The 109927-nt window shown below is 38.7% G+C and overlaps 1 protein-coding gene across 2 annotated transcripts; it reads right to left on the bottom strand.

Annotated features, from left to right (window-relative positions):
* Positions 1–18997: 18997 nt before the first annotated feature.
* On the bottom strand, positions 18998–92837 carry PTCHD4 (patched domain containing 4). Of its 2 annotated transcripts, none has more exons than XM_087716728.1 (3): positions 92157–92837; positions 56117–56597; positions 18998–21100 (listed from the first exon to the last, which is right to left on the bottom strand). In XM_087716728.1, the coding sequence occupies exons 1-3, from the start codon at positions 92703–92705 to the stop codon at positions 19470–19472; spliced, it is 2661 nt and encodes an 886-aa protein (XP_087572854.1). In that variant the 5' UTR covers positions 92706–92837; the 3' UTR covers positions 18998–19469. The 2 variants fall into 2 exon arrangements, with proteins under 2 accessions (XP_087572854.1, XP_087572855.1); XM_087716729.1 differs by having other exon boundaries at positions 92331–92836.
* Between the last annotated feature and the right edge of the window lie 17090 nt (positions 92838–109927).

Here is a 109927-nt window from a genome sequence, read left to right as displayed (position 1 = left end):
ATAGGATCTTGTTCAAGGAGTGCTCTTCCAGAATTGTTCCTCTAGTGGCAATTCTGTCACACCATGCTGATGATGATAGAATGACACACAGAGATTCAATAGATTCCAGCTTGTTGCTTTTCAGGAATCCAAACTCAAAAATTATGGTGGATTGCATTGTCTTTGCAACTAAAATTAGGCCCCGAGAATATAACCAGTGTTTAAAAATGTGTTGGAGAAAATAGTTTGAAAACAATAGTATTCCAGGTTGTCTCATGAATATGTAAGTGTGGGTTCAACCAAAAATATATGAGGGTCTTTATATTGCTTGGATCCAGACAAAGTTAATCACATTTTAAACTCACTAAAATCAATAGGACTGAGATTAGTATTGACTACTTATCCCACTTTGAACTAGTCTGAATCTAGCCTTCTGAGTTTCATGATGGTGGATTGTAGTACAATTGGTTCTTAAGCCACACTCTGCTCTCTCATCCGTGCTTTCATTAGACTGAAGTCTACCTTTGAGCTGTCCCCACATTCACTGAAATAACTATGATAAACTCAATTTCCACAGTTCAAATGGCTACTGTAAACTGCATATCATCAGGAGAGATACCTGTAGACCTCATATTGGGTTTGATCATAATTGTCAAGAAACCAAGAAAATTCAGAAACTTGAACCAATTTTTCAGATTGTATAAAGAAAAAATTCTCATTCTACAGTATTTCAATTATCAAGACTGATGCTAAGCAGTTGGAGAAAGGGAAAGGGGGAGGGGGAGGGAGGGAGGGAGAGAGAGAGAGAGAACTTGGGAATCACGGCAGAGGCTGGTAGTAGCTGCTTATTTAAAGAATCCTTCTTCCGCTAGAATTGCTTCTTTTGAATAATGTTTCATATTCTTCTGCTCCTGTATCAGCTGGTCTATAGAAGGGCATTTTTCTGCCCTACATGCCCAGAGTGAGGAACCCTTTCTAGCTCTGGAGTTGGACATGATCTTTTCAGCCACATGGCCCTCATTTTTCTGTTTTGAAATCAAAGATATAGCTAAACAGTCTAGACTAAGGAAGGCTCCTGATCCAAATTATATGACTGTATATTATGAAACTGTAACAGTAAATTGAGCTGGTGGGCACTTGTTTTTATTATTATTATTATTCGCAACAACAGAATTGTATCACAGCGGCCAGTTGTTTCGCCGGATTTGGCATTGATTACTAGTCGGGCCCCACCCAGGGGCCTAGGACGTCATAATGTATTTTCGTAATATGCGTGCAGATCCAAGCAGTACAGCTTTTTGCCTTTGACTGATGGTGATTTTGTCAATTTTTAACTGTTTTAAATGTAATTCCAGTGCTATTGGAATAGCACTCAGTGTGCCAATTACCACTGGAATTACCACTGCTGGTTTGTGCTATAATCGTTGAATTCTGATTTTTAAGTCCTGGTATTTCGCAATTTTTTCACGTTTCTTCTCGTCGACCCTGCTATCACCTGGTATTGCGATGTCTATGATTGTAACATTACTTTTCTCAACCAGTGTGATATCTGGTGTATTATGCGCTAGTATTTTGTCCATTTGTATGCGAAAATCCCATAGGATCTTGACCATCTGATTTTCGGTGACTTTTTCAGGCTTATGTTTCCACCAGTTTGTTCCTGTTTTAATATTATAATTTTTGCACAATTATTATTATTATTAAAACTTTGGTGAGATTCACAGCCTTTGGGGCTGGTTGGTAGCTCAACAGCTCGAGTCTTAACCAAGGACCTAGGAACTGTTAAGGTAACGTCGGAGGATATAAGCTGTTCCAAATAGGGTGGTTTTTTTATAGAATCAGAATGTTCAAGTCTGATAAATTTAAAATTTCCAAATAGCACGGTAGCCCTTTGGGTATTGCTCCAAGGGCTCCAATTACGATCGGGACACCACACGATTTCTTTTTCCACAGTCGCTCAACTTCAATTTGCAAGTCCCGGTACTTTGTGATTTTTTCTTGTTGTTTATCTTCAAGTCGTGCATCTCCAGGTGTTGCAATGTCAATGAACCATACTTTTTTCTTTTCAGCTATTGTTATGTCAGGTGTATTGTGGGCCAAGTGCCTGTCAGTCTGAATTCTGAAGTCCCACAAGATCTTGACTTCCTCATTCTCTAAAACCTTCTGAATCTGAAGTTCCCAGTGGTTTTTGCTGTACTCAAATCCAAACTTTTGGCACAATTTCCAGTGAATGATCTTAGCAACATGGTCATGGTGTTGTAGGTAGTCAGTTTGTGAAATTTTGCTGCACCCACTGATCAAGTGGTCGACTGTCTTGTCTTTCTCATTACAGAGGCGGCATTTGCTGTTGGTGGTTACATGTTGAATTTTTGCCTTCATGTAGTTTGTGGCTAAGGCTTGTTCTTGAGCTCCCAGAATAAAGCCTTCTGTTTCTTTTTTCAGTACTCCTGATCTTAACCAGTTCCAAGTTAGCTTTTGGTCAGCTTTGCCTTCAATACTTTTCAAGTATTGGCTATGCATAACTTTACTTTTCCAATTTTCAGCTTGCTTCTCAATTACTTCTTTCTTATATTCAGCTTTTGATTTAGTTGTCTTTAAAAGGCCTCCTTTATTTACTTCCTTAATCATTGGTTCTTCACTTTTCTGGATGTAATCATTCAAGCTGTGTTTTTCTTCTTCCACAGTCTGTTTTACTTGTAGGAGTCCTCGACCACCCTCTGCTCTTGGTAGATATAATTGATCAACATCATTTTTAGAGTGCAAAGCATGATTCATTGTCATAAGCTTCCTTGTTTTTCTGTCCAAATTGTCCAACTCCAACTGAGTCCAGTCAATTATTCCTGCAGAGTATCGAATGACAGGTATAGCCCAGGTATTTATGGCTTTTATGATGTTTCCTCCATTCAATTTGGACTTTAATATCTTGCAAATTCGTTGAATGTACTTGGCTGAAGTTAATTCCTTGACTTTATTATGCATTAAGTCAGTGGCTTCTAAAATCCCCAAGTACTTGTAGCCTTCTTCTGGTTTTACTGCCTTTATCATTTCTTCATTCTCAAGTTCTATTCCATCATCTTCTATAACCTTGCCTGCTTTGGTTGCCATTGTTGCACATTTGTCAATTCCAAAGTGCATACCAATGTCTTGGCTAAATTCTTTTGTGCTTTCAATTAATAAATTCAGTTCAGCTTTTGTTGTTATTGTTGTTATTATGGGTATTGTTGTTATTGTTGTTATTGCTGTTATTGTTGTTGTTGTTATTGTTGTTATTGATGTTGTTATTATTGTTGTTATTGATGTTGTTGTTATTATCGTTATTGTCGTTATTGTCGTTATTGTCGTTATTGTCGTTATTGTCGTTATTGTCGTTATTGTCGTTATTGTCGTTATTGTCGTTATTGTCGTTATTGTCGTTATTGTTGTTATTGTTGTTATTGTTGTTATTGTTGTTATTGTTGTTATTGTTGTTATTGTTGTATTTTATTTTATTTTTATTTATTTACAAACATTCAAAATACATACACAAAAAACTTAGACGTACACTACATTTACACAATACAGTACAAACAGGAACTTCCTGTTCTTTCTAATAGCAATTTCAAGTCGATACAATTCTCCTTATGTTATTCCCCCTTCCAATATATTTTCCCTTCTAATATATTTCATTTGCATTTCAACCCTCTTATTTTGTTCATCTAGCTGCTATATTGGGTGATTACCTCTAATAAATTTAAACTCTCTTGAGTGCATGTATGTATGTATGTATGTATGTATATGTTAATTCTCCTTAACTACTATTTTTGGGCTTTGTTATCTTCCTTCATTGATCCTTGTTTCTTTCCTCCATCCACCTATACCATTTTCCCCATATCTGGTAGTATTCTGTTTCTTCTTTTCCCTGGATTTCTTTTGTTAATTTGTCAATTTCGGCACAGTCTTATTATTTCTTATTATTTCATCTTCGCTTGGTACCAATTTATTTTTCCATTTCTGAGCGAAGGCAATCCTTGCCGCTATAATTATGTGTAAATTTAAATACTGAATTTATATATATATATATATATATATATATATATATATATATATATATATATATATATATATATATATATATATATATATATATTGCAATCATTATTCCTAGTAAAAAAAATCTTCTGGTTTCCAATCCATTTTGACTCCTGTTATTGACTCTAGCCAATTTTTAATCCTTTTCCAATACTTTTTAGCCTCCTCACATGTCCACCATATGTGACAATATGTTCCCTGTGTTAATTCACATTTCCAACATTTTGGTGAGATATTTGCTGAGATTTTTGCTAACCTTACTGGTGCTAGGTGCTATCTGTAAAACATTTTGTACTGGTTTTTCTTGTATACAACCAATAGTGTCATTTTTAAATTTGTCCCTCAAATTTTTCCCATTAATCTAATTCAATATTGTAGCCAAAGTTCTGTGCCTATTTTACCATTTGTTCTTTCATAATTTCTTCCATTTTATACTTCAGAAGAAATTTATATGAGCCAAGGTGGCGCAGTGGTTAAATGCAGCACTGCAGGCTACTGCTAGATCAGCAGGTCAGCGGTTCAAATCTCACCGGCTCAGGGTTGACTCAGCCTTCCATCCTTCCGAGGTGGGTAAAATGAGGACCCGGATTGTTGGGGGCAATATGCTGACTCTCTGTAAACCGCTTAGAGAGGCCTGAAAGGCCTATGAAGCGGTATATAAGTCTACTGCTATTGCTATATATTCTCCCTATCATCTTGCTTTCTGAGCTTTGGATTATTTTATCTAATTTGTGTGGTTCCATTTGGCTGCCGTATAATTTAGTATCATTATTGTGTTTAATTTTGATTTGCAAGTAGGTTAGCCAGTCAACTTTCATGTTTTGTTCTGCCAATTTTTCGATTGTTTTTAAATTTCCATCTCTGTTAATTAAATCTCTGTATGTTAACACTTTATTCATATCTGTAAAATTTGGGTGTGTTGTCCTTTCTGTTGGGAATAGCCAATTTGGGATTTTCACATAGTGGTTGTTTTTAATTTTGAGCCAGTTTTGCAATAACACATTTCTAATTAGATGTTTTTGAAAGTATTTGTGCATTTTATTTTTATCATCCCATAGGAACGTATACCAACCTGCTTGGAGATCATGGCCTTCTAAAATCAAGATTCTTTTATTCTTTAACTCTATCCAATCCTTCACCCATGTTGTTGTTACTACTAATGCGTATAGCTCCAGTTTAGTAATGCTAAGCCACTTCTCTCCTTGCTATCTTGCATTGACTTTAGTTTAATCCTCACTTTTCATCCTTGCCAGATGAACCTAGCAGTTAGTTTGTTTAATTCCTGAAAGAAAGTTTTATCCGGATTAATAGTCGCAGCTTGCAACAAAAATAAAATTCTTGGTAAAGAATTCATTTTAACTGTGGCTATACGTCCCATTAGTGATAGCTGAATATTTTTCAAACTTTCTAAATCTTTCTTTATTTGTGTCACTAGTTTATTATAATTATTGTCTTTAATTGTAGAACATTTTGCCGACACCCAGATCCCCAAGTATTTCACTTTCTTACTTATTTGTATTTTAGTTATTAATTCTAATTCCTCTTCTTGCTTTTTTGTCATATTTTTAGTTATCATTTTTGCTTTGCTTTTATTAATTTTTAATCCTGCCACTTCGCCATATTCCTCTAATTTTTGAATTAATTTTGGACTGGATTCTAGTGGATCTTCTAAAACAAATACTAAGTCATCGGCAAAGGCTTGGGTCTTATATTCTTCATTTTTAACTCTTCAACCTTTTATTCCCTGGTCCTTCCCAATTTCATTTAACAATATTTCCAGAGTTAGTATAAACAGCAAAAGAGAGAGGGGACATCTCTTTCTAACTTCCTTTTTTATTTCAATCTTCTCTGTTAGTTCTCCGTTCATCAGAACTTTGGCTGTCTGGGTGTTATAAAGTTTTTCTATCATTTTTGTAAATTTTTCTCAGAATTTCATCCTATTTAATTGTGTTGTTATAAATTTCCAAATTACGTTGTTGAATGCTTTTTATGCATCAAGGAAAACAAGTACCAATTGCTTTTCTGGATGCGCCTCATAATATTCTATTATATCTAGGATGACTCTCGTATTATTTTTAATTTGTCTGTGAGGTAAAAATCCATTTTGGTCTGGTTGTATTCATTCATTTAAAACTTGTTTAATTCTTCCTGCCATAATCGCTGCAAATATTTTATAATCGGAATTCAATAGTGAAATTGGTCTGTAGAGCTGGTGGGCACTTGTACTAGCATCCTCATTTATGGCCATCAATAATTCCATCAAATTACCAAAGAATTGGGACTTGGCTCTCATAACTCCAATCTATAAGAGAAGCAAAAAGGATGACACTGCCAATTTCTGCCCTCTCAGTCCATTGAGCCAAGTCAATAAAATGTATATTAAAAATCTGGAAGTTGAATTGCTAGATTGCAATGAATCTGAGTACATCTTAAGAGACAAACAGGAAGAAGTTGAAGCATGAACATTACATTGTTCTACAATTCTACAATGCACATTACATTGTTGTATAATGCTGCAACATCTGTTAAAAATATTTCTTTAGACATGTTTATTCCTATTTGCAGTTTTCACTGACTTTAAATTTGCATTCAATTAAATTTCTAGGACACACTTCTAGGGTGCAACCTAATGATTGCACAATTGATAAGCTTCTGTTTCTTCTACAAATATTTAAATACATGAAAATATGAGTAAAAGTAGATATAATGCTCAAGGACATCTAACCAAAGAAATACCAATGTTACGGTCTACATGTTTGCTTCAGAACTATTTAATTTATATATAAATTTACATTTACTAGGCAAGCATAAACAGCTTAAATTTCCATCCCTAATTCAAAAGCATATCAATTCATTCTTATAGCTGACAATGTAGTTCCTTTGTCCTTGACTTCTATTGGTCTTAAAAAAAGCTTTGCATGCTGTTTTATTTCACTGCTGTAACAAGGACATAGTCATAGATATTCCAAGATTCTCATATTTTCCAAACTTCCCAAGCTATAGAACTGGCAAATATTTAGGAAAGGGTCTGGAATCCCAAATGCCGACTGGGAATATGTGCTCCAAAGGGCACAGAGATCAGCCTCAACTATGCAAAAGTTCTTCTGCTGTGAAATTATATTGTTTGAAGCTAAGACTCATGCCCAGTTATTATACAGGAACAGGACAGAATTAGGATATTCATATCCTGAGATGACAATATTAGAGAAAATTCAATCTAAATTCCTGAAAAATATTTTCCTGCTCTCTCATTGAGTCCTAGCTACGGTGCTTCAGTGACAAGCAGGGATCATAAAGGTCAAACAAGGCGTCTGGGATTATTTCTGGTTGACATTATTACACCACACAGATGGATTGGCCCCATAGAAGATAATTTTAATTCCTCTTGGAAAAAAGCCATTTCTAGGAAATTACATTTTTATGGCTTTTATTTTTATTTTATTTTTTATTTATTTTATTGGAATTTATAGGCCGCCCTTTTCCCTGAGGGGACTCAGGGCGGCTTACAATCAAAAAGGGGGGGGTGCAAATACAAAAACAAAAACAGTAGGTGAATAAAATAAGACAATAAAAACACAACTTGCATTCAACATTCAACACTCGGGTGGGGCGAATTAGGAACTTATCCCCAGGCCTGACGGGATAGCCAGATCTTGAGGGCTGTGCGGAAGGTCTGTACGGTGGTGAGGGTGCGAATCTCGATGGGGAGGTCGTTCCACAGGGTCGGAGCTGTTACAGAAAAGGCTCTCCTCCGCGTAGTCGCCAGTCGGCATTGACTGGCGGATGGAATTCGGAGGAGGCCCAATCTGTGCGATCTAATTGGTCTGAGGGAGGTAATCGGCAGGAGGCGGTCTCTCAAGTACTCAGATCCACTACCATGGAGAGCTTTATAGGTGGTCATTAGTACCCTGAAGCACATCCGGAGATCAACAGGTAGCCAGTGCAGTTCGCGGAGGATGGGTGTTATGTGGGCGAACCGCGGTGCGCCCACTATCACTCACGCAGCTGCATTCTGAACTAACTGCAGTCGCCGGATGCACTTCAAGGGCAGCCCCATGTAGAGCACATTGCAGTATTCCAGCCTAGAGATCACAAGGGCTCGAGTGACTGTTGCAAGGGCCTCCCGGTTCAGGTAGGGTCGTAACTGGCAGACCAGGCGAACCTGGGCAAATGTCCCCCTGGTCACAGCTGACAAATGATGGTCGAAAGTCAGCTGTGGGTCCAGGAGGACTCCTAAGTTACGAACCCTATCTGAGGGGTGTAAAATTTGACCCCCCAGCCTGAGCGGTGGAACACTGGCCAAATTGTTGGGAGGAAAACACAACAGCCGCTCGGTCTTGTCTGGGTTGAGTACCAGTTTGTTAACACTCATCCAGTTCATAACGGCCTCAAGGCCCCGGTTCATCACGTCCACCGCTTCATTGAGTTGGCACGGGGCGGACAGATACAATTGAGTATCGTCCGCATATTGGTGGTATCTTATCCCGTGCCTCCGAATGATCTCGCCCAGCGGTTTCATGTATATGTTGAATAGTAGGGGGGATAAGACCGAACCCTGTGGCACCCCATATGTTAGGGGCCTCAGGGACGATCTCTGCCCCCCGACCAACACCGACTGCGACCTGTCCGAGAGGTAGGAGGAGAACCACTGCAAAACAGTGCCTCCCACCCCCACCTCCCGCAGTCGTCGCAGAAGGATACCATGGGATACTCTTCTGTCATTGGAGTTAGAACAGGCCAGCGTAAATTTTCTTTTTTTAATTTAATTTAATTTTTATTTACTTGAATCCCACCTTTATTATTTTCACAAACAACCCAAGGCGGTAAATATAGCCAATGTATCTTCTTTCTCTTATTTTCCCTGCAACAACAACCCTGTGAGGTGGGTTGGGCTGAGAGGGTGACTGGCCCAAAATCACCTAGTTGGCTTTCATGACTAAAATGGGACTAGAACTCACAATCTCCTGCTTTCTAGCCTGGTGCTTTAACCACTAGATCAAACTGGCTCTCTTTTTTATTTATTATATTTTATTTTATTTTACATTACTTATTAGACAAAAGGACAATTTGGGGCACTTAAGTATTTCTAAACTTGAGCCGAGGTGGCGCAGTGGTTAAATGCAGCACTGCAGGCTACTTTAGCTGACTGCAGTTCTGCAGTTCGGCTGTTCAAATCTCACCGGTTCAGGGTTGACTCAGCCTTCCATCCTTCCGAGGTGGATAAAATGAGGACCCGGATTGTTGTTGGGGGCAATATGCTGACTCTGTAAACTGCTTAGAGAGGGCTGAAAGCCCTATGAAGCGGTATATAAGTCTAACTGCTATTGCTATTGCTATTGCTAAGTAGGAAAAAATTGCCCTGCACTGAGTAAATGCTATTTCCACTTTGCTATTTGTTTCTTTGTTAATAAAATATATTCACCACTCACATACAGTCCTGTGCTTTGCATAGTCCAGCATGAACAGAACCACATGAGTTTTCCAGTGTCTCAGGACTCAGATATGTGTAAGATCTTAATGTCCAGAAAGCTTTAACCAGAAATTATCCAATAACACTATCTCCTTATATACACTTTCATAATCCTTGACGGTTTATTTTTTTCCAGGATAAAGAATTACTAAAAATAAAAATATTTTGGCTTGAATTTAGGCTGAGGATAGCTGCCATAAAATAGGGAAGTATATCTTGTTATGGATTTGAAGTGAGGACTCCAATTCCTGAATATGCATCTGGGTATGGTCGTCATCATATCTTGTGTCAATTCTTTGCTGCAATTTGTTATATGCAGGCTGAGAATGATGGGAGACCACTCAATATTTAGAAATATTTGGAGACCACTATTAAAGCAGCAGCTGTGGATAGTGCCTCTGTGCCAGACATCTTTATTATACAGTTCATGCCTGAAATGAATACAGGTAGTTCTAGAATTACAATCACTTTTGGGGCTGGAAAATCTGTTGTTAAGTAGTGCAGTCATTAAGCAAGGCATCATATGACCGCATCCAATTTTGCAATCTTTTTTTGCTGTGATCATTAAGCAAGAGAATACATGATTGCGATTTGCAACCTTTCCTGATGGCTTCCCCATTGACTTTGCTTGCCAGATGCCAGCTGGGAAAGACACAAATCCACAATCATGTGAACCCAGGACACCACATCTGTTTTAAAGTCAAGCTGGTTGCCATGTACATGGATTGTAGTCATGTAACCATGAGGATGCTGCAACAGTTTTAAGTGTGAGGGCTTGTCAGAACTATTGCTAAACAAATGGCTATAAGTTGAGGACTTATAACCTATATTGTAATCACCAACATTAAAAAAAAAATCTGCTTGCACAATTGCACAAAATACTGCAACCTTTATTAAGAAGTAATTGATGGCATTTTAAAAAATATAATTGAGTTCTATTATAGATTTGGTGATATGTTAATTTTGAGATTCTGTTGCAAAATTTAGTTTCTTTTAATACAACTGTATTGAGTTCACATACATAATATTCTTAAGCATTCATGCCAACAATATTGATTGTAAGAGCTCTTCTAGCGGGTCATTTCCAATGATTTGATCATCTCATCACATGGTGTAGTAATAGACAAATAGATGAAATTCACTCTATTTAACTGTTTTCCCCCCTAAAATGTTTATTAAAAACACATATTCTGAAGGAATAAACCTGATGCCCAATCCCTGCCTCATAAGCATAATGCAATCACTTGGTAGAAAACAGTGTTTGGTGCTCGCATCCACTTTATTTGCCATGCACGTGGAATATATTTGCAAATGTAATTGTCTCTGCATAATCTGTTGTATGGCTACAACAAATTTATAGTATTTTGAAAATAAGTTTAGAAGACGCCTGTTACTTCTTAATTTACTGACATTCAATAACAGTGCTATTTTCATGTGCATACCAGTTTTATGATAGAAGCTATTAATGCCTATGATTTTCCAAACATGAACTATTGCAGGTTCTGTGGCAACAGTGCATATTCGCTTTGCACAAAACAATTTATAGATAAATGCAACGAGAGCTACTGAAGACTGCCAGTCAGTTAGTGTATACAAAACTAAGGATAGGTAGACCACCAGCCAGATTCTGTAAACTTCTTAGGGTCCATATAAATGTAGAAGATGTCAACTATTGTTTAGATTCTTTTTCACACAGAAGGTGAAAAGAAATACCGTACATGTTTCGTTAATACACTCAGTTTCTTTTATGTATTTGCTAAAGTAGAATACTAAATCACATTCAAGTAGAACTTTCATATTGTCACATCAAAAATGCATGTCCAGGTTTTTGGTATAGTTAGTCATCATTTTTAAATCTTGGTTAAAGTTGGCTTAATTTACAATTTTAATTGGTTTCACAACAGAGCTAATTTTAAATAGACTAAATGATAAGATTGAGAAATGAGAAACCACCTTTATATTTTAAGGAAGTGGCTAGTTTGAGTTCTTGGGTTTTATACAAAGATGGAACATTTCTTCTCTCTCTTTTCCATGTCCCCCTTACAGGAAAAACTGGCCATATTTTTTGGTATATAAGATGCACTTTCTCCCTCCCAAAAAGTGGGTGGAAATCAGGGGAGGGTTCCAGCAGCCACTACTGCCGGTTTGCTCAGGGACACGCCATGCGTGCACACATGCTTGATTTGTGCTGTGCACACATGCAAAATAAAAAATGCTCTGCACATGCGCAGAAGCAAAAAACAACATAGTGGCACCTATGACGCTGCCTGGAGAACCAGTTCAGGGGTGTGGCAGGCCTGGGTCGCTGCTGGTTCCAGCGACCCAGGCCGCCAAGCTACTACCAGTTCGTCTGAACCGATCCAGACCTGTAGGAACCCACCTCTGGTGCATTTTATAGAGCGAATGTTCCTGAAGCCTCACCCACCCTCTGGTCCCCCACCCTTTGGCCTCTGCCTCCCAGCAATTTGCCTACTTGAGCAAACAGCCTGGTCAGCTTCAGCACAGCCTGATTGAGCAGCTGATTTGTGGTTGTATTGGCCTCCCGGAATACTACCTATCAGCTGTTCCAGGCTGCAGGGATTGCTACTGCCCATCACTGCCACTGCTGCTCATCGCCGCCGCCAACCATCACCACCTCCGTGTGCCCCATCTTTTGCCTCTGTGTGTCCCATTTTCAGCCTCTGCACATCCTGTTTTTGGCCCTCTTCAGGCGGAGGGGCTAGACAGCCATGATCCCTGCTGCCTGATTGGCCCTAAAATGGGATGTATGGAGGCAGCAATAAGTGGCGGTGGTGATAGCCCATTATTGAGACTCTGTTCCCCTTAAGTTTCTTAAATTTCTAGTTGCCTGATTTATATTTGTAAATAACGTTCATGTACACATCTTAGCTGAACATGAATAGATTAAGACACATCTATTATTGCATGCACTCAAATAACTGGAGGTCTGTTTCATTTACTCAGACATGTTTGATGGCCCAATCGATAACTGTGGTTCATTCCAAGTATCTCTGAACTCAAGGCCAGACTAGGTGTAGCAGCAAATACATCACTTTAAATTACACAAACATTGGCAAATGATATGAACGTATAAGAAAAAAGTCAAAATCAGGACAGTAAGATACAAAGAAAGGAAATTAACCCTTTCCTTCCCTGTTACTGATTCAATAGAAATTTTCTTCAAGTTCCAAGATGTTAATTTTATTGAAAAAGCAAAGCCAGGGAATTTTTTAATGAATATATGATGTTTTAAGTTTGAATATATGATGTTTTAAGTTTTTTTTAACCCTGACTTTAGCATGATAAAACATTAACAACAATAGCTCTACTTAAGACCTGAAGGTTTAATGTTTATCCTAACATGATGGAACACTGATTTGCAAGATATAGCAATTTGTAAGATTTGAAATACCACAAAGAATTTTCAGATACAAATCAACCAAACCCTCCACTAAATTAAATTTTCAATTTGAATATGAATATCATTGCAGATGAGTGTCAACATAGTAATACAATTTTATGAGAACCTTATGACGCACAGTAGTTATACTTGGACTTAAAGGACACATTATGGAATGTAAAATTTGAATAGACATGAGCAGTTTGATAAGTCTATGAATATCATTTTTGGAAATCATAGCGGAGCATAGTATGTATCCCATAAACCATGGCATTTATATCCCTACAGCATATATTAAACTATAGCTTGGAGGTAAAACAAAACTATTGACAATATTTAAAAGTCTCTTGGTTTTTTGGCAATATAAAACAAGGCATTTCTTTAAAAAAATACTATGATAATTGTTTATTAGCAAATGCAAAAACAAAACACAGAAAACATGCGAAAACATTGTTACAGTTACTATGTGACTGTAAATGGTTCAAAATGCATAACTTACAGTCATCTGCAACCTATGCACATGCAACATTGAACAACTTGACATCTATTCTACCACATGTACATTTGTCTAGCTTTTACACAGGCACAAATTTTAAGCCACTGAATGGGAAAACACAATAGGGTTTTTGTGGGTACATGGATTCATATTTAGGAATGCATGACTGAGCCAACTGAAAAGTTCCATCCAGCAGGGTTGTATAGTATCATAACACAAGTAAGCAGTATATAATATATAATATTGCGGGGCCTACATTGTTGGTAATTGAAGCTCTTGAAATATGTTGCTTGGTTTACACACACACACACACACACACACTCAAATGTCTTTCATATTTCTCCTGTCCACAGTATTTATGTGGCCAGTCATTCATTCATAATGTTTTTCCTCCTTTTGGCCCTTTTCTAAGTGGAAGATAGATGAGACCACCTGAGTTTCCAGTTTCTGAAGTTACTTCCCTAATTTTACAGTGATATAATACCTCAACGTATCTTTTGCCTTCATTTGTATTAGCACAGTAGGATAATTGCCAAGCGACTTGATGCATTTTGGGAATTGTTCTATTATATCCCTGATCCATGTTCCTGGCAGATGGAGTCCTTCTAGACACACATGGCACAGCTTTGCTTTAATTTCTCATCCTAGTGAATCAAAATTTTCTTCAATTCTTTCCTTTGTATTCTTTTATATTCATCTGAATGCACCTGCTCTGCCCCAATGCTAAATAAATGTAGATTAGTTTTTATTGTTATTCATTTCAGCTGACATCCTTTTCATTTAGAGGTAGAGTATTATCAATATTTCCTCTTGTCAAAATTAGTATTAATCTCCAAACCACATTTCTCTTCTCTACACAAGAATGGTGGTGTCATATTCAAAGGTCATTAAATGTAAGGAATCAGCTAAAGTTGTCTCTGTCTTTCATGTTCGTGATGAATTTTTCAGTGCATCTCTAAAAATGAAGTCTGTTGCTCAAATGTGAGTATAATTCTGCCATACACTTTGAAAGTCTTTAATGTGGAAGGCGTATTTGCCTTTTAGCTTCCTAGTTATGGGCAATCAGCAATGTATATTGGAGGTAGAGGCATACGTGCAAGGAAATAGTTCTTACAGAAAGGATTTTAAGTCATCACAAATAAATCAGCAATACATTGCTAGTTGAATGGCAATATATCATATTAAGAATGTCTGCAACAGAATCCCCTCTTATTGCAATGTCAATTATTCTTATTTGAAATCTTCAAGTTCATTGTGTGATGGAAGAAATATATGACCTGAAAGAGCAATTTCAATTTCTTGAATGGCTGAGGGTTTCATGCTTTGTTTTGTTGATGTGCATGCCATTTCTGAATTTAACATAATTGCCACTTTTTATGAAATCTAAGAATCTTAATGATGCTGTTGGATCTCCTTCCTTTTCTCATGCTCCTTCAGCAACTATGACTTGTCAAAACATTTTATGGACAGCTGCACTCCCTTTAATCCAATTTCATATCAGGAGGAACTGCAGCAAAAAGTCCTTGTAACAACATCAAAATGTCTTCCTTTAGTCTTTCAGTAATAGTTTGGGTTGTTTTTAATTGCTGCATTTTCCCCATGCACCACCAACATATCAATATCGTATGTTGATGAAAAATTGAAGAATGTTCTGCATTGTTTGAAAGAAATATTCCAACTGTTTTCTAGCAGCAAGGATTTCTGCATCAGTTGAAGATCAGGAAATGTATTTTAATGGGCATGCTTTTGTGATTTCTTTTCACAGTTATTTAAGCATTCTTGGAAGTCTTGTTTTAGTTCACAGATTAAAATGATTACACCAAACTGTTGTTAATACTGTGTAGAATCTCTTTCCTTCATTGAATACCTAACTGTATGGAGAACATGTTTGTCCTTGACAAAAATGTAGCCATTTGTTTGGTTTCTCCAGCTCGGATTAGCATTCTAACAGGTACTGTAATCTATAGATCCACTGTTAAATATGACAAAAGCTTCTTAACCACCCCCACCCCCCATGTCTTTTTATACAGTGCAACAGAACCTTGATTGCTTTAAAAGTTATTTGTCACAAGAGTTAAGCCATCTCATTTTTCTGGATGATTTAAAACAACATTTTTTAAAAGGCAAAAGTCACACAGCAGAAAGAAAATACAGACTAGGGTATGACAAAAGAGATTAGGCATAAAATTATTTACGGAACATAAGATGCAGTACAACATATATTATTGGAAGAATGGTATGTAGATTGACAGTGCAAAGTCTAATTCATGATGATACAGTCATCAACTTAGCCTGTTGTCCCTCCATGTAATGCAGATTCTCTATAGTTAACTTAGAGACAAAGCAAATCTTCCTCTATTTAATGTATGCTGGTCAATTAGAACAGGTTTTAGGCTAACAAAATATCTTGAGTATATGTCATGTTGATTTTCATACTCAACTATTGACCTGATTTGAAGAATAGTATACCTTACAAGAATTCCATCTTGGAAAGCCAAAGGCTTAATAATGTAATTGTGTATGAGTTGCACATATTTGTAATCCTATAGAATGCATCATAAACTCATTTGTGAATTTGCTAGGGAAAAATACTAGTAATTCTTTATTTTATATTTATTTTTAAGTATTGTTTAGTTTCAGGATGTAAACAGATAAAGCTTTGGAAATGTTATCATTTGTTTCATTATACGGTTAGTCCTCAATTTACGACCACAATGAGCCCAAAATATTTGTTGTTAAGTGAGAAATTTGTTAAGTGAGTTTTGCCCCATTTTACTACTTTTCTTGCCACATTTTTAAGTGAATCCCTACAGTTGTTAAATTAGTAACATGGTTGTTAAGTGAATCTGGCTTCCCCATTGACTTGGCTTGTCAGAAGGTCACAAAAGGGATCACATGATTCTTGTGACACTGCAATGGTCATAAATAAGAGTCAGTTATCAAACATCCAAACGTAAATCATGTGACCATGGGAATGATACAAGTCTTAGGTGTGAAAAATGGTCATGTCTCTTTTTACAGTGCCATTGTAACTTTGAACAGTCGCTAAATGAACTGTTGTAAGTTAAGGACTACCTGTATACAAAAACCTATATTGTAGCATGACCCACATTTTATGGATTGGCATGTGTTCATGAGGGTGGTGTTATAAAAGGCAAAATGTAGACATTTTGAAAAAAATGTCAAAATGTAGACATTTTGAAAAAAATGTCTTCTAGAAGTTTGCCGATCTGCTCATATTCCCTTTTTTTACATTCCAACTATATCTTCTTTATGAACAAATACAAATTGTCATCAATAATGATTGTCTTACAATGGAATAGTATAAGGAAAAAATTCTTATGGCAGGTAATGCATTTATGGGGATTTAAATCCAGCTACATGTTTAGTTCCCCCAAACACATTAGAGAGAAAAACAATTACTTTGTAACACAGCATATACTTTCTATATAGCGTATACCAGATTAAAATCTTTAATATTTCTAGGTTTGTCTTAAAGATGTCTGCTTGGATTGGCACAGCTACAAAAATATGAAATAATTCAATGGTTTGGCCTTGATTCACTATGGCATTACATGTTATTGGAGAATATGGCTTTAGGTTAAATAATTAGCAAATCAGAATCTCTTTACAGCATTAATACCTTGAAACAGTTCACTAAGTACAAGAAAGAACACAGAGCATTGAAGAAGGGTCAGCATTGAGTTCTGTGGAAGACTCTTCCCTCCCTGACTTAGGAATGAGCAAATGGACATTACAGAGGAGTTGTCATTTTCAGTGGGAGGATTATGAGCACTCCCATATTCACTTTATCCACCCTCTCCTTTGAATGATATTGCTTACAGTTTACTCATCTCTAGTCATTTACATGCCACTTGGGAAAGGTGTGGAGAACTAAAGTGAGGAGAAAGGTGAGGCGGCAAAGAGAGTTTCTTTCTGTTTCCATCTAATGATTGTCCAGATATTTGCAGCCCAGATATACTAGCTGCAACTCTGAATAAGTCCATACATCTTCAATGCACAGCCAGGTGGTACAGTAGAGATGACTAGAGTCTATTAAATGAATCGACTTCTATTGAATAAGAATTAATTTCAATCCCTCCCCACATTCCCCTTGACACTAGTTGTCAAGAGTGTTAATAATATACAAAATATATTTTTCAGGAAGACATTGCTCATTTATGCAAGGCATGAAGCAAGCCCTTTCCAAAATGCTTTTGGGAGAGAAATACGTGGCTTAAATTCAGGGTAAAATTTCACCCAATCTATGTTTATTTTGTTCATTCTTTTCCCATTCCTTCCGTTGCACTTGTAGTTCTAAGCAGAGACTTTACTCGTAGAACAGGTAGTATCATTTTGCTATGGTTTAATTCTAAAGTCATGCAGTAAGAGACACATTTACTGCTTTCATCTATAATTCTCAACAGCCACAAAGCTTTGTTTTATCATAGCTATTCTATCAGATATTTAATAGTAATGCTTTATAAAGAACAATTTCTCAAGCAGCCTCATCTCTTGCATTTGCTATCTCTCACTAAAACATGTATGTTTTCTCAATTTCTTACGGCAAAAGACATAGTCAACCTATACATTTGCCAAAGGAGATTTGATTTGAAATACTTGTCATCTGGAACACATTTCAAAGGAAAATCTTGCATGACATCACATTGAGCCGCCTCAATGGTGCTTACATTGCTATGTATCCAACGTGATCCAGGGACAAAATGATTCCCATGCTGTATCTATGGAATGCGATCTATCATTAGAGCTGACAGGTTGGCCTGATTAGTATGCTGTGCCTAATGTTGGTACAGAGTATGTGTAGGAAGCAAAAGGACAGCACTGCAGTAATTATAGGTAGCACTGCAGTGTTTCAGCCCTGGGATGCTTGACGGAATTCAAGGAGAGTCTGCTGTGACTCTCATTACTTGTGGTTCTGAGGGGCACTCTATTCATAAAGGAGAGCATAGTCTAATGCCACCTTTGTAGGAGCTAACTTTCTTTAAATCATTTCTTTCACATACTGTACATACAGAACTTCTATTTTAGGAGGGGATATATTGGCTATCAAAGATATCTAAAAAATAAGGAAGTACTTGGCTTCAGATGGAATGAATATCTATTTCTCAATTGCATAGGTTTTATTTGGGCCAACTTTTAAAACATATGATCGCTATTATGGCCATACCTATGTTTTCCTGTAACTGTTTCATTTCTTCCTTTTTTGAAACTATGTGGCCTGCTAAAATCAGTAACTTAGGACAATCTTAATAATTTCATTTGTAAGAGAATGAATATATATATATATATATATATATATATATATATATATATATATATATATATATATATATATATATATATATATATATATATATATATATATATATATATATATATATATATTTAAAGTCACAACCCCTGGTATGCCCAAATATGGGAGGAAGGTCACACTTCCATTCTCTGTCCTTCGGCTCGACCAATATTGGGTTTCTGTCTGGATGGTCTCTTGTGACGAGCCGAAGGACAGAGAATGGAAGTGTGACCTTCCTCCCATATTTGGGCATACCAGGGGTTGTGACTTTAAATATATACCTTTCACCCTGGCCTGGCTGATAAGGAGTCCAGCTCTGTAGCTCAATGGTTAACACATCTGCCTAAGAGGCAATAGAGCACAGGTTCGATTCCCAGCAAGGGTATGGCTAGCTGATGAGAGCTAAATAGCTTGAAATAGATCTATACTAGTCTTCCTTTATTTATTTATCAGCACAAACATAACATATATATATCTCAACTGCTAATTCCCCTCAGTGGAGTCATAGGATTAAAAGGAGAAACTTTTGGGAGGAATTTTTACCCCCTCTCTCACGTCGTTTCTTTTTCAAATGGTTATTACTTTAACGTTCACCTCCATGGATCATATATGCTCCTTCCTTGGGCTTCCTTTGTCTTGCTTCGCAGGGGCCAGCACAAGCAGTGGAGATCTTTACTTTCCTTGCAGCTCCGTGTAACATTTTTTTTCAGTACTAAAAAACCCACATATTTTTATTTGACTTTCAGACTGCTGTCACATGGTCAGGATTTTCTTGAATTTCAATACATTCAATTTCTTCTCGCTCCTTTCGTTTGGCTCGTTTCTTTTTCTTGTGGTGTTTTTTGGATGGTGGGAAGAACGTTAGGAAGACAGGTAAAATAACAAAACAGTGCAGAAGTGTGCAACTGCCAGTGAGCAGCAAGCATTTGAACAGTGTGAAGGTCAAGTTTGAAGGCACAAAAAGGAGGGGGACCAACCCAATAAGAAAAGATGTAACATTTTGCAAAATTGCTGTTCCGTGTTCTTGGAGTGAACTTTTTATACACTGAGTTCTGGTATGCTCAGTTGCTAGTACAAATGTGTAAAGCAGGGGTGCACAGTGATCTATGGAAAAATTCAAAGTGTAAATAAGGCACAATATAGAAATGCAATCCATGTCTACATTCCATAAAGTCATCAAGCCCAGGACACCCAACTCTATTGAGGTGACAGTGAGAATTAACCAGAAATTCCCCAGAGGGTGAATAACAAGGAAGAATGTAAGTAGCAAGACCAGCAAGATGCCAAAACTTGAGATCAAGACGGGCATAATTACTGAGAGGCTGTACTGGTCCATGAAGACAAAAGTAGGGTTAAAGACAATGAACTTGATGCTCTGTTTCAGGGACAATGGTCTGAGTTTCTCCAATAATTCTATAACATCGCTTTGTGTTTTTTCACTAGTCCTAGCTACAAGATACATACGGGAAGCAATAATGTTATTTCCATTCCCAGTCTTGGAGAAAATGATATCATTTTTAAAGTGTTGAAACTCAGACTTTCTTAAAAAGGAGTTTTGGAGGATGCTAAGGAAGTCACTTTTATTGGTTGTGGAGATATTCCCAGCTCTCAAATACTGGTAATATTGTTGAAGCCAGGACAGTGTGTTGAAGCCTTCAGTCAGTTTCTTTAGGTCATCTTGGACAGTGCCATTCCAGTACTCAAGTGGTTCATAGATATAAAATCCTATCACTGGACTATAATTGCTGAAGTACTTCTGTTGAATAACAGCATAGGACACACTCGGAGAATCACTAGAAAGCAAATTGATAACATTGACCCCATCACTGATTTGCAGGCAGCCCATAAAAGAGAAAGAAGCATAAATGAGATACAGTATCACTACAAATGGCTTAACATAGATATTAGTGATCCATTCATTGTAATGCTCCCTTACAAAATGCTGGATAAAGTGGTTCTGGTATGGGTCAGTCAGATGAGAAGACTGCTGATGCCCATCACTCATCATGGTTTGGAACCAAACAGGTTTCCTTTCCAGATACTCTGCGGAGGGGATTTTACAGCAGAAGATACTATGGTAACGATTCTGCTCCAGCTGCCCAGCAAACACCAGACAGGAGCCAAAGAATGAGAAGATGTAGAAGTAGTTCAACAGGATGGAGATGCACATGTTCTGGCAGAAAACTTTCACAGCCTCGATGTTGGTGAAAGGACTGGCACCCATGCCAAAGGCTATGAAGTACAAGGAGCTTGTCATGGTGTAGGAAACCATTACATCCGAATAGGCATCAGCAACCCTGTCTTTAAATGGCAAATTTTCTCTGGTTCGACGCCATCCCGACAGAAGCTCAAATACTCCTTTGGTTCCATGACCTAAACAAGGACAATGAGGAAATACATTAATTTGTTTTTACTGAGCATCACATTTTCTTTTTTAATTCTATTTAACGGAATAACTGAGTTGTAAGTGACCTTGGAGGTCTTCTAATCCAGCCCCCTGTACCATTTCAAATATATAAATGTTCAATTTATAGCATAACTTTTAACTTTTTATTAATCTTTAAAGTAAATTGTTAACTTTTAACAATTTATAACTGATTACTGTATAGAATAAATTAAATAGGTGGCATAGATAGCAATTATTTAATCTACTGTTAATCCCCTCCCCCATACACACATCTCATTTTATTGTCAAAAGTTTGGTCAACAGAAACTAAAAATCAATAATTTAGCTGCCAACATAAAACAATATTGATGTCCTTATCCTCTTATTAGTGCTTTGTGGTCCAGTCCTTTAAGCAGGATTCTACTAAAGTCCATGGTCCCTGTTGCTTCCTGTCATCAGATGAAAATCTCTATCTTCTCTTTGAGGCAAATGAATGAGCTGATAAACTAGGGGTGTGGAACTGCAGCCTTTCTGATAGTGCCAAATTTCAGCTCTCAAAAGCCTTCACTTCCAGTCAGCCAAACTGGCTGGGGCTGGGAAGAGCTACTAGTCAGCAACTTCCCAAGAGCTCCCAATCCTTTGGAATATGGAAGTGTGTGGCTTGTAAAGTTGTTTGTGAAATTGATGGAATTTAAAGGATTTGGGCATGTAGGAATCTACATGTCAGAGTTCTGGCACCTCTAATGGTCACACCAGAAAGGATTTTATGTCATTGTTCTTCATGAGAACTATAGAATAAAATTTTCAACTGGGTCTGTTGAAAATAGATCATCATTATATCTTCCCACCCGAGTAAACAGTGGGAGGAGCAAGGGAAAAAGGACAAGAAGCTTTGTATGACTTGTCCTCCTTTTTCTGTCTATGTCAGGAAAACACAACCTGTAGCAACAGGAGGAGATGCTAATCAGTGAATGCAAAACATATAAGAAACTTTAATTAGCCTTCAGTATCTAATATATGAAGCTTGACCAATCCTGCAAGCACTCTCACTAATATTTTTAGCATAATAGTTGTGTACGATTATTTTCAATGAACCATAAGCATATGCACTAGTGAAAGGAAGGGCACTGCTTGTTTTAAATCAACAGCAGTTTTCCCATTGATTTCAATGGAAGCTAAACAAAATAGGCAGCACAACATAGTTATATCTTCCTAGTTGTTAGTTGTTTGTTTGTTAAATGGTGTGCTAGTTGTTCTTTGGGAAGTAGATTAATTTATAACTTTTTTTAAACAAGGTTATTAGGCACAGCTGGATGGGGCAAAAAACAGTTGGAAAGTAAAATGAGCTTATTTTGATTGTCCAAGAAAAGAATAAAAATAAATTATCTAAAGAAGTGCAAAGTTAATTAATCAGAAAAGTAATGGATTTCTTGGTTTAGAAAACGTAATATCAATTAAGTAGCATTCATCACAAACTTGTTAAAAGGTTTGGGCAAGGTTATAAAAAAACTCAGTATGCTGAAACTTAGCTGCTGCATTGCAACACTTAAAAAATTAAACTGAAGATACTGAAGATTAAGCACTAATAATAGCCAATTTTCATTCAAGGATTCTCAAGTATAAGTATAAAAAGTATATAAGTATAAAAACAGATGACTAAAGATATTTGAAGATATTATTGTGGACGTGATGAAAGTGTCTCAGGATTGTTTCTCTCATACACTAGTTCAGTGGTGCACTGGGATTCAGCCAGTTTGCACCACTTAGGGTGAATCGCTTGTTATCTCACCACTGCACTAGTTGTAATATAAACATCACTGTACATACATAATTCATTTAAATATACACATATCAAACATGAAATAGTAAATGTTATCATGGAATACATTTCTATAAATGCTAAACCAGAACTATACACCAATAGCTTGCTTAATAGAAACAGACATAATATTTCATCTTTGAAACCAATCCTGACAAAGAAATTTGGATTGATGTTTTAGCCTATCCATAAAAAAATAACTAACAGTGGGCAAGGCAGGATTAATATGCAGAAATGTTAAGAAGAATGTACATTTTGTCAGAATGACTTTACTTAGTAAAGTGTTAACATTAATACCCAACAACTAACTCAGCTGCAATTTATATCACAGTGGGTTTCTTGTATGTCATTATTCCCATGAGTGTCCCTGAATCATGCTGACAGGTTACCCTATCAGTAGCCCAACAGTTTAGAATATTCTTTAATCAAGTTGAAAAAAAGCAAAGATGTTGCCCCCCCCCCCAATTCCCTATGTATTGTTGATAGGCTACTTAAAGGTAAAAAGAAGAAATGCCCACTCTTTCTCTAAAAGGGGGTCGGGGGACCCATTCATCCCTGGCTCTGACATCCAGGCCACAATGTTTCATAAGGGTAGATGAAATAGACTGTCTGGCTTCTTTGGAGATGTTCTGAAGAGGAAGGTCTCTAAATCAGGCAGTGGCTTTAATAGAGCGCCTTTTAATGTAAGTTGGTACTGAGAAGGTAGCAAGCCTTAACTGGTAACACCAAAAACATTCACAGACCACTGGGAGAAACAAAGCCCATTGTTTCTCACAGTGACAAACGTATAACTGATCAGACCTGGGAAGAAACATATTCCTTTTAACATTATAAGTCAGCAGGGCAGAATGGATTTCAGAAACACTGCCAGAACAACGTCTTGAGGTGTACTAGAAATAGAAACAAACTAGGGAACAAGGGAGGCATTCTTTTTAAACCAGAACTGATATAGTGGATCCATCAATGAGTACAATGATTATGGGCTGCTTAGTGGACAGATGTAGTTGACACAAAGTACAAAGTCTTTCAAGTGAGAAGATCAAGAGTACAAGTAGCCATACTGCAGATTCAGACAGTTTAGCACATAGCTGGGAAAGCACTCCCAAAAAGGCTCCAAGAAGGAACCAAACTGCAGAGGTCAATATTTGATTTTTTAAGAGTGAGGCTATACCACTCTGTAAAACTACCCCTCCCACCCAATACAAACACATCATCCGAATTTAACTCCTACATCACTTTAGCTTTTCTATGCATCTAATGAAATGAAATGTAGTTCACTAAAGCTGATGCCTTTTAATATATTTTTGTTAGTGAGAAAAGATGCTACCCTATATTAACACAGCTCTCCTCTTACACTGTCTATATCATTCTGGTGAGCCAAGAGTATCTGGAACACCATGTAGAGTCTAGTCTATAGCCTTAGACTATTAGATTCTTTAGTATCAGCTGGCTGAAGGAAGCTAAAGATCTGGAATAGTTCTGCATGATCAACAATCTGTTTTTTCATGGAGAATCTGAATAAGGCAATCAAATGTATGGTGATTATATAACAGGATATTTTGATTTTCTAGTAATGATTCTTCCAGATGAAGCAGGACACATACTTGCCATCTAAATCTTTCCACGGACCTCCCCACCATAAACTTCAACCAGATTAATAGCCCAATTTAAGAGCTAGATCTCATTCCTAATATAAGCTTGTCACTGCTTTTTGAAGTACTTTTGACTCTAATTTTGACTCCAAGAGAGGTTTTCCCTCTCTTCAGTAACCAGCTTTGCTGACCCTATCATAGATCAAATTACCATGGGTGAATCTCCACATGGAAACTTCTTATCTAGGATTACCAGATTTTTAAACTAGTCCTCAACTTACAACCACAATTGGGACCAAATTTCCTTTGCTATGCCAGGTGGTTGTTAAGTGAGTTGCATCAAATTTTATGAACTTTTTGCCAACTTTCAAGCAATCCCTGCTGCTGTTAATGAAATGTGATCATTAGGTGAATCCATCTTCCCTCATTGAGTTTGCTTGGAAGCCAGCTGGGAAGGTTGCAAATGGTGATCACATGACCCTGAAACACTGCACCATCTTAAATACATGCTGGTTACCAAGCACTAAATTTTAATCATGTGAACGGGGATACTGCAACAGTCATAAGTGAGAGGACCAGTTGTAAGGCACTTTTTTCAGTGCCATTGCAACTTTGAACAGTAACTAAATGAAAGGTAACTAAAATCAAGGACTACCTGTCCTGGAATAGGTAGTTTATTTGTTATGAAATCAATGACCTATTCAATGACTTTTGGAAGAGAGGATTCCTCAGCATGAGATTTTAGATTTTATTTGTGATTTATAGGCCGCCCTTTTCCCCTCAGAGATGTTGTAGGTGTGCTGCAGTCAGCTTTCCTACTACTAAAACAGAGAGTTCTATAGAGAATCCATTCTTATGACATTTACAGTCCTATCTCCAGCCAACTTTGTCTTCACTTTCTACAATACAGGTGCAAGTAGAGAGCAGGAGTAGATGATATATAAAGCCAAGGACTTTTGTTCCACTGCAGGAACTGGTTATATTTGGAAATCAGGCCAAAATTTCTGGTGTAAGGACAGGCATCATCTCACACTGGACTTACTGTGCTTCCTGAGAGCCAACCAAACATTTGGATTTGAGTCAAGTTTGAAATTGATTAGCATCAGAGCTTTACATAAACTTGAAGTGAGAAATCTCAGATCTCTGGTAGTCATGTAAGGACCTGTGTTTAAGAGAGTATAAAGATGAAAGGAGAACCAATTCCACTAAATCTATGGCATGAAATGCTGGCAATGAGTTAGCATCTTGACCTTCTCTGAAGCAAGATCTTTCTCCCAGAATTATGCCATGATATTTTATTACAACAAAGGGCTCCAAGAGAAACAAGAAGAGAAAAATATGCCGTTACTAACTTAATTGTAGATATAAAGAAGAAATGCAGACATAATAACAATGAGGAAACAAAAAATGGATAATCACAAATAACACTTTTTGTGAAATTATTATGATGGCAGAGTCAAAGCAACTGAAAGATTCTTTATAAACTGCTACAAAATTCTAAAATACTGGTCTCCATACTGCTCTGGTATGGAGGTTGTATAAAACAATTTTAAATTTGGTTTAATAAAATATAAATGCATTTCTCTTGTGTGCTTCATTGTTGCCATTCACAATGTTTTCCATTGTTTTATAGCTTAATTTAAAATGGGTATTAGCTATAACTTTTTAAACTAATAAACATCAAGTAATATGAGAATTATATACTGTTCCATCCTATGTATTGCAAAATGCTGTATTAACATATTAACAGCAATAGCTTTAGTTATCAGACATGCATCCTTGTTTTACATGAAAAGGTATCAATATTTCAGTTTTATCTTTTGATTAACATCACTCCATCTTACTCAAGGTTATCAGCGTTTGCCTAAGAGAAAGATCTTCATTTTTAGTTCAAAGTGGGTTTGTAGACTCTCTATTCATGAAGTTCTCTTTAATTAGGTTGTGTATTTGAAATAAATATGTTGCAAAATGAAGGAAATAAAAAGGTACTTTAAGTTCACTACCAACAAAATTATCCAGGCTTGTTTAGTAATATGAACTGCTGAGCACTTCCATTGGAAAAACTAATTTTATGGAAAGACTTCACAAAATGTAGATTTAACAAAAACCAAATGAAGCTATATTAATCTTTCTGAAAACAATCTCTTCTTAATACAGTGTAACCTCTTCTCAACCTGTTTGGCAACCAAGTATGTCCTGCTTCCTAGTCCTGCAAAGGAGAATAAATTAGTCAGTGTCATTTAAAAAAAACCTGTTTCTCATTTATTCTAATATGATTCTAAATATCATCAGAAAAATGAACTGATTTTCTCTACCTCCTGCACTAGCAAAGTCAACAGCTATCTCAGCAGAAAGACTAGTGTGGCTGCCTGCCATGAGGTTCTACAGAGGGTGAAACTGTCATAAAAAAAGAAATGGAAAATACAATTCATCATCGGCAACATGGTTGAATACACAGAAACCCCATCAGATTTTTTAAAATCTAAGAGCTCAAGCCTGGATGAATAGGTCTGTCAGAGTCTCGTATTCCCACTTTAAAAAGACCACTTTTATTTCTATTTTGAAGATATTTATGAATTTCAGTAAAGTTTTATCAAAAACAAAGGAAATAAAAATTTCACCTATCCCCTATACTCTTCCTGGAAATTGCAGCAAAATTGTCATAGGAAAAGCACCATGAATCCATTCCCACACAATTCCAAACTGCATCTTTATGTCATATTTATTTATTTACAGGACTTCTAAGGTTGCCTGTTCCAGTGGCTCTAGGCAGCTCACAACAATCCATAAAAATGTAATTAAAAACAAAAGTAACCTTCCCCCCAGATTCCAGATCAATTGTCCTCACATTTCAACCCCCATCCCTGCCTAATGCTTGTGGGGGGGGGGACCAGGTGTTTAAAGCCCTCTAGATTTGGCTGCAGGGGATACGAACAAGTGAATTCTGAAATATTTTTAAAAGCCCCTTTCTGTGGAATACAGTTTGCAATACAGTAACAGGCTAGAATAGCAGCGGTATTCTTCCAATTCGGAATTATATACACTTTTTTTATTTTGGCATCTTACAATTAGGATTTCAAGCTATTTTTTTCTCATTTAATTAACTCACATAGTCTACTAGTATACAAAATGATTAAATAGAAATAGGAAGTTAATGGCCTAGTACAGAGCGCCAGAGTTGACTGAGTCTTCATTGTTAAAATGCTGTTTACTTTATTCTTAGTTGATTACAGGGAAGTATAGTGTAGGATAAAGCTCTTAGTTACTTTGGTCTGGGACAATTTTCTGAGTGAAATGGAAGACTCTGCATAAATTCCTATTTTGAAGCTATGGTGAGCCCCACTCTCTGTGTGTGTGAGAGAGAGAAGGGGGTGGTGGTAAGAAAGATACTTCCAAAATTATTATCTCAGCACAAACACATATTGTAAATTATAGACAGATCAAATGATAGGATTCTTGCTTGATGAGTCTGTTGATCTCTTGGCTATTCAATATTTCAGTTTAAAGAGAAAAAGAACAGATGTCCATTCTCTTATGCAGAGAAAGCCAAAGTGGCCATGAAGAATAGTATCCAGAGGAGGATGGGTGACTGGTATCTATGAGAGGGCTCAAAAAAGGCAAGACAGCAGCAAGATCGAAATAGAGTTTTGACTGTGCTGCTGCAATCACCATCTTGTCTTTTCTGACAGCCCCACCAGCACCTCTCATGGATACTGGTAGAGGGGGTGTTTTTGCACAGGCTGATTGGCCTAATGGAGTTGGGAAGATCACCATTTCCAATTGGGTCATCTCCAGGCTTGTCCTGGGTACTCTAGATCAGTGTTTTTCAACCTTTTTTGTGCAAAGGCACACTTTTTTCATGAAAAAAATCACGAGGCACACCACCATTAGAAAATGTTAAAATTTTTTAACTCTGTGCCTATATTGACTATATATAAGGTGTTTTTCCCACGGCACACCTTACACTATGTCACGGCACACTAGTGTGCCGCGGCACAGTGGTTGAAAAACACTGCTCTAGATTGTCTACATGGGACGTTTTCTGTTAGGAGAATAAAAACACTGCTTTCAAACTGGAACAACTGAGGACTATCTAAGGCAGAGGTCTTCAAACTTGGCAACTTTAAGACTTGTGGACTTCAACTTCCAGAATTCTCCAGTCAGTGTAGCTGAAATTGGAGTTGAGGTCCACAAGTCTTAAAGTTGCCAAGTTTGAAGTCCTCTGAACTAAGGGATGAGGTGAAGGCAATGTCTTGAGGACATGTCCCTCAAAAATGCTTAGTGTATTGCTTTTATGTTTGCAATAAGCAGGACACAAAGCCAAGCCCTTAGTATCACCTTGAAGTGGCTCGGATTCAGATGAGGCTCTGCCAACTTTCTAAGCCTTCTGTTGCTTGCAGCTTCCCCCCTCCCCCCCAAAAAATCATCATTTTTCCAGCACAGCTAACCATATTGCTTCTTGTACCATCCAAACTTAATTCATGACCTAATTTATTTTGACCTATTAATTTTGGACAGACTAATCTTAACCTGATTTACTTGATTAGACATGACTCAGAGCAACCCAAATGGCTCAACCTGATTTATTTGCTTGACCTGATTTATTTACTGGGATCTGTCCAATATAAGCTTCATCTTTCTCTGAAGGATCTTAAGTTCCAATTATTGGGTAACTGAACATTTAAAGAGAATTATCATCATCACTAGCCTTTTAAACATTACTACTTTAACTATACAAAAATATGTACCATCCATTAAATACCTCTCAGATTGGTATATAAGGTATAAAAAACGCACAATGCATTAGAAATTACAGGTAGTCCTGGACTTATGGTCATTCATTTAATAACCATTCAAAGTTATGACAGCATTGGAAAATGACTTATGGTTGATTCTTGACCACTATAGCATCTCTGTGTCACACTGTTAAAATTTGAATGCTTGGAAGCTGGCATGTATTTATGATGCAGCATCCCAGTATTATGTGATGATGATTTGCAATCTTCGCAAGGGTCTTCTGACAAGCAAAGTCAATGGAGGAAGCTGGATTCACTTAATGACTGCAGCAAAAAGGACAGAAAATCAGATCCAATTGATTTAATTACTGCATTGGTTAGCAGTGGAAACTCTTGAGTCATAGCCATAGAGTCAAGGACTAACTGTAGGTTAAAACTTTAAAGCACTGAGAATATAATTCTGTAGCATATGATTCAGCTGAATGTAAGTGGTAAGAATGTTTTTAATTTTAAATAAGTAAGCCCAAATACCAGGAGGGGAATCTATTCATCTTCAAAGGCTAAGACTTGAAGATGAATCATAGCAAAACACTTTGGGAGACTAATTCTTACATACACCATGATGGATTGAGGTTGTATCTACATACAACTGGCATGCAGAAGACTCTATGTCATTAGAAAGCAAATTATTAATCAGGTGGGTCAGAGTAAAGTGGCTTATTATAAGTTTGCGGAAACCCTGAGCATACCAGGCCACTCCCTACCAGGATCAAATATATTCCGCATACCTTCCTCCAGCTTCAAAGGACTCGGTGCAGTAAGAGTGGAAAAGACTTATTTGCAGGTGATCAGAAATTAAGCCTTTCCACCTTACAGTGTTGGGACTAGGAAAAAAGCTTAACATTTTCTTTTAGACAGTTTGGAGAGCAGCATTTTTTCCTTTTCCAGAACTGTGAAGAATAAAGTTCTCTCTTTCTCAGAATAAAGACAGACCTTATTTCAAACATGTAGCAAATCAGACATAAACTCATTTTGCTATTCCAATATTATGGGTTCAAAATGTAACACTGAAAGTGGGAAATTATCTGTATAGGTAAGCAGAGATGTTGAATCTAAGCAGTGTGTTTGTGCATGTAGGTATCTATCAAAATGTGCCAGCAGTGTTTGTGCCTCCTTTGGATTGCAGCTGATCACTCATAATTTCTTATATCCCAGCTTTTGGTCTAAAATTGCTTCCTTCTTTTACCTAAAGCATGTGGATTTAAATAAAAAGCAAATATCAGATGTGCTAAATAACCCAGGTAGGCAAGCACTTTGGATCTAAGAGAACAACTACTGTGTAGGAGAATGGAAATCAGGGGTGATACAGAGAGAGATAGAGTTGGATTCTTTCACTGATCTTGTAAGTGGTGTTTCTCATTAAAAGTACAGCAATAGCCTGCAATTGTTTCAACAGATAAGACATTAAAACCTTGAAAAGAAAGAACCAGAAGATAGATCTGGACCTTCTGACAGACCTCAAGCCAAAACACAGGAGACTGGAAAATTCATAGTTAGTAGTTGCTTAACAAAACGAAAAAGGAAATTCCCATCTCATCTTAATCTTGACTGCTGAAATGAAGCAACCTTAAAACAAGTAGAACTTTAAAGGATCTTGAACTCTTCCACTTCTTTCTCCAAATAAATTCTTGGATTCAAGGTTCTTTAATTGCTGCTCTGTCTTATGCACCATTGTTGAATCTCAGTATTCTAGTAAACACAAAGACTACTGTACATCTCTGATCTTGCAGTTTTGGTTCTGGAATTCTGATATAACAGGCTGTGAAGATAAAAAGGAGGGGGCTAGGAATATGTTCTCTTGTCCATCCTCTAAACTGGGAACTTTACTTTGGAAGCTACATGTCTACTTACAGAGCCCAAATGAAGCCAACATAAATATTTGTAGGTTATAAGCCCCGTTTCAGGAAAAAAATTGTAAGGCCTTGCTGTTCAAAGTTGGCTGGATCTTGCTCAAATAATGAGATGCTTTGAAATGCATCCCTTAATGATACTCTGTGCTAGAATACATCACATTCTCATTTATTGAAATTGGATCTTTAAAAGTGTTTTTGTTCCTGCTGTATTTATCTTTAAGATGCAGTGAAGCAGAATTGATGTTTTCAGTTACAAATTGATGTCATAGCAAAATGACTAATTTAAAAGGTTAGCTTTTAGCACAGGAACATTAAATGAGATGCAGTAAAATCACATCCAGCAAAAGTATGCATCTTTAGTGAAAGGAATCTCTGGGGAAATCTGGAAATCTGCCATAGAACATTGGAATGGTTTTAGTTTAGCCAACCAAGCAGACACTAAGAATCAGAGCAAACTCAAGAAAATAGTATACTTAGAAGAAATGCAAATGATAAACCCATTGGACTTTAAAAGTTCCACATTGTTTAGTGGTATCTTAAAGTTGGAAGCTATAGCATTACATACTCAAAGAGAAAGTGAATTTTTGTGGTTCCGGTGACCTGGATTCTGCTCCTTACTCCTTAAATCCCATAGTAGCCATCTCTGAATCCAGTTTTGGTACCCGTCCCCTCAGGCTTGGTATGAACTGTGTGCCTTTAAGCAAAATGTTTCAGATAATTTGCAGCATTATTAGAAGAATGGCTCAGAAGTGTTGTAATTAAAAACTTTCTCTGTGAGGGAAACAATTTACTAAGATCATCACTATTTGCTAGTTGATGGTGTGCAATTTCAATTCCTAAACTAGGGCATTGTAAAATGAAATAACTTCATGAAGGAGAGAAGAAAGGAGGGAAGGAAGGAGGGAATGTAGGAGAGAAGGAAGGGGGAAGGAAGGAGGAAAGGAAGGGGGAAGGAAGGAGAGAAGGAGAGAAGGAAGGAGGGAAGGAAGGAAGGAGGGAAGGAAGGAGGGAAGGAGACAAGGAGGGAAGGGGGAAGGAGGGAGGGAAGGAAGGAGGGAAGGAAGGAGAGCAGGAGAGAAGAAACGAGGGAAGGAAAGAGGGAGGGAGGGAAGAAGAAGTAGGACCGTTGTAAGATAAGATGGATCTATGGGATGGTAAGAAAGCAATCTTCAAGTATATTGTCAACTGTAGGGAAAAATTGTTATAAATACATATTATTAATAACAGTTATGAATCATATAATTGTGAATGTATATATGAAATTGATAAAATAAAAATTAAAAAAAAAGAAATAACTTCATGAACCATTATCCACTGTTTAGTTTTTTAAAAAAATAAAAGTACTGTTTTTCCATTTTGAAAAAAAATATCATAATTTTCTGCAGCTTTTGGATATATTGCATATTTCTATTTTGAATGCTCATGTATATACTGAGAAAATACTGCAGTTAATGCATGTTCATAAAAGCTGAATTGCCCATGATTTTTCCATGATAGGAAAATCTGTTCTGGGTCAATCATAGGAAACTCCCACAAATACTCATAGAGGCATTGTGAAAGGTCTGCATACTGTGTCATTTATGCACAGATATAAATACAACCTAAAGCAACCATCAACTTCTTCCATGCTCACAAGGGTGTTTTTACATCTGCTGCAATCATGGGAACAGCTGGCCTTTGCAGGTGCCAGGACTATTGCCAGTTGAGAAATGTTTTTCAAAACTGAATAATTAAAATGTCTGTATGGGAATCATCCTGGCAATGAATCACACTAATCTGGATGTTTCTCAACATGAAATCATACACAGGGATGGGATGGTAATGATGCTCAAAAAAGATGTTGTTAAGGATGTGCTTGGTTATATAATTTTAAAAAGAAAAGAATAATATATCTTAGAAATAATGAATATGCTACAACAGTACATGCACTTACTAAAGATGCATGTGATATCTGGCATCAGATGCATTACATAATGAATTAAAACATTATATATATTTTAAAACTTACATGAATAAATATTAAATAAAATAAATTAGGAGTACATATAAAGTCAAATCAAGGGACAGAATCAGTATATTCCATTCAGACAAACAGAGCCTGCAGAATTATGGAAAGATTTATGTAATAATGAAAAAAAAAGTGAAAAAAATATTCCCAAAATTCAAAGAGGGAAAGCTCCAAGTTGCTTTCAGAAAAAGGTATCTCAATAGCTAGAAACAGATGGAGGATGAAAGCCTTGGCCAAGAAAAAGATGTATGGCAACTTGTTCAGGATGGAACAAGAAAGGACAAGGAAAGATATCTCAATCAAATATGTCAACAAGAATGGAAATGATAGGAAAACATGTTTTAAGAAGTTCAGAGAAAACATAGGGAACTGCTCAAAACTGATCATAAAAAGGATCCAAAAGAGGCAAATGATGAGTAAGAAAAATAGATGGTGCAAATGTTTGTAGGGAGACAGATATATATATCTAGGAAGGGAATGTGCTCAGGAACTGACTCCTGACTCTATGGTCAGGAACTGACTTGATTGATGAGGTACAAGAGGCAATACACCAGCTGTTCAATAGGAAGACTGGAGGCAGGTACAGATGAAATAACCACTGAATTGTTCTAAGGGTCAAAGACAACGCTCTTAAAAGTGTTTTTTATTAACAAATGTGGAACAAGACTGTGTGGTCTCGAGACAGAAAAGATCAGGGAATGAAGCTGTATTAAAAAAAAGAGAGATGAAAAGGAAAGTACAAACTACTAAACCAATTGTTCTAATTCCTAGCATAAGCTGCAAGTTTAAGATCAAGTCTTTCAAAGAAGAATAAATCCAAACGTGATAAGAAACACATCACTAAAGCCCAATACATTTCAGAAAAAAGAACAGGGCATAAGATAGGATAGCTAACATATGTGTGTGTGTGTGTGTGTGTGTGTGTGTGTGTGTGTGAGAGAGAGAGAGAGAGAGAGAGAGAGAGAGAGAGAGAGAGAGAGAGAGAGAGAGAGAGAGAGAGAGAGAGAGAGAGAGAGAGAATGAGAATTTATATTAAATTTATACAGCCACCCATCTCACTGTTGTGACTCTGGGAAACTTACAAAGTTAGAAATCCTCAAAAACAATGCATAACCCACAAGCAAAATCCCTTGAATAATTAAAAACAATAAAACAGTTAAAAACATAATGGTGCAGAAGTACCATTCATTTAACAAAACAATTTAGCAGAGTCTACCAACAATACCTGATCCCCTGACAACACGTCTTCAGGCTCTAGAAGGCCAACAAGGTCATTTTAGCATTCTTAAAATGAATATAATTCCCAATGTACCTAATACTTTGTGTGGAATCCCTATATGCACTGCGCGTATGTATATGTGCATGCATGTGTGTGTTGACTTGAGGGTCAAACCGGATAAGAAAAAACAGAATCATATGGGCAGAAGGCATTTTGGAGGTTTTCTAGTCCTATCCTCTGACCAAAGCCAGATGAGCTAATTTTATTTTATTGTAAAGATACATTGACAAAATTTTGCAAGTCTGACATTTCTACAACTGTCTCCTTTACAACCCAAGAAACTAGGGAGGATCTCTTCTTGCATAGTCTCTTGTCTCACCCCCTATGCAGCTGTGGGTAATGCTATTTCTTATTTGATTATTCCCTTGGTAGCATCTCTTAGTCCAGTCTCCTAAGGTCCAAATATAATAGATGTGATGGGTTGTCAGAGAATAATTTTGGGAGACAAGATGAAAAGCCACAGCCTAGAGTCTGGAAGCCAAAATGTGCACACACACACACCCATGCCCCATTTTGGGCTAGAAGGCCTCCTGCACCAACCTGGAAGCCAAAATGGGGTGCGGGGGGTGTACGGGCTCTTCCCGTCCATGCGTGTGTGCCAGTGGTGGGTTCCTACCGGTCCACACCAGTACGCCCATACCGTTAATGGAAACTGGGCATATGTTTGCGTACCCATAGAGTCAGAGGCTCCGAGCTTTTGCTAGGGATGGCCTTCACCCCCTCTAAAGCATGGATTTCTCCCCACCCCACTGCAAACGAGGCGGCTGTCAAAGAGAACAAAGCTGCTGTTTCGGGCTGAGAAGCGACGCCTCTGAGGGGTTCTCCCCAGATGGCACCTGAGGCTGCCTCACCTCCTTCTGCCCCGCAGAAAAAAAGAGCAGCTCCACTCTCATGCTCTTCCCACTGACGCTGCTTGGCCTGAAACATAAGGATCGTGGAGGAAAGCATTTTCAGGCCGAGAAGCAGCAGCAGAGACAGTGGAGACCTCCTGAGCTGTGGGAAACAGTTGCCAGCGATGCTCTCAGGGTGAAGACATTGCAAGTGGAGAAGCCTTGGCCCCCCTCAGGAGCTGCCAAGTGCTCGCTGCCCCCCTGACACCCACCAAGCCTCTTCCCACTGCAGATGCAAGGATCGTGGAGGAAAGAGGTTTTAGGTTGCACGGCATTCTGCATGCACTGTTTTTGGAATCGGGGAGGGTATCCTCCACCTGAAAATACTTTCCTCCATAATCGTCACCTTTCAGGTGGCAGATCTCACCAGGAAAAAACAGAAGGTGTGTCTGGGGTGGGAGGAGGCTCGGAGATGCCTTCCTCACCTTGTTTTGAGCTGAGGAGCGACACCTCTGAGGGTCCCCAGATGGCACCTGAGGCTGCCTCACCTCTTTCTGGCCCTCAGAAAAAAATAGCAACTCCCCTCTCACTTTCCCCAGCCTATGCACTATGGGGGGAAATGCCCCTCAGTTGCCCCTCCAGGAGGACCACTGTGTATCCTCCACGGGTGGGAGGTTGAAGGGGCGACTGCAGGTGAAGAATGCTGAGGGGTTTTGGCAGCGCGAAAGTCAATGGAGGTGGTGTGTGACTGGTGTGCCTTGTTCCGACTTCCGGGTGCAAAATGCTTTTAAAAAAATAAAGTTTTCATTTTGGGGGAGTTTTTTGTGAAGGGTTAGGTGTGTGTGAGAGAGGGGGGAGAGAGAAAGAAAGACAAAGATCCATATCCATCCATACAAAAAAAAACAACCAAATGAAAACAAAGCAACAAAACCCAGCTGCCATAACTGCAACTGTAAATAGCAAAAAGTAGAAACACTTTTTTACAACTTTGAAAATATATCCAGAGAGATCAAAGCGGCTTTAAGGCACAACTTAAGTGTATAGTCAATTAAAGGTGTAAGAGAATGAAAATACCTTTGCTTGGCAACCAGAGATCAACAAAATAGGTGTTAGATGGACCTGTTTAGAGAGTGCATTCATGAGTAGAAACTAATGCCTGGCTCTAGCTAGCCTCAACCTCAACACACCTGAGCATCTTGTCAGTGACCTATAGGGCCATTACGATTGTTCTAGAGCAGGGGTAGTCAACCTTTTTATACCTACCGCCCACTTTTGTATCTCTGTTAGTAGTAAAATTTTCTAACCGCCCACCCAGTTCCACCGTAATGGTGATTTATAAAGTAGGGAAGTCAATTAAATTTTAAAAAAGAAAGTGTTTCAGTATCGGACAAAACCCTTACCGCCCACCATGAAAGCTGGAACGTCCACAAGTGAGCGGTAGGGACCAGGTTGACTACCACTGTCCTAGAGTGCTTTTTAAAAGCTCCCTCTCCTAAAGATGAGTTCATAATTTCTAGATCCATCTAGTCATTCCCTTTCATAATCATCCAATTGCAGAATTCCGCTGGTCATCCAATAGTATTCAACCAGACTGTCAAGCCACGCCCACAAAATAGGCCACACCCACATAATAGGCAGTAAACATTTTTGAAACCCACCACTGGTGTGTGCATCCCCACATGCGTCCCCATGCCTGCGCGGCAGAGACCTGAAGACTGGCTGGCCGGCGGGAGGCACGCGCACATGCACGGTGGAGCTGTGCTGTGCTGTGGTGACGGCTGGCGTGTCCACAGAGAGAACCTATGTCTGCCATAGGTTCACCATCACAGGCCTAGACAATGGTCTGAAGAACAAAATCTGAGCCCAAGCCATAAAAATAAATTGAGATAGTATCTCAGAACTGACCCTCCCTGGTTCTCCAGAACATAAAGGTAAGGGAGGGAAAAAGCTCTTTCAGATTTCCAAGATGCTGTCACTGAACCCTACAACACAGGTTGTATTAGTATTAGTTTCCCATCTGGGCTGATTCTAAAAGATCTGGCATCTCATGGGCTGCTTCATATCTGACACGTTTGAGTAGAAGCACGGAAATAGAGAAAGAGTTTTCATTTGATGTTGTTTGATGTTGTGGGATGATTCAGAACTCAAAATTTATTTTAAAATACTTTTGTAGAAAATCTGGACGGATATTAAGATGTTTGCATTTGATTAGTATTGGATAAAAACTATGAATTTTTATCATTTTCTGTGTTTAAAGATAAATGTTCTTTGTCATCTGCCACCCGCTGACAATATTTATAATTACAACATTTATTGACATCTCAATTTGGTCTTTAACGCTTTCGGCCTCAGAGACTTCTATTAACTCCTTTCAGACCAAAAGATCGCAATTGGTCTTTATGAAGTGCTGGTGTCAATAAATCATTAAAGCTGACATGCAACTTGAGATAAAGATTGAATCAAATAAAAACTAGAAACCCCCATGATAAATTATGGCTTATAACAAAACGAAATGAAACAAAGCAAAACGAAACAAAGCAAAACCAAAATCAAATTTATTGGACTTCACTGAGTTTGTACAGGAAAAAAAAAGTAATTTATTCTATTGTTAGAGATGCAACCTGCTAAATTCCTGATTAAAATATGTGTTTTTGCAATGTCCTAAAGTTGTTACATTTTGGGATGAAGTAAGTTACAAAGTTTAATATTTAATATTTTCTAGTGGAACACGTTATTTTGAACCAATTGTACATTATGTGGAAATTGACAGCTGGACCATGGAAACTGATTCTTCAACATTACAAGGAGAATTTAAGGCTCCAACTAACCAGAGCTGGTATATTTTGTATCTTATAAATGAATTGAATAAAGTTTAGAATAAAGTTCTAAATTTGGCATGGATAATAAAGGTTACTTTTTATTGAAACTTATGTAAAAAAATCAAATTACATACACCTATATTTGCATGAGATGTAAATAATTATGTAAATTATTTATTTTGCATTGTTTTTTTTTCCTGTTTTCTCTTTCAAAATCTTTTTGAAAACCCAATACAAATTATGCTAGAATGTGGAATCTATTAAAACTAATGGGTCTGCCACCACATCAGAATATTATTCGGAAGAATCTTTACAATAAAGAAAAAGTTAACGTTACAATTGAGGTTGGAGAAGCAAATTGATTCTACATGGGAAGGAGACTGAAGCTAGGATGAATATTTCTCCTTTTTTTTTTTTTTACCTTATGCACATTATAAGAATGGCAGGTTTGAAAGATATAATAATTGGAATCAAAACAGGAAGTAACAAGATTAATAACTGGCAATGTTTAGATAGCATCATTTTATTGAAAGTAAATAATATGTCCTCAGTGTAAAAAGTAAAATGAAAAGTGTTAAATATTAAACAGGATAAAAAATAATGTCAGCCAACTAATATGCATGCTCAAGAACTAATGTTGGAAGGTAGATTTTTTTCCCCTTGAGCTCTAGAATAAAAAGAGTTGGGCAGTTTGTTGAACAAGAAGAAATTACTTTTGAGGAAAAGCAATAAAATCATGAAAAATAAAAATACTTCAATAACAAAGAACTAAATAATTAAAGCAATGGTTTCCCCTAAGGTGATGTGTGCACTTATGAAAGCTGAACACCAAAAATTAAAGAAATAAAATATTTTTGTAGTGTACATCTGAAGTATTACTAAGAGTACCGTGAACTGCGAGAGCCAATTATTTGGCTCTGGATAAAATAAGGACTACTGTATTTCATAAGGTAAGGATCAGCAAACACAAAGGCACATAGTTGGGCATATCATGTGAGCAGATAATGGATCAGGAAAAAACATTATGCCAAGAAGTTTGGGACAGATAGAAAAATTGAGAAACAAAAATTTGGTAGATGAAAGCATCAATAAAAATAATGGACAATCTGTCAAGGCTGCTTCACTTAATAACCAAGAAAGAAACCACTCAATTCCATTTTGCAGAATTAAGAGTACTTTTACTGATTATAAGTAAATAGAAGCTAAGCAAAGCTGGATCTGAGCAAAAGCGCGCGAAAGCATTAGATATCAATACATGACCCATTCCCCTCCCCTTGGTAACCCCAGTCCATAGTCCAATCCAATATCTCCACAGCTGTCAGGTGGGAGACATCTTCAAAAATCATCATCAGGTTGGTATGCTGGACAGTTGGCCTTGGCTGGAAACTCCCCCCTTGCCACATGCGCAGTAGATGGTGAGAACAACTCCCAATTAATAGTCCTCCTGTACAGATTAATTCCCACACCCAAATACCATGCCCTCCCTCCCCGTTTCAATGGCAGCGGAAAAGCAAGCAGCAAAACAGAGGCTGACACTATCCTTACTAGAAGGAGCTGAGGATGGGAGGTATCTATCCATATAGTCAGTAATTGTTCAGCCCAACCTGATGGCATCTAACTCATTATATAAGTACTGATCATATCTAAAATACTGCAGAATGCAAGGAACCACAATAGATTTGTTACTAAAAAGTTTGGAATTAACAGGTGTATTTCTATCTTCAAGATATACACTTAAAATCTTGAAAGGTTATGAATTATACCTTCCAAAAAGTCCATCAAACTTCATACATAAATCTGTATGCGCCTCAGAGGCACCACTTTGGATTCATAGGTCTCTTCCAGACAGTGACGTGCGGTGAGGTTTATGGCTAATGAGGCAAGCGGGCAAAAGCCACCCTATGTTGGACACAGCAGCAGGGCGTTTGAAAGAAGCGGGACGCCTCTATGTTGGACACAGCGGGGGGGGGCATCCGAAAGCCCCGGCGCTGTGTCCGCCATAGATGCGGGACACCTCTATGTTGGACACAGCAGCAGGGCTTTCGGAAGGGCTCTACCACACCAAGGGAGAACCCATCTTTCTCCCCTCTTCTACAAAACAGCATCAGAAGGAGAAAGGGGCAGATTATATTAATGAAGACACCCCACACTTAAAGTGGTTCCCCTTAGACAGGAAACGGAAAATGATTATAAACATGCCTGTTGAAAGGTCAGCCTCCTCGTTTTAATAGTTTTGGGTTGCCAAATTCAACTCAGACACTTCCCAGCTGAGGGATTTCCTACTGCCCAATAAATGCGTTTATTTATGGGAATGGTTCCAAAACATTAAAAAAAAAGTGCCAGCCCGCGCGCCAGCAGAAGCAGGTAAAACACACACACAAACACACACAAATTACTTACAATAATACAATTACTTACAAATTACATTAATTTTGAATTCCTCCCCCTCCCTCCGACCCACATACCTTTTCCAGCTGTTTCACAGAGGATTTCAACTCTGCTCTTGTCTGCCATGATGAAAATGTAAAAATGTAAAAGGAAAAAGGCAAGAGCTGCTGAGGTCAGGCTGGGTTAGCTGCTGCCGGAGTCTCCAATGGATGACTCTGCTTAACTGTTTAAAAAAGCCTCTAAAAAAGTGCCCTCTACAGGAAGAGGCGAGAGAACGAAGTGCCTCATCTATATAAGGAATTTTTCAGCTTTAACCCTTGCTTAACTCTGCTTGAGTGATCATAAAGATAGACTAAATGAGGCATGTGGTTCTCCCGCCTCCTCCTGTAGAGGGCACTTTTTAGAAGCTTTTTTAAGCAGAGTCATCCACTGTGACTCTGGCAGCAACTACCTCAGCCTTTTTCCTTTTAATTTTTTTTCTTTTCATGTTGACAGTGGTGAGGCCCTGTCTCCCCTGCCTCCCCTGACTGCACATCCCTGCTTCCAGAATATAGCCGAGGTTAAATTGCAAGGAAGAAATATGTTTCAATAGAATTTATTTTTAATTGTGTTTAGAAAACTTGAAATTTCAGAAATACTTACACACTTTCCTAATATGGTATCTCTAACTAAGTGATGGCTAACCTTTTTGTCCTTGTGTGCCGAATTGCATGCATGACACCCCCCCTCAGCCCCCCCCCCTACTCACATGCGCACGACCCCCCGGTACCATTTTGGGCATAGCAGGTCTCCCTGAAGCCCCCTGGAACAAAAACTGGGATGTGGGGGGGGGGGGTACACCGCACTCCCTCTTCCCCTCTGCATGCATGTGCAACCCCATCTCCATGCAAGTGCAGTAGAGAACCAAAAATCAGCTGGGGGGGGGCACGCACGGAAGCATGGTGGAGCTGAACTGGGCAATGGCTCACGTGCCTGCAGAGAGGGGGCCGTGTGCCAACTGTGGCACGCGTGCCATAGGTTCATCATCACGGCTCTAACTGATTACCAATGACCTTCATTATCATTTTTAGTGACAAAACTGATTTAACCATTATTGACAACATATTCTTAAAGTTGTATCAACTTCTAAATGGGATTTTGCAACAACATTGATTGAAAATTTTTATTCATATTTATGGTGAAGGCTGCTTACAAAATGAAGACAAATGCCGAGAAGGAAGAGTCCTAATCTTGAGAATGTTCACTATTGTAAGTATCCCTGCTTGAATGCTGAACAATGTCCTAGGTAGGTTGCCTTGACAGACATACCATAACATTTGCAGATGGTCTGTAAAAGAGAGCATTCTGGAGGAGCACATAGAGGAACCCTTTATGGAATAGCCTGCATTATTTAGAAAATTCGGAAGGTAAGCAGGAACAGACTTTTGATATACTACTGACACTGAGTCACAAATTACAAGCCGCTATCATTGTAAAATGACAACTGAACCAAAATGGTCTATTTGCCTGCAAAAGGTAAGGGAAATTCCAATGACTAAAATTAAGTAATTTTATTGTAAATATATAAACAAAATATATATTTGAACTGAAACATTATGTTGTGCAATGCATGCAATTGCATATTCAGGACATGGATAATTTTTCACAAACCAAAAAAAAAAAAAAGAAATACTCTGGAGGCAATGATCAAAAACAGAGTAATTTATGGAAACAAAAAAACAACAGCAATTTGTGATTTAGGAGGATTCTGATACTTTCTTTGTTTTTTGAGGAACAGTCTAAAATTCACAGCACCATTAAACAAAATAATGACTTTGCTAGGATTGTAATGGTTAAGTGGAAATTGTACTTTCAGACTTGCAAGATTCTGTTGATGTAGCTTTAAAATAAAGTAGAATTAGCTTCTCTGGCCATGTAGCCTGTATCTTCTATCTGGTAAGGTCAGGCTGACATCAATCTTGCAAGACTCAAAGTACAGTTCTCCCACCATCTCCTTTACAGCTGGATAACTTAGAGAGGTCCCTCCCCTTTCCCCTCTTCTTACCCCTCTCCTTCCCCCTCCTCCTCCCAAGCCTCTAGGTCTGACCACTAGGCAGCTGTGGGCTATACTGTCCCTGAGCTGACTGTTCCCTAGGCAGCATCTCTTTCTTCAGTCTGCCAAGGTCATTCCCAAATACCATTACAGGAATTAAGCATTTTAGCTGATGGGCAATTCATCTGACGTAATGTATTGTTTCCAGGTAACAGTAAGTGAAATATGACCTTGTCTCCAAAGGAGGATTCAGAACATGAAAATCCAAAGAAATGCAAATGAAGAAAATGTTGGAAGTATGATAGTAATTTCCTATCAAATTACAGACTTCTGCACTATTTGACTGTTTCCTACATTTTCCCCCAAGGTTTTCTTTAGCATTTTTCCTCCATTTTACATTTTTTTCTAAATCCTTGACTTTTGCTGACTTTCTCAATGGTTTTTATTTAATAATACTCTTTAAAAAACACTTTTCAGAAACTAAGGAACAAGAAATAATCTCTTCCATTTAATGTAGCAAAAGTCATTCATTCAATAATTGCAATTTGTTATACTTAGCTCTTAATCTTTAAACGAGTATTCTTTATTCTCTGTATTAATAATCAGCAGCTATAATATAATCTAAGGACCTAACACATAAGCATATGATTGAAAGAAGCAACTAGTCTTGAAAATTAATACTTTTCTTCATAAACTGTATTTGATATATTTTATTATGAAGTGAAAATGTTCCCTATTATCTGTGCATACTTCTATGCCTTGATCTTTTTCTTATTAAACTGTTACATGATAATATAAAAGGGTCCAAGATCATTTTCTGCCAAACTCAAAATGCCGCAAAAATGATTAGCCCATCAGTTCTCACCCTCTAGTTGTCTAATATGAGAATACAAAAATATTATTCAATTAGAGTCCTGTTCTTTGAACCGTGTGTAGGAAAGACACTGAAGGATGACATGTTTTGGTATTTTCGTGTTAATCAATTGGAGGGTGAGCAATGAGTGTCTCATAGTTGCATGTATTTGATCATTGGCAAAAAAAAGAAAAGAAAAAAAAGCTAAGCAGTTGTTATGAAGGAAGCATTCCTATCTGCCAAAATGCTATTTTTCTCTGTTGCTTCTAAGAACCCTGGTGTGATATAGCCCGCTAGCAAGTTTGCAATCAAGTACTTTCCCCATTATTTCTATGCTATGATGGCTGGAGGAGAAAAGAGGGCTACCTAAGTTTAACCCATCCCCATAAAAATCCCTATATAGCCAGACTCTAAAAACAAGAAGCTAAATCTCTAAGGGAGAAGAAGGGCAACAATCGCAGATGCTGGGAAAGGAGAGGAGGCACTAGTAAAAAACTAATATTTCTACAAAGTTTGTAGAGCCACCTTTACTACAGTTTCAGCTGCAGCAGAGCTGTCAAAAATAAATTGACCCAGAGCTCCAAAACAACTGACATTGTGACATCAGACAGCTCCTGACCTTATCCAAAGTGCCATTGAGCAGATGTGGCCTGAGGTATTTAAATGTCCCTGTAGAAGCAAGAGTTTAATACTGAAATGCAGATGTTCAATGTGTGCTATACAGCACAACATGAAGAGGGCAGTCATCACTGTGTTCATAAAGTATATCGTCTGTACTGATTTAGACCAGCTAGGACTGAATGTAATGTCTACCTCTGAAACTGGGCAGCTCTCCCAATGTTTTGGGGGTGGGGGTGGGGGGGTCACAATTCACACCCCAATCAACTGAATTTAATAAAAGTATTTTGTTATCAAAAGGACGGATGTCCTAGGAAGGGCAGAGTTGGGTTTCAAAGTCTTTTTCTCAGAGATCTGGAGGAGGGTCAGAAGTATGAACTGAAGGCAAACTACTTTCTTTTCAAGCCTTAAAAAGCCTCCTCCCATGGCCCTAAATTACATTAATTTAATATCCATAAAACTTAGTTGTCAATAAAACAATCTGGTTTTACTGATGTAATTTCAGAGGTGAGATAGATCCCACCCCATTCTATTTTCATCCTTTAAGGGTGGGGAGTGAGGGATAAAAAAATTGTGCCAGTAAAACCATGTCATTTTGGCAGAGAACTTCACTGGCATATTCTGTCAGCATTGGTAACTAACTGTTAATTGGATGCTTGGACACCAGTTGTGGCCCATGGATCAGTGAATTACTCAATAAAGATAGGGTGGGAGAGAATATTAACCCTATGTTAAGAGTGAATGCTATTTTTTGCCCAGTGTCAAATATCAAATTTATGTGAAAGCAATGATATACGATGGCAAAGCATAACCTAAATTTTGGTTTGTGCATCATCTGTTCTCTGGTAGATAACCAAAATATATACAGTGTATTCAGAAAGTATTCAGACCCTCTTCACTTTTGTGAATTTTGTTATGCTGCAGTCTGATTCTACAGTTGTTGGAATTCATTTTTTTCTCATCAATCTACACCCAGTACCCTACAATGACAAAGTGAAAACAGAAGTTTAGAAATGTCTGTAAATTTATTATAAAGAAAAAAAACTAAAATATCACATTGGCGTAAGTATTCAGACCCTTTGCAACAACACTTGAAATTTAGCTCAGGTGCCTCCCATTTCTCTTGATTGTTGCTGACATATTCTATACCGTGATTGGAGTCAATCTGTTGTAAATTAAATTGCTTGGACATGTTTTGGAAAGGCACACACCTCTCTATAGAAGGCCTCTCAGCTGACAATGCATACTGTAGTAGAGCAAAAACCATGAGGTCAAAGGAATTGCTTGCAGAGTTCAGAGACAGGATTATTGAAAGGCACAGATCTGGAGAAGGCTACAATAAAATTTCTGCTGAACTCCTAAGAGCCCAGTGACCTCCATAATTCTCAAATAGAAGAAGTTTGGCACAGCCAAGACTCTTCCAAGAGCTGGTCACCCGGTCTAACTGAGCAATTGGGGGAGAAATGCCTTAGTGAGAGAGGTCACCCCAATTAAGCTCCAAATATCCTGTGTGGAGGTGGGACAGAGGACCACCATCACTGCATTCCTCCGCTGATCCTGGCTTTATAGCAGAGTGGTTAAACAAAAACCTCTCTTCGGTGCAAAACACATGAAAGCCTGCTTGGAGTTTGCCAAAAAGCACCTGAAGGACTCTCAAAAGTGTGAGGAACAAGATTTTCTAGTCTGATGATGCCAAGATTGAACTGTTTGGCCTTAATTCTAAATGTTATGTCTGGAGGAACCCAGGCACCAGCTCAATATCATCAACAGTGAAGCATGGTGGTGGCAGCATCATGCTGCAAGGGGGGGGGGTGTTTTTCGGCAGCAGGAACTTGGAGACTGGTCAAGGTTGAGAGAAAGATGAATGGAGCTATGTACAGGGATCTCCTTAATGAAAATCTGCTCTACAGTGCTCAGACTGGACTGAAGGGTCACTTTTCAACATGACAAAGATCCTAAACACACAGCCAAGACGATACCGGAGTGGCTTAGGGACAACTCTATGAATGCTCTAGCTAGAGTGGCCCAGCCAGAGACCTGACTTGAACCTCATGGAACATTTCTGGAGGGACCCGAAAATGCCTGTCCACTGACAGTTGCTATCCAATGTGACCGAGCTTGAGAGGATTTGCAAGAAAGAATGGCAGAAAATTCCCCAATTCAGGTGTGCAAAGCTTGTCGCATCATACCCTAAAACAGTGTTTCTCAACCTTGGCAACTTGAAGACGTCTGGACTTCAACTCCCAGAATTCCCCAGCCAGCATTCGCTGGCTGGGGAATTCTGGGAGTTGAAGTCCAGACGTCTTCAAGTTGTCAAGGTTGAGAAACACTGCTCTAAAAGACCTGTGGCTGTAATTGCTTGCCAAAGGTGCTCCAACAAAGTAATGAGTGAAGAGTCTGAATACCTATGCCAATGTGATATTTTAGGTTTTTTTCTTTTTAATAAATTTACAGACATTTCTAAAATTCTGTTTTCACTTTGTCATTATGGGGTACTGAGTGTAGATTAATGAGAAAAAAATGAATTCCAACAACTGTAGAATCAGGCTGCAGCATAACAAAATTCACAAAAGTGAAGAGGGTCTGAATACTTTCTGAATGCACAGTAATATACTGAATATATAAACGTTACATTTTAGAAGTGTTCGTTGTAGTAAAAAATATAAACAAAGGAAATCTCCAGAAATAGCTACATTCATTTTCAATATGTTAAGAATTACAATAATAGCATTTATCTGTAATGGTTTTTTTAAAAAAAAATATGTTGAATTTACCATCTCCAATGATAAAAAAATAATCCTGCAATTTTATTCTTCCTAATATATAGGGAGATCTGGACCAGTTCATCTTGGTTCTACCATCCAGCCTTTCTAGATCTGTTGCTAGAATCCGCATCTTCCTGCTATATTCCACCTTATCAATTTTTAAATAGCGATGCCCAGAAGTGAACACAGTGTGCCATGTGACAAAGCATATTAGAGCAGCATCTTTACTGCTTGGGGTTTAGCCACTGCCTTTCTGTTGACACAACTTGGAACTAATGTACAGTATTAGCTGCTTTAGCCATGGTATTTCACCGCTAATCTGTACAGAGCTGATGGTCTAATGAAAAGCTGCAGAATTTTTTTTCTGTATAGCAAGGTCAAGGGAGACACACACACTCGCTCTATATACTCTTTCTGCTTAAATGCAGAACTGCATTTTTCTATGTTGGAATTCACTTCATTACTTATATTTCTCCATTTTGTCAGTCAGTACTATATTGAATACTGTTTCATTCTTAGTTATCCCATCCAATTTGATACCATCTGCAAACCTGACTATTTCTCTGCCCAACCATAAAATGTTAAACCAGATTGGGCTCAGGAAAATTTTGATAAGATTTTATTACCTATTTATTAATCAGGCTTGATGAATTGCTGATCCATTATACGGATATCTGGACCATATTTTAACAGTTTACAAGAAAAAAAATAATTGCCTGTTGAAAATTATAATGAAATTACTGTATACTGTACTCTATCCCCTTCATTCCCTTGATGCATTTCTTGTCTAGGATGACCTGCTTCTCCCAAAAACCACATTGCTTTTAAAAGCCAAAGCATCCCTACCAAAATGAATGTATTTTCAGTGCTTAATGATTCATTAATACTTTTTCAGATACCAGCATCATGGTGGTGTGTAAACCTACTAAAAAAAAACGCTTGGTCATATGTGAGAAAGTAGCCTGCTATTATTTTTCAATGTGTTTAGCCAAAATGTCATTGCAATAACTGACAACTTGTGCTACCTATAAAAAGAATAAGGGGTCCTTGGTTCTCTCTGAGCTTGCTTGTTTTCTTGACTAGTCATCAGTCCTGACTAGCACTGATGATATCACCTAGTTTGAGTAATGAAACATCTGCAAGAAAAAAGGAAGTTCCGAGAGCAGCAAGGACCCCTCATATCAAACCTGAGCTACAAATATTCTCCTTTATTAGTATAAAAGGAATCAATGGTTATTTGTTGGTGGAAGAGACTTCCTGGTTTATTTTGAACCCAAGGTTTGATCTAGGACCACAAAACAGTGATTTTGCCCTTCAACGCAGAGAAATCTAGAAGTTTAGCTGTGAAGAACTGTCCCTACAGTTGTTTAATTAGTAACATGGTTGTTAAATGCTTTGCTTGTCAGACTCCCGGGACACTGCAACCGTCATAAATATGAACCAATTGCCAAGCTTCCAAATTTTGATTATGTGACCATATGGTCATAAGTGTGAAAACAGCCATAAATCACTTTTTTTTTTAGTAATGTTGTAACTTTAAACAGTCACCAAAGAAATTTTGTAAAGCATTTTAATGGTTGTAGAGCATTTTAAAAAGCAAAATAAAAATATTTTGTTTACTGATTTGGTAAGCATTTAAAATTAACCTGTCAATTGAAGTAAAGTCATGTCCACCATTATACCCTCATTATGTCTTCAAGGAAAAAAAACAAGGTCCAGTTGCCTTTTGGGGGTGGGGTGGGGGAAAGCACATTTGGGAGTTCTGTGTTGTTATACAGTCTAAATAATAGTAGTTATTTGGAATGCACTTGGAAGGGTGGGAGGAAATGTAGCATTCAGATTAGTATATGAAGATATGCTGCAAGTTCGGTTTTTGAGATACAAGGAAACAGATGAAAAATACAGGGGCTCAAAGCACTTGCCTGCCTTTCCCACAGAACATATTTTCTCCAGAAGCAATCAACTAGATTGTAGATCCCAGCATCTCTTAAGGAGCATGAAGCTATTGTTATTTTATTTCCGTCAGACAGACTTATTTGGACTAAGGATCCTATTACGCTCAGTGGAAATTAATGTTCTGCTGAGGAGCTGAAAACTCTTCTATGTGTAGCCTCCTAAGTTGCATAAGCCCTTTGGAATTAGCATAAAAGAGAGAGAAGGAGGAAGAGATAAAAGTGTAATGGCTCCTCTCCTAACTTGAGAAAGTAAAGACTCTTGAACCAGATTATTTCAAAAGGAACCTTTAATCAGTCAGGATGGAAACTATTAGAAGCAAAGCAGCAGATTCTGACCAATACACAAGTATGAAGATACGTCCTTAACTTTTCTGCCCTGGGAGTCAATAAAGCACATGTTCCCATGGCTATCTCTAGTTAGACATCAAAGTTATATATCCCACATGGCTCCAGAGATATTGGGACCTTCAGTCTCCCAGTGACAGGAAACCAGTTGTAAAGTTGTAAAACTCAGTTGTTTCAGATGTAGCTAATGATTTAACTCCGAGGCTCCCCTCCTCCCAATTGAATGGCAGTATCACTTTTAGGGATCTGACATGAAAAAGGTTTTTATAAGCCTTAATTACTCGGGGCATTCTTTTTTCTAGATCTGCTGTGGCTCATGCATAACCTCAGCTTAGACATGCACAAGTTGATTGTTTTGTGCACTAACCTAAAAGCAAGGTAAGTGACATTTTGGCTCTTCTAGAAAAAATAAAAATAAAAAAGACGGCATTTTTTTTTGAATGCTATAGATAATTATATGATCACTCTGAATAGTATTACCTAACATAGTGTTTCATGGAGGATATTTTTAATTTCATTAACATCAGAAAAGAAACATACAATTCTTTACTTTTGCTGCCACTTCTATATGGAGACAGGCTGAATTCCAAGGCGTGAAATGTCACTTTTAGAAAGACATCCTCTCTACATAGTAAGGATCAGGGATGAAAAATGAAGGTATCACACAGAAAGCTCCTTAATGTCATTTCAATCTGTATTACTGATTTACAGGTAGAAAGTGATTCAACTATTTCAAAAGAGATTTTTTTCCCCAGATGCTCCTAAATCTCAAAAGAAGAACTTCTCTCTTTCGTAGTCCAGAGAATCACATGGGTGTTATCTACTTTCTTCTGTGTGATTCTTATTATTTCACTGATCTAGAAACCATCAGATTCTTCAAATAACACTGTGTGCTATGAATACATGGGGAATAGCCACATCAGAAGCTCACCTTTTATATCCTTGTTTGAAAGTTTCTCTCCAAGTAGCACAAGATATCATGTGGACCTTTGCCAAAATAGCTTCATCCAAGGGGAAACTTTTCTTCTGACATGTTCAGAACTGCATATCTATAATTCACTAGATGCTCTTTTAAAATATGATATAATCTTTAGGCCAAGAGCCAAAATAAAGCAGCAGGGTTTGTGTGAAACAGGGAAACAGAGAGAGATCTCCCACCCATCCTAGCAATTTTGATGGGACACCCATCTGTTTAAAGGTAGGATTTACACCCAAGACTCACCCATTTTAATTGATAATTGGCTGTACGGTGTATAACATTCACCATAGATGAATGGAAGAGGCTGAGAAAATGCCAGAGGGTTTTTCTGCCTTCCTCTTAATAAATTACAAGTCATAAACAACATCTCATATGACCTGAATTTCTGTCCTAACTTCCACGAGAAGTAAAAGGAAGGCAAAGAAGGAATTGAAAAAGGCTAGATCCAGATGACTACTGAAGACTTCAAATACATTAAGACCTATATTGGTTTAAGACAACATAAATTAGCATTTAAGATTTGACAGAGAGCTTGAGCAATTGTTTTAGATGTTTGGGTTGTTTTTTTTAAATTATGCATCACTGTTTTATAAGTTGCAAAAAAATACAAATGTTTAAAAGGAGTAAACAATAAATTAATATACTTTGTTTTTCCGGAATGAGGAATTCCCATGATGAAAGAACTGATCACAATTCACCTCGTATTGCTAGCATTTGAAAGTATTCCGAATTTGGTTTGGCACTGTCCTATTAAGGATGATATATAGATCAACACCAGCTCATCTCTGCCATGAAGCATGGTCCTTTCAACCTTAATGAGCTGATACTTGATGTGCTTTGCATTGCCTATATTTCAGATACAGGCAGTAACGGTTTTCTTAAATTAAACCATCCTACAGTTCCTTCAATATAGAAAGCTGGATGTAGTCATATCTCTGAATATCCTAAATAATGAAAAAGTTTATATATGCCCAGTGAAAAGCTTTTAACTACTGTAGCAAGAATATAGCAATTTTGTCTTACAATAATTTATCTTACAATAATTCAGAAATATTTGCCCTGTAGTTTTATTTCATTTGTTTGTGTGTGAGTGGGTGTCTTTGTATCAGTGGTGAATTGTGGCAATTGACTGGTTCTTGCAGTTTTGTTAGCAAGATTTTTGCAGGTCTTTGCCCTTGCCTAATTCTTAGGGGAAAGAGAAAATGACAGGCTGGAGGTCGCCCAGCTGGCTTTCATGCCGAAGACAGAATTAGTACTCATAGTCTCCTGGTCTCTAGGCCAGCACCTTCACCAAGTCATCAAGACTGGATTACTGCAATGCGCTCTACATGGGGCAGCCCTTGAAGAGCATTCGGAGACTCCAGCTCATCCAGAATGCAGCCGCGCGAGCGATTGTGGGTGCACCTCGATACACCCACGTTACACCTATCCTCCGCGAGCTGCACTGGTTACTGATTGGTCTCCGGATACGCTTCAAGGTGCTAGTCGTTACTTATAAAGCCCTTCATGGTATTGGATCTGGGTACTTGAGAGACCGCCTGCTGCCAATTACCTCCCAAAGACCCATTAGATCACACAGAGTAGGCCTCCTCCGGGTTCCATCTACCAGCCAATGTCATCTGGCCACTACCCGGGGGAGGGCCTTCTCTGTGGCGGCTCCGGCCCTTTGGAATGAACTCCCCGCAGAGATTCGGACCCTCACCTCTCTCCAGGCCTTCCGAAAAGCCATTAAAACCTGGCTGTGTCGGCAAGCCTGGGGTCGATGAGTTTCCTTCCCCTCTCGAATCGTGTGGCTGTTGGTTGTTTTTAAATGCCCTGTACTTTTGTAGTTTTTGTGTTTTTCCCTTCCCCTCCTTGGGTTTGTACGCCGTCCTGAGTCGGGAATAGGGCGGCATATAAATAAAATGAAACTCGAAACTTGAACACCAGTTCACCAAACTGGCTCTCTTTCTTTCTCTAGTTACCTGGAAATTCTGTTAACAATTTTGAAGAGAAAGATACCTGTCTCAAAATTAAAATAAGAGTATTTGGTCCCCATTGGCAGTAGATTCCACCACATTTTTAAAAAGGGGGAATAGTCTACTTTGCCCATGGTGATCTATAAAGGTGCCATGTATAATTAAATGAGAAGGACCTGAAAATCAAATAGAAAGTGTATTCCTATCAAAAAAGGCCAAATATCCATCCCATCTCTGCAGACTAAGATCAGTTATTTCAATCTAAAGGCAGACTGACAGAAAACTAATCCTTTGCCTATAGTTGCAGTTTTGATTTGCTGATCATGTCAGTCCATTCATTTAAACTTGCCCAAATACATGTTATTTGTTTCAAAGGTAGGGTGGCTTCATGATATTTGTTATTTAATTGAAATAAATGGCATGATAATAAATTATTGAAAACATCTTGGCAATTACTTTAACTTCAGAAAGCTAGAGATTACCCTTTCGCCAGCATCTTTCACTTGCCAGCTACCAGAAATTGGGCTGTAGCTTGTGAATGAAGCACCACCAAATTGGGCTTTCTTCCCAGAGTATGGATGGAAAAGATGCCAGTGGGCACCTACTTGGCCATCAGCATGGGAAAATCCTCCAAGCCAGCGGAGGGGGCCTTGAACCATAACTCCTCCAAGCCAGCAGAGGGGGCCTTGGCACATAACCCCCCCTGCCAGCCATCTTTGTTTGAACTGCAACCTGTGAATCAGAAACCCCCGGGATGGGTCTTACCCCAGGTCATGGATGGAAGGGATGCCAGTGGGCACCTGCCCTCCCTCAGCAGATGGCACCATGGCAGATAACTGGGCAGTGGCCAACTGAGGGATTGACCTCTCCACCGGTTCCAGTCTCCCCTGCAATGTCCCAACAGTTCTTACCCCACCTTCCTACAGAGAAGAGTTCTCGACAATGGAACCATAACTTCTCCAAGCTAGCAGAGGGGGCCTTGGCACATAACCGCCCCCTGCCAGCCATCGTTGGTTGAACTGCAACCTGTGATTCAGAAACCCCCGGGATGGGTCTTACCCCAGGTCATGGATGGAAGGGATGCCAGTGGGCACCTGCCCTCCCTCAGCAGATGGCACCATGGCAGATAACTGGGCAGTGGCCAACTGAGGGATTGACCTCCCCACTAGTTCCAGTCTCCCCTGCAATGTCCCAACAGTTCTTACCCCACCTTCCTACAGAGAAGAGTTCTTGACAATGGAAGAAGGGATTACCAAGGGGGAACCTACAGGATGGATAGCGGAACAATGTGATGAGGCACTTCCTAAGTCTAGAGATGTAACTAGGTTCCTTTCTTGTGGGGGGCCAATAAAATGCCACTATTGCTGTCAACTTGGCCACAGAGTGTCAGAGTGCTTGGCTCCAGCTCCAATGCCACAAATGTGTGCACCAACCACCACGGCAATAAAGAGAAGGCCCCAGATGCCACCAGAAAAGAGTCATCTGGGCCAACAATCTCTGGAAGAGGATCCCCAACCTAAGGTGATGAAGAGTCCTACCAATGGGGAGACCTTGGAGGAGGAAAATGCTGAAGATGACCCAATGGTGAATGCGCCCATCCACCCTTTGCCTTCCAAGTCAACCTCCAGTTGTACCAGAGTACCAGAGATGGGGGTGGGAGGGGAAGTTGAAGCAGTTGTGAACACCGGTTGCACTCGATGCTTAATTAGCATGTTGATTGTCAACTAGGTATACACACAAGACCTCTAGCCTGTCCCTTTCCGGTTGAGCGGGTAGATGGAACGGTAATTGGAGGGGCCCAGCCATGCTAATAACTGAACTGGTGAAGTTACAAGTGGGCCGCCACTATGAGCTTCTCAGATTCATTGTGGCTCCAGAGATGCTGGGAAAAATAATCTTGGGGCTTGCATGGCTTGACACATGGAAGCCTATGATAGAGTGGAGGATGGTGGTAGGAAATTGATGATTGTGTTTGGGCTGCTACCACCAGTGGAGGAAAAGGGCCAGCCAGGGATGAATGAACTCAAGAGCCCAGAACCTGCAGCACCTACAGCAGAGACAAAAACCCCAGGGGTCCAACAAGTACCAAAAAAACCTGTTAGGGGATGTTTTGTCGAGAAAACCGCAGTACGACAGTAATGGAAGCCAGGACAAGTTGATGATAGCTATGAAATTGGTGCTCCCAACAGACCAGTGGCTCAACAATAACCATAAAATCCTAATGATGGAAAATGGATTAGCCTGGAAGGGGTCCAAACTGTACGTCCCCGCAGGGTTGAGGCTGGAAGTTCTACAGCGAAGCCATGAGGCGGAACTAGGATTCTTTGGATTTTGGATTCTTAAAAACGCTCCACCTCGCCAGCCGTCAATGTTGGTGGCCAAGGATGAAATCAGAGGTGGAAGATTACATAAAAAAGCTGTGCTACTTGCACAACAATGAAACCACTGCCGGAGAAGTCCCCTGGACTGCTACAATGAGTGGCCAGCCCTAACCGACCATGGAAAAAGGTCGCAATGGACTTCGTCATCGAACTACCAGTCAACAGTGGGAATAGAGTAATCTGGACAGTTACTGATTTGGTTTCCAAGCAGGTTTCCAAGCAGGCACACTTTATTGCTTGCTCAGGATTGCCGTCCGCAAAGAAATGTGAAACATTTATCGCCTGCACAGAGTGCCCAAGAAGATCATTTCAGACCGCGGGGTCCAGTTCACAGCCAAGTTCTGGAGAGAGGTCCTGAGATCTATTGAGTCCACCCAAGAACTGAACTCAGAAGTTCATCCCAGCATGAACTGTGCAGCAGATAGGGCCAATGCGGTGGTGGAACAATACATCTGGTGTTATGTGGACTATCAGCAAGACAACTAGTTGGACTTGCTACCCTTTGCCGAAGTGGCCTACAACGATGTGGTCCACAGCAGCACTGAATTTACTCCTTTCCAGATTACCAGTGGCATGGAATTTGTTGCTATGCCTGAGCTGCCTAGAGAACCTCCCTCCTCTACGTCTTTGAATGAATGGATGGACACGCTAAAGAAAGGGTGGGAGAATATGAAGAAAGCTCTAGCAGATGTGGCAGATGCCTACAAGAAGCAAGCTGATAAACACCACTTGCTCCAAAACCCCTTTTGCGTGGGGGATAAAGTTTTTGTATCTACCAAATAAGATTAAGAATGCCTAACCAGAAATTTGGTCCAAAATTTCTAGGTCCATTCCCAATAGTGAAGATAGTTAATTTCATTGTAACTTGTTGAATTTCATTGTAGCTTGTTGAAACCAGTAATTGGGTCTAGCATAAGAGCATCCATCCAAGCTTTCTCTCCTCCTATAGTGATAGAAGGGGAACCACAATCTGAGGTGGAAAAAATCATAGACTTCAGGCTAAATAGGGGTCACTTACAGTACTTAGTGCATTGGAAGGGTTACCCTTTGGCCGAAGCTACTTGGGTGAAAAGTTGGAACTTAAAAGTAGAAAAGTTAGTAGAACAATTTCATGAGAAGTTTCCTGATAAGCCAAATGGTCCCCCTGCGGGGGGGGGGGGAGAGAGGTGGTTAATTGTGTTATGTTAACTTTTATTTTATTCTCTTTTCAGGAAACATTTTTCTTCTGAGGAGAGGCCGCCTGTCAATCCTGCAGTTATATTCCTTTTGGGATTTTTGGCCTGCCACACACTCTATTATTTTCCTATGTTGTTTCATTAGTGTAGTAATTGGGAGGGGGAATAGAAAGGAGTAGAATTGTGGAATGTGTTGTTGTCATTCCTTTCTAGAAGCCCAATGTCATCTTTTGTCTCCACACCTCTGCACCTGACCAGAACCAGCTGGGTGGAGATGCCAGCGTGGCCGAAGAAGATTGGACCATGTGATGGATTTATGGGTGTGGGGATAAGATCATGAACTTTCAACTGGGTGGAATCCCAGGAAGTTTTCAGATATGAGATTCCACAGTTCGTTGCCAACATGTCTGCCTTATTAAATTGGAAATTTGAGGATAGCTCTGTCTTGGACTCTGATTTAATTCTGCATGATATTTGGAACGCTGACAATAGGAGCCATTTACAATTCTGTCATCATTCAGCAACACTAATCCAATTATTAAGAAGATAAATAATTACCCATTGCGAAGAAAGGGATTCCCAACAGAGTCGAATTATATTTTCCATCAGTAATGAAAAATATCCCTGCAGCAGTAACACTGGAGATACAGATTGTGAGTACTCCCAAGAGTCCAAGAAATGGCTTGCTGCGAAGGCAATCTTTCATGGAGCTGGAGAGGATGGCCACCAATAGAACAAGCATGAGGCTCACTAAGATCTTGCCCTTGGCTAGGAAGCTGGTCTTGTGAAAGTCCCTCCACAAACTAAAGGATGCCAGAGAATGCAGCTGTAGATCCTTGTGATGGAGCTGCAGCTTGTGTATCAGTTTGCAGAATTCATTCTCCCACTTCTCACCAATGAGGTCCTGGGCTGCAGAATGGTAAGTCTGGAGGTAGTAAGTGATTTGGACAGCTCTGGCTGACTTGACCCTTTGATCCTTGCTGTTTGGCAGCTCCATGACTCCACCAAGCTGATGGCCAATAAAGGTCCTTCTCCCATCCTGAGGAGAAAAACCAAGGGACATATATGTTAGGATTAAGCTTTTTCTTAAGGTACAAATAACAGCACTTCTGAATTTCTCCTACAAAGAGCTTTCTAGAAGACAGACCTAGCTATCCTGCTTTTCTACAATGATCAAAATTACAAACAATTAGAATTAAAATTTGAAGATCATAAAGACAAAGGGGAGGGGCTTTGGGGGTGAAGGAAACCTCAAGGAGGACCATGGTCAACTGGAAGAATTTCAAGGATGGCAAGACACCCCAATTCAATCGCAGTGTGTTGTGTATATTAATTTAACTACTACATGTTCTTGCAAACTAGCAGGGAGAACCAACAAAGCTATAACATTCACAAATTTTGCTGCCTCCTTCTTTTCTTTATAAAAATACCAAATCACTGAGAAGGAGGGAAATAGACCAGCCTGACAAACAAATGAACAGCAGAAATGAAAGGATTCAAATTTGTTTTTACTTCCATTTATATTTTGGGTTATTTCACATCCAAACAGTGAATGATAATGCATTTATTTTGTTTTCCAATCACATTAAAAATTAATCTTAATTCCATAAGAACAAACAGGTTTAAAGAAAAGTGCAAACAAAATTGGAACCAATTATGATCCTTTATGCATGAGGAAACATTCACAATAGTTATTTCTCTAACAGAAATTATGAACAAAGTCCATGACCAATTACTATCAATTCATCAATAACCATTTGAAATCGTAACAGAGAGAATTATCCCCAAATTACATATTTCTCATCTCATCAGGGAGATCAGTGGCACATAAATTTAATAAATAAATTGATCTGTAATGATTACCACCAATTGTTCTATGCTGAAGTTCATTAGGTTGATTATGTCTTGACCTGAATGGTAATACAGTTAAATAATTCTTTTTGTAACCCTAATAATCCCATGATTTACATATAGATCTTGAAGCAAAGCTTCAGTTCTATATGCAGTTATTGGAAGGAAGCCATATGGAATTCAATGGGGCATACTTGTGTAGAATAGATAGTGGCTTCATTCCAAATGTGTGCATAGGCTTCTCTATTAAGATGAAGTTGCCACACTAAATCTCCTTGTTGTAATTGTACTTGCTCAAAGTTAAATAAATCTTTCTAAATCAGAGCTCTTATTTTCAGATTTGAAAAGCAATTGTAATGTGGAATTTCACTATGACAAACAGGTACAAAACATTACACTTGCTGCTGGCAAAACCACCGGTTTTAAATCAGAATAGTGAAATTTCCTAATTTAAGGAATTCATATCTTTTTAAAACCAAACTAATTAAACTGTTTTTCTAATAAACTCACAGAGAACTCATGCATACTGTTGACTTTTGGATTTTTTAAGAATACAAAACAATGCAACACCCTTCTTTGAGAATTACTTTGCTGAGGTAAATTATGCTTTATTTGTCCTACCATAGTGTTCAAAACAATAGGCGAGTACCATTAGCATCTGTGACTCTACAAGGCCTGAAACTGTGTCATTTGATTCTCCTGCCATATGTATTTGGATAGGGAAGTTGTCAGCCCTTCAAGGCAGGCAACAAAAAAGTTGAAAGGGAGAGGCAACTGCTCCTCACAAAACTTTCATACATATAGTTGTCCACACAGAGAAATCTAAGAATATACTGCCAAATACAGTATTGCAATTATTAGCCATTGATCTCAGATATTTTTTGAAAAAACATAAACTTGGCCTCATACTAAAGTAGAATTACCTATGCCTGGAAAGTTAGTCAACTATTTCTTCCTGCACAGTTACATGGTATTTATAGGAAGGAACATATAAATTCCTTTTTGGATTCACTTCCAGTTCCTTTGGATTGGTCAATGTATGACTCATACTTGTGTTGTACGTGATCCTTTCTACTATGATAGGAAAGTGAAGTTTTAGATAGACAATATACACCCATTCTGTTCACGATCCTCTCATCCAATCTACCCTTTCCAAACACTAATATAATATGCTAATACTACAATAGTGAGGGCTACCTCCACTCCTAGGAGATGCTGAGTATCTGAGGAATGCAAAAAATATAGATTGTAAATCACATGTCTATCAGTAAACCAGCCAGCTTGCTTGCCTGAGTTTGTTTCACACAACTGCTGACTGAATATTTTCATAACAGCTAATAACCCACTGATCGTTTAGCCGTAAATTGATAACAAATAGCAATTGTATCATTATATAATCTATAATCTTATGTCAATTCTAAAATAATCCAGGAAGGGTTATACTGCATTCAATAATGAAACAAGAAGGAACAATTCATGATGCCACTAATAATACCTGTTAATTACTTTAAAGTGTGATATTTGTTTGAAATTAATTTCTATACGTGCCACTAAGTCAAGACACATGAGAATGAACTTGGAAATTCACAGGCAGAAAGGAGAGGCAGCCTTCAGGCAAGGAAGAGCTGCCTATCACATCTTCATAAAGGCGATGAAAATGCACAAATGGAAGCTTTAGATGTTTTAGTACCATGTGGCGAGTTGGGGATGCAATACTGGAAAAAAAATCTAGGGTGTCTCAACTATATTGAACCTGCTTTCTATTGTGTTTGCTTCTGAAAAAACGGAGTATGCTTTAGCATCTGAAAATGCTTAGCACTTCTTTCTTATTGGAAGCCAGTCTGAATATATGCCTCCTCATCTCTTGAAGTGTTTGGAAGAGAAGTTGCCATATATTTGGCCCACAATTAAGTCATAGTGGAGCTACTGATATGCTCACTTCCAAGGAGAAGGGAACCAACCTATGTTCTCCTGACTTCTGCTTCAAAACTCTTAAAAAATACAAGGTATTTGTGTTGAGAGAGGCTAGAAGCATGAGTCATTGTTGCTTCACTATTATGATCCTGCCAGGTAACATGATTTTAGATGAAAAGGGCAGAAAGGAAATGGAGCTAGTGGCATCAAGCGGCTGGAGATTTCAGCACTACTGGAGCCAGTGATTTCACTCTGACTTGACCAAAGCTAACAGATTCACAAGCTCTTCCCCCCCCCCCCCAGTAACTCATAAATTAAGGAACTAAGCAGATGCATTTAATGAAGACTAGAGGGGTAAACTTCCCAGATCTGAAAGGCCACCCAAAAGGCATATAAGTGCTAATGGGACAGCAGACTCTACAGTTCCAATTTGATGGATCTCAGCAATGCACTTATAAACTTGTTTATTGCATTATTTCTCTTTGAACAGTGCTAAAAAATCTGCTGGTGAATATTCTACAAGATTGTGTGTTGGACTTTAGATTTCCTCTGGCCTCATTATTTGTTTCTCCCTTGAAGATGTTGCCTGATTGATAGTTTACTAGTCTGGATCCCTGCTGCCCTGTTGAATGGATGACCTGCAGAAGGTCCTTTTCGAAGGCTATTTCATTCCATCTAGCTGTGATAGAGCCTGAGTGTGCTTTTACCTCTGACCTGTGGTTGATTTATAGATTACTAATTTGCTTCCTGGCAGCCACCTGTGCTGGCCCAGAAAACTTAATAATCTGGACTGCAGGATGTTTTCTATTCCTGAAGTCACTATGGTACTTCTGATGGAGCTTGAGGGCACCAGTTAGCTTGGTGGCCCAGCTCAGAATAGGGGCCTGATGATGATGGGGGGGGGGGGGGGGGAAGCAGGCATGCATCGTGATGTTCCCTACTCATGAACTGTTACAATTTTAGTCTCTCTCTCCTTCTGAATTTACTGAGGGTTATTGTTAAAATTGATTTAATATTATTTCAAACATTTTTACTGAATGATAATAATTCTAAATGTGGTACAAGAATGATGTAAATATCTTTGCTTGTGGGGAGCTAGAACTGCCAGGTATAAACTTTTGATAATCCAGTAAAGCAGAAAACAGCAGCCATAATGTGCAGCCTTGCCTCCTAGCTGAGTAATTACCATCCCAATTATGAAGTCCAAAAGCTGTGCATAGCCACACATTCAAGGATTACTGAAGTTTGTAGTGGAACCTAACTTTTGCATGATGATGCTGTTATTTTCCTCAGATTGTGATCAATATTATTTTTGTTTTATCACTTAGGGAAGTCAGATATTCTCTAAATCAGATAATTTCTCAGATATATAAATGAAAACTGAGATATAAATCTTGGAGTAGACCCACTTCCCCCAGTTTGATGCTTACCAGATATGGTGGCCAAATTATGCTGGGAGTTACAGTGCTAATATTCATGGGGAGTCTAAGTGGACAAAGACTGGAATTGTTGTTGCAATCCTTGTTATCAGCTTTAATGGAATAATATTTCTTAGGGTCTCCATAAGATACCACTGATACCATCAAAAACATACTATTTTAGATACATATTTCCATTAAACAACATCACACATCACAGTTGCAGGAAAATCTGGGATTGTTGCTTGGGCAGCTAAACCATTGCTCAAATCAGTGAGAATGGAAGGAGAAGAAATGCAAACCATTCATCACGTGAGCGATTGTGGGTGTACCTCGATACACCCATGTTACACCTATCCTCCACGAGCTGCACTGGCTTCCAATCGGTCTTCAAGGTGCTAGTTATTACTTATAAAGCCCTTCATGGTATTGGACCTGGGTACTTGAGAGACCGCCTGCTGCCAATTACCTCCCAAAGACCCATTAGATCGCACAGGGTCGGCCTCCTCCAGGTTCCATCCACCAGCCAATGCCATCTGGCTACGACCCGGGGGAGGGCCTTCTCTGTTGCAGCTCCGGCCCTTTGGAACGAACTCCCCGCGGAAATTCGGACCCTCACCTCTCTCCTGGCTTTCCGAAAAGCCGTTAAGACCTGGCTGTGTCGGCAGGCCTGGGGTTGATGATCTCCCTTCCCCTCTCGACAGGTGTGGTCATTTTAAACGTCTATTTTGTATTTGCATGTTCCCCTTCCCGTTGGAGTTGTTCGCCGCCCTGAGTCCCTTTTAGGGAATAGGGTGGCATATAAATAAAATAAAACTTCAAAACTTCAAACTTCAAACTTCATATGTTTGATACTCAAAGATACCACTGAAAATCTCTCTCTCTCTCTCTCTCTCTCTCTCTCTCTCTCTCTCTCTCTCTCTCTCTCTCTCTCACACACACACACACACACACACACACACACACACACACACACAAAACCTCAAAAAGCTCCTGTTGTTTAAAAGGATCAGTAATCCTAAAAAACTGAGTGGGATTATATTTTGTACACCTTTGTTTTGGAGCTATAGAATTAATGAATTGCAGAGCAATTGTGATTATGGTAATAGTGCTGCCATATCCCTTGAAAAAAATGCTTGCCCAGACACATGTAACATTGGTAATGGACCAATTTGCTGAGTGAAAGCTTTAGACTTGGCAAAGGATGGCACTGTATTCCCAGTATTTCCTCTACATGAAGCAACTGCTAAACATATGTTTATTTTAAAATAGAATCCAGAAAAATTCTAATAAGCTATGAGACCACCCCAGCAACAGAGAGACAATGTAACGTTTAGAATTTTTACTAGGAAATATTTACTAGGAAAAAAATCTCATAACACACCCTGGCTTACTTCTACTCTCTTCTTAAACTGGAATCAAGGGTGAGTTTTATTCCATATTCAAATCCCTCCAAAGTAGCAACAAAATGCCTACTTATGGTATTTATTCCCTGTGTATATGTATATATAAAACACTTTTCAGGCATATCCTAGCCCCTGAAATGACCTTGGAAAGAAGAAAAAAATATGCAAGCTGAAACTCATATACTATGTCTTTATTTACAGTTTCTCTATTCTGCCCAAAACAGAAGGCTCTAGGTGAATTACAAGTCAGTAATATATAGAAGGCCACAGGGGGAAAAAAAGACTGAATGCAAATAGATAGCTACTGTATCAAATGCAATCACTTTTGTAATATATTCCTGCAGCTCAGGAAAAAAAATGTTGCCTGGACTTGCTTAAGCTTACATATATTTCTTCCTGTCAATAAAGTATTTCTTTGAGTTACAGAATAACCACTTAAGATGAGTTAAAGGAACTTTCCATCACAGTTCTATAGCTATTAGATGGCAGAGGATACAGCTGGTTCAGGAGACTAGCCTAGAAATTAACATGTTTTCCATATTTAAGAAGCATGATGTGAATAATTTGACAGAAGACGAGAGAGTCCTTTGGTAAGTTATTTAGGAGATCAGTAGTGTTTTTTTTAAAGAGGAAAGCTGACAAAATAGCAAATTAATGGTTAACTTCTGGAGCTTATCCCACAAGCAGAAGAAACAGAGATGGAAAAGGATAAGTAAGGTTGCAAGTAGCAAGAGGGAAAGGCGAAAGAGAAAGAAGTGAAAGAAATTAGCTTTTTCTTTTCATATGCTGTTTCAGAGTGTAGGAAAGAAATGACAGATTCCTCATTTCCTGTTTAATTCTAAAGCAGGCTTTTAAAAATGAGAGTGAGGGGAGGAAAACAACCTGATGTTGATCTGAGGAAGACTTTCCTGGGATGAGACAGACTTAAGATCCCAGACTCTGCTAGCCTGTTTGTTCCAGAAGGACTTCTCCTGCAGTCTCCTAGAGTTTACTTGTTCTGGGTTGCAACAGAACTACAGGCATCTGGCCAGCCATTTCTGATTTAATTAGACAAAGTGTTTGCTAGTAATGCTGCTTCTGCAATCATATTTTTTCTGCACCCCCTCCAACCCCCATCACCCCTGGACTATAAAATGGGGGACAATTAAAGACAAGACCGTCTTCTGCCACATACCTCCCAACGATCGATAAGATCGCACAGGGTAGGCCTTCTCCGGGTGCCGTCAGCCAGACAATGTCGGCTGGCAACCACCCGGGGGAGGGCCTTCTCTGTAGCCGCTCCGACCCTTTGGAATAAACTGCCCCCAGAGATCCGGACCCTACCCACTCTCATGGCCTTCTGAAAGGCTATTAAGACCTGGCCATTTCGGCAGGCCCCGGGCTGTTGACCTCATGACTGAGGTCCAGCCCCGATCAGACTGGGTGTATGTTGTGGCTTTTTTTTAATCTATGTTTCTGTGTTTTTAACTTTTCTATTTTTAAAAATGTATTGTTGTAAGCCACCTGGAGTCCTTTGGGATTGGGCGGCCTATAAATTCATTAAATCTAATCTAATCTAATCAATCTCATAACATCTTGATAGCCACAAAAGACTCATTTGTACTTTCCCACTAGGACCTAAGCCAGTCATAACTTCTGATTAATAATATTACAAAGAGTCAAGGGGGCCATGAAATTATGAGCTTCAGGAACGCCAAACAACAATCCCTACAGAAAAGAAGGGCATCTAGAATAACATTAAGGTGCTACTCGTGAGGACATTCAAAATCTCATGGATCTTCATAGCCAATTAGTAGGCTCGGATTAAATTGAAACAGGTGTTCAATTGAGTGTTTAATGATGTCAGTGTATCACACACTAGAGTATAGTAGTTCACAGCCCATTTCAAGAGGAGGAATTTCAATTGTATTTTGTTTTGCTTACTGTCTTCAGAAAAAAGTGAGCCAAAGTCCTTTTGGGTAGACACGGAATGGTGGAGTATTCCTTTCCAGCAGCAGTTGAGACAACTGGAACCGAAATTAGAGTTTGCTAAGAAAAATGTTCTTTTTCTCCTGGCCATTGCTTGCTAAGCTGTTCCAGCTCAGCTCGGATAAAAGAGCAAACTGCAGTGTAGTCAGTGCTCTCTTTCCCTCCTGCCTTTCCCCCATCCCACTGTGCCTGAATTGTCCTCCACAGCTTTCAAATGCTATCTTGTCTCCAAGTAGAAAGTCAGAAAGCTCACTTCTGTTGTGACATGAGCAGAACCGTAACCAGGGTTTCCCCATGTATGCCCATAGCTGCTTAGAAATAGGAACCCTTTGCATGCTGGGGTGCCTTCTACAACAGTTGCACTATCTGGAGCTGCCTTAAAAGGGAAGACACTAAGGCAGTGTTTCTCAACCTTGGCAACTTGAAGATGTCTGGACTTCAACTCCCAGAATTCCCCAGCCAGCATTCGCTGGCTGGGGAATTCTGGGAGTTGAAGTCCAGACATCTTCAAGTTGCTAAGGTTGAGAAACACTGCACTAAGGCTTTAAAACATGGAAATTCTCTTAGCCTCTGAGTGAAAAACTCAGCATGAACAGACAGACATCCTATCACGAACGCATGTGCCATGTAGAAAGTCCCACAATAAATCTCAGATATATTAAGCAAGAAATAGGAATAATTATTTGGTTTGGGTGAGTGGTTGATATAGTGGTTGAGGTACTAGGCTAGAAACCAGGAGGCTGTGAGTTCTAGTCCCACTTTAGGCATGAAGTCATTTGGGTGACTTTCTGGCCATCATTTTTTTTCAGCTCTAAGGAGGAGGCAAGGGCAAACCATTTCCAAGAAAACTACCGGGACCTGTCTGGGCAGTACCATCAGGAGTCAAGAAGGACTCAAAGGAACAAAAGGAAAAAATAAATGTCTCAGAAAGATTATAACATGTCAGATCCCCTCACAGCTCCTACAGACAATGCTAGATGGTGGATGTGTATTCAGGACATGATCTTGTGAAAAGGATTCCTAAGTTTAAAGCAGAGAAAGAAATACTAGTGTTATATAAGACACATTGGTCTGAAATAAAGTCCTGACTAATTATTTTCAATTAGATTTAAAATTTAAGAGGTTCAAAAGTATAACTGCATAATAAAATGGTGAAAAAAGTAAGGTTCTGCATTTAGACAAGAAAACCAAATGCACAGGTATAGTATAGGTCGTACCTGGCTCAATAGTAGTAAATGTGAGAGGGACCTTGGATCTTGGAGTTCTAGTGGGCAATCATTTAAATATGAGCCGGCAGTGGGCTACAGCTGTGAAAAAAGCCAACAAAGTCCTAGGCTATATAAGCAGAGGGATAGAATGAAGATCCCGTGAAGTGTTAATACCACTCTATAATGCCTTGGTAAGGCCACACTTGGAATATTGCATCCAGTTTTCATCACCACAATGTAAAAAAAAGCCTCTAGAAAGAGTGCAGAGAAGAGCAACAAAGATGATTTACGGGACTGGAGACTAAAACATATAGAGAACGGTTGCTGGAATTGGGTATGTCTAGTTTAATGAAAAGAAGGACCAGGATGACATGATAGCAGTGTTCCAATATCTCAGGGGTTGCCACAAAGAAAAGGGAGTCAAGCTATTCTTGTGCTGAGGGCAGCACAAGAAGCAATGGATGGAAGGAGAGAAGCAACCTAGAACTAAGGAGAAATGTCCTGACAGAACAATTAATAAGTGGAACAACTTGCCTCCAGAAGTTGTGAATCCTTCAACACTGGAAGTTTTTAAGAAGAGACTACAACCATTTGTCTGAAATGGTATAGAGTTTCTTGCTGAGCAAAGGGTTGGACCAGAAGACCTCTAATTTTCTAGTTATTCTATTCTATTATAAAAAAAATAAGTAGAACACAGTGATGTCTGCATTCAGTCGATTTTAGTTGTGAGAAAGTGATAAATGTGACAGTTTAATTAGATTTACCCTTGCATTTTTATTGTCCCCCCCCCCTGGAAATGTATAAGTCCTTGAGACAGAATTATCAGGTAGGAGCTACAATATATCATCAATTGCAATGATATTACCCACTTTAACAGCCTTGATTACTATATAACACATTGGTTATAGTGGGTTATATATTCTCTGCATGACAATAAGATTGGATTTAAAAACTCTCTCTTCAGCATTTTGGAGATGATAGTAGGGTACTGGCTCTGTTTCACTAGATCTTGAAGAGCACTGAACCATTACAGTCCAAATTCAAATGGGCTTGCTGAATAAGTGATATGTAGTCTGAATCCCAGGATCACAAGAAAACCCAAAGGTCTTGGATGTCACTCTTGGAATTCTTAAAAAAAACAATTAAAGCAGCAGGAATTACAAAACTACATACGGTTCATACAAATAGCACATAGTCATATGAAGTGTAATTAGTTTATATTCAAACAGCATGAAAATAAAATATAATCAAATTTAGATTTTGCCCTGCCTTAGCAGAGTCCTCAGAATGACAAATATTGTGTTTCTATAGACTAAAGCAGGGTCACCAATCTTTTTTGGGTGGAAGGCCAAGGGAGAGTGTGGAAAAGATGTTTTTTCTTTTTTCTTCATACATATATATATACCATTCTTGACTTCAAAAATCTGAACAATCACTAGATGATAACAAAGAAGTATATATTAACCTAATTTCCAATTTCCACTTAGGGGTCCTCAAGAGTTTCGCCCACATATCTGGTGCCTCTACATACAATACCTTCCATGGTAAGTGTGGACAAATTCAAAAAGTCCATTTATCAAGAGCAATATTCCCAAGGGACTAGGTTTCAAGGGCCAAATCGTAATGTGTAGTAAAATATCTATTTCATCTGAAAGCTCATAAGGTGAGGCTCAAATTAGGTTACACCTAATGCAATTCCTGTGTGCAAAGAGAAAGGTAGTGGTAGCTTTTCATCCCTCTTTTACACTAAGGCACTAAGTTAGGATGCAGACTTTCTCTTTGGTTTTTAGTAGTTTGTGCTTCTGTAGCTTATAATATTCATGGTCTACATCATAATAATTCATTAAGTGTATTGATATTATATGTTGCCATTGTTATTTATGCCTACACTCCATGTCCATGTGTCAGTTCCAACTTTGATGCATTTATAAATGTGTTTGGGAAAATGACAGGATATTCGGTTAGAAATAGAAATAGAATCATAGGGCTGGAAGGGACCTTGGAGATATTCCAGTCCAACCCCCTACCTATGGGAGGTGACCTTATAGCTTCCTAGACAAATAGTTGTCCAATCATCTCTTGAAAACTTCCAGCAATGGAGAACCCATAACTCCAGGAGGCAAACTGTTACCTTGGTTAATTGTTAATTAACTTAAATAGTGATTTGGTTAATTTTTAATTAACTGGTCCAAGTTTGCATTTCTGTCAAAAAATTTTTTAAAAAAACTAGCAGTCAGAAGACACAATGAAAACTCCTTAATTTCAAATACATGGACAGACTTAACCATAATTTCAACTGGGAAATAGTGAGTATCCTAGACCAAGCCAAGTCCAAAAAAATGCTAGAGAATTCCTGAAAGCCTGGCATTCAGACAAATCAGCCATCAAAAGGCACATAGAGATGAACAACGTCTATATACCATTCAAAAAGGACAATCAAAATGCTGTGAAAGAAACAAAAGAGAGAAAGTGCACGTAAGATTTGGCAAAAAAAAATATTCAACTAGAAATGAAGTGTACAAAAAAACCAGTGAAGGGACGATTACATTCCAGGGAAAAGAGTTGATCACGCTTAAACAGATTCCACGGAGAATCCGTGAACAACGTAGACAATACCAATTTTTAACAAATCAGTTAAATAAAAACGGAATAATGTACAGATGGTTGGTACCAGAAGGGGTACTGGTATCTTGGCAAGGAAAAAGATATAAGATAGAGAATATAGAAGAAGCGCAGGGATTCTATGAAAAATACTGCACAGGGGAAGAAGAACAAGGAAATAAAGAGGACCTAGGAAATAGAAGTCAAGATGAAGAAACATCAGAAGACAAGGAAAGAAACAGGAAAGAAGAACAGAGGCAAGAAAGAGAGAGAGCAGAAAAGAAAGGCATGAGAGGGAAAAGTCAGATACGAACCAGAAGCAACAAAAAACACCCATCTATAGATGGACCAGGAAATAACAATTATTTCGATAAACTTGAATGTACTGAACGCACCATAAAAAGAGCGCAGATGTTTAATAAACTTAAGAAACCGAAGGTAGATATAACCTGTATACAGGAAGTGCATACTAAAAGGGAACATAGGATGTACTGGAAAACAAAAAACTAGGGAAATTATATACAGCACTGGCAGATAAAAAAAAGGGATAGCAACCTATATAAAGGAAAAAATAAACTCCAAAGAAGTCTACTCTGATGAAGAAGGCAGGATGCTAATGACTGAATTAGAGACAACAGAAAAACCGATATTATTAATAGTCATATATGCACCAAATCAGAAACAGGAGGAATTCTATAGGAAATTACACAACAAAATAAACGAATTAGAATATGAAAATATTTGCTTAATTGGGGATTATAATGTAATAGTGGATTAAAAAATGGACTATGAAAGCAAAAAGAAAAATAAAACAAAAGAAATACATTACCCAAATCCTTTTTTGAGATGGCAATGGAATATAAATTACATGATATTTGGAGAGAAAGGCACAAAACAAGAAAGCAATATACCTTTTATTCGAACCCCCACCAGTCCCTATCAAGAATTGACATGGCTTGGATTTCATCTGGTCTATGTAATCAACTAGATGAAGTTGAAATAGAAGCAAATGAGTGGGCAGATCATAATCCAATAAAATTAAGATGAAAAGGTCAAAGAAGAAGAAAAAGATGGGTGATGAATTCAAATATTGTAAATGAAATAGAATACACTCAAATGCTGGAGAAAGAATTAAAACTATTCTTTAGAATAAATAAGAAAGAAGACACCTCAATTCAAAATCTCTGGGACACTATGAAAGCATATAAAAGAGGCCTCACGATTGCCTACATGGCGAGAAAAACTAGAAAACAAAAAGAGCAACAAGAATGTATGCAAAAAGAACTTACGGAAACCGAAGCTGAACTACAGAAAGACCCAAAGAATAAAATTAAAAAAGAAAAAAGAGAGATGATAAAACATAAGATCAACTTAATAACTCAAAAGGAATTAGCACAGAAAATTAAAGCGGCCAGACAAAATTACTTTGAACAAGCCAACAAACTTGGACGATGGCTGGCATACAGATTGAAGAATGAAAGAGAAAAAAGGATGATATACCAATTAAAAGATGATGAGGGAAGAATTCAATACAAAGCGGAAGAAAAGAAGCATATTATTCACAAATACTTTGCACAACTATACGCGCAAGATAGTATGGAGGAAATCAAAATAAAACATTATTTAAACACAGAAAAGATAATACCAATCTCAAAAGAACAAAGGAAGGCAATAAACAGGCCAATAACGTTAGCCGAAGTGGAATTAGTCCTGAAAAAACAGAAAAATAATAAAACCCCAGGACCAGACGGAATACCGGTGGAGCTATACAAATATAATAAAATAATATTGGAAGAGCTAGGAGTGGAAATGTTTAATGAAGTTTTAGGAAAAGCCAAGATGCCTGAATCATGGACGGAAGCAATAATATCGCTAATCCCAAAAGAAGAAACCAACCTACAAGAAATTCAAAATTACAGGCCAATTTCATTACTAAACTCCGATTATAAAATATTTGCAGCAATTATGGCAGGAAGAATTAAACAGGTTTTAAATGAACGAATACACCTGGACCAAAATGGATTTTTACTTCACAGACACATTAAAAATAATATGAGAGTCATCCTAGACATAATAGAGTATTACGAGGCGCATCCAAAAAAACAAATGGTACTGGTTTTCCTTGATGCACAAAAAGCATTTGACAACATAATCTTATTCCTGTTGCAAGCTGCACCTATTAATCTGGGTAAAAAATTCTTTCAAGAATTAAACAAAATAACTGCTAGGTTCATTTGGCAGGGATGAAAAGCAAGGATTAAACTGCAGTCAATGGAAGACAGCAAGGAGAGGGAAGGTTTAGCATTACCAAATTGGGAATTATAAGCATCAGCAGTAACAATAACATGAGTGAAGGATTGGATAGAGCTAAAGAATAAAAGAATTTTGACCTTAGAAGGCCATGATTTGCATGAAGGCTGGCATACATTCCTATGGGATGATAAAAATAAAACGCACAAATACTTTCAAAATCATTTAATTAGAAGAGCGTTATTGCAAAATTGGCTCAAAATCAAAAAAAACCACTATGTGAAAATCCTGAATTGGCTATCACCGACAGAAAGGACGACCCATCCAAATTTTATAGATATGAACAAAATGCTAAGATACAGAGACTTAATTTATAGACAGGGAAATTTAAAAACAACTGAAGAATTGGCAGAACAGAACATGAAAGTTGACTGGCTAATTTACCTCCAAATCAAAACTAAATACAATAATGATACTAAATTATGTGACATCAAAACAGAACCACACAAATTGGATAAAATTATTCAAAGCTCAGATAGAAAGATGAAAGGGAGAATATATAAATTTCTCCTGAAGTATAAAATGGAAGAGGAAATTGTGAAAGAGCAAATGATAAAATGGGCGCAGAACTTTGACTATAATATTAAATTAGACAAATGGGAAAAATTTGGGGGAACAAACTTAAAAATGACACTATCAGTTGCATACAAGGAAAACCAGTACAAAATGTTTTACAGATGGCACCTGGCACCAACAAGGTTAGCTAAAAACTTAACAAATACCTCCCCAAAATGTTGGAAGTGCGAATCAATACATGGAACATATTACCATTTATGGTTGACCTGTGAGGAGGCTAAAAGGTTTTGGAAAAGGATCAAAAATTGGCTGGAGGCAATAACAGGGGTTAGGAATAATGTCTGCAAAATACAAAAAAGAAATCCAGTGTTTAATACTACATATAATTACAGCGGCAAGGATTGCCTTTGCCCAGAAATAGAAAAACAAATTAACTCCAAGCGAAGATGAAATAATAAGAAAGGTTATGGATTGTGCTGAAGTGGACAAACTAACTAAAGAAATCCAGGGAAAAGAATCAGAATTCTACCAGATATGGGATAAATGGTATAGGTGGATGGAGGAAAGAAACAAGAATCAATGAAGGAATACAACAAAACTGAAAAATAATAGTTATGAGTAAAATAAGAGGGTTAAGAATGGTGAAATCCAAATGAAATATAATAGAAAGGGAAATAATATAAGGTAAGCGGTATTGATAATTGCTACTAAAAAGAACAGGAAGCTCCTGTTCGTATTGTATTGTGTGAATGTGGTGTACGTCTAAGTTTTGTGTGTGTGTGTTTTACATGTTTGTAAATAAATAAATTAAAAAAGGATGAACATCTACATACCATTCAAAGGGGACAATCAAAATGCTGTGAAAGAAACAAAAGAACCAAAATACCTTCTCACCAACAATTGTTGCCCAGATGAGCAGAAATTAATACCAATATTAGACCAACAATCAAGCAGTAAACAATACTCCAATAAAGGAGCTTCCAATTCAGACAGACAGTAAACATAAGGTGACCAGACGTCCCATTTTTGGTGGGATAGTCACGATTTTTCAAAATTTGTCTCGTGTCCCGCAGTGTGTTCAAAAAGTCTCGATTTTCCAAAAGAAAGAAAAGACGGCGAATCATCAATTTTAAAAAGGACGCTGTTAAAAAAAAAGTTTTTATTTCTCTGAAGTGTCGTTCCCGATGTGGCCTTTACACGGCAGTGGTTTCCCTCCCTCCGCTCGCACGCAGCACCCGACGAGGGGCGAGGCTCCCTCCCCTACTGCGCGTGCGTGCGCCGACACGTGACATTTTTGCGACAGCCATCTAGTGGCCTCGGGCAGGGGCGGCCTTCCAGCGGTGCCAGCGCGGTGTGGAGGAGGCTTGGTCCCGGGCCAAGCGGTTCAGCCGTCAGAAGTTTTTTTTTTTTTGCCCGCTTCTCTCGGGCGCCGCTCTCCCTGCAGCCATGCTGTGCAAGCTGGCGTTAGCAACCTGGTCTGGGTGAGCCAAGGGGAGGCAGGCGGGGATCTGGTTGGGAGAGGCTGGCAATGGGGGTGGCTTTTGAAAGGGTTGGGGGGCGTTGGGGGAAGGCAATCGGGGGAAGGCTTTTTTTTTTTACAGTTCGGGTGCTCCGAGCCCCCCTTCCCCCCGGTCAATGGTGTCCCGCTTTACTCATCTTAAAATCTGGTCACTTTAAGTAAACAACAAGAACCAACTAGAACATTCCCACCAACACTGACAAGGCAAGCCATTATTATATAAAATGACAGCAAACCCTAATTCTTTCAGGTGCTGATGTGTTATCTAGTTTGGCAATGAAAGGTCTGCAAGAAAACAACGAATCTCAGAGAGCAGCCAGGATCTCAAGTTCAACCATGAGCTATAAATATTCTCTTCTATAGGTACCTCCATTAATTTATTAAATAATTATTGGTTCCTTATAGTGAATATTTAAGAATACTTCCTTGGGTCTTAATCAATGCTAGTCTTTACATTTTATCTTTTGGTGCAAGATTAATGTTCTGAAAATGAATGTATTTCACTATATATAACACTATATACCTTCCATAGAATTCCTACAAAATAAATTTCTAAAATGTAATGTAATATTTCTTATTATTAAGGGATTTTCAAATTGAAAGATGTTTTAATTTTTTAACAGCAACGTAATAATTTTCCAAAGCTAAACAACATCATTTGGCATACTGCTATCGGTAGCAAATTTTGGACAATTTTCCACCTGGGTCCTTCTTCAGTTTTTAATGTGCACATAGAACATCTTTAGTTGGGCTGACATGGGATCAACAATTCAATGGTTCCACTTGCTGTTACATCTGTTTGAAAACTGTGATGCACTATGTACAAGAAAGGGTTTTTTGATTATTTTTCTAATAATCCAAATTTCAGAATTAGTTTTTTTTTAATGGATACAACAGTCACTAAATGAATGGTTGCAGTCAAGGACTATCTTTGAATGGTTCAATGAAATAAAGAATGACAGATTCCTATTTTGCCCAAAGAATGGCTAATACCAAAAAATATTGATTATATTTTATTCAACAAATTTTGAATAACCTTTGAACTTACTGGATTTCACTGTGTTTATATAGAAAAGTTTAATGTTTCACTGAAATATGTCTTTCTACAGTGCTTTGTAACTGTCCTATTTAAAAGAAAATTATTATGGGCATTAATTCAACTTCATAAGCTGAGAAATAAGGTACAATATTTTAGGATGTCAATTTTATTTTAAATTATATCCCCATTGTATGGAAACTGACATATGAACAAAGAAAGTGGATGCTTACAGCTAAAATATTTATTTTTCAACATTATAAAAATAGATTTATGGTCCTAAATACCGACTTATCTGCAGAGTTGGTGTTATTACCATGTTTTGAACAAATTACTTATAGACATAAATTAGCAGTAGAAGATTATAATGAAATATATGGCTGCCATTAAAATGCATGAGTAGAATATATGTGTGTGTGTGTGTGTGTCTGTGTGTCTCTTTGTGTGTGTATGTATGTATGTATTTATGTCCTGTGTTTAGTTTTTCCCTTTTCATAATTTTGCTTATTGTTTACTGATATTTTTATTGTAATGTGGTTTGTCAATAAGTCAGCCAGTTTATTGCAGTCTTAGCTAGTAAAGTATGTCTGTGAGTGATCTGTGAGCACCCATAAATATAAGATTTCAATAAATAATATTTCATACAAAATTAAAATACATCTATGAAATAACCTGGTAAGGCCAGGATCAATCTATGTCTAAGTTATGTGATAACATTCTATAAATTACATAAAACGAGATATCATCTAAAATGTGATATTATATCTAAAGCAGTGGTGGGTTTCAAAATTTTTTGGAACCTACTCTGTGGGTGTGGCCTCCTTTGTGGGAGTGGCTTGCCAGCCATGTGACCAGGTGGGTGTGGCTTGCCGGCCATGTGACTGGGTGGGAGTGGCCTGCCAGCCATGTGACCGGGTGGGAGTGGCCTGCCGGCCATGTGACCGGGTGGGAGTGGCCTGCCGGCCATGTGACCAGGTGGGAGTGGCTTGCTGGTCATGTGACTGGGTGGGAGTGGCTTGGCAGTCATGTGACCGGGTGGGAGTGGCCAAGACGATGTCACTGAACTCTTTACCCCAATGGATGATCTACAAAAAGAAGATATAAAAAAGGAAATTTATTATTTTGTGCACTTACTACTTAAATAAGATTAAAATAAGTACACAAAACAATAAAAAAGCTACTTACAGAAGGTAAGTAGCTTACTACTTACTACTTGTATTTCAAAGGGAATAAATACATATTTAATTTTACACATGTTAACAGCTGTTGGAATTGTGTTTGCACAACAGTGTAAAAAACAAAGATATGAAAATGAATAAATATTAGAATACGCAGGAATGAATAAATTGACAATTAAAATCAAGAAGGCTTCAAATTCTTTTTCACGTGGGATTTGTTTTATCAATTGCTAACTAACAGAAACAGCAATTAGAAATCTAAAAGTATGAAAGAAATCACCAATTATGTAAGGAAAGGTCACTAAAATGTATAAGGAAACATTATTAGTACTTGATCATTATTAATGTGTAGATAACTGCAGGACATTACACACCCACACACAAACTCTGAAAATGCACCAAAAAATAACAATTTCCCCCCAAAAGACTGCAGATGAAACCAGCTTTTTTCCATAACCCTAAGAACAGGAAAGACAAAGCCACTGGAATAAAAACCATCAAGGCATTGTGGGAAATTATAAAAGGCAGTGCCAGGAAGCTCACAGAACCAGCAACCACCTCACAGTTACCTAAACAACGAACCAGGTATCACACAGAAACACAGAAAATCTGGCAAAGCTGCCTTGCACCAACTTCGCCTGCCCATAGAAAAGCAGCCACCTTGAGACACATAAACCATGCACCAACCTGTACACTTAAAAGCAACATATTGCATCACAAATAAAACATTTGCAAAAAGGAATACATTTCTTGTAATAAACATTCTATAAACAATAAATAAATAAAAATTCCCTAAAAATAATTAAAAACCACCACGTTCAGAGAACACCAAGGGACCCCATAGTCCTCTCCCTCCTTATCTTTTTCCTTTTTGTCCTATCTTTCTCCTTCTTCCCCCCCAAACCCACTCCCTTGTAGTATTGATGATGTTAACTAGTTTGGTAATGAAATGTCTGTAAGAAAACCACCAAGCTCAGAAAGCAGCAAGGATCCCACTATCCCTCACCTTCTTTTTCTCCCCCTCTTTCTCCTTTTTGTCCTTTCTCCTCCTTCTCCACCCCAACCCCACTCCCTTCCAGCGCTGATGACGTTACCAAACTAGGAGTGCTGGAGAGGAGCTCTCACAGGGCGAAGAGCTTCAGGTGCAATCTATCTACAGCTGTAAATGACTGCAAGCAGCAGCTTCAGGCACCTGTTCGCGACTGACAGTTCCGTTTGGGAGCAGAGGCGGCAGCAGCGGAAGCGGGCACAGCACGGGATGTCCCAGAGCCCAGGCAGTTTTGGAACCTTCGCAGGGCCAGAAACGACTGGAAAACAAGCCCACTGCTGCTTCTGAGTGTGACATCTTCGCTCCGCAAGCGGCAGATGAGCCTGTTGCAAGGCTGTCCCATGCTCCAGCCCGCCTGCTGAGTAGAAGGAGGAGGCGGGGATGCATTTCTGGGCGGCAGGCAGGGTGGAGGTGGGTGCGGTGCTGCCGCACTTGCCCTTGGGGCTTTTCTTACGGGACATGTTGGCTGGCGCTGTTCAGGGCGCCCCGGGTGCCAGATCCTCTAAGCGCAGCTCATTCCCCCTCCCAAGAAGACCGTTTTCTTTTTAAAAATGCCTCTGCAGACATCTTGAAAACCTGCAAGGTTGCTTTGGGAGGGGGCAGACAGGCAGCATTCCCCCCCACTCCATCCCTGGGTGCCTGCAGCCTCGGAGCCTGCAGCAACTTCCACAGTAAAGGCAATTAAGAACTTCTCTCGCTCGTGAGAAGATTTTCTTTACTGTGCAAAGACTTGCTTTAAGGCTGCAGGCTCCGAGGCTGCAGGCACCCAGGGAGGGGGGCAGGGGGAAATGCTGCCCATCTGTCCCCTTCCAAAGCAACCTCGCAAGTTTTCTTTTTTAAAAAGAAAATCCTAAAAAGCCACAAGATCTGGAGAGACAGGCAGCCGGTCTTTATGGGGGGGGGGAATCTCCAGAACCAGGTTGCCCAGCCAGCACCATGAAGAGGTCCATGCGGGCTCCAGCAGTTGCAAAGCAGGTCAGGAGGGGCATAAGTCCCCAAACCCAGCGGGGAGCCTAAGCAAAGGAGAGGGTGGTGAACTGGGTGGAGGAAGGGGGAAACTACTGCTACTGCTGGAGCTGCGTTGCCCTGCTGGGTTCGAGGACTTCTGCCCCTCGTTTTCACTTTTCAGCTGCCGGAGCCCTGCATAGACCTCTTTAGGCAACCTGGCCAGGAGTGATTCCTTCTAGCACCCCAAAGAGGTCTGTGCAGGGCTCCGGTGGCTGGAAAGTACGTCACGAGGAGCAGAAGTCCCTGAACCCTTTCCCACCGAGTGGTGGCTAGGTGCGTGCCAGGTGAGCCCCATTGCCCGGGCCCCGTGGTGCCTGCCACTCACCTTGAAGGCGACACTGCTGCTGCTGAGGGAGGGCTGGTTGGGCAGTGTCCCCCATTGACCGCCCTCTCCTGGGCCGTGCCCATGCCCCTGCCCAGCCCACACACCAAGGAGGAGGAGGAGGAGGCATGTTGCTGGGCAGCAGGCAGGGCATTGCTGAGCAACTTCGTGGAGGTCCTTTGCTGGTGGCCAGGCCACGCTGCACAAGCTATCGCCCCCACCCCCATGCTTTTTGGCAGCCTGGCATCTTGGGCAAGTCCGGGGACCTTGCAAAGGTCTTGCGAGGTCCCCGAACTTGTCAAAGACGCCAGCCGCACCGCGTGAGCTCCCACCCCCGTGTCCATGCTTTTTGGCAGCCTGGCATCTTGGGCAAGTCCGGGGACCTTGCAAAGTCTTGCGAGGTCCCTGAACTTGTCAAAGACACTGGCCGCACCGCAAAGCCACAAAAGGTCACTAGACTCGCTTATAGCTCAGGGCCATGGCAGGCTGCTCCAGATGGCCTGCTGCTGCCCCCCCCCCGCCCCGCACTTAATTGCAGCTTACTTACCTCCTTACTTACCTGTCAGCAGGCAGCAATAGAGAGCCAAGCAGTTAAAAAGTAAGTGGGTTTAGATAGGGTTCTTAGAGGCGGGTGGGGCAGTTGGTGAGTCAGCCAATCAGTGAGCGGTGGGTGGGGCTAGGTTAGTGTGGATGGGCAGGGGGAGCGAGCAATGGAGTGGCTTCCAGGTGGGCAGGGGTGAGTGAGCGAACAAGCGACAGGGCTGGGGCAGGCGTTCCGGAACTTACTTCAGGGTCCGGTGATGAACCGGTTTGTGAGAACCGGTGCAGACCAGCAGCAACCCACCACTGATCTAAAGTTACATAAAATTGTATCATATCAAAAATCAGTGGTGGGATTCAGCCAGTTCGCACCACTTCAGGAGAACTGTTTGTTAACTTTCTGACCAGTTTGGTGAACTGGTTGTTGAAAGAAATCATTCGGTCAGAGAAACGGTTGTTAAATTATTTGAATCCCACCATTGCAAAATACACCTGTCAGGGTCAAGTAGAACTTAACATACTGCTGCACAAAACCTAGTCTTGTGCAATGTAATGAATGACAGTTTTATGCATTCAATTAATAAATGTGTTTTTAAAAGAAAAGAAATACTGAAAAAGTTTTCTTTGGTGCCCTCTAGTGGCTGCCCTCTAGTGATCCGCAGCCATATCTTATAGCCTAGAAAACACTATAGCCCACAAACTAACCAGATAACGAATACACCCACCTATGTTTTTAGAAAACAGGCAAAAAAGCATACAAGTAATAATAAACAAATCAGGCAATAGTTCATAAAGAGTATCACTGTTCCCTAGATGTTTTCTAATGTCTACTCCACAGGCAGGCCGTCATCTTTCTGGCTACATAAGGATATTTCCCAATAAAGCACTGCACAGCAATCACCAAATGTCAGTTTTTAAACTGCTTCTGGCACTTGTGTCAAGCTCAGTGGCATGCTCAAAAATAAATGTCATATTTAGAGCCCACTGCTTTGCAACAATACAGCTTTCCATTTGAATAATGTTTAAAATTAATGAACTTTAAATGTGTTAAGTTTATTTTTATGGTGTAGCAATTTGCCAAGCAGCAAAGGAAGTGTCCGCAGGCACAAATTCTACAACGTATGTTTTAAATTGTCTCATTTAAACAAGTTTGCAGGACTATGAAAAGAAAGAGAAGTCATTTAAAAATTACTGTGGAACTTACTGTCCGCATCATGAAATAATAGTATTTAGTAAACATTGGGATATCTGCCTTGGATCCCGTGAAAGTCACTTCATCATGGCAAAGGTGTCCCAATTTTGAAGACTGGTAAAATCAAGCAATATCTTTTGCAATAAGCTGGCTTTTAAACTCTGGAAACCATGATGTAGAATTAAACGATTCTTGAAATGACATTTGAAAATCAGAGTTAAAGCTGAACATGCCAGCTCCATCACAAACAGTGGCAGTTCTGCTATATTGGCCAGATGTGGGAAACCTGCAGCTCACAGGCTACATTTTGAGGCCCACAGAATTTGGATAGCAAGCCCACCCAAAATAAGGCTTATGTACATAGAAACCTCAGCCTACTATTTCAGTAACATCATGGGCGTTGAATAACAGTGCTGGAACTAGATGTATTTTTTTTGGAAAGCCCATTTTAAATAGAGTTGCCCAGAAGTTTGAGGGAACTAGCCAAGTTTCCGTGATCTTCTTCCTCCTCCCAAATTTACTGAAGTTGCATGAAAAGCAGAGCAGCAATGGAGTCTTCCCAGTAGAGACGCCAGAGCATTTGATGCTAAACAGAAGTGCTTTAGATGTTAATCACAAGTAACAGCAAGAACAAAGAATCTTCTGTCTAGAGAGGTGTCCCTGTCAGATCTTAGCAGAAAAACTACAGAATCCTGTATTATCTCAATGGCGAGTTAATTCATTTCGTATGAGTTTTATTATTTAAAAAAAAGAAAAGCAATGTGCTTTTTCAAAAAAATAAAACAAAATCTCAAAGCACCAACTCAGTTGTTTGCAAGAGGAAAAACTGAATAAAAATTAAAATATAATGTTGCTTTGCAAATGACTAGATATATCCCTAAAGAGCAGTTGCGGTATTATAGACATTCTTACACGGAACATAATCCTCTGTTTCTAAACATGACAGAGCCTAAATGATGAGATGTGCATTATGTCACAATGCAAGTACATTCATAGATGTGTTGTGATTTACAAAGAAAAAGTGCTATAAAACATAGGTGTATATTATTTTATCACTTATCCTGCTTCCCAGCCCCCTTCCTGCAGATGCCAATGGCTCTGCAGGATAAGTTAACAACATAATATATGAAGAAGTTCTGGTCAGTGTTTTAATCCATGAACAACCTTATTAAATCTTCAGACAAATTTCAGCTCATCACCTTCAAACAACTGTCACTGGCAGTGCTTTCACTTTCTAAACCCTTTGAACATTATTTAACATTACAATGAAAAAATAAAACGCTACAATAATACAAACTAAAAAAAATAAAAAATAAAAAATGGAAAGTATAGAAAATAAGAAATAGAGAGAAAAATGGTAAGGAAACAAATAATATAGTAAAGGAGTATATAAATAAATATATAAAATGATTTTCTCCTTCATCACAACAAATAATGTATAAACAATTTAACTTATCACCTTCTCTTAAGTGATGAACAAATGAATCTGTTCCCCATATCTTATATCCTATCTATAAACAAATTCTTAAAACCTCATAGTCCTACCTAGTCAGTAGAAATCCATTAAGAATTACCACAGATAACAACATAGCTATTCTAACCTTGAACAAATAAACCAGCTTTAGATTCCTTGCTTTCACTATTAGCAATCTTGATCTATAATCTCTTCAATTAATGTCCTAGAACTTGATTTTTTAAATTTTATTGATCTAATTATTAAGACATCAGCTGATATTATTTAGATATCCAGTGCAACATCTTTTCTCATATCATTCTTGTTCCTATCATTTTTAAACCCACTTTTAAATCAGTCTCAATCTTGTCTAGTAAAGCTTGTTCCACTTCCATAACATCTTTTAAACAGCCTATGTATAATGGCAGACCCCTTTAAAATTAACCTCTGGGTCTATAATTCTGATATCCTTCAATATGTCTAATATTTTACTCCATTCTGTATTAGTAAATCAAAATTAAGAGTTCTTTGTTTCATTATAATCTTTCATGCCTTCTGATTCCCTCTAATATCTAATCTTCAAAGTGCAACAGCATTTTCCCATAGGAGGGATTCTTATAATTAATATCACAAGCTTATTTCAAATCCATCAGTACCCTTAGCCCATTTGTAACTTTTCAAATCAATATTCTCATCACCCTTTTGCTGTATATTCAAAACAAATTGTCCTTAAATTTATATTTAAATTTTCTTTTGCAAATGATTGAAGAAAACTCACCTGATATTGTAAAAATAATGTCATTCCAAGGGTTCTTAATGGCTGAAGTACAGTTAGAAATATATGAACTCTGTGTCCATAAAGGTACTGGCTGTGGTTTGGGCAAAGATGGTGTTCCCTCATCTCCTAGAGTTCTCAACCCACTGGAAATCACTGTTGCAGTCTATTCATAAGGCGCAACTATCTGGAGTACTTGTGGGTGATCCCAAGTCCTCTCCTTGTCCAGAAAGGAATCCTGAACTGGTCCACTTGCTGATTCTGCATTCTGTTCTAGTTGTTGGCTCCTCTCTTGATGGAGCTGTCTTCAGTTCACCATTTTCCCCTAGGAAGAACTGAATCAAAAGTGACTTCTGATTGCCTTCATTTCTGCCAACCTGAATGCCGTGAGCAAGGAGCAAAATTCCCAACTTGCTCCAAGTTGTACAACACAAATATTTTCCCTACTACTCTACCACAGGCTATTTGAAAGATGGAGTGAAATCTTGTCCCTGAAGTTGACTGAAAAAATGGTTAAATGATGCACCACTGGAGGTAGGTAGGTAGGTAGGTAGGTAGGTAGGTAAGTAGGTAAAAAAGCAGGAAAAATTATTAAAAACATGCAGGATTTGAACAATATATATTTACAAGAGTTATAGCCAAGAGCTATAGCCATTGTGCTATCAGAGCACTCCCATATAGGCTAGGCCTAAAGAAGGCTTTATTTATTTATTTATTTATTTATGATTGATTGATTGATTGATTGATTGACTTTAGAGACTGCCTGGACTTAGATAACTCTGGACAGTTCACACAAAAAGGAAGAAACAATAAAATAGAAAAACAAATCATACACCTTCAGAAAATGGGGGATGGAGCCACCATACACATCAAGCAAAAGAAACATTCAGGGTTCGGAACCATCCTACTCCAGGCCTGTTGCTGGAGTGGTAATTGTACAGATCTCAGGGTAGAGGGGATTACTATTTGAAAGGGCAGGCCCCACAAAAACTGAGAGAAACAAGGCAGTAAGAAAATATTTTTTTAGCTGCTTGTTGTATCTGCATGAATGTGCATTTTGACACTTTGAAATATATATGTCTGAATGCATATAAATATATACATAAATATATGCACACATATCTGCACACATCAAAATATCTATCTCCAAGAAGACCCACCCAAGGGAAGGTAAGAGATTTTCTAGAAAAGTGGCACAGGGTACAGTAGCCTGCAATCTGAACAAAATCCTTTGCAATCTATTACTAAAGCATTTCATTGCTAGTATTTTGACCCACAGTTTTGATTTTGTTTCAACTTAATCATATACTGTTTATTTAACAAATCAGGAGACACTGTGCCATACTCTTTCCTATTTTGATCCTCTTTTCCTCCAAATTCATTTTTACCCTACCTTATTATTTATATAAAATTCCTGAAAAGAATAATCAGAGGTTCTGGCACATATTTATTAGCAATAATATATTCTGAATCCTGGCATGATCTGTACCAGTGTTTCTCATCCTTGGCAGCTTGAAGGCGTGTGGACTCCTGGAATTCTTCAGCCAACTCCCATTGTGGGAGTTCAGGTTTCTTGCCAAGGTTGAGAAACACTGATCTACACAATCAAAGTTTAGCAAAGTTAAACTGCCTGCTTATGTTCTTTGGCTCTTTCTCTTGGCCATCTTGCATGAAGTATCTGATCTGATAAGTCCTGATAGAATCATCTTTGCTGGTAAGGTCAAAGGAGAAGGGAGAAGCAAAGGGCACAGCGGGAACTCGGGTTAGGGTTCCCCAGGCACATGGAAGACCAACAGACTAAAAGATAGAACTCCAAATTCAGAAGAGAAGAAAGCAAAAGTAAACCACTGGTTTTCCTACCTAGAGAGGTGTATAACAACATGGCTATAATGTTTGGACAACTGTATCCATGCTAAGCATTATAATAGGCCTATATGTGATTAAAAGGAAGGAGAGACCCTCCCCCTAGCAATAGCAATAGCAATAGCAATAGCAGTTAGACTTATATACCGCTTCATAGGGCTTTCAGCCCCCTCTAAGCGGTTTATAGAGTCAGCATATTGCCCCCAACAACAATCCGGGTCCTCATTTTACCCACCTCGGAAGGATGGAAGGTTGAGTCAACCCTGAGCCGGTGAGATTTGAACAGCCGAACTGCAGAACTGCAGTCAGCTGAAGTAGCCTGCAGTGCTGCATTTAACCATTGCACCACCTCGGCATTATGTACCTATCTGAAACTGCCCTCACTCCAAGATTTGCATAGAGTATTGCTGTTCAGAGAAAACCCGAAATTCCTGTCTTTAACTTGATGTGTTTGGCAAGATCCTTTTAGAAAAAACAAACCGCAAATGAAAATACTGGAATGATTGAGTTTGGGTCCGTTATGTTTTCATAAGAAAATGAAAATCTAGCAAAAAGACTAAGAAATTGCTTGCATTGGGGCAAGGTGATTTATGCTTTCCCTTTGGACTGTTTGACAGCTAGTCTTGCCCTACCAATAGAAATTGGCAAGGTTTATTTTTCATTTGAAGATGAGAAAGCTGTTAATCAGCTTCTTTATTGCAGCATTGCCTAGGAGTCTTCTCCAAATACATTTCCCACAAGAATACTTGAGTATCCTGTTAAGTTGTCATATAATGTCTCTGCCTTCCGTTCTTAGTCAGCCTTCACCATTGTGAATGTAACATTGAATTGTAATAAAAGACTCCTATAAGCCAAACTTTCTCAATCATGTGCACTGTAGATGTGAACATCCATTTTCCTCACTTGCTCTTTCACAAATACACGTACAGACCCTTCCCCCTCCCTCTCCCACAAATGATTAGGTTTGGGAAGAAAGCCCCCAAGATCCTGGTCAAAATTGTTGGTTCTTCACTGCTCATGAACTTATTTGCAATAGGCTCCTTGTCAGTTAACAAAACTGAAATATCCCCATCCACTCAACTCCCTCAATGATCCTGCTTAAAGAGTACCTTTCCTATTGCCAGATAGGAGTTAGTAGGTCCAGACTCTGAGTTGGCAGAGAAGAAAGAAACAGCCTATTTTGTGCAACCAGGTTTGTGAGACCATGCAAGGCATTAAATGATCAGTTACTGGTTTTATGCCAATATAATTGTGATTTTTATTGAATTTTCTGCCCCAGGCACCAACCTCCCTTAGCATATATCTAATGTCGTCCTATTTTATCTATATATCTAACTTCTGAGACAGTTTAGTGAAAATGACTTCATGGTTGAAAGAAGAATATAACTAAGGATTTTCTGGGCCAGGTCCATCAACTATATATACCCCATTGATTCTTAATCTCACATCATGCTTCATGTGGTTTGCAAGAATTTAGGAGGAAGAAAATGCTTTCTGGTTTGGCTTGTTGCATTGATATTCTGAAGTACCTGCACACATGATAACATCAGAAGCAATAAACTTGATTTGTTTTACAGTCTTCTTTGCAAATTGGCTTTTCATGAGGCACAAAAATGGCACAGGCCTTTATAGGCATGGCTATTTAGTTTCTAGAGCCTTTCATGATTACATTTGAGGAAACTGATATCAAAAGCAATAGAAGTATTTTCTCCATATTACAGCTTATGCTACTATAGCTTCTTTCTCCTGTGATTGTCCATCAATAAAAAAACTGGTTCTGGTGGCTCCAGAGATCAGATTGGCCTTGACTCTGTGGGTCTTCAGTAAGACTTAGGAGATTCAGTTCTGGGCTGAAGCCTGAGGCCCCATATACGTGAAGAAATCCGTTTACTGGTTGTACTAATCAATATTTTTGTAATTTCTCTTGCTGCTTTGGGCCTTATGTTTTTGTATATGTATATGTGTTTTTGCTTGATTTAATTTGCTATTTGGATGGATGCATGGATGGGGTGGGTGGCTGGCTGGCTGGCTGGCTGGCTGGCTGGCTGGCTGGCTGGGTGGCTGGCTGGCTGGCTGGCTGGCTGGCTGGCTGGGTGGGTGGCTGGCTGGCTGGCTGGCTGGGTGGGTGGGTGGGTGGCTGGGTGGGTGGGTGGGTGGCTGGGTGGGTGGGTGGGTGGGTAAGTAGGTAGGGAGATTGGGAGACAGACAGTCACACATCTTTAGGAAAACTCATCAAAGCATGACTAGATTTCTGTAAATTGCTGTGAGATTTAGTGAACCTGTGTTTCTTTAGTCATTCACTGTTTTCCAATATGGCAGTGATTAGATTGTTGGACTAAGGCTAAGCCACTCACATAATTGTAGATCCAATGTTTTGGCCCAAAGCACTTTACAGAGTGCTAATATGATAAAAATAGATGTCTTTTAAGGAATTTCCAAAGGTTGTGAAGCAGGCTAAAATCAAAAAGCAGTAGTGTACATAAATAAATATAAAATATGCAATGTTTTCCTTTTAGAAGGAAAAGATTGATCACTTGTACAGTGTGTGTATAGTTCTAACTTTTCATTTTTAAATTAGTCATCTCTTGACTAAACTCTAATTAATCCAGGCATTCTGATTTTGGGATGCCAATCTTTCTTTTGAATGAAAGAAATAGGAAACAAAGTTTAACTTCCCCACCTTACAGAATGATGAAATCAAGCTCTGAGAAAATATATCTGGAATTCTGAAAGCACTACCAGCATCTCAGGAGGAAAAAAAAGAGAGAAAATTCAGTCATCTAGATTCAAGAATTGCATCAAATTCATCTCTATTTTCAACAGGCAGCAACTTGAAGATGTATCTATTAGACTGGATATTCTGAAGAAGACCCAATGGCATCTGAAAGGGAATACATATTCAAAAGGAGCAGGACTTGATTGCAAGCTGCTTAGACTGCCATCTTGCGTGACCCGTCAAAAGCGCGTTCCACAAAAGCGCGGTCGACGAAATCACGTATGTGACGTCATCACAACGCGACGAAAAAGATCGAAAAATTGAAATAAAAATTAAATTACAGCAAGCCGATTCACATAAAGGTAAGGGTTAGGTTAAGGGTTAGGGTTAGGGTTAGGTTAAGGGTTAGGGTTAGGGTTAGAGTGTTAGCGTTACGTTTAGCGTTAGGTTAAGGGTTAGCGTTAGGTTTTTCGTTACGTTAAGGGTTAGGTTTAGGGTTAGGTTTAGGGTTAGGTTTAGGGTTAGGTTAAGGGTTAGGTTTAGGGTTAAGTTTAGGGTTAGGTTTGGGTGGGTTAGGGGAAGGTTTTAGCTTTATTTTTACATTTTTCCATCTTTTTCAATCTTTTTCGTCGCGCTGTGATGACGTCACATACGCGCTTTCGTCGACCACGATTTTGTCATCCGCGGTTTTGTGGTAGAACCGCCATCTTGATGTTTTTTACATCTCTCTCCATGAATGCCATTGGAGAAAATTTGTACAACTTATCTACACTTTCAGAAATTTTATTTTAATGTAAACAACATTTTAAAAAGAATCCTGAAGTAAAATCTCATTCAAGCACAACAGACTACAAAACTTTATAGATTTTAGATCAGTGTTTCTCAACCTTGGCAACTTGAAGATGTCCGGGTTTCAACTCCCAGAATTCCCCAGCCAGCATTCGCTGGCTGGGGAATTCTGGGAGTTGAAATCCGGACATCTTCAAGTTGCCAAGGTTGAGAAACACTGTTTTAGATAGATAGACACACAGGATCCAGAAAAAACTGAAGGACACTTAGATATATTAATATCATTGTGTTTATACCTAGGAGCTTATTCTGGGTAATGGGATAAAGAGAAACACATTTGCATTTTCTGAGGAATGTATTAATTTTCTAAAACAATAATTAAACATAAACAGAAATGTCAAACTATTTACTAGGGGCATTAACCTATTTTGTACTCATTGCAGTGACCGCAAAGTCTGATCACCACAATGATCCCTACTCAGATGGGTGGAATTATTCAATCCATTTTTCATGCTTATGCTCTTAATTATGGGAAGATTTCCTTTTATTAATAAACTATCAATTTAATCCTACATTCTTTGCAAGATATCACCAATTTCCTTGCCACCATTACCTTTTTTTTTTGTATTTTTTAATTTTCTATTATTTTCCTCTGTCTTTGTATCTTGTCTTGTCAGTTCCTCTACTGATTCCTTCCTTTTCCCTTTCCTCTCCTCCCCTTCTCTTCTGTCTCCTCCCCTCCCCTTTCCTCACAAAAAGTTCTGAATAGATACCATACTGGCCTATTGTGGTACTGTGTGCCCATTACTGCACACATCACTGCATTCCAGATAAGCTGTAGCTTCCAGGAGGTCTTTAAGAGAAGTCCCATGTAGCTAGACAGGACATTCTCTTTGGAAGAAAATCCTTTTGGTAACCCACGGATCTCTCTTCCTACCCTGAAGGCTATTTCCTTGTACAAAATAGCAGAGCTGACCGTGTAGGACAGGGAGGGTATCAAGGAACATGGCTTTGGAACTGAAGATAAGTGAACCGAAGTTTTATTAATTTTCTGTCTTCTTCTAGTCAGAAAGAGAACAGAGGTTACCTTGCCAATGCCCCAATAATCTCATCTGGAAAGGAGCAATCAGCCAAAGTGTGTCACTGTCCCGGGGAAGCATTAATTATCTTCAGCATGTGTAAAAGCACACAGAGAAGATCTAAACATTTCATATGCCAACGTGCACCCACAGAGATGTTACAGAGACTTGGGGAATTGCACAAGGTTTTATAATGTAAATTGTAAGTTCTTGATTCCATTTTCATTCATATACTATGTTGCTTTTATTCAGTATGATAGCGATTTAATCACAATGAAGATATACATTTTTTGGGGAATAGAGTTGTTTCCTTAAAAAATACAAGTAGAATAGATAAAATGATTATTTCACTAATTAAAATGATAATATGGTCCTTGATCTGTTAAATGAACATGTATCTTGTAAAATGTATATATCTTCCAAACCTCACAGAGCATATTACCTTAGAATTTAGAGGTATAGAGGAAAATAATATACTATTATTTTCAGTAGTATAAAAAAGTACAGCCATTTTGAAAGCTCGCACGCTAAGTAACCACGTAAAGAGTGTAGCTGAGACACAAAGAGCACAATTGCCTGCAATTACTGGGGACAGGGATACATGTTTCATTTATTTACTCACTTTATACACAAACACCATTCTTTATCCAGTTTCCAGAGTATTGTACTTTATAACTAGAATTTTAGTAGCAGATTTCAGTTTAAATCTCAGAAGTGATAAAACTGGAGAGACAGAAAATGCTCAAAATATGAGCAAAAATTCTGTAAGGAAGACCCATATATGAAATCTCAGCATTAATGAAAAATTTTCACCTCCATTCACCACATATATCACATTACATGCCAGGAACATCTGAAAGGGATCTTCCCACCAATGATTACAGCATGCTGGAGATATGGGCGGGAGGGGGAGGAGAAGGAGGTTTGTATGTCATACTTAGCTAGAATCATTCGTTCAGATAGAAATCAAATAAATAAACCAAATAAACAAAATAGTTTAACCATGTTTTGATAAAACCACTGTTGGCTGAGTTTACATCACACACTGTCATGGTTTATTTGTTTCTGAATAATGGATTGTGTGAATTCAGATACAATGTTGTAATTAAAAATATAACTAGATCCCAAGCACTCTTAAGCTTTATAATTACAACATTGTGTCTGAATTCACATAATATGTAAGTCCGAAGCAAACAAACCATGACTTAGTATGTGATGTAAATTCATCTATCAGTGATTTTATCAAAACTTGGTTAAACTGTTTATTTTGTTTATTTGATTTCTATAGCCCTCTATCTCAACAAATGACTCTAACTAAGTATGATGTACAAATTGCGTCTCAGAGCACAGACACAATTCTTGCAGAATTGGAGTAAAATGTTTCCATCTAGTGGTTGTGTTTCAACTGAAGCCAAGCTTTCAATCACTCTTCAAAGATATATAATATAGAAAACTTATAACATCACTACAGATACTGTTATGAATAATGTAACTCTATTTAATATGCTTTTGAGAGACAGCTGCTATGTAGTTATAACTACATATAGTTATTATAGCAGTAATCCTAAATGCCATCAATTGTCCAGGACATTTCTGTTCAGGAAAAGCCACAGCTGGGTATCAGCTCCATTTCAAAAAGACCACCTAAGCTTCTGATAACATCGTTTTCCAGAAGCACTTCCAAAGTATGAATCCAATCATTTAGCAGTCTATAACCCCCATATACAAACAATCTCCCAATCTAAATAGACCAATTAATGAGAGCAAGGAATAGGTAATCTCCAGATCCTTTGGACAAGAAGGCAGGACAAGAAGTAACTGATATGGTAGAAACTTATCAAGGAGAGACCCAACATAGAATTAAGGAGAAATTTCCTGACAGTGAAAATAATCCATCACTGGAATGCTTGCTTTCAGAAGTTGTGGTGCTCCCTCACTGGAGGCTTTTAAGAAGACACTGGAAAACTATTTGATTAAAAGATATAGTATGTCATGTTTGAACAAGGGATTGAACTAGAAGACCTCCAAAATCCCTTCCAACTCTGTTATTCTGTTACTTATTGGATATAGATCCAAAACTGATCAAAACACAGCACAAAACATAATATTAACTTCTGGAATCAGGCCATTAAGTAGAAACAGAACCACCGAAACATCAGGCTTACTCAATTTAAAGAATCTAGTGATAAAGATATCTTGATTCTAGAATCTACAACATGATGTTCCAAAGTGCCAATGGTTCTTGGGGCTCAGAAGGTTCTTAACCCTGCCTGATTTTTTTTTAAAAAAAATGTTTAATTTTAAGATGGGAAATTGGCATGGTGCATAATATAAAGCAACTCTCCAGTATGATTTTTTTCCCAAGAATGCTTCTAGGTCTCATGCAGCAGTCCATGTTTTTGAAAAAATACCCGCCTACCTAGAAAAAAAAAGAAAGAGAGCCTATCATTGTTCAGCCATTACTCAATTCCAAGTGGGGATAATTGCATGTTACTATTGTTTATTCCAATTCCCAAGTAAAGTCTTATTTCTAGTTATACAATCCCTTTTCCAGTCACTCGGTATTCCCATCTCTCATAACGAATAATGTATGGTACTTCTGCCTAACTGGATATTTCTAGCTATAAAAAGGATAATGAAGTGTGTGCTGTGATAATCCAAATATTTCAAAGTATCTTGTCCACACTTATGGGTTTTATTTGCAATCCTAATTGTTTCATTTCAAAGATTGTTAATTTTTCTATTCCATGTCCAAGATTCATGATTCATTGCAAATGTTTATTTGCAAACATTTAATGTGCTTCTGAAAGCTCTTAAACTTCTTCCAATTTGCCAAACTGACATGGATGATTCTCTAAGGATGCAATGGTGACTGAAGTATTGATCTGCTATCATTACTATAGATTAGACACCAAGGCATTTTTGTGAGTCCACATTTCACCAATTGTCACAATTCTTCAGTGACAGAGTTTGCTGGAAGAACAAGGTGTCTCAGCGTTATCCAGCCAGAATACATGCTTGTGATCCCGTGGGTTAATTGCTCAAGTAATGCCTGTAATCCAAACTCCTAGACTTCATCAGAGGTGCCACCAACATCAGTCAAACTTTCACCAAAGCCTTCAAAAATCTTTACATTCCCTCACCATGGGGAGTGTCCACTTTTAAACCATTATTTTCTCCCCGATAAAGAATGACAAGTGTGATCTGCCATATAGGTAGCTTGATGAAATCTGGAATAGTTCTATGGTTCAGATTCAAATGCAAAAAGTAGCCAGCTTTGCCCTGACCATTTTATAACTATGATCTGCAAAAAAATAAATAAATAAATAAATTCCCCAAGGATAAAAAAGCAACTGCAGTAGATATCTAAGTAGATATCTGAAGTTAGCATTCTCCTCCTTAGAAAAGATGAGTGAGTACTTAGTAGTTAGAAACAAGCATATGATATTCTAGAAACCTCAGTTTCAGCATAAAGAGAAAATTGTTACTCTCAGTTGAACTAATTCGTGTGAAATAAAATGCACAAATATTGCCATAACTACCGTGTGACACTTTGCTACCCTTTACAATATGTATCCACTTCCTGTGTGAACTTTATTTCCTACCATAAGACAATTTTCTACTTGGAAAAAATAGTAAATGAAATGGCATTGTCCGGACAAGGTCAATACTGAGAATCCCCAAGGGCAATAATGGAGAGAGTTACACACTGCACAATCCTATATGTGTTACTTGAAAGTAAATCCCAATAAGTTTAATGAAATTTATATCCAAGAAAAATACGAATAAGATAAGAACATCTGTGACCAAATAGTGGTATTAATGTCAATGAAATAGAACCAGGTTTGATTGGACTGTGCCCAGCAAATGGCCAGAGACATATCTGATCTTCAGCTAGTGGTTTAAAAACTGTACTAATCTAAGTGTTGACTGCCATAAAACACATGGAGAAAACAAAGTTTGAGCTGCAGATAAAACTAAATCTATTATAGCATAAAGTTATGTTATTGTAAGTTTTTTGATACCATCAAGGATTGTGCTAGTACCTAAAATTATGTGTAAATTAGGACACACCCTATCAATATTAAAGATAATTAAAAGTTTGCACTCTTTGCTAGTATTCAAGGAAAGGCCACAACACTACCTCACTAATATTGATGATAAGGCATCTAACAATAGTCAACATTTTGGGTTATACCCAAATTCTGTTTGCTGCGCAAAGTATTGGCCTTTGAAATGTATTTCTGCTCCAGAGAAATTCTATTGCGCCAGGAGGAAACAGCCATTATTAATAAACTATTAATAGTTTATCAAGCATTATTTTTTAAAATATTAAAATAAATAACATCGACTAACTTGCTAACTGGACAGAAATAATTCCACCCCTCTTCATTTTGCTTTCCTACAACTAGGCTGCACTGGTGTTTCAGTCCAAGTTTCGACTCCATTGTAAGACGCCTAATTCTCACCCTGGACTTGCTGCTCAGCCTTGAGCAGAGAGCTCCTAGGATCACTGCAATTAGCTCATTATAGGGTTGGTTTATTATCCTGCATCTGTCAAAAGACTCCCTTCTGGTCTATGTTAAAGATGCTCCCATGCCAAAGGCAGTTTGTGCTGGGAGCAAGAGGTTGAATTTTTCTACACAACTTCTGCACCCCTAGCTCAGGCTGCTGCTCTTGCTTGTACTGGTGACTTCTGAACTGCTCCATTTCCCCCTTTCAGCCCCCATCCTCTCCCACAGAATCCCCAGTTAAAAGCATGCCCTTGCTATCATCCCTTATTGATTAAACAACAACAAATACAACATCAATGCTTCTCTTTGCTGCTGAGGACAAGAAATGAAGTGCTGTTTCTTTAATCGGCAAAAGCATGCAATTAAGAGCATACCTTTAATTTAGTGTTGGGATAGCTCACTTGCACCCTGGCAGTTGTCTTATTGGAGAGGGCAGCCTGCCTCAGATCCTCTAGCACTGAAATTATATCATCCAGCACGCATTTCTTATCCTGATTTCTCAACACACACAGATGGGAAAAAGTATAATTATAGCCTTTGTGGTTCACCTTCATTTCCAGCACGGTTCGGTGGATCTGCAGCAGCCCTTCAGCCTGGTGCAAAATATTGCCCCCGGGCTTGGCGAGGAAGATCACCCGGCCATACCTTCCCGGGGTGTGCAAGTCCGAATAGAGATGGCTTTTGGAGCGGTCGAGGGGGAAAAGGCTGTTGGCCAAGCTCCTCTCGATCTTGGCCAAGCTGTGACTCGGGGCCACTAGGAGCTCCAGGTCCATTTCAGGCTGGAAGCGGTTGACGACGCTGAAGCCAAAGATGATGGTCAAGACTGCGGGCACGGTGAGGAAGAAGACAGGGTGCCGGCTGACGAACAAGCCCAGTTGGTGGCAGAACGACCGGAGCCCTCTGTGGATCACCTGCCGCAGCATCCTCCTCCTCCTCCCGAGCCAGCTTGCGGATGCTCCCGGCCGTCTTCTTCGAAAGCACGGGGGACATCGGGAGCTAAGTGGCCTGACGAGCCCCGCTGCCTGCCTCGGACTTTCGCGCTCACCCGCTCGCTCGCCCGCCGGCTCTTCCTTCCTTCCTCTCCCTCTACTACCCGCTTAAAACACTGCAGCAAGTTGCAGCAAGATGACCAAATATTGATCAATGGGGGGGGGGTGAGCGCGTGCGGGGCTACGGGGTGAAGGGGGGGCAGAGGAGGGGGTTCCCTCGGGCTTCCCTCTCCCCCCTCCCCTTCACAGCCTTTCAGCCCCGCTTCACTCGCGATCCTCCGGAGGCAGCTCCGAGCTGCTGCTGCGGCGGCGCCAAGGCCCCCTTGTCCTCACCCCCAGCTTCTTCCGCGCTCGTGCAAAGCCCTCCGAAGCGAGGTGGGCGGCGGCATTTCAGGAGTGCCGCGGAGCTCTCGGCTGCTTTGAAGTTTAAGCGCCGGGCGAGCCGGCGAGGCTCCTGGAGGGAGCAGCAGGAGGAGGAGGAGGAGGCTGCGCCTGACCCTGCCTTTCCCTTAAAAAGGAGGCGCGGGAACCCCCTGCCTACCTGAGGGTAGCCCGGCCTCTTTGGCTGTCGGGCGGACGGGAAGCAACCGACCAGGAAGGCGGGAACGGGAAAGAAAGATGAGGCTGCGGCGTAACCCAGCCGGCTCATTGTCTCTCGCGCCCGCCCTTCTTCTGGCGGGAGCGATGCAGCGCCCGAGAGCTGCGGTTGCGGCTCCGGCTCGGCTTCGGGAAGGCACCGCCGCCGCCTTCGGGCTTGACTACTGTAAGGAGCTGAGGGTGGAACTGCCCTTGATCCTCTGCTGAAGTGCTCTTGCTTCTTGCCTTCAAGTGCCAGGTACGTGGCCGACGATCTTCCAGGAGAACTGGCTGCCCAGAGGCTTCCAGGTTCAAGGCAGAGCGCTCCTTACTGACTCAGCCAAGAGCCTCCTGTCTCTCCTACCTGCCCACCTCATGCCAGCTGCTGGTCCATCAAAAGATCTGCTCGGGAATCCATCTTTGAAGGCTTTTCAGCAGCTTTGCACCAATGCCCTGAGGAGGACATCTCTCTCTCTCTCTCTCTCTCTCTCTCTCTCTCTCTCTCTCTCTCTCTCTCTCTCTCTCTCTCTCTCTCTCTCTCTCTCTCTCTCTCTCTCTCTCTCTCTCTCTCTCTCTCTCTCTCTCTCTCTCTCTCTCTCTCTCTCTCTCTCTCTCTCTCTCTCTCTCTCTCTCTCCCTCCCTCCCTCCCTCTCTCTCTCTCTCTCTCTCTCTCTCACACACACACACACACACACACCAAGCACCATGCACAAAATCAGACACTAGAATGCAAAATACATCTTTTTTTCTGTGACTGCAATCTTTCTTTCTTTCTTTCTTTCTTTCTTTCTTTCTTTCTTTCTTTCTTTCTTTCTTTGCCATTATTCTATTCTTTGGCTTTTTCAATTTGAAACATCTTTTTCTAATTTTTTTTACTATAGGCTATTTCAAGAATTTCAAGACTTTTTATAACAGTAGCATCCGGAGTTGGTCAGAATTAGGTACACTCAAACACTCCTACCATCACATCAGGTCTAAACCAAAAATCGGTCACACTGTTTACCAATACATTTAAATTTCACAAGATAGTTGATAAACCAAATGGCTATACATTATATCAGAGATCAGTATATCACAGGCACAGATGTCTGTGTTCCTATTTAGTTTCAACCCCCTTCTTCTAGTTTTAATATGGGCTTTCCTTTGGACAAGAAAGATCTCCAGAGTAACCCGCCACTGTCCATTGTACTCCCAAAGTCACAGATGTGAGAGTAGATGTTTGAGAAAAAAGAGAATTCTCAAACGAAGTAGAGTTTAAATGTATGTATTTAAATTCCTAACTTTTTAAAACCTGATATTATTGGATTTAAATATTTAGGAAAGAAATAATTTAAATTACAATATTTATCAAACTTTATTTGTTAAATTTATAATATGCCCTTTACCCTTTTCAAAGCAACTCTGAGTGGCATAGCATAAAATTATAAATATAACACCATTAAAGTAAAAAAACACAAATTAAAAAACTATACACCAGAGTATGATCAATATGGCAGGGAATCTCTTCTATCACTACCAGCCATCTCCAGAATGGAGCACCCGGATTGGGTCCCCAAGCCAAAGAGCAGGACCAAGTTTTGCATTAAAAGATATATTGGCCAAGATATTCCCACAAGACTTAGCAAATAGGTAAGCCTGTCTTGGTTTATACAGGACAATCATATCTTGATTGCAAAAACCTGGATTTTGCAATCTGGATAAGATGGCAATAAAGATATAGAAAATATTGCTTCCATTCAATAGCAGTTGAAATTGTGTAATTCAGATATGGTAGCCATAGCCTCTTAATCTAAAATAGCAATAATAGATAAAGGTATAACTGCATTCTGCATCAAACTCAGTTGCCAAATCTTTTCGTATACAGGTAATATTACAAAAATCTAATGACAACTGTACATTACAACCATTCAGTCATTGGGAGTTGAGCAGCCTGTACATTGTACATAATATAAAATAACTAAACATGTCAGCTTTTTTAGCCATGATCTTTACATAGCTTTACATAGCAAAGACATCAAATTATGAAAGAATTAAAACAAATAGTACATAAAAAGAGACTATATTCAGAAACCTCCGGGAAACTATTTTAGCACTGTGATTGAATATCTTAAGGTAATTTTTTTGAGACTAACAAATACAATGAAACTGTAGTGTAATTAACATCCATTGGTGTTACTGTTTTTTCGGTTTACTAGTAGTACTGCATATGGGAGCATTCTCTATATTTATCAGATTTTTATTCTGTTTTTATTACTTTATAAGTAACTCAAGGTAGCGAACATAATACTCCTTCTGCCTCCTATTTTCCCCAAAACAGCAGCCCTGTGAGGAGGGCTGAGACAGAATGACTGGCCCAACATCACTGCTTTGGCTTTCGTGCCTATGGTGGGACTAGAACTCACAGTTTCATGGTTTCTAGGCCAACAGCTTCACCACTACACCTAACTGGCTCTCCATATTTCCTATTTTTTTGGGTCCCAATCTCAATTGTGGTGACTTGCTGTGGCCATCACTTTCAAAGTCAACATGCAAACTATCTGTCAAACTTCGTATTTAGTTTGGTCTTCAGGATTTGCTTGCTACACAAAGCACACATATACCCCTGTGAAGAATTACCCAGGATGGTAGAACATGTGTTTGCAGAGATACACAAAACAACCAGCATGGAAATTGTACTGGGTCTATTTAATCAAAAATTATTAATGTGATTAATTATTACAATTATAAATGAGCAACTGTAGTATCAAATCTTTAGGAAGTAGCAACTTCCTAAGTCACCATGACGCAGCTAGAAAATCTGCTGTTTATAGCATGTTAGTGCTGTGAGATGAATTGCATCGGAATGCCAAATGTACTTTCTTCCTTTCATTTCCACAGATAACAAGCTTAGTAGGAAGATAATTAGCTATTTTTTATTTTTCACATATGGAAATGGAGGTTGGGAAATCAGGCAGTTTGCTCTATCATTCACAACTGAGAAAGGATTTCAAACAGGATTTGAGACCGAATTTACAAATGAAATGTTCATCACTTGGTTATGGTAATAATAAATGACAGAGTATTAACAACAATACAGATCACAACATCAGTGTGCTGAAGTGTACATAGTTTCAAGATGGAAGAACTAGACCAATATGCCTGGGCAGAAAACTAAGAGAATCTTGTAGTTTCTTATTAAAAGACCTTTCAGGATCCACCTAACACAAAATCACTGAATGGAATGCAAGCTTTCAAGAGTTTTCCAGGACTCTTTATTTGGCAGAGCTGAGGTGGCGCAGTGGTTAGAGTGCAGTACTGCAGGCCACTTCAGCTGATTGCTAACTGCAGTTCGGCGGTTCAAACCTCACCGGCTCAAGGATGACTCAGCCTTCCATCCTTCCGAGGTGGGTAAAATGAGGACCCAGACTGTGGGGACAATATGCTGACTCTGTAAACCGCTTAGAGAGGGATGAAAGCCCTATGAAGCAGTATATAACTGCTACTACTGCTACTACTACTACTGCTGCTGCTACTGGCAAGATGATGGGGCTTAATGGTACAAGTTCATATTCAGATTCAATTGCATCTCCTTTTTAAAAGAATTTTATTACTGTTTATTCCAATCATTATGCTTTGTTCCATAGTCAGCCAGATGTTCAGACTGAATTTAGCATTTTAACATGCCTATCAGTAGATGGTATGAATTGATGTATTAAATATATCATCGGAGGATGGAAGCTGTCTGAAGTTAAGTTGTGATTTGTGATTGACTGATGGTGATGCCAAAAATGTTCAAGTGGTGCTTCAGTTTGGGGTTGCATCCAAGGTGCCTATTACTGTTGGTACTACCTTTGCTTTCTTTTGCCACCATCGTTCTACTTCTGTTTGCAGGTCTTTATATTTTGTTACCTTCTCGAGTTCTTTCTCTTCTGTTCTGTCTCTAGGTACTCTCATATCCACTATCAAAAAATATTGTCTTTCTTATCAACAATTGTTAGGTCAAGGCTGATATTCAATTATTATTATTATACAATTGTATCACAGCGGCCAGTTGTTTCGCTGGATTTGGCATTGGTTACTAGTTGGGCCCCACCCAGGGGGCTAGGACGTCATAACGTATTTTCGTAAGTTGTCAACCATTCATCAATTTGGCCCTTTTGTAAAATTTCATTCAGTTGCCTGGCCAATATTGCATGTTAAATGGTCAGATATTTGAGCCAGAAACCATATAATTGGTCCTTTCCAGGTGATGTCCAATTCTTTACCTTTTTTACTCAATTTTTGACCATCTCAGTTGTTATTTCTAATGCTTGCATTTGTTTGTTGCCAATGCTTTTCTCAAAGTCATGTATCCACTTTGCTTCCTTATTGTAGTCGTTTGCATTTTCCCACAATTCTTTCCAGAATTCAACTGTGGCCTGCTTTTCTGGTTTTTCACTTTTGGTGTCACAATTCACATTAAGACTTTGATAAAAACACCGTTGGTCTGATCGAAATAGCTGATTTTGTTTATATTGGATGATTCGTGCCTCATATCTTTCAATTTTTCTAGCTGTTGCTGTTATCCGCTGTTTTACAATCTCTACAGCTTCATTGATGTTTCTTGTATCCAATCTATATCTTCTGATTAGCCGATCTGTGATTTTGTTGTTTTTAAGCCATTGCTCATGCATGTTCTTTAAGTTACTAGCATCTGCCCTTAATTTTTTGACTTTTTGTTCTAATCGGATTTTCCACTTTGGCTTTGATGCTTTTTCTGTTGTGTGACTAGGTACTTTGATTTTAATGCCTAGTTCATTAGTGACTATTACAGCTGCGCTGTACATTAACTGGTTCATTTCCAAGATGGATCCCGATTCAATTGTTGAAAACACTGCATTAACCATTTTCATGATAGGGGCCAAAATTTTCTTAGGCACAGTTTTTAGTGATGGTAAACGTTGCCTTTCCTCATTAAGCAGAAAATGCTCCATGATCTTATCCTTCAATTCTTTTTGTTTTTGAGTTAATTCATCAGTTGGTTCAGTGATAACTGGTTCTAGTGGTGGTGGTGTTATTTTCTCCCCGAGAGCTTCTTCTGGGAGTTCTACTATAATGTCTTTAGTTGTGTCTTGAATATCAGTTATTTCTGCTTGTGATATTGTTTTTTTGGTTTTGCAATTTGCCTGAATTTTTTATGGGGCCAGTTGCCAACCTGACCCCAACCCTCCTCCTTTCTCATCCGGGCTTGGGACCGGCAATGGCGGAGTTGTTGTTGTTGTTGTTGTTGTTGTTGTTATTGTTATTATTATTATTAATTCCAATTTTTCAATTCTGATTAAAATGAATTCTATGTTTATAAGCGTTAGAAACTCTTTTTAATTTAATTAACAGTGAAGAAATTTATTGATTAGAATTATAAGGTTACCAATCTCACCTAAGGTACTTTGAATGGCTAACACAGTGAAAAAATACTTCATATGAAAATGAAAAAAATGGAAAATAAAAACAGTTTAATAGTAAAAAAAAAAAAAAGCAGTTCTAAGGTATCCATAATTGTTGTAAAGCAGTTCTAAGGTATCCATAATTGCTGTAAAGCAGAGCTGGCTGGAGAATTCTGGGAGTTGAAGTCCACAAGTCTTAAAGTTGCCAAGTTTGGGAACCACTGCTGTAAAGGAACAACTTACTGAATTGCTTTATCTTGAGTTATCGTGAGAAAAAATATTTTATCCAGAAAACATTACAGTACTCTGTAAAATGAATAGTAAAATGAATAATCAATATTATAATATTATAAAATGTACTGTCCCCTTGCTAAACACAATTTAAATAACAATCATTGTCAAACCAATAGTACTCTTCATAGGATAACTAAATGTAAAAACAAAACAAAGCCAACAAAAAATAGAAACAGAAAAAACAAACAAAACCCAGCACGTAACTGGAGACCCATCTCCAGTTTGAAAAAAAAAAGTAAAACATAATATTTGCAAAAGAAATAGATTGCCATTTCATTTCTCCTTCTGATCCTAACTTCACAAACTTCATTGCAGTTTCCATTTTAGAGAATGTTCTTGACTCCTGAATCTAAGGAAAAAGAACCAAAAAAAATATATATCTGGGTGCATAAAAAAATGTAATTCCCTTTTGACTTGCTGGAAAACATAACTAAACAGATGTTATAGCTTCACTGCCTGAGGAGATAGATCTGTAAAAAAAAAATCTGCTTAACTTATCAGAAAAAAAAAATCCTATCTGTCATGACAATAATAAAATATTATCTCAAGAAGTGCGCTAGAGAAGTTGAACTAAAATTAGGCTGGAATTCTGGTAGATGAAAACAGAAACCTAAACAAAATGCTGCTCTATTCAATCTCCAATGGAAAAAAATCTCACACAGAAATACATAACAACAGTAGTGATTGATTAATTTGCCATTTTATGGAATATTAAAGAAAGAAAGAAAGAAAGAAAGAAAGAAAGAAAGAAAGAAAGAAAGAAAGAAAGAAAGAAAAGAAAGAAAGAAAGAAAGAAAGAAAGAAAGAAAGAAAGAAAGAAAGATAGATAGATAGATAGATAGATAGATAGATAGATAGATAGATAGATAGATAAGAAACCATGTAAAGGGATCAGCTCATCCTGACAACATTTATTCCATTTTTGCAGCCCATCATAATATTTAACATAATTGGTATAAAGAATACAGTATAACAGAGTTGGAAGGGACCTTGGAGGTCTCCTAGTCCAACTCTCTCTTCAAGCAGGAGACCCGATACCATTCCAGACAAATGTCTTCTCATTCTCTTCTTAAAAACCGCCTGTGATGGAGCACTCACAGCTTCTGAGGGCAAGCTGTTCCGTTGATTAATTGTTCTCAATGTCAGGAAATTTCTCCTTACTTCTAGGTTGCTTAGTTTCCATCCATTGTTTCTTGTCTTGCCCTCAGGTGCTTTGGAGAATAGGTTCCCCCTCTTCTTTATATTAAGACTTTTATAACCAGCTAATGCTACCCAGTGTGTGCTAAAACATCAAATAAAACATTTAAGCATATCATTTTATGGATTTTAGATATAGAGGAATTTATTAGGAATAAACTAGCAGTTGATTTTACCAAAGTATTTTAAATGATTTAGATGCCTACAGTAAAAAAAAAAAAGCTTCTTATATGCCCTTTGTATCTGTAGATTGATGAAATGGTGCTATGCTTGTGGGTGACCATAATAAAAGGTAATACATTTTAATTTATTAATAAAATTTAAACTTAATAAAATTTGATTAAATAGTAGGGTGTTGAAAAATGCACCAAAGAAGTTGATCTGTGTAGAGTTCTTCTGTGTCACAATTAAGTTTTTGGTTTAAGAACAAGTAAATTAACTTCACTGTATAACTTTGGCTTCACCAGTTGTCACAGACATCTGTGTTTATCTATTATTAATCATTATTATTACTGTTTTAAATATTGAACGACATAACATTTAGCTTGTTGCTATTTTTATTACCATGTAGAATTGTATCCCTTCTTTCCTTCAGGAGTTCAAGGTAGGCAGCATACATAGGGTTCACAAGACCTGTTTTCAAAATAACCTGGGAGTAAGATGGGCATACTCTGCATTTCAATCCTAGACCGAAATCAGGAGGTGTGCTTTTCACTTTGGATCAAGTGTCAGGAATAATACCGGTAATCAAGCTCATGCACATGAGGGATGTTTAACAAAGTTAAAGTAAAGGTCATGTGAGTAGATGGTTCATACATTCATTGTGATCAGTGTTTTGCTTCTTGGAACACACATTCAAAGTAGGATGGGGGATGGGGACCCCTGGGGCATAACCAGCCAAGCAATAGCTGTTCTTGTTGATCCATTTGGGAACAAACAACACAGCCATAAGACATCTAGAATGGAATTTTTATTGTGCATATTGCCTTCTTCCCAGGACTGAGAGACAGTCACTAGCCTAAAGTCACACAGCTGACTTCGTGCCCAAGGTAGCACTAGAACTCATAGTCCCCTAGTCTCTAACCTGTGCCTTTAACCATTACACCAAACCAGCTCCTTCATTTAACTATTGCAGGAAATATTATGGATATGAAACTGAAGGATAAAGGAAATATAAGGCAGGGCTATTGTTTACATTTTACATATTTGCAGAATGACCGAAAGGAAAATCAGAAAGAATATTATGGCCTTTCCTTAACAACTGTCCTGCATTAGACTACTGTTACCTAAATTGTCACTGCTGGAAGTGGCAAACTATATGTTAAAATGAAAAGAAACACTGAAATCCAGATATAGTATTACTCCATTGCTTTCTTCCTCTCAGGCTTAAAAGAAAATGTTCTGAAAATACATTTTCTTCTTTTTTTTAAAAAAGATTTTTATTAACAAACATGTAAAATAAACACCCACAAAATTTAGACGTACACCACATTTATACAATACAAAACGAACAGGAACTTCCTGTTCTTTATAATAGCAATTATCAATCGATACCGCTCACCTTACATTATTTCCCCTTCTATTGTATTTCATTTGGATTTCACCATTCTTAACCCTCTTATTTTACTCATAACTATTATTTTTTGAGTTTTGTTATATTCCTTCATTGATTTTTGTTTCTTTCCTCCATCCACCTAAGTCTTTCTTACCTTTGTGATTCAAATAGATTCCCATGAAGTGAGATGATCAGAACAGGGAGGCCAAATTTTAAATGGCCACTAGATGGCACCAGAGAGCAATAGAAAAGTAATTCTTCACTGCCATCTAATGATTTTTTTAAATTTTTGTATCCCATATATCCGTGATGGCGAACCTATGGCACGCGTGCCAGAGGTGGCACGCAGAGCCCTCTCTACTGGCATGCACATTGTCACCCCAGGTCAGATCTCCATGACATTTCTTTTGTAAGCTTCTGTTGCCCTGCAAATGATGAAACAGAAGCTCATGAAAGAAAAAGATCTTACCTCTTAGATACAGTGTATGCAAATATACTATATTTGCATACACTACATCAGTGATGGGACATGGTGGCTCAGTGGCTAAGACGCTGAGCTTGTCGATCAGAAGGTCAGCAGTTCAGCAGGAAGAGCCTACATCGCTACGAAATGGTTGCCCGATCTTGATGCTCCGAGATCGCCACCAATACTTTTTTCGCTGGGTGGTCCAATCGGACCTAAACCGTCCCATAGAGATGGTGAACAGGAAGACTACGTTCTGCTGATCACAGGGACATCGCAAAGTCCCTAATTGATGCAGGAGAAGTTATCTCAGCTGGCGTTAAAAGCTCAGCCCCCAGGCTGATGAAGTAGGGATGGCTACAAAACGGAAGGAAATGGAAGAGAAAGTGTTTACAGCTGGTGAGGAATTTTTACCTGTTTTAAAAGAGTCTGCCTATAAACAACTTAAAGCTAATTTAAATCTAAGAATAAAAGAAATAAGAGGCGGAATTAAGCTTTGGATGGTTTTGGTCAGTGTGTTATCTTAATTTTTAAACGTTATTTTCATGGATTGAACTTATGCAAACCGTTTGAAATGAATGGATCAAGTTTTCTTCGTCTAAAATTTTTACTATTACTTTCACAACCTACGGACTAAACCTCTCCTTATTCATCACTACATGTGGCTTTTACTCTTTCTTCTCTATTTCATGTAAGAATTTGACTTTTTAAAAAAACTTGGAATATTAAAAGATACAAAAAGAACAAAGAGAATTGCAACAATTGTAACAACAAAGAGAGAGATAACTACCCTAGATGACAAGAACAGAAGAAGAAAAAAATAAAAAACTTGTGGATTTAAAGGGAGAAATTTTATTAGTAACACCATCGATAACAACACTGACAATTAAAGACAAGCTGATTAAGAAAAAAGAAGAAGGGCATCGAAATTACATGACAGAATCAATAAACAAGGAGTTGCAAAGAAGAGTCCATACAAACTTGATTAAGGAGACGATTAGAGAACTGATGCCACAAATGGCAGAAGACATGAGACTGTTTCGCTACTGGAAAGATACAGGCTGATAGATGAAAGTGTTTAACCTAAAACTAGTTGGACTTAGTGAAATTTAGTGACAATAGATACGATTAAATAAACAATTGAAAATGATAATAATATATACATATGTGTTGTGGCCCACCAGGAGCCGTTGGAGCTGCCACCAGACTCCAACAGCGAGGGGCCCTATGAGTTGGCTCTGGAGGATGTGGAGAACCCTGGACAGGGTTCCAACTCTGAGAAGGGCGCAGAGAGACTGGTTGGCCACCAGGTGGCGTCTGAGCATTGTACTAGTGGGGAGGAGACAAGGGAGAGTGATCCAGAAGCCAGCAGTGAGTTGTTCCTGGATGCACGCCATCGAAGAGCTACTAGGTGTCAGGAACAATTACGCAATTACAGGAGGTAATTGCGCTCAGCTGGTGGTCATTAGGCTCCTCTCCAGACTATAAAAAGCTACTTGTGCACACGCCCCGCTTTGCAGAAGTCAACACAGAATCGAATGTCGGAGAATTTTGTGTGAGCTTGACAGGCCGGATTGCTGCCAAGCCTTATCTGTGTTTATTGCTGCCCGAGTTTGTCTGAGTTGCTGCCAAGGTCCTCATCTGTTTGTTATGCTTGGCTTTCAGCCACCGAGGTGTTGGTTTCTTGCTATTAAAGTACATTCCAGTTAAGCTTGTCTCGGCAGTCGTTACTGGATGGAGGAGGGTGTCAGAACACATATGTATTGGTATAACAAGTAGTAATTGGAAAAGAATATTGAATGGTACCTATGAAAGGAAGATGAGAAATGGTTTGGTTACATATAAAGATTAATAAAAAAGAACTAAATTATGATAATGGATATAGTCAAATAAAGAAGAGATAATGATAACAATGTATATATAGGTATGGGTACAACATGAGGAAATTGGATGTAAATTGTAAACAGTGATTTGGAAAGGAGGATTAGAAACCTTTGTTACTAAATGTTATTGATGTTTAGCTAGAATAGGACATAAGGAATAGTGTTATTGGGATACTAGAAATAGCAAATGAGATGCCAGTATGTGGTTATGTCTTGAGTTTTGGTATGTTTTATGATGAAGGACGTTTAAACAATTATAGTCAAACGAGAATGGGGGTAGGATGATGGTAATATGTACAAATATATTTGATTTAAAATACTAGAATTAATATGAATCATGGGTGACTGTGAAAGAAATGCACGAAATGTTTTTGTAACCAACTGAAACACTTTCTACAGTATGTAAAGAAAGAGGATTTTTGTGTTGTGTCTGTTTTAAAAAATAAAAAAAACTTTTAATTAAAAAAGGTCAGCAGTTCAGTGGTTCGAATCCCTAGCGCCGTGTAACTGAGTGAGCTCCCGTTACTTGCCCCAGCTTCTGCCAACCTAGCAGTCTGAAAGCATGTCAAAATGCAAGTAGAAAAATAGGAACCACCTATTCCATGAGCCTTAGTCATGCTGTCCACATGATCACAGAGACATCTTCAGACAGTGCTGGCTCTTTGGCTTTGAAACAGAAATGAGCACCGCCCCCTAGAGTCGGGAATTACTAGCACATATGTGCAAGGGGAATCTTTACCTTTACCTTATATCAGTGATGGTGAACTTGTTAGACACTGAGTGCTCAAACTATGCAAGTATGTCCACACATGCACAAGTTCACACATGCATTCACACTTTTCAGTATGGGCATGCACGCACACGCACTTATGCCACTCGGTGTCTAAAAGATTTGCCATCACTGCCATATCTGATAACACTATGGTGGAGAGTATAAAACATTCCAATATAATGTTGGCTTTGATTGTAAAAAGGATACTGAGGAACATGGAAAGTCATTCTGTACATGAAGCTGCATACATATTTGTTTCTGTATTTAGAAATAAAGTAGTTGATTAAAAAATATTAGAGAATGCTATAAGCATGTGCCACTACATTGCTCAGATCTGCCCATGTGTACTTTTTCTACAGAATAGAATTACTGGTATCAGCCAGTAATTTTTCCCTGACCTTTTCAGTAAGTATGGAAATTGTCCCTCTTTTTTCAATATGCCATCATCAGAACACTCATTAATATGATTCTATTATAAATTGATTGTGATGAAAGACTCATAATTGTCAATGTGTTATTAAAACAGCAATTAAAGACATAAAAGTCATAGTTTAAGCATGCCTTCAACTGTATTTCACTCAGATATGCTCTTGGCTAGCAGTATAAAAACCCTGGATGCAATTCAAAGTTCTTGATGACATAAAGAGATGGTTTCAGGAACAGATAGAAATAGCTATTTCAATACTGGAAAATGAAAATTGGATTCCAGAAACGGACGCTGACAATACGCTGATGTGGTTGATAGGTTATTTATATTGGTACTAGGAGCATCACCTCTGCATTTGCATTTCCCATTGCAAAGTCATTAACATGCTTTAGTAGTTATGAACTTCTAAGACTTCTCCATTTGCTCCCTTCATGGGGCAAAAAAGAAAATGTCTCTTTTTTTCTTGCTCTCCTGTTTCACAGGGATCGTGATGGGGTCCAAATCCAGCTACAGGTGCTGTAGAAGGCCAATATAGCCAGCAGATCTTTGGCTGAAATTACAAAGAATTATCCGAAAAAGGTTCAGAGAGACCAAGAAGTCTAATCTACTTTCCTAGTTCTTGGGAGAATAAAAGAGATAGGAGAGAAGGCACACAAACACAACACACAAAACATCTCAAGGTGTTTCTGATAATTATTTTTTTAAACATATTTCTATGTTGTCACAGTCAAAAATAATGTTAGTGACTTAGATCGAAAAAGTGCAAGAAAGATATCTACATCCAAAAGATAAAAGCAACCAAGAAAAGAGTACAAAAGGAAAACCATATAAAATAAAGAAAAAGATAGTAAGACTAGCAATGGTAACACCACATTAGAGGAAATAAGAGATTAAACATGTAGCAAAGGAAGCAAACAGTGTACGAAATTGTTAATTTCTTTATTGTTTGTTTGGAAATCTACGCTTCAGAATGGTGATATAGTGCATCATAAGTTTTGAATCAACATACCTCAAAATGTTTACAGAATGCCTGCAAAATCAAGGATCTATGACTCCCATGGGACTGGAATTTGGCACAGTTGTATCTGCGTAAGTGCTGCCATGTCATCATACTGCTGCGGCCAGCTGCAGATATAGGTTTATTATTTCCAGCACTCCCTGCCAGCTTCCCACAACAAAATTAATGGGGAAGCCAGCAAGAAGTTGGAAGTTGCTCTCGCACCCACTGTTGTTGTTTTTTTGCCCGCCCATAACCATGCCTTTCTCTGTTTATGTAAGTATTGATTTATTATTGACAATGAGCCAGTCTAGTACATTTTTAAATTAGCCAGAAGTTTATAAGGAGGTCGAATTAATTCTTTGCACCTTTATTTGCTTTACTGCAGAACTATACCACAGATAGTCATGATTCAGCCACAGGATTAAGAATGGATTTATAAAGAACAAAGTTCGGTATTTCGGTCAGTGTAGTAACAAAACCACAATGGCATGTAATATTTTTGAAGATTAAATGTGAAATTGTGGAATGGAAATACACAGCTTGCCACGAACTTGTTTTCTTTAGTGGAACTAATATAAAAAGAAAACCAAGAACAGAGTCTCATATGGTATGAGGCAGAATTTGGTGAAGCTTATTATTGGCATTTGAGAAACAATTGGAATTATGCTGCCGCTGCTGATGCTGCTTCTTCTTCTTCTTTTTGGCTTAGGGCATCACTTCCTTTAGTTAAAAACAAATGGCCCATTTAATAATCTTTGCTGTGTGAAGAGATAATTTTGTCTAACGTGGAAATGCAATGGATAAAATATGAGTCCCATTTGCTCTTATTTCAAGTTCAGATTTATATAGGTAACTTCTTGTGCGTACTTCTAAACTCTGTTCTCCTTAGCTATTTTTCTTTTAACTCAGATAACACCTAGTTCAGCTGTTCTTTGCCCTTTGTTCTCTTGGCTTTTGAGTATCCACAGACATCAAGAAGAATTTAATACAAGGAACCTGATTATGTTGAATTCATTAACATTTTATGTCTAAAATACTAAGCACATGCTAAGCTGTATACATGTAAATATTTTGGAGCCTTGGTGCAGATCATTAAATTGTTGAATATTAATATTTGTTCTAATCAAACCAATTTAAATAACAATTTCATTCTTATTACATCCTTCCAATCATATACATGAATGTAAGGGATTTATTTTGCAAGCTATGTTTAGACATCTGGAATGTAAGAGAAACCAGAAGTAGATTTCATAATGTATTAAAATGAGATTTTTGTGTGTGTGTATGGTGGTGGGTTTGTATTATCTGGAGGTGGGGGCAGGGGGTAACTGTATTTTGAAAACATTTTATCAGCTAAAGAGAGCTGAGACCTGTTAACAGCATTGGGGCTTCTTGTATCCTAGATGTGGACTAGGCTTCATGCCTGACTGAATAATAGAATTACAAAGTTGGAAGGGACCTTGAAGTCTTCTACTTCAACGTCCAGCTCAAGCAAGAAACCCTATACCATTCTAGACAAGCAGCTGTCCAGTCTCTTCTTAAAAGCCTCCAGTGATGGAGCACCCACAACTTCTGAAGGCAAGCCATTCTAGGTTGCTTCTCTCCTTCATTAGTTTCCATCAATTGTTTCTTGTCTTGCCTTCTGGTGCTTTGAAAAACAGGCCTTCTTTGTGGCAGCCCCTCAAATATTAGAACACTACTATCATGTCACCCCACAGATCCCACAGATTGGGCCTCCTTCAGATGCCGTCAGCCAGACAGTGTCGGCTGGCGGGCCCTCAGAGGAGAGCCTTCTCTGTGGCTGCTCCGACTCTTTGGAATCAACTACCTCCAGAGATCCGGACCATACCCACTCTCATGGCCTTCAGGAAAGCTGTAAAAATCTGGCTGTTCCGGCAGGCCTGGGGCTGTTGACCTCATTGTTGAGGTCCAGCCCTGATTAGAATGAATGTATGTGGTGTTGTGATTTTAAACTGTCTTTTTTTTTCTTCTTTTTTTCTCTCTTTTTTTTTGTAAGCCGCCCAGAGTCCTTCAGGATTGGGCGGCATATAAATTTTGATAATAATAAATAAATAAATCCTTCTTTTCACTGCAACCGTTCTTCATATGTTTTAGTCTCCAGCCCCCTAATCATCTTTGTTACTCTGCACTCTTTCCAGAGTCTCAACATTTTTTTTTTATAATATGGTGACCAAAACTGGATGCAGTATTCTAAGTGTGATCTTATTAAGATTTTATAAAGTGGTATTAATACTTCCTATGATCTTGATTCTATCCTTCTGTTAATGCAACCTAGGATTGCATTGGCTTTTTTGACTGTGGCTTCATACTGCTGGCTCATATCCACTAGGACTCCAAGATCCCTCTCACAGTTACTGCTATTGGGTCAGATTTCACCTAATCTGTACCTGTACATTTGTTTTTTCTGGCCTAAATGAAAACCTTTACTTTTCTTTACATTGAAGTTTGTTAGATAGGGCCCAATGGTAAAGTCTGTCTCTGGATCTTGTGCCCATCTTCTGGAGTGTTGAATGTTGACTATTCCTGCCAGTTTATTCCAGCCAGAAAAATCATCATTAGTTGAATCTTTGTGATCATATGCTTATAAAATTCAATTTAAGGACACATACACATGTTGTCAAGAATATCAAACTACTACATAATGTCTTCATAGAGGAGCTAGGATATCCACAGACATCTACAGAAAGAAAGAAGAAAACCTGAAGATTAACAAAACCAGGTTACCTGCCTTGCACCACACAAAGATTATGCTCAAAAGCAAGACCAGCCAGGAATCAGCTCCCCAAATCAACAAATCAGAAATTAGCCTGGGCAAGGACCCAATTGGGATTCAGCTGATCAGTCTGAACAATCAGGATCCAGCATTAAAAAACAATCAGAAATCAGCATTCCAAAAATGACCAGTGAGAAGCCGCATGAACAAAATAATAACAGATCAACCCCCTGCCCAAGCAGGAGACCCTCCACCAAAAGATCAGTAAGAAATCAACACAACCAAAACAGCCAATAAAGATTGGGCACAAAGAAAGAATAAAACATCCCTCACCAACCCAAACCAATGGCTAGCTAAAGACCAGCCAGAACTCTGGACACCTGGCTGTAAAGACAGGAGCCCAGTCAGTCCCTCCTCAGTTTCTTTGTGAGGTAGCCTGCCTCTGAAAACACCAATTATAGTTGTTGGCCAAACATCAGGAAATCTGATATCTAGAACATAGTTACTAAATCCTGAAGCTCAGCACTATTCAACACATACCAGCTGTGAAAGGTACACTAGAAGGCAATTGGAGCATTTGTTCATCTTACCTCAGAACCCCAATTTACTAGGTAAAAATAGTAAATACATCGGTTTGTTTAATAGATAACTTATTGGAGACTATATCTGAGACAAAGAGAGTCTGGAAGGGAGCTGGAAGCATTTCCATCTCCGAGTCTACCTTGAACAGTCCACTAAGGGTCAGCAGGGAAAGCCAATGCCTCTGCCAGGAATATTTGACAGCCTTCAACTGACTAAATACTGAAAGGGATCAAGTGCAGCAATATTTCTGCTTGCACTTCTTGGTGTTGGC

Source organism: Thamnophis sirtalis, unplaced genomic scaffold, assembly GCF_051295495.1.
Source record: "Thamnophis sirtalis isolate CommonGarterSnake01/CBP01778 unplaced genomic scaffold, rThaSir2_p1.2 scaffold_5, whole genome shotgun sequence".
Lineage (NCBI taxonomy): Eukaryota > Metazoa > Chordata > Lepidosauria > Squamata > Natricidae > Thamnophis > Thamnophis sirtalis.
This window is presented reverse-complemented; position numbering and strand designations above follow the sequence as displayed.

What these genes read in the sequence shown, in the direction of transcription:
- PTCHD4 (XM_087716728.1), bottom strand. Translation starts at nt 92,705, where the DNA reads ATGCTGCGGCAGGTGATCCACAGAGGGCTCCGGTCGTTCTGCCACCAA. An exon ending in ATCCCAACACTAAATTAAAG is followed by an intron (nt 56,598 to 92,156) that starts GTATGCTCTTAA and finishes TTTTCTCCTCAG; the next exon opens with GATGGGAGAAGGACCTTTAT. An exon ending in AATCCCTTTCTTCGCAATGG is followed by an intron (nt 21,101 to 56,116) that starts GTAATTATTTAT and finishes GTCCTTGTTTAG; the next exon opens with GTCATGGAACCAAAGGAGTA.